Genomic DNA, 116,003 nt, shown 5'->3' on the forward strand with positions numbered 1-116,003 from the left:
GGATCGACGGCTTAACGTGCTCTCCGTGCACGGTGGGGAGACCCACAAGGACTGCACAAACACATATAATATATTAGTATATAAATTTTAGTGGAATTCGGGTAAGTAAGCTATAATGTTGCCTATTTATGTCGAGTAATTTTTACATCACGTGTGACATTTTACGTGATGCTTTATACAATGCAAACGAATAGTCAAAATAATAGGAAGTTGTTGTCACCGCAACTTGAACTAATTATACATTTTTAATAAAATATTTCAATAAATCATCTCAGTGGTTTGTTTTAACAATTCTTTCAAGTTTAGAGCGTTCCTAAATATTACAACTTATTTTATTTATTTATTTTTACATCTTTTTTAATTTATGAATTTTTTTATGTTTGAAATATAAATTAGTTTAAATGGGACTAAGTAAAATTTTCATAAAAATTTATTTCAGTTTTTGCAAATTTTATTAGAAATCTTTAAAAACAAGTATTATTTCTCGGGTTGTTTTGTCTCAACTAATCTTGTGATGACGTCAAAGAGGCTAAAAGGACAAAGCTCGAGATATTCATCGCAGTCGCCTCTTAGTCCATCCATCTCCGCTTTGTAGTAGTCCTCGTCTAGTCCTTCCTCTTTTGATGATGATGGTCTGAAAAACAAACGCAATTATAATGTAACAAATTTTTTTGAATTTTATCGCGGCTTATTAGGTTTTTTAGATGCCCGACGTTTCGGATACTTTACAGCAACCACGATCACGGGACGAATGACTGAATATTTGTGACGTCATCCTGATATTTCAGCAAAAAAAAAAAAATTCTCATTACGTTATGTTCAATAATATCGAACCCTTAGTTCACTTCCTAATTAGCTTTTACTATGATACGTTCTGTACCCAAATGTTGTCTGGAAGAGATTGCTTTTCTAGCAAATATTGTTCTATTTTTGTGGCTTGAAATAAAGATTATACTATTAATATCATTAAAAGTGACCATTGAAAGTGAATAATACAGGAGCTATTGAAATATAACAGTTTCGTAGTGCATATAAATATCTTTTACATTGTCTTATTAATGGAAAAAATATTTAATATTTTATTTTTACGATGTTTACACCATTATAACAGTATTTATTTTTAATTATACCATTAAAAAAGTCAAATTTGAAACCAATAATGTTTTCTGTTGATTAAGAGAATTCATTCACTAGAACATTTCGTTTCTTTGAGATTATTTAGCTATATATTTAATACGTTATATAATCAAAGTATAAGGCTACTACTTTACTAAATACTAGCTGTGTCCGCGACTTTGCCCGCGCGGAATTTGAAAAAAAAAGTTATATATATTATAGCCTAAGTTACTACTTACTACGTCAGCCACGTTTTGCCAGTGAAAGTCTCGTCAAAATCGGTCCAGCCGTTTCAAAGATTAGCCGGAACAAACAGACAGACAGACAAGTAGACTAAAATTGTAAAATATGTAATTTTGGTATATGTACCGTGTATATATCCAAATGCATTTAGTAAAAAACGGTTATTTTAATGTTGCAAATAGACACTCCAATTTTATTTATTTTAGGAATTTCCTGCTCAAAATATGGAGCAGCCCGACTGGGGTAGTACTTCGACTTTACAGAAGATCACAGCAAAATACTACTGTTTTCAAGCAGTATTGTGTTCCTGTTGGTGAGTAAGGTGACCAGAGCTCCTGGGGGATTGGGGATTGGGTCGGCAACGCGCTTGCGATGCTTTCTGGCGTACGCTTGTTTGCCAACCTAGTGACATAAATATATATATATATATATATATATATATATATATATATATATATATATATATATATACCTGTTATGAATAAATCCATCGATCCAATCGAATGTGCGACGGCGGCCTTTTCTCTAAAGATGATTTCTCAAAGACAACCATTAGAAGAAAATGTATGTCTAGACACAAAACAGGACGCATACGCTACGACTATCACAAGCTATGATAAACACTTACGTGAATATGATATGCATGATGTGTCCCACGAAACCGTTGTTATAGAGCGGTGTTTCAGCTGCTTCGCATATATTACGAAGCATGCATTCCTTACCATTCATACCGTATCTGAAAACAAAATAAATAACAATTTTCCTTTATAAAAACAACATCAATATTTGTCTTTAAGATGTGTTGTTTTTTAAGAAAAGAGCCTTTTTTACTCCCCAAGGGCGACTCATTTTGCAATTTTGTAGGAGTACTTTGCGTCTCAGAGGATGTAGACTACTTGGTTATATCAAAACAATAATTTCATTGCAAAAATGTGTTTTTTTTTCGTGATTTCATTAATTATTATCATTATGTCTGTAAGTTCGTTAGGGTAATTTTTAATTTTTGATTTATTGGAAGTTAATGAAAAAACCTGTACATTTGAAACATGATAATTTGGAATTTAATACAAATGCGAGATTCAATTTAATTAAATACCGATGGTTTGCGGGTTCAATTCCCGCTCGGGATGGATATTTGTATTCGTACAAATATTTGTCTTCGGTTTAGATGTGGCCTTGTTCTTTAATTAACAAAAATTGTTAAAATCTCATTTAAGTGGATTACACCAATTCTTTCAATTATCGGAAGGGTTTAAATAATGTATTATTTGAAAAACTTATATATTTAAAGACTGAATCAATAATTATAAAACAAAAATATAACTCGTGATACGAGTAGTTTGTTTCTTATATGAAGGTTTAATACGCTGTAAGTACGTTAGTCTACCTATTTATACTACATATTAAAAGAATAAAAGATTTATTTTCTCTTTGTACGAAATTCCTAAAAGTTTCATTGATTTTTAACAATATTTTCATCATTAGAAAGCCTTAGTAAGCTACGATCATTATTATATAAACGACTATTAATTGCAAGAAGAAAAATATTGTCATGAATGTCAACTCGGCTAAAACAAGGAGGGGTATTTATTTATTTATTAATCATAGAATATATATCTGACTTCAAAACGTATGCATGCCATCAATTAAAATTAAAACGTATACCTATATATATATATATATATATATATTTTGGTCTAAAAACTTTAAATTATTAACAAAAAAGGTTAAATTCAATTTTCACGAGTATCCGAATTGTACTTCAATTGTGTAATAGGCTGAACAAAGCCCCATCCTTCTTATAAAGAAAAGTTAATACAAATTTGACTGTTTAACTTTTATGGACGTCAGTTTTCAAGGTCACTTAAGACCGGTATTTAAGGTATCAGCCGACGACACTGTTAATGTATTATTCGTAAAGAATATTAAGCATAAATAATGAATACCTACGTAAAAAGATAAAAAAATAGCAGGAAGTGACATGCTACACGTATGAATTACATACATGTTTATTATATTTCCAAGAACATGGGCAGGGATTCTTGTTTAAATTTTACTAAAAACAAATTCTCATTTCACTTACTCCTTGAATTTAGTTTCCAGAGTCATGTACGCCATTTCCCTGGTAATACTCCGTGCGTGACGACCTGAGACCACCTGTAATGAATGATACGATTTACATATGCGTAGGCAGATTTGACTTGATATTTCTTTACGCTACGCAATCATTCAGATTGTTACAAAAACTAGCTGACATCAACACTCAACACAAAAAATAATCTAATATGGTGCTAGTTGTATGAAAGCTATACGCGTACATACATTTCGTTGACTCATTAATATGTTATGGAGAGAAGCTGTGGCGGCGATTTCGTACGTGTGGAATAGTGACTTTGCACAGCATTTCTTTGGATACATCTTTTGGTTTATTTTGGATTAATAACACCATCGTTTGGGTATTTACATGTTTAACGTGATTCTTTAAATTGGCATTACTTTTTTTATTCATTAACCCATTGGCATGAAACAAACAGTAGTATATTAGTGAAAACCACATCAAAATCGGATAAGCCGTTTCTGAGATTAGCGTGGACAAACGCATAAACAAACAGGCAAAAATTCTAACAATTATTGTTTTGGGTGCTATTTGCGTTGATAAACACTAACTTAAAAGGATGTTCCAACAACGGTATCATGTTATGTAAACGTTTTTCTAAATAAATAATTTTTTATTTTTTATATTATAAAGGTACCAATAATATTTTTTTTTCTCATATATATTCCATGTACTATATGATGAATAAATAAATCAATGAACTTTCTGTGGATTATATCCGCCAATCTGCAATGGAGCTGAGTGCTGGATTAAGCTCCGACACATGGAAAAAAAGGTCTATGCCTAGCAGTGGGATGTTAGGGAGTGAACCAATCAATGAGATGAGTCATGTGTCTGTACGAAGTCTCTCTGGTTAGAAAATATTGGAATTAGTTTGTAATTAAATTTATTTTTATTTCCATTTCGTTCGAATAACAATTTTTATTTACTTTCCTTTGAATTAATCAAGCTCTCTTATTCGAATTTAAATTATATTTATTCAAATTGAATTTAACAAGGGCTTTGAATAGCGAACGCCGACTCCTTGTCTGAATATCGTTTCCACCGAGAATGATCAGTAATACTAAGTTAGTAGACACTTTTAGGGATAAGAATGCTGACGATTACGTCACAGTACATATTTCACGGTACAGCTTTATACGTTCAAAATGATTCATTTGCGGTTACTGTTTCGATCTCTTGACAGTGTGATTGTATTACTGCCTATTTTATTTTAAAACGAGTCCTCCCCCTCGGTTACACACGTGTTAATTTGAGGAAAAAATATCCTATAGCCTTCCTTGGTAAAGGCTGTCTAATACAAAAATAATTTTTTCATTCGGACCTGTAGTTCCTGAGATAAGCGTGTTTAAAGATACAAACAAACGAAATTTTTAGTTTTATAATATTAGTATAGTTACGCTTCAGCCTGTAATATCCCACTACTGGGCATCCCCATGTAGGAGAAGGATCAGAGCTTAATCAACCACGCTGCTCCAATGCAAGTTGGCGGATATATTCCCTACTATGAGTAACGATCGCTATCAGGTACATGATAACAACCGCGACCGACGTCTTAACGTGCTCTCCGAGGCACGGTGGGGAGTTCAACACCAGACCATTAGTATAGTTAATGGAGCTATATTCATGAATGATTTTTATTAAACCTGAGCGAGTAGTAAGCAAATATGTATATAGTTTTCGGTACGGATATTAGGCGCTAATTTTCAACTTCAACATTTTAAGGATAAAGATTAAGATATTTAATCAATAGTAAACAATTTGACATTACTTTGATAAATGTACCGAATATAACTGTTTTCTGTTCGCAGTACCTGAATGATGTGTAAAGCGATTAATGCAATCAAAGGTCAATATCTGTGTCGATATCTACGAGTATAACCTTGTCAAACTTTGTTCTTTGGTACTATAACTCTATAATTTAAACTAAATTAAAAAACGCGAAAACGAAATAAAAAACCTTCATTGTTCTCTACGGGGTTCTAAAAATATTATAATTGTATTTGCTCACAAACGAAAGAAAAAACAACTTCAATTTCGTCGACGAGTAATACAACGTAGGTAGACGAAAAAAATAGTTAAGTAAATACGCGTTATCAAAGATTACTCAAAAAGTTTTTATCAGATCTCGATGAAATTGATATGTGACCACATGATAAATATCAGCTTTTTATTAAATTAAAAATCATCAAAATCAGTTCATCCAGTAAAAAGTTATGTGGTGTAAAAAGTAAAAGTTAAGGCGTATACAGCGTAGGTCGACGAAAAAATAGTCAAGCAAAAACGCATTATTAGATATAACTCGAAAAGTAATTGTTAGATCTCATTTAAAGTAAAGTGGGACCAAATGATACACACCAACTTTCGATTGAAAAATTTCGTCGAATCGGCCCACCCAGTCAAAAGTTCTGAAGTGACATACATAAAAAAATACAGTCGAATTAAGAACCTCGTCCTTTTTTGTTTAAAAATACGGCGTATCTGTCGCGACTGTAACCAAAACTTGAGTTTAAATTTCGATATAAATTAAGAAATCATCAATATCAATCAATCTTCAAATCACGAAGAAATCATCAATATGAAACATTGATATCCAATTTTGATATTTAACATGATAAGTTTTTTGTCTATCTGTAGTGAAGTTAACGCGAAAAGGTGATTTTATGAAAATTTGATATGAATTTGATAAGCCTATATGACTCTAGGCTTTAATAAGATGTTTACGAACTATTTCATTTCAGCTTAGTTCAGTATCTACCATAATAGAATAATTACATTTAAAACGCAATTTTAATAATATCAACATGGAAATCGATATTATGACATACATCATCGTGATCGAAAACAGCTCATTCATTCAAATCTTTTCGAAAATCTATAATATAAGTGTCTTAATTGTCGTGGTCACTATTAATATTTTAGATTACGGGTGTTGCCTGCAACGACGCTGAAATATCGGGATGTATCACAAGTCTATACTATGAACGTAGCACGACATTACCGCATCATTTAATTCCAGCTTCGAACTTTAGATCACGACTTTAATTCCAGCGCTCGACAAATATTGTCACACTTGGCGTTTGTATTTGTTTTTAAAGTCAGTTTATCTATACATACTCAACAGTAAAGTTGAAAGAAAATGTCGTTTTATTTCTTTTATATTATTGTGCATGTGGATTGCCGCCGGTTTTGTGCGAACCGCAGATCATCTATTAATTAAACTAGTCAACTATCTAAAACAATTTGAGTGAAAAACAAGAGTATTTGACAGCTTTGCAAAATATGCCAAGGAATGATAAATGCTTAAAAAATTTCGTAATATTTATTTATTTTTAATATATTCACTAGATACACATATAACGATAATATTAATAACAGAAGCGTTTGTTCACTTTTACGCACTCGCTTAGTTCAGTCTATAGAAGTTCAATGCTGGATATAGTAGGCATTTTAGTGTGCGGCCCGGCAAGGACATTACATTGTCCTACGCGCCCCTTGGCTGAAAATTCTTGTACTCGTATATATATGCATATATAATGTGTCACGGCCATCTAGATCTACACATATTGTACGTGTATATTTCAGAGTTCCTTAATTATGATCCAAATCAACTCGCTCTCAAAGGTAATTGATACGAGCGTAGAGATATAAAGCTAATCAACTTACTATCATCGAGATAGCTTTGATGAAAAGTTATACTAATTTATTAAATGGTATCTAATAAACAAAATGTTTTTCATAGTTTGTTACTCTATTTCTTATCAAGGTTGTAATTGCTTTTTGTTTATCAAAAGTATGAAAAGATAAATGATAATTGCTATTGCTAATAAGAAGATTCTTTTCCTTTGACATAATTTATAATCCAATTTTTTAAATATTTTCGTTACTATTTAAATAACGTAAAAATTCTTTGAATTTTAAAATTATTATTATACAAGTCATGCCTCCCAATTTTAGGCGGGTAACTTTTTTCCCTTTGAGATTGTTAGGATAAAAGGTATTTTAGGTTATTCGTGTTACGGCTGTGTGTGTCTAGTTAATGAAGTTTAAAGTAATCTGTAAAGTTATTTGTTATTTAGCGTGACAGAGTAGAAGATATTTATCTAAATTTTTACTCTGGCAATATTACTAGGAATTCTTCTTTAACTAGAATTCTTACTGATTTAGCCTAGCCTAAGAATGTTAAAATAAAGAGCTCAACTTACTTTTCCATACATACATACACAAAGACACAAGTATAATCTTAGACAGACAAATATAATCAAAACATTTTTAAGGGTATGACCGGCACGTCCTAGATGAAACTAGTTTATTCCAAATCTAATTGCTTCCGAACAAATTAGATAAAAGAAATTTATTAAAATTAATTTATTAATAATGATTAAAGAAAATAACGGATTTAGTGGATAAGATAGTATTGGCACAAATTATTGTAAAAAAATGTTGTGTTAGCTTGCAAACGAAGAAAAACCCCGACCTCAATTATATCGACCAGTAATAGTGTCGATACACGAAAAAATAGTCAAGTAAATAAGCATTATATATTATTAGACATAACTTTTAAAAAAAAGTCGGCACATCTGCATCAAATTTAAATGACACTACATTACAAGCACCAGCTTTTGATTAAAAAAGAATTAATGAAATCAGTCAACCCAGCAAAAAGTTACGAGGTATAATACAACATTAATCGACAAAAAAACAGTCAAGTAAATACTCATTACTAACGATAACTTAAAAAGTTCTTGACAAATTTTGATTAAAGTTAAAATTTTTTGATTAAAGTCGCGAGTGAATAGGTTACTTCTAGGTAAGCGTGCTCCATCTTAGACCGCATTCTCACTTATCATCAGGTGTAATAGTGGTCAAACGCAAGCCTATCATTGTATAAAAACAAAAATGGGACCACATGACACGCGTCACTTTTCGATTAACAAAATAATCGAAATTTTTTACATCAGGCGGTTACCTATTTTTTAAATCATTATTTTAGTAGTCTTTTACACCAAAATGAATATAACAGCTCTACAAAAAACATATGCATTACCTTTATGCAGGTACCCAGCTTATGAGCAGAGAAATATGTAAAAAAAATAATAATATTATTTTCATAAAAATTTTACTTACTGGCAGGTTCGGGAATATGACTTCATCCAGCTCCGTTATGTTTGTGACCACCGAGTAATTAGCCTCAAAGTTATATGACACGAATACGTTTTTGTCTGGAATGTCGAGAGGTACGGCTATAGCTAAAAACATCTGAAAAGGAATTATGCTTTACAATATGTAAGATTAAATGAAACAGATAAAATCTAGAAAAATTAAAATCGATCGATCGATTCAGAATGTAATATCCCACTGCTGGGTATAGCCCTCTTTCTCCACATAGAAGAAGGGTTCGAGCTTAATTCACCTAATTAAATTCGACTATTTATGATATACTATTTCTAAACTGTGTTTTCTGAGGTAAAGCACAGCAGGAAATATTCTGCTCAAAATCTGGAGCAGCCTGACTGGGGAAGTACCTCGGCCTTACAAAAGATCATAGCAAAATACTACTGTTTTCAAGCAGTGTTGTGCTCTTGTGGTGAGTAATCTGACCAGGGCTCTCGGGGCGATTGAGGATAATCTCGGCAACGCGCTTGCGATGTTTCTGGTGTTGCTGGCGTCTATAAGCTACGGCAATTGCTTAGCATTAGGTGAGCCGTAAGCTTGTTTACCGACCCAATTGTAAAAAAAAACAATCATTTTTCCAACTTCAATTTAGATAGATAGATAATCTTTATTGTACACAACAACAATCAACACAATAACATATTACAAATAAAAAAAAAACAGTGTACAAAGGCGGTCTTATCGCTAGAGTAGCGATCTAGAATTTAAATAGTTGTTAAAGTAGTTCGCTCATTTGGTCATTTGTGCATGTGTACTCTTAAAATGTATATTCGAATTTTTTTTTTATAAATAAGAATTTAATTCTTAAATCAAGAATATATGTACTTCAATATAAATATTTGAATAAATAAAAACAAGACGTTAATATTTAATATAAAACGTACAAAAAAAGTAAATCAATTTCGTTACGAATAATGTAATTACGACAATTAGTAATATTTATTGATAAAAATTAGATTTTTATAAAATTACTTCTTACCCCGTATAAACTCGTTGGAGGAAAAATAAGACCACGTTTTGTTACGTCATGGCTTTTAGATGTGGATGTTAAGACTCTGTAAAAAATAAATAAAAGTAAAGTTATGTGGTCCACATTTTCTTCTACATATATGTCCCTAATTTATTCCTTAACGGCTGATTTGATTTTGATGAAATTCATTTAGTAAATATATTCGTAAATAAATAAATAAATAAATAAATAAATATGTTATTTATTGAGGAGAAACAGGTCCTAATGACCTATTCTACCTCCTGCTATTAAAGTCTATTCATAACTTATGTGCAGGATAAACTATATCCAAAACCAGTGAAACCGGCCTTTAGTTTAATACCACCCTTAGTCAATTGTCGATATTATACGGTAAACTGCTGTGTGGTTACGGCATTAAGAATATAGCCACCCCCTCTCTTCCCGTGGGTGTCGTAAGAGGCGACTAAGGGATAACACAGTTCCACTACCACCATACAACTGCTGGCTTTGAAATACACAGGCCAGAGACGGGCAGCAGCGTCTTTGGTGCAACAAAGCCAGTCCTGCGGTCACCGACTCGCCTGCCCAGCGAGGTGACTATGGGCAAAACACATGAGTTCACTCTATTTTTAGCGCGAAATAGTGGAGACCTATGTCCAGCAGTGGACTGTATTAGGCTGAAGTGATGATGAGTGATGATACTGTAAACTATGACATAATTAGTTATGGTATTGATTCGCAACAAAGACGTCAAAATGCTACCAAACCGTTCGAGCCCTAATTGAGAACGGTGTCTGTACGATGATTATCAAAATATTTTTTAATAATCTCGATGTTGAGTCTAAGAATTATACTTTAAAGAAAAAAAAAAATATACAGACAAGCTTTGTAATATTGTTACGTATCCGTGAGTAGTAAAAAGTCTGGAAAATTTAAAAGAACATTCAAAGCAAATACAAAATAATGAAAATAAAATGAATGAACGAAGTTTTAGCGTAAAATAAATAAGATATCTCAACTAATATTATTGTTAAGGAGAAAAATATATAAGATACGAAATATGAGCGCCTTTGAGGAGGGAAAGGGGATTTAAAATTAAAATGAAGTTTGCGCTCGCTGGTTTGAGGTTTAACAAATTTTTGCTTCCTTATATAATGGGTTTTGTGCAGGATATGGACGCCATGTTTAATACATTATATGAAAGATTAAAAATTCTATTATTTTCTTTATTATTCGTTATTTTAGTTTCTATAATTATTTCACTATTTAATTTTTCAAATAAAAGTCGCAAATTAAGTAATAAGTCAAGATTTGGTTGTATTTTAATATATATACTTGCAGGAATAGAGATATGGTTATAATATTTCGTAAGATTAAGTCAAAATACAAACTGTTATTTGATTTTGTATTTTATAGTTAGTTTGACTTGTATTCGTTTCGTAAAATGACTTAATAATTCTGGTCAAAAAACGTCCGTACTGTAAACAGTAGACGTTATTTATTTTGTTTTCTATGAACCTAATTTGTTACTTATCGTCCATACGTACATCATATTAACATAACAATACACTTTATTGTACACTAAAACAGAAATAATACATATCAGATTGATTTTAAGATCGAAGTATCATAAGGGGCAAAGGGCGGTCTTATCGCTGAAAAGCGATCTCTTCTAGGCAACCTAGGGGCAGAGGAGATGGTATGGAAACATATTACTATTATTTCTTTGTACGACCGTTTGAGTGTAGTAGTGTGAGTATATGCTTTGACAGCGTCGGTCTTCGGTTCGGTTCCCACTCGAGGTAAGTAGTACAAATATTTGTTTTTGGTCTGGGTGTATCTATCTCTATCCCGACCGCGCCTCGCAGAGTACGTAATGTCGTTGGACCCGGTTGTTATCACAGACGTTTGAACGAAGAGACGTTATGGGTTAGCCTCCAGGAATTGGTATGAATGTTGTTTTTTGTTTAAAAAAAAGGGTCGATGCCAACGAGTGGTAAATCGTTTTGTATATTTTTTTAATTTTATTACAATTGATATCAGTATTAACACTTTACATAGTCCATTTCTCTACACATTATAAGATTTAGAACACAGCAGCGACAAAAACCCGGCTTAATATGAGTATAAAAAAGTTTTAAGACAGTTCACTTTTTATTTATATTTGAAGATTGTATATTCTGTATCTTATATAACTTATATACGGCATATCACTAGAATTATAACTCTTAAATTAATATGCATTACATACGACTAAATAAACTTAACCACTTTTCTACGCGGACATGATTTATACTGTAACTATCTGAAATATTTAGTTCTTAAGTTGTGACTTATAAATATGTATAATATTGAAATAAATGCTATGTATAATATTAAAATATATATAAATAAGACTCACATATAAGATTTAAAAATATGTTTAAATTACTTACGTTATCACCACTAATATTTTTCTCCAAGTCATTATTATAATTTCACAACACTGATGGTCACTTTTCAATAATTATTATTACCGGATAAAAGTGATATTTGTTTCACAGTAATAGTCCAATATAACACTATGTTCTCAATATTAATAAGTTATTTGAGTTGTAATGACTTTGCGTTTTTACATACGTTTATTTAAAAAAGGAAACAAACAATTTTTTTTTTCGTTCAGTAATTGTATCATGCAATTAATACTAAAGTTATCAATATAAGGCGTAAATATAAATGAAAAATAAAAAAAACACACTTATAAGTTTGGTCTATGTGTGCACAGATAATATACAACGTAGGAATACTATATTCAGTGTATGTATAACGAATACTTAGAATCGAATATTGCAAGAAACAACTAAGGCTCGCCACGTTAATGTGCCTAACAACCGCTATATGCCCTAGTTAAGTAAACGACGCTAATTCCAGGTGACAATTAGACGACCGAGTTGAAATGTCGCTATGATAATTGTATTAAAGTGGATTTCACGTTTTTTTTGGTACATTTTTATTATGACTGGGACTTTTCGAGAACTTCTTTAAGTCTGAATTTATATCATTAATAAGGGTCTGGTTTACATTACACGACTAGAAAATAGTAAAACTTGGCTGTAATCTTAACACGGTTCTATGGAACCAATAAAATTGCAGTTTAATAATTAAATATAAATGTAACGGATTACGACAACAGAATAAAATCCCACATATATGATACATGTCTATAAAATTCTCGCCATTAATAGCTGAACAAGATAAAAATAAGTTACAATCAAAGTGAAAGAAAACACAATTAAATTGTAACAATAAAATTTATTCCCGCGTTAAAATTAATGAACCCCTTGATTTGTAGAAAAGGATTAATAAATGAGTTAAGCTAATTAAAGTATGTTTATTTTAATGTCGCATTTCAAGTCTGGTCACAATGTCAGAGACGTTGAAAGGACAAAAGGCGGTGTATTTGTCATAGTTGCGTCAGACCGTCCGTCCGCGCTTCGTCACATAGATGAAGTACCTAAAATTTCCTTCTTTTGATAAATATCACCCGAATTTTGTTCAAAAATGTAATATTATTTTATAATCATCCGACTCGGCAGACGTTCCTGTCTTATGAACTGTTCAACGCGTGATGTTTAAGAATTGTTACGTATTTTGAAATGTTTCATTATTTGCACGATTTTTTGTATTTTTCATTAAATAACAACTTCCAGGCTTTATTAAATACTTTGATCAAATAATTTTAGGAAAATTTTCGACATACCAATTCTGGGAATAGGCCTCTTTCTTCATGTAGGAAAAGCTTAATCCACCATGCTGCTCGACTGCGGATATTATTATATAGTTTATTTATACAGATACTTAGCTCAACTAACTACAAAAAGAGTAGAACGTATAATGATACGAATGTTATGTATCTATGGTATTTATACATCATTATGACACGAAGCCACCAGATCAGACCAATTACCATTCTTCAATCACAAATAGGTTTTAAAACTAAATTTAGGCAAGTCCAGTAATTTATTCTTTTATGTGACTAATCTACAGCATTGCTTATTGTGCAAAATTAGTATTGTAGTCCAATTATAGACTGTGATTTTAAATATTACAACTAAGATTTTTTTAGTTTCTTTTTATCATTGGATTTACTGAAACTGACATTAAATAAAAAGCTGACACACAGCTCCGATGCACGACTGGGGTTTACTCTTTCAGATCGACTGTCAAAAAAGGCTAGTAAGCCTTTTTTGTGACTATTTAAAATAAAAAGATTAACACCATATCAAACAATAAATAAACAAATCAAATAACGCCATGTATTGGAACTCTATTGTGTTCCGATAGATGGCGTTATTAGAAAACGTCGTTCTCTATCGGAACCCACTAGGGTGGGTAGATGGCGTTACGAGAAACGTAACGAGGTCATTCGTTCAGTAGATTTAAATCCTCATACTTTTTTCATACTACTTATATGAAAATCAATTCTTGTATAGTAAAGTAAAAAAAAAAATTAAGTTAAATTCGATTTCGACACATTTACAATGTAACTCTAAAACACAAAAAATAAATTCTATGAATACTTTTATCGCTATGATAATGTTTGTAAATGCTGCATATATTAAGAGATAAAAAATTAAAGCATTCGATACTCACATAAATACGATGTGCATTAAATGCCCCAAGAGATTGTTGTGATGAAGCGTAGTTTCAAAAGAGTCGTGTACATTTTGCAGCGAACATTTCTCGTAACCAATACTGTATGGGATGCATGTTTATTTTAATATTACAGGACATCCCCAAGGCTTAACCGACGTTAATGCTGTTCTCGGTGTATGAGACAGTATTTGATCTATTATGGCCCTTTATTACCTAGCTTATAAGCAAAATTAGTTTTTAAAACAAACATGTAATTTGAGATTTGCACGTTCTTTCAGCATATGCTTACAAATAAATTCGTATACTATAAGGATATTACATTAATATAGAATAAACTCTATAGAAATTAAAATAAGGGGACTCCCATTAATTACGTGAGCTATTTTTCGATCAGTTTAGGCCCCTCCTCCCTTACGTGATATTTAATTAGATTTGCCTGGACCCCCCTCCCCTTACATGAGATTGACGTTGAATATAATAGAGATTGACGGGAAATAATAAACTGTTCGAGTATACTATAGTTAATTTATTTAAATTCAATAAAATTAAATTAAATTCAATTCAAAAATTAAATGATTTTAACAGACATAAGATTGATTTTAGCGGGTAAAATGAACACTCAAAATATATTTTTTTTTGATATCTGCAATATTTTATATTTTTTCAAGTTGACGTGATATTTTTGATTATTCCCCCTCGGTTTAAATGAGATTTGGTGAGATTTCATTGGACCTCTCCCCCCCATTTTGAGCTCACGTAATTAATAAATGTCCCCTAACCAACTTATTTTTATTACTATCAACGTTTTAATAAAATCTTTTACATATGAAATTTGGTCACAGAAAACTCAAAATAAAGATATCTTGATTTAAAATAAAGGAACAGAGTTTTCAAGTCGTGATATTGAATGTTTGTTTTAAAGAACGTGCTTCGATAGCGTTTCCATGTTTTCAATCAGAAACTTATTCCATGAATCTAGTTTCCAGGTTTGTGTACGCCAAGTCTCGCGTTATACTCCGGTTGTGACGTGCTGTAAAAGTTACTATGAAAGGAAACATTTTAAGCCTCAGCTGTTGAGGGATATAAGCACCCCAAACGTCAATTACTATCGATTTTTACTTTTTAAGCACGAACCAGTTACATTTGTAAAGCAATAATTGTGTTTGCTCGCAAACGAAAAAAAAACCGACTTCAATTACATCGACAAGTAATACAACGTAGATCGACGAAATAATAGTCAAGCAACTACGCGTTATTAAAGATTACTCAAAAAGTAGTTATCAGATCTCGATAAAATTTATATGTGACCACATGATAAACATCAGCTTTCGATTAAATTAAAAATTATCAAAATCGGTACACCCAGTAAAAAGTTATTACGGATTTTCGAGAGTTTCCCTCGATTCCTCTGGGATCCCATCATCAGATCCTAGTTTCCTTATCACGGTACCAAACTAAGGATATCCCCTTTTCAACAAAAAAAGAATTATCAAAATCGGTATATCCAGTAGAAAGTTACGCGGTATAATACAACGTAGGTCGATGAAAAAAGCGTCAAATAAAAACACATTATTAGATATAACTCGAAAAGTAGTAGTTAGATCTCAAATAAATTTAAATGGGACCAATTGGCACACACCACCTTTCGATTAAAACAAAATTTGTCGAAATCAGTCCACACGGGCAAAAGTTCTGATGTAACATACATAAAAAAAAAATACAGTCGAATTGAGAACCTCCTCCTTTTTGGAAGTCGGTTAAGAAGTGATTTGGTTCAGAGCCACATTTAATTATATGAAATCAAATCAAAAATAATTTTATACAAATAGGCTTCAAAAGCACATTCGAATCGTCATTTTACAAATTCAACTTTAATTATGGTTAAAAGTAAAGCGGCCACTGATTCGGAATGTAGATTTTTCAGAGAAGAATAGGAAAGAACTGCGCAGTTACTCATAAAAAAACTGCTATTTAATATAAAATTGGTAATTGCGCGAAATACAGCGCTTATAAATCTACACATCTTTATCATTAAAATAATCTTGCTCCGAATAATAAGCTTTAGCTATTAATTTCTTTTTAATAAAATTTTTAAATTTATTTACAGTCATTTGCGTAATGGTTTGTGGGATTTTATTATACATGCGAATATCATAACAAAAGAAGACGTTTACTTTGCACAGTCGGATACTTGGAGTTACATTTTTGTCATTCTTTTCTTGTTTTTACTGCAGTCATTAAAATTTATAAAAAAACAATTGATATTCTTGTGAATTTACATAATATTATTATAGGCATACTGTGGCGCAATTGTTAATATGTCTGCCTTATGAAAAACATCCCGCAGCGACTCTCAAGCTTTAAGATCCTAAATGCCCTGAATAGCAATTTTTACGCAAAATGTATACAGTCTCAATATCTGCAGCATTACCCCACAGTAACAGACCGTAAGACATAACAATATGGATATAGAAAACGAAGATATATTTGTCTTAATATTTTGGATACCCTAATTAATTTCTTTTATATTTAATACGGTAGCTTGAGTATAGTAGATTAAAATAACTACTTCAAAAAGACCAAATTACATTTAAATATTTAATTTCTACATCAGATTAACTAGCCTGGTAATTAAGTATATCAGATACCATTAGCAATATAAATTAATCCAATTAGAAACGATTCTATTATTTTATTAAAAAAAATAAGCACTTACTGTTTTCTTATATTTATATTACAACGGAAGGATATTATCAAACTTTTTTGTTTTTTATTTTCATATTGCGTAATATTGCTGTAAAACCTTTTGGGAAAGCTGCTTCCGATTTGCCTTCCTGTTTACCAGGAATCAGTCTGCACATATATTGTCCTTAGAATAATATTTAACTGTATACTTGTATTTATACTTCTGGGCCCGTACTGAGTGGATTTTTTTGTTGCCAATATTTGCTGTGTTATTCAAACATTTTAGGGTTCGGTTCTTTAACAATACTTATTTAATTCTTACAAAAAATATTTAAAAAATATCTTTTTAAGTCGGCTTTACTAAACGGTTTACTAAATTATTTAGGTTACGCATTTTGTATAAAGATTAGAAAAAGGAAAATTTAGACGATGACGTTGGAAAAGGGAAATTAAAGTTTAAAAATTATTATATATGCAAAATAATATATTGTTGACAACAAACGCTTTTTTAAATATAAAATAACTTAAAATAGTTATAGATTATGTTGTATGATTTCTGGAATTGTGGATAACTAAACATGGAATTAAGGATAACTAACAATTTATTTCAGACAACCAAATGCAGTTTTTATACTAATTTAATGAAAAAAGAATCGGGTTCGTATAATGTTACTGGTACAACTTTCGGGATGGAAAAATTGTATCTTATTTATTTCTCAAGATAATGGTTGCTATGAAAACGTACGATAAAAATTATCCATTAATATACTTAAATTACTTTTATGAATAATTACTGCTCTAATTATAAGTAACATTGCATTCATAGATAACGACTAATAGAAACTTTAAAATGAAAACCAGCAAAAACAACAATGTCAAATGGTTAAGGTTAAATTAAAATAAATTAATGATTAATAATGAAGTAAAAAAAATTAAATAGGTTTCCTAATAGACAAACATATTGCCTTCAATATATTTAGTGCTTGTAATTTAATTCTTTGAATTATGGTACAATAGGATTATTGAGTTTCCATGAATTTACCATTTTAGTTTTGTTCAAAAAATACTGTCACAAGTTAAAAGACTAAAATAACTAAATAAATATCTTAAAGCATATACAAAAATGTCAAGAATGTACATATACGCTCAAAACGACGGTTAATCAATAAGTTTTGAGATGTTTGCCTCCCCTTTTAACCGACTTCCAAAAAAGGAAGAGGTTCTCAATTCGACTGTATTTTTTTTAATGTATGTTACATCAGAACTTTTGACTGGGTGGAGCGATTTCGACAAATTTTCTTTTAATCGAAAGGTGGCGTGTGCCAATTGGTCCCATTTAAATTTAATTGAGATCTAACAACTACTTTTCGAGCTATATCAAATAATGCGTTTTTACTTGACGCTTTTTTCGTCGACCTACGTTGTATTATACCGCATAACTTTCTACTGGATGTACCGATTTTGATAATTCTTTTTTTTGTTGGAAAGGAGATATCTCTAGTTTTGGTATCATGATAAGGAAACCAGGATCTGATGATGGGATCCCAGAGAAATTGATGGAAATTCTTGAAAATCCGCAATAACTTTTTACTGGGTGTACCGATTTTAATAATTTTTAATTTAATCGAAAGCTGATGTTTATCACGTGGTCACATTTAAATTTCATCGAAATCTGATTACAAATTTTGGAGTAATCTTTGATAACGCGCAGTTACTTGAGTATTTTTTCGTCGATCTACGTTGTATTACTCGTCGATGTAATTGAAGTCGGTTTTTTTTCGTTTGCGAGCAAACACAATTATTAGAAAAAGCCTCATAATTATTCCACATAAACTATATACCATTTTATAGATAATTGCTTGCTGTATCGGCGACAATAACTAAAAATTTGTTGTTGCTTTTTTTTGTTAAAATTATATATGTAGATATACATTAAGACACAACGTCAACATGCTTGCAGGTCGGTCAAATTTTTTATTTAATTTTAAATCAACTCACGTATAAATACTTTTTTGTTATTTTGTAAAGTGATAATTATTATACTTATTTAGTGTAAATTATTCGCACGGGTATAGCTAGTTATTATTATTTGCTAGCTTCCCGGACAAAATTCGTTCTGTCAAAAGTAAATAGTAAAAATTTTTTTTAATCTTTTTTTAACTCATAAAACCTTCCGTGGGTCTTAAAACACATACAAAAAAATAAATTAGCCGAATTGGTCAATCCATTCTCTAGTTTATGCGCTTAGCAACATTCATATGCAAGCAATATTCATATTATGGTATGTATAGAATAAGAGATAACACACAAAAACAGTACATAATTAATAATATTCAAGTAAAGCGACCAAGTAGTAACATTTTTATTTTACATAGCATAAAACTCAAATCGTCTTTGGAGGGGAAGAAACGATTTAAAATTAAAATGGAGTTTGCTCTCGAGTCGAGTTCGGCTGGAGAAATTTTTACTAACCTAAGAAATGTTCGTGAACTGAATTTACTATTTGTAACATATACAGAAAACGGAATATATGTATACTGACATAGCAATGTTTCAAAGGTATAGAAATAATGTTGAGTCAAAGTATTATGATGAAAATTTTTATGTGTGTTTTATTATGTTTTAGTTGTGCCCATGACTTCGTCCGCGTGGAATTTAACAAAATAGTTATTCGTTCAGTTCGCAGACTTATAAAATAAAGTAAAAAAACTGATAAAAAAAGTAGCCTAAGTTACTCCTTATTAGCTATCTGCCACTGAAAGTCCCGTCAAAATTGGTCCAGTCGTTTTAGAGATTAGCCGGAACAAACAGACAGACAGACAGACTGACTTACCAAAATTATAAAAAATCTTATTTTGGTGTATTTACCGTGTATAGATCCATATACATTTAGTAAAAAGCTGTTATTTTAATATTACAAACAGACACTCCAGATATTATATTTATTTGTATAGATGTATATTTGCTGTACTGAATGTGTATTTATGTTACAGTGAATATTAAAAATTGAAGTTTTTAAGATTGAATCAATTTGTTGGATTATTCCATGATACGATGCTGTTGGAGTAACATCTTAATTGGACGCTCTCCTAGGTTGTGCCCATCGCTCTAAGAAGGTTAATGGCCATCCTTAACTTCAAAGAGAAATGAATAAACTTGTAATTTACCACTTTGAAAATGAAGAGAGTTATGAAAAGAGCCAGTTTTGATCGCAAATACTGTATGTATCATACTTTTCCTTGTCTGATGCAAAGTCTGGGGGATTAAAATTTTGATGCTTCATACCACTAAGATAAGCTGTCGGTCCCGGTTGTTATTATGTAAACCTGATAGCGAATATGTACGCCTGATAGCGATCGTTACTCATAGTAGGGAATACCCGCCAACCCGCATTGGAGCAGCATGGTGGATTAAACTCTGATCCTTCTTCTACATGGGGAAAGAGACTTATGCCCAGCAGTGGGATATTACAGGCTGAAGCGATACCATTACCACTGCAAGCTCAGGTGGAAGTTTGTAAGTAAACTTACCGATAGCAGATGAAGTAGCTACATGGAACTTACCATTATTTCTAGTAATATCGTCAGCTTAATGCTGATTGTATTATATATTCCTATGTGACCTGAATAAGCTGAGGTTCATGCTAAAGTATAATACATGTGTCAAACCAAGATTAGGAATGAAAATAACCTCTGTAATGACAATTGGAAATTTCCATCGCAATTCAGTGTTACATTCGACAAATGTCTCATTCATCGACAAATGCCGTTATGAACGCAATCACGTTCTAAATGCAAATTAAGTCATAATAAATTGTTTGTAGGCGTTTGCGCTGCATTTCTCATTAAATAGATTTGAGATCAGCCATATTTATTAATACTGGGGTTATTGTGAGTTTTTTTTAATGTCACTAGGTCGGCAAACAAGCGTACGGCTCACCTGATGGTAAGCAATTACCGTAGCTTATAGACACCTGCAACACCAGAAGCATCGCAAGCGCGTTGCCGACCAAATCCCCAATCCCCCCAGGAGCTCTGGTCACCTTAGTCACCAACAGGAACACAATACTGCTTGAAAACAGTATTATTTTGCTGTGATCTTCTGTAAGGTCGAGGTACTACCCCAGTCGGGCTGCTCCATATTTTGAGCAGGAAATTCCTGCTGTGCCGTACCTCAGTTAAAGTTAAGTTTGTTGAATATCACTGTTGGATTAACCAAAACTTATGAACTGGTCTATTCCTCTCATTTTTTTATAACAAACAGATTACACAAATTCCGACGAAAATTTCCGTCATGTACCACAAGTGCTTATTGTGATATCTGGCTATAACTGTTGTCTGGCTAAGTCTGTTGTGAAGCATTCACCGACATATTTCGGTAAAATAACATAAATGAAGAACAAAGCCCAAATTATTTATTTTAATTATTTTATCCACTGAAGATAGCCCTATATACTTAAATATAATACTGTTAACTCGTGCATCCTGGTAAAAATAAAAATTAGCTGTTATAAAATTTAAAAATAGTATATAAAGTAATTTTTTTAAGACATAAATATTATTTCATATTAAGTCACTGTAACTCTAAAGTTGCAAAAGACATTTTAGTTATTTTAGACTAGCGAGAATTTTAGTGGGTTGTTAAGTAGGTAGGTTTATGAATAAATATTTTGTATTTTGGAGTTTCAAACTATATTTTAAAAATGTTTAAAATATTCTTAGTAGCTTTAATGTACTCTAGCAATATTCATACCTTACCTTTCTCGGAATATCTAGATATCCTACAATGCTTTACTTTTAGAAACATTTTTCATTGCCTTTTGTAATTTGGGATCTATGGTAAAAATTTAAAATTACAGTGACAAAACTCAATCAATCATTTGGCCTTAATCCGTCTATTGCAGATGATTTAGACAGTGTCAGAAAGACACTGTATTGCCTAGGACACTCTTCAGGAAAACGCAGAGTTGCCTAAGCTCTGCGCCACCCACTCGACCTCACTGGCTAGGCCCACAGGAACGACGAGTCGATACGTGTGGAGCCAGTTCGGCCGCAGGAGTCTTTCGCATTTTAGAGTTATGCCACGAATGCTTGACGGAGACCCCATTCCGGGTTTCAAATGAAGTTTTCCTTCTCCAGGACCCTGATGATTTTGAGCCAGGTTTATCCCTCGGTCGCCTTCTACGACCCCCACGGGAAGAAAGAGGGTGGTGCTATTCTACTCGGCCGATACCACATGGCATAGTGACAAAACTAATCTATTACATAATGGTATTTTATTTTGATTAAAAAGTTTGTCATTGCATTATTTTTTGTCGTCTTTCGAATAGTGCTGTCACATCTATTTTGTTTTTTCTTTTAACCTTGTAGTTAATCTTCTACACTTAAGTACCAGCATCAAAATATTTTAGAGTAATTACTATTGCGTATGCTCTTTTTTAGAGTAAATTGTAAAAATATGTCATAAAATATGACAATACTATATATTCTATATGATAATACTTTATATAGTATCTAAATCATTAATAATCAGTAGCTTCACTAAACTGCACATAGTTAGAAACAAAAATATCATTTTTTATATTATTTTACAAGACTTGATGTTGAAAAATAATTCTATTAAATTATCAAAATTCTGTTGACGTGGTTATCTCTACCGCACCGATTAATCTCCATCCTGACTTCTCCATTCTACGTGACATTGGAGAAATCCTTTATGCTATCTTAGTACGAGTGAAAAACATTAATTCTAATGTATAAAATGTTAAAATGACTTTACGACTGATAAAATTAAGTATGAAATTATTTTAGCGTCGACAACGCTACCCTCGCTATCCACACAGAGCAACATTAGAAGCTCTATCTACTCATCACTGGACTAAGACAGTACTTGAAAACATTAATTTTTATTTTCTCCAGTCAGCGTACGTTAGATTTTAATCTACGTATTTTCTGCTATGGCGTCGCTTCAGCCTGTAATATCCCACTATTGGATACAGGCCCCTTTCTTCATGTAGGAGAAGAGAGCTTAATCCACCACGCTGTTCCAATGTAGGTTGGCGGATATATTCACTACTATGAGTAACGATCGCTATCAGGTGTACATGATAACAACCGGGACCGACGTCTTAACGTGCTCTCCGAGGCACGGTAGGGAGACCCACAAGGACTGCACAAACACCCAGACCACGGCAAACATCTGTATGACCAAAAGAAATGTTTGTCATTTGCGGGGATCGAACCCCCAACCGCCAGCGCAACAGGTACAATCCATGGCTGTGACCGTTGCCCCAACGCAGCGACATGATATGCTATGGTGTATCTCAATTCAATACGTATTAATTCGAGTTTTGTTAAATTAACTTTAATTTATAATGCCAAATGCTCTTTTCTTTAGTACATTTATTAATTATTGAAATTATTTTATATCTCAGGCACATATTACACTTTTACTTATGCAGTAATTTTTATATGAACAGTAGATAGTTAGGAAAGTAAACTCAAACAGTATTACTAATAGCAACGTTTACCACTACTATAGAAAGGCGGAATGTCAACAATAATTTGGCGCTTCGGACGCCAGCAATAAAATCGCCTTGCAAACAAAAGGGGGCGCAAACATTTTAATTGGCGTCGAATAAAGCGATGCTCGCTCATTGTTTATTCAGCTCAGATGCATATCAAGGCTTCTGGTTCATGAATTATCAGTTATATGCAATGTTTAATATAGCGTTCCTTTTACGTTTAATTTAACCTTGTTAAATTGGGACGCAGTGGAAATGGCGTTGCATTTGGGAGAAGTTTATGATCGATTAGCGAGTAAGGAATATTCATTAAAATTAATTACAGCTTACAGACAATCGAAATAGTGTAATCATATAGTTAGTATTATTTGTTATATTTGGTTTTGGAATTAAGTGCTTTGTAACTGATTTTTAATAAAGGCTACAATTATCATTATTATTCGTATTTTTTTTTTGTTTATTTAATAATAATAAATATTAATCATAATCATTTGCAAGAAATGTAGCTATCCCTACTAATATTATAAATTTTTATATAAGTAATTAAAGTTATTTGAGTTAGTAAAATTATTATATAAGTAAGTAAGTTATGTATATAAGTTTGTTTCTTACGTTTTCACGCGCAAACTACAGACTTAACCGATCATCATAAAACTTTGTACACATATTCTTGGAAGTATTAGAAGTAACATAGGATACTTTTAATAAAAAAAAACAATGCGAGCGAAGTCGCGGGCAAAAGCTAGTTTAATGTAATTAAATGTTGTTATTAAGTATTTACTACATATTTTCTTTTTTTACTGTTACTATTCACTAGGGCACGCTTATCATTTTACACGTTTAATTCAAAACATAACTTTGTAGGGTTCGATATAATCTTTAACAGTAAATACAAGTTTAAACGGAATTTCGAATAGCCTACATTCAGCTTTGAAACGAATAGGCAAGCAATTTACCTATAGACAAATGTTTACTGAATCAGCTGTATCGATGTGAAATAAACATAAAAATATTCTTGCAAATTCACTCTTATATTTATAGGAACAAGTTTTAAATTAATTATGTGCTGATGTTGATAGCTGTATTTTGATCGAACCTAAAATTAGTGTTTTTATTAAGGGTGTGAATTTTAGTCGTTATATGTAATTGGTTCTATTAATTCAATAGTGCTTTTTGGATATTAAATTTTAAGCGATAAAAGCAGCTTTTAGCTTCCAATAACAGCTAATACCGATTCTATATACTATTAATAAAACGAAAGTTAATTTTCCATATACGAATTTAATAACATAACATGTTTCCAATACGAAGTTACACTTTGATACTTACCAGGTAGTTTGTAGTAGTAGTTGTGTAGGAGTGTAGCAGCTTCTCCTACTAGACAACTCTTCTTTGCTTATTTCTTTGTTCATTTTTCGTAACACTTTTCAGACCATTATTTATACTAGTGGTCGCCCAAAGGTCGAAATTCGACGATAGTGAAAATTTTAAATTAAAGAAAACCAAAAAATAATGAAAATAAAGAACTTAAAAAAAATTCAATTTGACTACAGACTTTGACAATCAACAAAAGCCTACTTAAGTATATATAATATGCGTGTGTGTGTCAAATCTATAATCTATAATATATATAAACGCGAAAGGTCATTCATCACGAAATCTCCGAAACTATAACACCTACAAACTTGAAATTTGGCAAGTAGGCTCCTTTAGGACGTAGACATCCGCTAAGAACGGATTTTACGAAACTCAACCCCTAAGGGGGTAAAATGGGGGTTGGAAGTTTGTATGAGAGTCCCATGTTTTTGACGTAAGAGACTTGAAATTTAAAATGTAAGCAGATAGATGGTGAAAAGGTGTCCAAATAATGTATCTTTAGAAATCAACCCCTTTTTGGGTTAAAACGGGGGATAGTAGGTAGGCTCACTGATCACGAAATCTCCGAAACTATAACAGTTACAAACTTGAAATTTGGCAGAAAGGCTACTTATAGGGCGTAGACATCCGCTAAGAACGAATTTTACAAAATTCGACCCTTAAGGGGGTAAAAAGGGGGTTGGAAGTTTGTATGAAAGTCCCATGTTTTTGAAGTAAGAGATTTGAAATTTAAAATATATACCTTATAGATGATGAGAAGGTGTTCAAATAATGAATCTTTAGAAATCAACTCCCTTTTGGGGTTAAAACGGGGGATGTTAGGTTTACTCACTCATCACGAAATCTCCGAAGCTATAATACTTACAAGCTTGAAATTTGGCAGATAGGCTCATTATACAGCGTAAACATCCGCTCAGAATGGATTTTACGAAACTGGATCCCTTAGGGGGTAAAATGGGGGTTGGAAGTTTGTATGAAAGTCCTATGTTTTTGAAGTAAGAGACTTCAAATTTAAAATGTATGCTCTATAGATGATGAAAAGGTGTCAAAATAATGTATATTTAGAAATCAACTCCCTTTTGGGGTTAAAACGGGGGATGGTAGGTTGATTCACTCATCACGAAATCTCCGAAACTATAATATCTACAAACTTGAAATTTGGCAGGTACGTTTCTTATAGGGCGTATACATTTGCTAAGAACGAATTTTATGAAACTCTACCCCTAAGGGGATAAAACGGGGGTTGGAAGTTTATATGAAAGTCATATGTTATTAAGGTAAGAGACTTGAAATTTAAAATGTATGCTCTATAGATGGCGAGGAAGTGTCCAAATAATACATCGTAATCTATATATATAAAAGAGAAAGGTCACTGATTGACATCACGAGAACTCAAAAACCGCTGGATGGTCCATCCATCCAAGATGGACAAAGATGAAATTTGGTAGGGAGGTAGATTATAGTTAGTAAACGTCCGATAAGAACGGATTTTGCGATATTCCATCGCTAAGGGGGTTTAATTGGGGTTGATAGTTTGTGGAACCCGGTCCTGCTAGACATGGCGTCGTCGGGATTGTTCAGAGGTGAGCCGGACAGTCCCATGGAGGAGAAGTCTGGTCTTTTCGCCGAGGCCAGCCTGTCACTGGAGGGATCCTGTTGCCTGCAATTCCGGGACCCTCCAATTAAAGCGGCTGAAGGCTCCCGCAGGGGTTTTGGTCGGTAGTGCACCCCCAAGTGCTAAGCCGACATACGGTCTAGGAATGCCTACCCGGGCATCCTGGATATCACCCGTAAATGGGTTACCTTGCGATATCAAAAAAAAAAGGGGTTGATAGTTTGTATGAAACATATACAGTAGCAACAAGTTCGCCTGATAGGTTATTCATACTGCAGCCTGAAAATAAAACTAAAAATGTGGTGTATAGAGAGGTTTTATAAAAATAACTATTAAATTATACTAAATTGTGCCTTTGAAAAAGTTACTCAGAGTGATAAGCATTTCAAGTGACTGAAATAAAAAAATAATTTGCGTTAAGCATCTTAATAGTAATGCATATCTTCATAACCACGCGGACGTAGTCGCGGGCAACAGTTAGTGTATTATAAAACAAAGTTCCCAAAAGCGTATGTGACCGATTCCCTCAAAATCTACTTAACGGATTTTCATGCGGTTTCACAAATGGAGAGAGGGCTTCAAGAGGAAGGTTTACGGAATGGCAAAGCCGATTTTGATGAGAGTTTCACTGGAAGTTTGCCGGGAAAACTTTGTGACAAACTGATTTCAACGCGGGCGAAGCCGCGGGCACAGCTAGTACTATATATAAACTATAAGTGTACGAAATTTCATACTCCTCCGTTCGCGCAATTTTCGTAAAAAGGGGTACAAAGATTTTGCTTTACGTATTAATATAAAGATAAAACTAGCTATACCCTGCGTGCGTTGCTACGTTTGTTTTGATCGTAACAACTCAGAAACCTTTGTGGCCTAATGCACAACACTTTGCTGAAGATTATGACATGATGAAATGCATTTACAAAGCATAAGTTTACGATTCTATAAAGGACATACAGAAAAACATTTATCATTTTATATATATATATATATATATATATATATATTGTGTTAGCTTATTTCGATTTTATTTGATCATACATATTATTATCACTAGCTGCACCACATGGTTTCGTCCACGTAATTTCCGATCTCGTAGGAATGTCGGGATAAAAAGTAGCTTCAGAAAGTTCATCAGTTTCATTAACATCGATCCTGTAGTTTTTGCTTGAAAGAGTAACAATCACACATCCATCCTCACGAACTTTTGCATTTATAACATTACTGGAATAATTATTTATAGAACTTGTAATGCTATTGCAGTTAGATATGCAATGTTATAAATGTCTACAATTCTGTTTGTGTGAGTGACAATACGTTGCTTATTATTCTTCTCTAAAGGTGACAGATTAAAAAGAAAAAGATATTAGAGAGGTAAATATTTTATTATAAAATCATCGAGATTTTGTCGATAGGATTAGAAGGACAAAGATAGGAATAGTTATCACATTTCTTCTCCAGACCCCAATATTCTGCTTCGTAGTAAGAATCTTCTATATCGTCTTCTGACATAGATGATGTAGGCCTGGAAAATAAATTATTTAATTAATACTGCTTTATCATCGTATTTTAACTTTTCAATTAATAACAACTTTTAAACTTTCGCGTTTCATTATTATATTTTAATGTTCATACGGGGATTAACGCGAACAAAATTTTTTAAGGTAAAATATATTACCTTGAGGCCTGACGTTTCGGCCAGGTTACACCAGCCGTGGTCGCAGGCAGACTGATCCAGCGATGTCACGACTCCGCTGTCAGGGTAGATGTTTCTTCATCCACCCTCAACTCGTGATTATTGTAATTTGTACCGCGACACACAACACTTATTATGTCCCTATTCTGTAAGTCAACCGGAAGGTGCCTATTCTGATATTTAACCGACTGCGAACTTAAGCGAGGTTGTGTAATTTTAATCACTGGGTTCCATGTCGGGGATAGTTTGAAACCGTCTTCGCGATTGAATGTTTTGTGTTTCTTAATTTCAATTGCTTCTCGCACTAGTCTTGAGTAAAAGTGGCGATCTGTGGAGAGGATTTCCGTGCGATGGAATTCGATCCAGTGATTAATGCCCGGTTGTAATATATGTTCGGCTATCGCTGATTTATTCGTTTGTCGGTTTTTTACAGCGGCGATATGTTCTTTGACCCTTTCAGCTATCGTCCGCTTAGTCTGGCCTATGTAAGAACTGCCGCAGCTGCAGTTTATCCTATAGACACCTGGTGTTTGTAACGGCAAAACATCCTTCGGTGTGCCCACTATGTTGCTAACCTTTGCCCCCGGCGTAAAGATAGTGGGTATTGAATATTTCTTCAATAGACCGCCGATCTTATGAACGTTAACCCGTATGAACATTAAAATATAATAATGAAACGCGAAAGTTTAAAAGTTGTTATAGCAAACCGATACGGGTCGGATATTGCAAAACAAGTACGTCATCTAGAATTCCTACGGAAAAAACGTGCGCGAGTGGAAACATCGTTGATATTTCTAGTGAAGTGTCGCGATTGGGACTTGTTACCTGCGTGTGTGCGTATTAAGCCGCGTAGTGATATCGCATTTTCTCGTAGGATTCTAACAAACGCGAGTGTACGACTCCTGAGACAATTAATTAGAAATAAGCACAGTGAGCTGGATAATATACAGAGTGAGCTATATGCGTTACATTTAAAGTGTAGTGTTAGTCTATCTCGTGAAGATTATGAATTGTGTGATCGGGTTACGTATCTACAAGCGTGCCGTACCTATGAACTCCTCTCACATAGGGCATGTAGGCCGGTTGTCGTTTAACTGTGAAATGTGAGAGGAGTGACAGACAAGATTGACAGACAAGATCGGCGGTCTATTGAAGAAATATTCAATACCCACTATCTTTACGCCGGGGGCAAAGGTTAGCAACATAGTGGGCACACCGAAGGATGTTTTGCCGTTACAAACGCCAGGTGTCTATAGGATAAACTGCAGCTGCGGCAGTTCTTACATAGGCCAGACTAAGCGGACGATAGCTGAAAGGGTCAAAGAACATATCGCCGCTGTAAAAAACCGACAAACGAATAAATCAGCGATAGCCGAACATATATTACAACCGGGCATTAATCACTGGATCGAATTCCATCGCACGGAAATCCTCTCCACAGATCGCCACTTTTACTCAAGACTAGTGCGAGAAGCAATTGAAATTAAGAAACACAAAACATTCAATCGCGAAGACGGTTTCAAACTATCCCCGACATGGAACCCAGTGATTAAAATTACACAACCTCGCTTTAGTTCGCAGTCGGTTAAATATCAGAATAGGCACCTTCCGGTTGACTTACAGAATAGGGACATAATAAGTGTTGTGTGTCGTGGTACAAATTACAATAATCACGAGTTGAGGGTGGATGAAGAAACATCTACCCTGACAGCGGAGTCGTGACATCGCTGGATCAGTCTGCCTGCGACCACGGCTGGTGTAACCTGGCCGAAACGTCAGGCCTCAAGGTAATATATTTTACCTTAAAAAATTTTGTTCGCGTTAATCCCCGTATGAACATTAAAATATAATAATGAAACGCGAAAGTTTAAAAGTTGTTATAGCAAACCGATACGGGTCGGATATTGCAAAACAAGTACGTCATCTAGAATTCCTACGGAAAAAACGTGCGCGAGTGGAAACATCGTTGATATTTCTAGTGAAGTGTCGCGATTGGGACTTGTTACCTGCGTGTGTGCGTATTAAGCCGCGTAGTGATATCGCATTTTCTCGTAGGATTCTAACAAACGCGAGTGTACGACTCCTGAGACAATTAATTAGAAATAAGCACAGTGAGCTGGATAATATACAGAGTGAGCTATATGCGTTACATTTAAAGTGTAGTGTTAGTCTATCTCGTGAAGATTATGAATTGTGTGATCGGGTTACGTATCTACAAGCGTGCCGTACCTATGAACTATGCAGTACTACCCACGATCGAAAATTCTCGAAGATATATAATCGACGGTATACTGAGAACCGAGCGTCACCCGCAATTTCGAGCCATCCGAAAGATACCGTTATAAACCTTTCGAACACGAGTCTAGATGACATTGCAATTAACATCTTGGCTAAAGGTATGAATTTCGCTTTAACACCTAAGCGAATACCGTATGAGAATGTAATCAGCAGTGTTGAAGAAACGATAGCACGTAATAAAATACCGGACAGTGATGCGGACACTCTCAGACAGGACGTCGCGGTAATATTACGGAAATCGAAACCGCCTGCTACCAACATTACTACAGAAGAGCGTCAAGCACTGAAAAGTGTTCGGGACAACCAGGACATCTTAGTGCTTAAGGCTGACAAAGGAAACGCCACTGTAGTGATGAATACGACTGATTACCAACAAAAAATACGGGAACTATTGTGTGATAAAAAGGTATATAAACCGGTCTCATACAATCCCACGGCCAGGGTCACACGCAAAATACGCGCTTTGATACAGGAAAACCAGGACCTGTTTACAGAAGACGAGTACGAAAGACTTTATAGACCTAAAGCACACCAACCACCTAGGTTATATGGCTTGCCTAAAATACATAAGTCCGGCGTGCCGCTGCGGCCTATCGTAAGTCAAATCGCCTCTCCTACTTACGACCTTGCAAAGCACGTCGCATCAGTATTGCAGCCATTTGTGGGTAAATCACCGTCTTATGTTAAGGATTCACGCCACTTCGTTCAAATAATCAAGGAGATTACATTGGAACCGAATGAAATAATGGTGAGCTTTGATGTGGAGTCCCTTTTCACCAATGTTCCAATAGATGAGTGTCTGGACGTAGTGAGAGAGAAACTTAGGGATAGCGAAATGCCGTTAAATTATATTGATCTACTAAAGCACTGCCTAGAGGGTAACTATTTTCTTTTCCAAGGTCAGTACTACCTCCAGATCGATGGTGTCACAATGGGTAGTCCAGTAGCCCCGGTACTTGCCAACCTCTGGATGGAACATTTTGAAGAGAAAGCTCTCAGCCTTGGACCGAAGATCATCAGACTGTGGAAAAGATACGTAGATGATATTTTTAGCATCGTCAAGGGTAGTAGAATAGAGGTGGATCAATATATACAACATTTAAACTCCATTCATCCTAAGATGATATTTACATATGAAATGGAGGCGGAAAGATCGCTACCTTTCCTAGATGTACGAATAAAAGTGAAACCTAATGGGTCCTTATCGCACTGTGTATACCGCAAACCGACACACACCGATAGGTACCTACACGCATCGTCACACCACCATCCTCGTCACTTACAGTCCGTTGTAACCTCATTAAAGAACAGAGCTCAGGATCTCTGTGACCCTGAACATTTGGAGCAGGAGCTGGACCATGTTCAGGAGGTACTTGCGAACAACAGATATCAAGTGAACAGACAAACCAGGCAACCGACAAAAAGACGCAAACATCCGGAAGTTAAACGACAACCGGCCTACATGCCCTATGTGAGAGGAGTGACAGACAAGATCGGCGGTCTATTGAAGAAATATTCAATACCCACTATCTTTACGCCGGGGGCAAAGGTTAGCAACATAGTGGGCACACCGAAGGATGTTTTGCCGTTACAAACACCAGGTGTCTATAGGATAAACTGCAGCTGCGGCAGTTCTTACATAGGCCAGACTAAGCGGACGATAGCTGAAAGGGTCAAAGAACATATCGCCGCTGTAAAAAACCGACAAACGAATAAATCAGCGATAGCCGAACATATATTACAACCGGGCATTAATCACTGGATCGAATTCCATCGCACGGAAATCCTCTCCACAGATCGCCACTTTTACTCAAGACTAGTGCGAGAAGCAATTGAAATTAAGAAACACAAAACATTCAATCGCGAAGACGGTTTCAAACTATCCCCGACATGGAACCCAGTGATTAAAATTACACAACCTCGCTTTAGTTCGCAGTCGGTTAAATATCAGAATAGGCACCTTCCGGTTGACTTACAGAATAGGGACATAATAAGTGTTGTGTGTCGCGGTACAAATTACAATAATCACAAGTTGAGGGTGGATGAAGAAACATCTACCCTGACAGCGGAGTCGTGACATCGCTGGATCAGTCTGCCTGCGACCACGGCTGGTGTAACCTGGCCGAAACGTCAGGCCTCAAGGTAATATATTTTACCTTAAAAAATTTTGTTCGCGTTAATCCCCGTATGAACATTAAAATATTTTCAATTAATAGACTTATTTTTAATTTTAATTTTTTTCTTTCTTTTAGGCTTTGAAAATGGTAAAAAGTGCAAAAAATTATAGAGGGATGAAACTATTGGAAAAAAGAGAATGCAACGAAAACGAAAGGAAAAATAAATTACGGGCGATCTGAGGTCGGAAACTGGAAGCGGTGCTTTTTCGATATTGAGGTCAAAATAAGGTGAAAAAATAAGTATTTTAAAATAAAAAAAAAAATACTGGCAATAAATCTATATAAATATAAAAGATTTCCACCTAAATATTGACTCATCACGATATCTCTGAAACCACAGGGCTTAAAGACTATTAATTTGGTAGGAATATTTCTTTTGGGGCGGGGGCGTTAACATTGGAAAATTCCCGTATTTAAACTATAGCTCCTATCGACTCCAAATTTGGTAGGGATCTCCTATATGTGATGTAGAAATGATCAATGAGCAGATTTTATGATAACTCATCCCCAATAAGGATTAGGGAAGAGGGAGGGGGGGGGCGTTAACAATAAAATTTTTTAAGTGTGTAACTCCAAAATTACTAAACCAATTTTTACCAAATGTTGTGAGCATCTGTAATTTGGTCTAACTTAGGAGATAGGGTAGTTTTTTATTGCAATCGGATCTGGGAGGTGGCGCTGATATCGGTATTGTAAGCTATCAAATTTGGTAGCTGTTTTCCGGGCAGGACAACGTCTGCCGGGTACTGCTATTCGACCGAGCATTTGTGTCTATATATATCTAAAAATGAATGTTTGTCTGTATGTCATTTATAGAATCGTATCGAGCTCACAAAGGTTTCTGAGTTGGTACGATAAAAAATAAAAATAAAAAAAGCGCGCCAACGCGCGCTGGGTACTACTAGTATGATAATAAATTACTATATAATAAATATATAAAAAGTTACTGGTAATAAATATAATAATAATAAATTACTGGTAATCATAAAAATTATGCTAATAATTTTTTTTTTGAGTTGGATCTTATGTTTTATTGAAAAAATTCTCTTCTCTTCTCGTCTTTTTTGACAAATATGGATTCATATTCTAATTTTTTTTTACAATATTAGGTTCATTATCGCCTTGTGCCAATGTGCTGTAAATGTGAACTTTTTATTTGGCAAAGGCTTTTAGAAAATAATTTCGGCAAAGCCAATAAAATTTAGCCGTTCACCGTATGTAAAACATTTGAGATATTACCATTCAGGGTTAGGTTCCTTTAGCACTCCTTTAATGTATGCTACATTTATTAGATTTCTGTGCCACACAATGTTTCACAGTCACCACACGTCCCGATATTACATTCCTACTATTTCATATTATTACAAAGCTGGCTGGCGAATTTCGAATTTATTATGGTGAACGTAAATTCGTTGATCGTTTGTTCAGAATGTCAACATTATGGGGTCGGAGTTTAATTAGCTAAAATCGTTCGAACAATGTTTGATTGGTTTTGGAATGGAACGGCTTTTGATTCGGGTCGGTGTTATAATAGTGTATTTTAAACTTGTACGATTAAAATAATGGATATTGATATATTTAAGGGTATGGTTAAGATGGATGTAAATCTGTGATCTTAAGGCTTTCAACTAATCTACTACCGGTTAATTATAAAGGCTGATATGCTGAATGTAAAAAAATAAAATAATTTACCTAAATGAGAGTCAAATATAGCTTAGGTTAACTTTTCTTCAAGTGTTTTGAGCAACCCACAACGTTTCTTAACATAATAAACTATTAGTGACTTTAAAAAAAAATAAGTACTTTAATTTTACATTTTATTGCTGCATATCTGAATAGGTAGGTGAAAATACTTTTAAAAAGAATCAAAATATTCGCCCCGTTTGTGTCTAGTCTAATGGTACTTAACTGGTATTTTGACTAGCCCGTTGGCGCAGTTTGTAGTGCTTTCTGCTCCGGGGGTCGTGAGTTCGATTCCCACCCCGAGTATGGGTGTAATATGTATTTTTATTCATATATGTATTATTTATATGTATGTTTATCGAAAAAAAAAATTGTAGTCATACCAGTCGGCTGTTACCTATAACACGAGCATTAAGTCGCTTACTTTAGGAACAAATGACCGTGTGTGCATGTTGTAAATATTTATTTATTTATATAATACCATTACAAAATGCTTATAAATTGTATAGTCAGAAATAAAAACATGGTTCTCAATTAAAGTATATTTTGCGAAAGCCTTTTGTTTCTTTATCGATAGAGCTTTTTTGTAACAAAGAAGGAAACTTATTTTATCATTTAAATATAGATAAAAAGAACTCGTCTTCGCATACAATAAGTAATGTTTTATCACGTATTCCTACAAAAAAAAAAACAATCGATAGAAGTTAATTCCTAACAACTTTTCAATTTTCTTTCAAACATATTAAGCGAATACTTAAGATAAATATAAACAGACGATAAAAATGACATTATCATAATACATACCTATCATAACACAGGCTTAAGTACATATATGAGTAAGTTATCTCGGAACGACTCACGTGAGAATGAGATGGAGTAAATCGCCTAGGACGCCGTTATGCAAGAATTGCGAGGCGTTCTCGCAAATGGCCCTTAGTAAGCACAGTCCCGGGTAACCGTGTCTGAAAATAGACGTAAGAATATAAGAATCGCATCTTAAAGAGCGATTTTCATTGTCTTCGAATCGTTAATGTAGTGTTAAAGGGTTTCGGAATCGTTTCAAAGGTACTGGAGGGCGTGTTTTTGCTTGAAATGACGATTTCGTTTTACGTTTCGTAAAAGAACTTTGAATGAGATATATAGATATACTAACGAATTATGGATTGGGGGATATATATGCCTATCTATATGTACGATAAAATTGTAGCAGGTCCAATCGATACAACAGAAATGTATTTTTTTTCATGTTTGTTTGTTTGCTGACCCTACCAGTCTATATTTTTGTTCACACAACCGATTCTACTGGATAAAAGAAAATGAAACTAGGAATGATTTTAGCAGACCAAATAATATGAAGTCCAGAAAGTAAAAAAAAAAAACTAACGCAAGGCTTACTATCTTAAGTTCCTGTTCACACTTTATATTACAAAATGAAAGTAAGAGATGACGCTGGATGACGAATGGGGAAATTGCAAGTCCTGGGTAACAGGTATAAATAATTTAATATTAAGTTGTGTCTTATTTCATAAGAGACGCCTTTTTCTATATCTCTAAATAACAGGTCATTGTTAATATGTCCTTAACGTACATTATACGTGAAATGATTAGTCATCGAATTTGTTTTTCAGAAAGTTTAAAAATAGAGTTTCAACAGTCATACATGTAATTTAACCTTCCATATTCAAATTAACTAAGTACTAAGTCAGTGGAAAAGTTATTAATTTAAAACAAAAATATATTTCGAATAGTATAGAAAGATAGATAAAAAAAATCTCGGACATAGTGAAAGAAAAAAGTATCTAAATGTAGTAATTACAAGAGAACTGGCACTCAAAAGGTGTAAAAATGTCTCAAAGTCATAGTCTTTTTAAAGTTACGTTCGTATGTGGTGTTTGCGAGTCATGTATGTAAGGTATTCAGCAAATCGTGTTGGGCACTAAAATACTGGATAAAGAAGTTGAAATATAGATCTTTATTACCTTTAATTCTACTAAAGATGTGACAATTTTTTTTATAATTTTGAAATTCGTATTTGGAACGTTCTTTCGAATTTTTATTATATAATTTCGTAATGTTAAGACTTGACTAAATGGATGAAATAAATAATTACAAAATTGTCGTACATTTTAGTAAAATTAGTAGTTAAAAGCTTACGTCCTATCTTTTAAACAGAAAGTAATTAACTTTATAGAGTCGTTAATCTTGATAGTGTTTGTAAAGGTAAATGTAAGTAAGTAAGGTAAAGGTAAAAAGGTAAAAGGTGATTTGTAAGGTAATTTTTCTTTATGAGATAGAATATAGTTAGGTTGAGCATTAAAGTGGTTTGTTATGATTTTTATATTTATCTTTATATTTAAGTGATATATCCGCAGGCTTATAATGCCCGTGCTTTTGTTATTCCATTTTTTTTTGTTTAAACATGCATCGGTAATTCACTGCAACTTTAGAATCCTAATTTTTTATCTTTATATTATAAATACACAGTTTTTTTTTCTCACCTTTCAAGCATGTCTTCAATAAAGGTATATAAACGTCGACGAGTTAAAATTGGGCGACTGTCGTTGACACTCCTTAGACGTCGGATGTTAGGTGCCTGGTAAAATAATTATCATTCACTTGACATACTGTTTGGAGTACGTCAAAAGTGGAATTCGTTAATACAGTACACTTATGTAAAATAATATATTTAATTTTTAAATGAAAATTATTCGCACTAAATTTAAACATTTTTGAATATCATATCAAAAATTGATCGCTCCAGCGGGGATCGAACCCGCGTCTCCGGCTCTAGCCAATTAAGCTATGGAACGATGTACCCGCTAGACGAAATTTTTGATATGATAATTTTTATTTTCGGTTTAAGCGAACCGTGGCGCCATCTGTAGTGAGTTCTTTACTGAGACCCGTAACTAATTTTTTTAATCAGAGCAGTAACATTGGCCGTTAGGCCAGTAAACAGTAACAGTAGTACAAATATAAGACGATGCACGGCGATGCAGTTGTAAAATTAAAATAATTTTTTTGAAGTTTAAGTGTCGCAATTTTGAGATATTTAGAGCTGACTAAAGCCTATTCTAGGTATTTAATTTAAAAAAATAAAAATTTATGACTTTGTAAAAAGTTTCTTTTAAATAGAGTAACTGTTACAATTTCTTGTTGTCTCGTCTCAGCAGAATTTACATACCGAGGCGGGAGCTATTCTTTGAGTATGAAATGCTTTTGATACCCAACTTATGTATATTTAAATTTTGATAGAAGTTTACCTACACAGTAAAACTTATATATACTAATTTTTGAGCCAAATTAAGAGGTTGTGTTTTGTTGTAAAATAATTAAAATCCACCAAAACGTTCAATCTGAATCGTCTATGGGTTTACCACATTTACGCTGATGGACTTAATTATAGCCACGTGTCCTTATCATTACAGCGAATAAATGAATTTTAACGACGACAAGCAAATTTTAATTTCACTGTTATTTTATTTGTAATTTACCTGCACGATTAATGGTTACATAAAAACATTTCGAGATAGAGAAATAGAATGAAAGAAAAAGACGACTGTATTTTCGATCACGTGACTGAAGTAAAACTTTAAGTAAAACTTTTTTAGCTCCATGAATACGTATGTATATAATTATCAATAATTCAAATTATGAGAAAGAGAGAAAGAAAATTTGCGCTTGCACCTCTCTCTCTTGACTCACAGTGATATACGAAACGTAACCCTCTCTCTTTCTATCTTAACTAATTTATTCTCCCTCTCAACTTCCCCAAGGCAAGTGTACGTAAAGAAGTTTTACTTCAAAAACCGCAAATTAAAATGATCCTAATAACAAAACATTTTCACCAATCAGAAACCTTTATGCCAACAAAGCTTTGTTTCAACGTAAACGCGTAAGCTTTGTGATTTTGTACATGCAATATTGTATACTGTAAAAATATGAGTGTTTAATTATTATTAATAATTATTAATAACTTACACCGATATCCCCAAGTAAAGGTTCGAAGTAGGTAGCATTATCCACGTTATAGTAATTCGCTTCGAAGAACCATGCCACACTCACTAACGACTCGGGGTGAAGGGGTATTGATACTGTTGCGAATACCTGTTAAAAAATTACTTTTAAATATTTTATATACATATAAGACATTAGTTGACTACTTAAAATTGGAATCGGAAAATTATACAATCTGTTGCTCTGAAAAAACAAAGATTTTATTATACAATTTTTCTTTATACATTATGATAAATAAATTATGAAAACCCTTAACCTACCTGAAAAAAACAAAAAAACGACATTTAAACTTATTTACCAATTCTTATACATAAAATTAAAATTAAATATTTCTTTTATATGTGACTATTATGGAGTGTCAGAAATCTCTTATAAAACAATACTACTGCTATAAAAAAGGTACTATACAAATATACAAACTCAAAGGAATATATACCTTTATATATATTTTTAAGATAGAACTAACAAGGGAAGTACGACGAGAATACTTCAAAATGGCATGAGATTCCTTGTAGTTTTAGTACTATTTTAGGTTGTTGAACTTATCCTATAAAATGTCGAGTGATCAGTCAATGTTAAAAAGCAAATTTTTCATACTTTTAACCCTGCAGTGGTCGCGCGCCAAATAGTTACGCGAGTGGTCGCGTGGAATATATAAATAATCTATTTAAAAATTGGAAACAAAAAAACGAGTATTTAAAGATATTATATTTATTAGTTCTATAAAAACATCATCATCTTTAACTAAAGTATTTTATTATTAACAAAACCTTATTACAGCTTAAGTGTTACATATAATGAAAGTACATAAAAAAATCTCTAAATTGACCCAAAAATCACCTATTGACTCCTTTTGATTCCGATAACAAAATGACTAATGCTGGGAACTAGCTTCTAAATTATATTTTCTACGCATATAGTCAAAAATGTCTTCAGAGGATCCACTACATATTATAAGCATATTGCACGCGGTGCACATCTTTCAAGCGCTATTCTTGTAATTAATATTAATGTTATTCGATGTTGCTTCCGATTTAGTGGGACGAATTTTCACATCTGTGATGCTCAAAAAGACTTAATCTTGACTATTAGAATACTTTGTACATTTTTTTTCAAATCTCTTAAGAACCAATGGTTTCATCCATGCTACAAATAAGTTAATCAAAAACTCACATCTGCAAACAATTTTTTTCATTTTGCATACATTTTTTAATTATTATTTTTTGTTAAGCTGTTCATTTAAGCCCAGAATACTATACAGTGACTTTGCTTAATTTTCTATTCAAAGGAACTGTTTTGACCGTATCGTCACGTCAGTGCAACGACGTCGCTGAGGTCGCTAACTTTAGATCTTTCACCCAACTCGTCACCAGGGATGTCCTGTTTCTCGGACTCCAATTGAGATTTATTGTTCTGCTCTTCCGAATGATTAATCTTCTTGTCAATGCTTGAATTAGCTCAAAAACTTTGTTTTTAGTTTTGACTTCAGCCACTACGTATTTGTAAGTTGTCGATTATTCATTTTTGTTCTAAAAAATAAAGTAATATTGTGTTATAATAATTTCGCGGCTATCACGGTTTCACAATTATCACAAAAAAGATATTAACAAAATAATGTGCCAAAAATATTAACGTATTCGGTCGCGTGGATTATATGTTTGCGGAGATCACATGACACAACTAAATGAAGCTTGGCCTCGTGATGTGCAGAGTACGTTGCTTGAATATAATGAGAATTGCTTGAATGAAAACACATGGAAACCTATGAAGCTAATACTAACCGATTTTTAAAAATTATCGATTTTGTATGGGTGAATTGATTAATTGATTGATTATACAATCGACGGGACCACATCAGGTTTAATTTAAGGTTATTCTCAAAGAATGATCCAAAGTCATGCCCATCATATGTAAAGTAACATTGTTACATTTCACAATGTAACATTGTTACATTTAACAAGTTACATTTCGATGGATGAAAAGTATATTTCGTTTGTCTATTTCTTGCACTAAACAGTCTATGTTATTAATCTGCTTTATGACAAATTTTATTTTATTATATTATAACTAGCTGACCAACCGCTAACGTTGTTTTGCCATATATGTTATTAAACCCCTCAATCCCCTTTATAACATAGGGGTAATAGATGTTAGCCGATTCTCAGATCTAACCGATATGCACACAAAATTTCATAAAAATAGTTCCAGCCGTTTCGGAGGAGTATTTTAACTAACATTGTGACACGAGAATTTTATATATAAGATTTGTTTTGAAGTTTCCTTCGATTCCATTCTTTCGATTCCATCAACAGAACTAATCACGTTAATGCTTAAATAGTAAGAGTTATTTATGCGAGAGTTTTTGAACTAAAAATTGTAACATTTTAAAAAGATAAATAAATATTTAATCATTTTGATAGTAAAAGTATTCTTCATTGTTTTTCACTTTAGGTCTTGGCAGCTTCATTGGAGGGGGCGGAGAGTAGGTGCGGAGATTTACTAGCCGTGAAAAGGGGTTCCGGAAAGTAGCTATTACGATGGGCGTATATATGGAAAACAAAATTTATACAAAATTTTATATTACTAAAAAAGTCTCTATTATATTAAAAGTCGTACTGTGTGGCTACGGTACCAAAGAATATAGCCACCTCCTCTCTTCCCGTGGGTGTCGTAAGAGGCGACTAAGGGATAACACAGTTCCACTACCACCTTGGAACTTAAAAAGCCGACCGGTGGCGGGATAACCACCCATTTGCTGGCTTTGAAATACACAGGCCGAAGACGGGCAGCAGCGTCTTCGGTGCGACAAAGCCAGTACTGCGGTCACCAACCCGCCTGCCCAGCGTGGTGACTATGGGCAAAACACATGAATTCACGCTATTTTTGGCGTAAACTTGTGGAGGCCTATGTCCAGCAGTGGACTGTATAGGCTGTAATGATGATGATGATATTAAAAGTTGGCTATGAAATAAAATACTTAAAACTCGCGATAATAATCAGAAGCATTTATATCAATTTACCTAATGAATATCCAAATTGTTACTACTATTTTTTTATACTATATTATTACTATCATTTTATAATAATTTTTAATTTAAATTATAGTTAACAATCTGAAGTTGTTGCTAATTGATACAATTGTTATTTATTATTATTATTGTAATTCGTAAATTGAACGATTTTTACATTCTCTGTAATCTCACTAATTTATTTGAGTTTGCTTGGTTTCGTAAGGCGTATCTACGCCATGTACTTATTATGTGTTAACAATCTTTGGAAACTGTTTTGCTGAGGATTTTTTAGATATGTGCTACATTATAGCCTATACAGGCCACTGCTGGACATAGGCCTCCACAAGTTTACGCCAAAAATAACGTGAACTCATGTGTTTTGCCCATAGTCACCACGCTGGGCAGGCGGGTTGGTGACCGCAGTACTGGCTTTGTCGCACCGAAGACGCTGCTGCCCGTCTTCGGCCTGTGTATTTCAAAGCCAGCAGTTGGATGGTTATCCCGCCATCGGTCGGCTTCTTAAGTTCCAAGGTGCTATTTATAAAAAAAAAAACATTATATACTGTTTGTTTCCATGAAAATAAATAAATAAAGTTTTGTAAGATTCGCCTTTTCCTTTTGCCTTGAAACGTACATTTTCTGATAAAGCACTGGCGTAGAGAAGTTGTCGTCTGCGCTAACAATCGTAAGTTAGATCCTTGTAATATGATGACATTACAGCTTGTCACAAAAAATATCAGTTGATGTCATTCGTCATTGTTTTGTGAATGGTTCCGAACCATTTATAAAAGATTTAATTTTGTTAAGGCTATTAAATTTAAAGCGTCTCATATGTTTAAAATGATTATGAATTCTCAGAGTTTTTCTTTACCTGTGCTATATTAAGTATTATATGATTATGAATTCTCAGAGATTTTCTTTACCTGTGCTATATTAAGTATTATATGATTATGAATTCTCAGAGTTTTTCTTTACCTGTGCTATATTAAGTATTATTTCTTTATACAAAGATCGATATAAACATAGTTGTAGTCAGTATAATGTTTTAAGTTGTGTGATGCATTTGGTATCTTGCCAAATGAAATCCTGCTTTCAACCGGAACACATCGAATATACGTAAATTTCACGAAGAGCTAAAAGGGTTCGAGTGACGGTATTAACTTGTAATCGCTTTACTTAATACAATTTGTAGTGGTACTATGTAGTCAATGACATTATATTAATTTTCATACTTATTATAGAAGTATATACAAGAGCGTGTGTATATTATATATATGCATTTATGTATTTGATGATTTGTGTATGTATATGTATATGTATGTGTATGTTTATGTGTATATCTGTATGTATGTATATGTATGTGGTGTACATGTACGTATGTGGGTATAATATGTATATGTGTATGTTACATAACATTTTTGTGCTCCATCCCACACTTCTTATTTAGTCCTCTGCCCTGAAAGATTGCCTGGAAGAGATCGCTGTATTAGCTGATAAGGCCACCTGTTGCAACTGATGCAAATTCTATTTTTATATATCATTTGTAATGCTGTTAAAACCTTGTATTGGTGTGCGAAAGTGTAAATAAATAAATATGAATAAACTTTTACTACACGTATTCTTATTGTAAAACAACAAAAAAAAATACAAAAATAAAAAGGTACAAAGGACCTTATCGCATCAACCTTTAAAATTCATCAAAACAAAATGATGACGAAATGTCATGTGTATTAATTGCGTAGACTTTTGTTCAGAAATAAATTCGGAAAAGGAAAAACTTCCCTGTATATTTATTAGATAAAAATGAAATAACTTACTCCCCATTGCGTGGCTGGTGTAAATAAAAGATATCTCCTGTGTCTCTTTTCCGCTGTTATTTGTGTAGTAAGTGTTGCTTGAAGCAGACATAATCTGAAAAGGTTAATTGGTTTTATTATTTATCTTTATTACCAACTAATACTTTAATTTAAGCGTTTGTTTTTGTCTGTGTACGCAATCATCTCGCGATTGTGGGATGTATCAGACGATTTAAATAAAAAAAAAAACCGTTTTGAAGCTTACACGCTGTAAAATCTTCTAATATATAAAATTCTCGTGTCGCGGTGTTTGTAGTTAAACTACTCCGAAACGACTTGACCGATTCTCATGAAATTTTGTGTGCATATTGGGTAGGTCTAAGAATCGAACAACATCTATTTTTCATACCCCCTAAGTTATAAAGGAGGGGGGGGGGATTAAGGGGGCTTATAGCATGTATGGTAAAACAACGTTTACGGGGTCAACTAGTAATAGATAAGCTGCTGATTGGATTTCACAAGTTTTTATTTTTATTTTCTAGTGGGTATTTAATCAGAAGATCTTCTGGAAGTTTTGAAATTTTTTTTTACGCTCTTACTTAAAATACTGTATTTAAAAAACAAATAGTGGCTTCATGGACCGGGGTTTATATAATAATATATATTATCTCAAACGGATTTTCGTATGAGGTTTTGCTCAAACCGTAGTTGATGGAGTGGTTGTCTTCGGAACTGAACTGTAAATTATCCTAGTGTATCTTTTAGTATATTTACGTAGCTTTGTGCGATTGTTAGTGAGCTAAGAATACCGCTACGAGTTTTGTTTCGTATTTATGATCTGCACAATGTATGTAACTATTAGTTTTTGTCACTTGTATTTAATTTTTATATTTACAATAATTTTACCCTTTTCAGTTTTAGAATGTCAATGATAAATAAATAAATAATAAATAAACGCTTCACACTCAACGGCCCCCAGTAGGATTTCCTCCTGTGTCGGGGGTCCGAAAACACACACAATATACAAGAACAACGCCCAGACCACGACAAACATCTATATGGCCGATACAAATGTCTGTCGAGAGCGGGAATCGAACCCGCGACCGCCAGCGCAACAGCTAGTGCAGAGACCGCTGCGCCAACGCGTCGTCGCTAGATGTGTCATGTTAAAAACTGAAAGATTTTCGAGACTAGTATAAGATAATGAAATGTATGTTTTGTATACTAGATAAATGGCATCAAATTTTGTAACAGTAATTCATTCTGACAATTTAGCCTGTAGCATCCCATTGCTGAGCATATGCCTCTTTCTCCATACAGGAGAAGAATTGGAGCTTAATCACCACGTGCGGATGTGTAGAGCAACTGTGAAGCACCTCTGCGTGTTGGTGGATATATTCCCTACTGCGAGTAACGATCGCTATCAGGTATCTGATAACATCCGGCATCGACAACTTAACGTGCTCTCCGAGGCACGGTGGGGAGACCCACAGGTACTGACATCCAAACCAATTTGCACAAATAAAAATATCTCATGAATCTAAAGTTTTATATATATTCTTTATTGCACTTAAAAGCACATAAAAAAATATTAGTACAATGGCAGTTGGAAAGGCCGAACTTATCTCTGAAAAAGATCCCTACCAGTTTACCCATGGGAGTGAAGGACGGTGTTATCGCTAGGTACAGAAGTGCGAGAGAACAAAAAAAAACCCAAAGGACAAAAAAAATTGTAAACAGATAAACTACATAGATACATATTCCATACATATATACATGAATACATAAATACATATACATACATACATACATACATACATAACTAAATAGATACGTATATATTCTAAGTCTTATACACTAGGACTAACTTTGGAAAGTAGGTGATTTCTTAAGCTTTTTTATAGCGTAAGCACTCATTGAAAATCTAAAGACAAGTTACAACACTAGTAAGATTTTAAAATCTACAACAAGTTAACAATTTATTTAATTTTGCAATATTCACAAACACTAAGGAACTAATAATATAATTTTCGATACGTACATAATTATGCCGCTATTAATCCACATTACTCCAACCAATAGAAATCTCTAAAAACGACTGTCACACTTGATATTAACATCGACTCTGTCCAACTGTCTAAAACCTATCGTACAGAGTTTACTGTTATTTGAATTGCAATTCTATGTTAATGGCAAAGAGTTTGTTTTACTCTATTGACGTGATGAAGATATGTTATTCTAATGTCGAAACGTAAGCACATAGATCATGCTAAGTGTTCCTAGTATCTATATTGAGATAAGAAATTGTTAAACTGTTCTTTTTTCTGTGTGCGTTTGTGTAATTAGTACCAGTACATAGTCGGGTATATTTTTTAAAATTTTCCTTTTTTAACAGCAATATCTTGTGACAGAATACAGAGTTTAGGTTTTAGTCAGTACACTTCTGGAATCATGAAATTTATGTAATGGTACGTCATATTTTTTACAGATACGTCAATCCACGTACTATTTATTATTAAGTTTATATTTTTCTTTTAGTAATCGTATTGTTTTTATATTCTCATTCCTAATGATTCTATCTGTGTGTATTTTTGAACCTACTAATGAAAGTTAAACTAAATTGTTACTACGTAAATAGCGGATACTAAAATTTTATATTAAGTAACCTAAATCAGGGATTTGGTCCTTATTGGACCAAATCCCTGATTTATTGATATTGTCCTTCTACACAGAGTCGTAATTAAAAAAATAAAGATTTTAATCTTAGATGAATTAACGATAGTAATCTTAAGGAAACTATTAAAATAAATCGCCGATAATGTACGAACATCAAGCCTGTCACCAATTGGAAGTAGTTCTGAAACGCGCTAATTGGCTGGAACAAACCAAAGCGTAAAACTTTGTAATCGTGTTCGGGGTTGGATTGGACGCTTTACCTCACCGTGTTAGTTAGAAATTGTGGGTAAATTCAATTTAAGTACGCAAGATTATTATTTATAATGTAAGTAGGATATAAGAAAATGTTCGCACATTACACTAGTTATTAAATATTTTTTCAAACATAATTATGTAGTTATGATTATGAAAGTATTGCCAATGGTAGAATATGAATTTTTTTTAAAAACGACTAGCTGACTCGGCAAACGTTGCCTTGCCGCTAAACGCTATTTTAAAATAGGGGTTGATCGTAGAGGGTTGAAAATTTATGGTTGTATGTATTTTTTAATGTTGTATCATAAAAAAATAAAAAATAAATAATTTATCTAAAAGTTAAAAAAATAAAAATTAGGGGTGGACTACCCTTAGTCAAGTAAATACGCATTATCAAAGATTACTCTAAAAGTTGTAATCAGATCTCGATGAAATTTTAATGTGATTACATGATAAACATCGGCTTTCGACTAAATTCAAAATCATCAAAATCGGTACACTGGGTAAAAAGTTATGTGGATTTTCAAGGGTTTCCATCTTTCTCTCGATTTCTCTGAGATCCCATCATCAGATCCTGATTTTTTATCATGGTACCACACCTGGAATATCTCCTTTCTAACAAAAAAAGAATTATCGTTATTGGTTTATAAACGTCGAAGTTATTCCCGAACATACATAATGCGGTCGAATTGAGTCACCTCCTCCTTTTTTGAAGTCGGTTAAAAATAAATATAGTTATTTGAATTTATGAAAAAAGATACCCAAAAAGATTCATACATCACGAAGTCATAATACACCCAGATACATTTACGTACAAAACAAAACGGTGAAACAGTAAACAAAGTCACAAAATTCCTCCCCATAAATAAAAGGAATGGCACACGATCAACGTCACGAGCAGGAAAGATAGTGTAGTCGTGACACAAAAAACACATCAAATAGTCGTAGCTTAGTAAAATTTTCACGCAAATATACAACACCGCGTACCAATTACCACAACAGAATCATGTGCACAGGAAGTTAAATAGAATTGCGGCGTATAAGCACTAATGACGCAACTAATTTCATATTTGGCTGGCAACCTGATAACGCATATAAACAAGAATTGAAATAGAATTAAATTTGAATTTATAACCATTACAACGATATGTGTATTTTGGATCGGACTTTCTTTTAAAATGTTATTAAGGCGATTTGTATTTGTGTAATTCATTAATTATGTAAGATTGCCGGTGTAGGCTGGATGAGGATTGCGGAAAACCGGGACGTCTGGCGCGGACTTGGGGAGGCCTATGTCCAGCAGTGGACTGCGATAGGTTGAACTGACTGTTAATTGACTGACTCAATTAGCTAATTATTATTATATACGTGAATGTGGTAACTTTTATGCTTCATCTCCATGTATCATGATGTTTTATAACTTCTTTTTAATATATTTATATTATAAAGAAAAAATCTGGTAAATAAACTTTTTTAATTAGTGAATAGTATTTAGTTTTAAACTTTTAAAATACATTTTTCTTTTACATTAAAAATTCAAAGTATGTTAAGCTGTGTTTCTAATCTGGGATATACAGTACATATAATTGGAATTCAAGCATGCCATTAGATTTTGCACAACAGTGGAACAGAAGTCAATTTAAAATCATATCTTTTTTTACAGTTTCATTAACCTTTAGTAGTCAATGGCACCGTTGTGATATAATTAGGTCACCAGTGACTTGATAGTTACTGTAATTTTTAATTTTATAGAACAGTCATATTGTCAAGCAAAGTTAAATTGTATTTATTGAGTAAGATCTTTGTATCGTAAGTCTCTTCTCCACAGTGGACAATGTTGAGTGCTTCATCCACAAGACTGTTGAACTGTAAATTGGCTGATTAATGGTACAAATGTACTTAAGAAGAACAACTCTTAAGATTTTTTTCGCAAACATTTTGCATTAACTTATACTAGGTGACCCCGCAACCGTTGTTTTGCCATATGTGTCATTAACCCCTTAATCCCCCCCCCCATTTATAACTTAGGTGTATGAAAAATAGATGTTGTTCGATTCTCAGACCTAACCAATATGCACACAAAATTTCATGAGAATCGGTCAAGTCGTTTCGGAGGAGTTTAACTACAAACACCGCGACACGAGACTGTTATATACTAGACTAGATTTGAATTACCAAATTAGCTATTTTAATACTTACAAATTGCTATATACGAATGTAAAATTATTTTTATTAATCTCACAGTATTTGTAGAGTAGCGTTTGTAATTAGTTTGTATGTACTAAATACTAAAAGTTAAAATAATATACCTGCAACAGGAATATGAAAATTCTGATTAACGTTGAAACGTGTATAATGTTTCTGCGGTTTGTTTTATTACAAAGATTTCAAGTCTAAAGGTAGAAGCTAGTTGAGTTCCGAGAGATTTTTGATATATTATTAAAGTTGATGTCTGTTTTGAAACCTTTATTCCTTTGACTTTTCAGTGACATTTACTTGCAAATGTATATTATTATATTATAATGTAGTTATTGGATCATTAGATTGTGAAATATTCTTGTTTCGAATAAAAATGTTTTTATTGTTCTATTTGTAACCGTCGTAGGAAGACTAGTCATAACTAATTCTTCCTAACCACACTAACATTAAAATCCAGGTTTTGTTAAATGTTTTCACAAGCAATTTAACAGACATATCTGACTTTCTGAATATTTTTACAACCATTGACGTCTTATAAAATATAAATAATAAATAGCTTCTTTAAAATATATAGTTCTAATATGGTTTAATTTCTAATTTTGATCATAAAGGATCTACGCTAGATGCTGATGATGATGAGAACGCAATATTTAATAGTACTGTAAAAAACTTTTTTCGAATATACAATAAATCATAAAATATGTACGCTACAGGAAACTGAAGAATTCTCACAGATAAACCTAACTAGTTCATAGATCACGAAACGGCGTTCAACCCAAATCGTTCACAAAACATAACGGTTCATTAGACGCTACGAAGGCTCTATACAAACATCCAACATTTTATCTCACACAGTATTCACACATCGACAGACACGTTGCACGTTACTCACGATGTTGCTAAAGTTAATTTTGCTCAATTTACTTTTAACAACATCCAAAGGGAAGGTGAGACAGAGAAGGTATCTCGTATATCCCGACGGAGGACCCGCCCGAGCTCAGGTATATATTTTTTTATTTTCATAAATGATTGCAAATTTACATAACACAGATTTTAAGTTGAGTAAATGACGATCTTCTGCGATTCGGCTTAACGAAGCGATGTTTTTTATTCGTGAATGCAATTAAGATGCGAAGCGAGCCCTCTTTTTGAGCTAATTTTTATTTGTCTTTCGATTTCGAACTGTTTTAGTGTAAATGTCGAATGTGATTCGTTCAAATTTCCACGTAGAATTTATGTTTCATATTTTTTAGCAACGGTATCTGTTTTCCTAGTGTTTTTTTCTTCTTCTTATTTTTATATGAACGGTAATGGAAAAAATACGTTAGAATATTCAAATTAGGCAAACAATATAAGCAAAAAAAATTACAATCCTAACAACAGAATACATAATTATTTGTTTATTAAGGTTGGTAAAATGTCGTTAAAATAAACCTTACGTCACTTTTATAATACTTGGTCGATTAAAGTGTTATCATCACAACGAGTCCTTCAATCTTGTAGCAATGAAACAATTTATATGAGAATAAAGACTTCAAAGTACAACAGTTGTGAGATTACTTTCGTTTCGTTTTTATTTAATTTGCTTTGTTCTAATTTTTGTAAATTAAATTTTTGCTCACAATAACTTCATATTGTTCTCAAAGTTTCGACTAAATACGCAAATAAAAAAAAAATAAATAAAAACTGTTTAATTGAGTTTCATAAATAGCTTTTAAAAGGCCGGCCAATAAATAAAGTATGTAAGCTGTAAATAGTTTTCATTTTGACAAAGTATTTAAAGCTGTAAATAGTTTTCATATAGGTGACACGGATTCGATCCCCGCTCACGACAGATATTTTTATCGGCCATATAGATTTTGTCGAAGTCTGGGCATTTGTGCTTGTGTATTCTGTGTGTTTCCGGACCCCCGATACAGGAGAAAATCCTACTGGGGGCCGTTCAGTATGAAGCATTTATTTAGTTATTTTTTTATTGTGTCTAGTAAATAGGATCGAAATATTTATAACTCAAATGTAGTCGTAACTTTCTAACGTAACGACGTGTAGGCCGTAAATAGAAAGGATGTTAATAAGCTACTTTAAGGTAAGGTTAAATATATACTAAAACTAAACGATGCGGAGAGAGCACCAATCGTATTAAATAATAAAACCGGAGCTGAGAAATGGAGTAATGATATTTGAACGTTTCCCGATTCCAGTTTTTAATGAAATGAATTGATATAGCTGTAACATAATCGCTTTGATTCGACACTGACATAATTCGTGTTTGATCCTAATTTGATTGATTCATAGTTTACCATACTAGATTATCCTCTATCGCAAAGTAATTAATTTCGGCTTGATTATGGTATTCTCTATTCATATTTAGGTTGAGTAAACTTAGAAAAGGTTTTGTAAATTTACTGTAAGTTCACGCACTCTGAAATTAGTATACTCACCGTTATATAGTAATTAATGTTATTTTATAAATATTTTAAAGATGACAGATTAATGTAACTCAAAATAATATAGGTGTATAGTCCTGAATCTCTTAATAAAATTTGTCGCATTTATCGTTCGCTTCAGACTGTAATATCCCACTGCTGGATATAGGCCTTTTTCCCCACGTAGGAGAAGGATCAGAACTTAATCCACCATGCTGCTCCAATGCGGGTTGAATGTATATACCTATCTAAAGTTAGTAAAAATCAATAGCTTTTTCCAATTATAAATGATATGCCTTTTTAACTTTGCTACTTGTAATAAATACGAATAATAATGCAGTAGCTATGCTCCTGATATAAATTTCAAATAAAAATTAATTATTAATGAATTAGTTCAATGAGATGATTTAACTAACAAAAAAAAAAAATACATTTTTTACATTTTGTGCTTTTTTTCAGTTTATTATCGGCGTGGGTATACCCGTCGATTTGAAAGAAGCGTCCGTTACAGTTGGCACAGTTATAAAATTTCAATATGATTTACCAACAAACAGTACTGAATATACCTCTAGGATCTATGGGTTCGCCAACACAGTAGCTGGAAGAGATATGGAAGACGAGCAAGGAAATATTGAGGAGGATGATAGCACACGTTCTGTTATGTTTGACGAGGCAAGGAATGACGTAGGTGAAAGCTACAATGATACATTGGTAGATATAACGTTTAGTGATAGAAGGAAGCGATCACTCATGTATTCGGAAGGAGGAACAGGAAACGATATTGATGACTACAGTGTGAACAGTGAATTACCCTTACAAGAGGCTATACGGCGTCAAGAATTGCTGGACGGCAAACGCTTACAAGACAAAGAAGAACCTCAAAGAATGAACAGATGGGACTTCTATAAAATAATGGAGAAAATGCTTGAAAGGTATTTAATAACTTAATAAAATATGGAAACTTTTAAATTATTATAATGACCGAGCCAAACATAGTTCTCTTTAATAAGAATTAAAAGTTTCTCAATACCTCCTTGGATGTTGGACGACTTGAGTAAAGTTTACCGAGTCAGAGTTCGTTTCATTCGTCGCATTCTTGAATTAAGTTTGTTGATTTTAGCAAAGCCGGCTACGAGTTATTGTTTATGTTTTGTATACAATGTTTAAAAGTTATGGAACTGAATGAGATGACAAACAGACTTAAATGGATACCCGAGTTTAACTTAAACTTGGGCACTGTTAGATTTAACGTTTATTTTCCCCGTTTATTATATTTTCAGCATATCATTAATTTGGAAAAGACTATTTTTTTTTGTTATTTTATCCATAATTACTTCCTCTTTAAATATTTATATTCAAAGTCTGCAGATCTGCACTGTTCGAATCAGTTCAACAAATAAAGTGAATGTAAAAACTAATATATTTGATTCATTAGTAAAATAATATGACAGTGTTTGTGTGTTATAATGAGTATCTTAACATTGATTTGCAATAAAGGTAAATGTAAAATTATAATAAAGCCGTCAATTCTTAAGCATGATTTTAAAATGTTATAGGTACGGTTATTCAGGCAGACCTTGCTTGCTGCGGAGCATCTGCGAAGCGGCGGAGGTACCTTTCACATATGAAAACGGGTTGCTTGGAGAAATTGGTCATATATTATTCACGTAAGTGCCTGGCTACTTTGTAGCCTATAAAAGCTTAATAAAGACGCCAGTTCGTAATAGATAGGCAACAGAGATTTTCTATAGGAAAAGTCGGAATTCTTGAGACGTTTTCGTCTTTTATGTATATAACGCTAAATAATTTGAATTTGTAATAAAATATGTAATGTATATTTTAATAATAAGTTTTCAAACAACATAATTGTACTGTAATTCATTAAAATATCTACATGTACTCGTATATTATATAACTTGTATTTCAGTTTAACTGAAAAACTAAATACTGAGTGGATAATTTAAACACGTCATTAATATCCATCTTTACTTATCGTTGAAATTTCACGCCTAAATGGCATCGCATTCTGTTTATTGAAGTAACATTGCTAAAATTTATTGTATTTTCTTTAGACCGTCGACAACTAAAGATAGCTTGTCACATCACACCGATAACGAGTACCATGCGGCTGAGAGACTTGGAAGATCGATAGATAGCAATTGTGAGATGATGTTCCCAGAATGTGAATCCTCGATTCTAGAGACATTTACTGGCATTGGAATGGAAACCTTACATAAATTTGGGTTGTATTGATATTAAAAAATTTTGACTGAGTTATTTTTTTTTTTTTTGTTTTAGTTCCCCACTAGTTTTAGGATTTATCCTTAACACCTTTAGTGCATTAATTTTAATTATTATAAACTATAGACACACACAGTCCGAAGTCGCGCCAAAAATGACGTGAACTCATGTGTTTTGCCCCTAGTCACCACGCTGGGCAGGTGGGTTGGTGTCCGCAGGGCTGGTTTTGTCACCCGTCTTCGGTCTGTGTATTTCAAAGCCACCAGTTGGAGTTTTCAAGCTGGTAGTGGAACTGTGTTATCCTCCTTAGTCGCCTCTTACGACACTCACAGGAAGAGAAGGGGTGGCTATATTCTTTGCTGCCGTAACCACACAGCCTGTTATAAACTATATGAAGAGATGTTTATGTCGTTTGGAAATTTTCAGAAATAAAAAGTTATTAGACGTTGAAAGGTCGTTGAGGTTATAATATGATAAGAGACCCTGAAAGAAAATAAAATTGTTGCCAAGTAGTAATAGCAGTTAACATGCCGCATTAATTTTTAATCTCTATATTGTTTTTTAAGCATCTCAAATAATACAAAAAAGCATGATTATTTATTACATCAATTTGCGTCATTGTTGTTGGTTACAAAAGTACCAAATATCATAAAAAAGGTTGACATATGATGTTGCAGCAAATCGACTTTTTATATCTGAGATTGTAATTATACAGATTAAAAATGTAATTATAAATTTGAGACAAGCGAGAAAATCGTAACTTTCTTTTTGTGTAAAAATTTGAAACGAAAGACGGGAAGAGCTACAGCTTTTACACAATCGGTTCTAAGCCGGTTGTGACGTAGCACGTTATTTAGAGATTACGCAATTATGAATGTATAGTATTTTAAAAAAAGAACAAAGAATATGTATACTCCCAAAATCTAAGTCGCCCATCGTTACAATCTTCTTCAAGCTGTAAGCTGTTATAGTAGCTTTAAGACCTTGTTTAATTTACAAACTTACGTTCATACGACAAAAGGCTTAATATACAATTAGTTACATTAAGGCAACAAGCAACATGACGAGAAATAATTAAACATTTGTTTCAAATAAAAGATGAATAAAGTAGGGCGTAAAAAAGGTGTTATATATCATCATCTAAATATCGCTTAGTTATCGCATGTCTTTGCGTCATGAGGCTTCCATGTCCTACAGTGAGTGGATAAATATTGTTACAGAAGATAAAACATTCCATAGTAGATACTATAGTAATTTTAATCCCTTAAACTTCAGTAATTCCACTGCATTGCTACGTATTTCGGTCGTGTACCTTAAATTGTTTTTCTTTCGAACAATTGTTTCGAACAGAATCTGATTCAGAGAAAACTTCGCTTTATTATTTTTTTTATTAAATCCTTTGCATTTTGTAGCAAAACCATGTCTTTACATGTTAATCACTTTCAAATATTCTTTTATTTACAAAAAATACTCCAAAACTTTATTTTGGTTACATAGCACCTTTACTCTAATGTTAATAAAAATTTACTTTTTTAATTAATTTTAGTTTACTATAGTAAATATATCTATTAATGACACTGTACAATTGTTGTAAAGGGAGAAGCAGTTTTGTTGGTTTCGACCGGCTTCATAAGCATCGATGTAGGTGGCTGCTTCTCGATCCTCCTCATTTAATATATCGTTATTCGGACTGAAAGAAAAATTAATAGATAAGTACAAACATATATACACTACATTTTAGTTCACGACTACTTTCGTGAGGAATTTTTCTTTCTAGTATTTCATAAGCGACTTTACGAGTAAATAGCCAAGACCATATTTTTATGGCAATCCTATTGGTACCTTACTTAGAACTTTAGACTATGAAGCGTGGAAATAAATACATAACGTATTTATAAAAAGTAATAATAAACAAAAGTTGATGGTTTTAGATACAATTAAAAATATTTCTCTGGGACATAATGACAGAAACAAATTAACAGAGAAGCTATTAATAACAAATAAGTTGAAGAAAGTTTGTAACATTAATTTTTGACGTCGGCTCAATATGTACTCACTTCAGGATGAAAGTAGCTATTTCGTGCAGAAGGTCCCCATTATTTACAGAGTGGAGTGGTTCGGCTCCAAGCTGACACAACGTTCGCAGTACACAGGACGTGCCGTTTTGTCCGGAACTGTGAACAATATTGTATAACGATTTTTATGTATCGTTAAAACTAAATTGCCGAAATAACTTTGAAGCGGCTGATATTTTCTAACAAGTAACCATAAATGTTATATAATAACTCTTTTAAAGATGAAACATTTTATCAGTTCGATATGAAGTAATTTTGACCTATTTTTCGTTATTTTAAATTTAAATCAATATGAACTTTTATCTAAGCTGTGTGGTTGGCCCCCTCTCTTCCCGTGGGTGTCGTAAGAAGCGACTAAGGGACACAGTTCCACTACCACCTTAACTTAACTTAAAAAGCCGGCCGATGGTGGGATCACCATCCAACTGCTGGCTTTGAAATACACAGACCGAAGACGGGCAGCAGCATCTTCGGTGCGACAAAGCCAACCCGGCGGTCACCAACCCGCTTGCCCAGCGTTGTGACTATGGGCAAAATATTTGAGTTCACGCCATTTTTGGACTGTATACTAGACTCAATGTAGGAGAAAGATCAGAGTTTAATCTATCACACTGCTCAAACGCGGGTTGGCGGACATATTCGGTGTACATGTTACCGACCAGGACCGACTGCTTATCGTGCTCTCCGAGGTACGGCGGGGAGACCTGAAGGACTGCAGAAACGCCCAGACTACGGTAAACATATGTATGGGAAACACAAATGTTTGTCATATGCGAGGATCAAACCCGCAACCACTAGCGCAACAACCACAACCAGTGCCTTGACCGTTTGTGCCAACGCGTCGTCCATCATGTTAACAGGAAAAGGACATTTCGCCCTACTGTGGACATTTGCAGACTGTTAAAGTAAACTTCAACATCTGTTTTATCTGGACTTAAAATGAGACTTACCTTTAAATTCTTTAACGCAAAGTGATAACAGAATATCTTATTTTTAGCATTTAGTATTTTTAGCATCAATTAATTTTCTTTGAAACAGTCAAAAAAATTTGTCAAGGATATTTTCCAAATAAATCAATATAAAAGTTAATTTAGGTAACAACAGACGTAAAACAGAATTAATTCTTTAAAAGCAAATGCAAAAAAAAGAAATTGCGAGTAAAAAAATCTAAATTAAAATCTTCAACTCCATCGTGTGGTGAATTTTTTTTTGTTTTCGCTGCAATCAATAGTACAATTGGCAGTTTGCCAACATTCGTTAAGACAAGGTAGTGGAGGCGAAGTCAATTAGATATCTATAAAATGTTAGACATGCTTCGTTATTTCGCCAGTGTTAAATTTTTATATTTAGATCAGGAGATTAGAAAATTTGTTGAAATAGTTAAAAATTTACGAAAATAATACAGAGACAATACAAACTTTGATGTCTTGTGAAAATTAATTAAATTAAATTTTTAAATTGTTTATCAGTTACATTTCGACAATTATTAATCTACTGGAGAATTATTTTGTGTAGGTTTTTTCTTTATTGCATTTAAGTATCGTATTAGGAAATAATGTAAAATTGCATTCTTTTTAACCGACTTTCAAAAAACAAGCACGGTCTGAATTCGATTGGTTTGTTTTTTTTTGTGTTACCTCAGAATTTTTGGGTGGGTCGATGATGATTTTTTTTAATCGTAAGGGGATAGAATTTTAATGGGCGTATCATGTTATACCCATTTAAATTTAATTGAGATCTGACAAGTACTTTTTGAATTATATCGAATAAGCACATTTACTTGACTATTTTTGAAGTAAAACATCTTTACGCACGCTTGACTTGGGAAGTAAGCGGGTAAGGCGAACGGAAGTTGAGAGGGAGATATAAGTTAGTGAAGACAGACAGAGGGAGAGAGTGAGAGAGAGAGAGAGAGAGTTACGTTTCGTATATTGCTGTAGGAGCAATTAAAGAAGACAGTCGTGTGGCGCTTTTTTTGTCGACCAATCTTGTGTTAATACCGCATAACTTTTCACTGTGTATACCAATTTGCTGATTCTTGATGATGATGATGATGATGATGATGATGATGATGACGACAATGATGATGACGATGACAACTTTTGTAACGCTTACTTACTTGACTATTTTTACGTCTTGTCTTTGTCAATGTAATATAAGATCAATAAATCGATTGTTTCTCGTTTGTTTTTCTAAATTTTACTAAGATATACTTTCTCGACTTCTTCTTTCTCTGAGTGATGCTTGTTGACATTTCAAGCTATTCAGAAAATAAAAGCTATTCAGTAAATAAGAGCTATCCAGTACATAGTAGCTATCCAATACATAGGAGCTATTCATTACATACGAGTTATTCAGTAAATAAGAGCTATCCAGTACATAGGAGCTATTCATTATATAGGAGCTAACCAGTAAATAAGAGCTATCAAGTACATAGAAGGTATCTAGTAGATAGGGAGCTATCCAGTACATAGGAGCTATCAAGTACATAGGAGCTACCCAGTACATAGAAGCTATCCAGTACATAGAAGCTATCCAGTACATAGGAGCTATCAAGTATATAGGAGCTATCCAGTACATAGATGCTATCCAGTACATAGAAGCTATCCAGTACATAGAAGCTATCCAGTACATAGGGAGCTATCCAGTACATAGGAGCTATCAAGTACATAGGAGCTATTCAGTACATAAGAGCTATCCAGTACATAGAAGCTATCCAGTACATAAGAGCTATCCAGTACATAAAAGCTATCCAGTACATAGAAGCTATCCATTACATTTACACCAGTACATAGGAGCTATCCATTACAGCTAGTATATAGGAGCTATCCATTACATAGGAGCTATTCAGTATATAAGAGCAATCCATTACATAGGAGCTAACCAGTACATGGGAGCTATTCAGTAAGTAAAAGCTATCCAGTACAAAGGAGGTATCTCGTAGCTAAGAACTATCCAGTACATAAGAGCTATCCAGTACATAAGAGCTATCCAGTACATAGGAGCTATCCAGCACATAGAGGTTATCCATTACATAGAAGCTATCCAGTACATAGGAGCTATCAAGTACATAGAAGCTATCAAGTACATAAGAGCTATCCAGTACATAAGAGCTATCCAGTATATAGGAGCTATCCAGCACATAGAGGTTATCCATTACATAGAAACTATCCAGTACATAGGAGCTATCCAGTACATAGAAGCTATCCAGTACATAGAAGCTATTCAGTACATAGAAGCTATCCAGTACATAGGGAGCTATTCAGTACATAGGAGCTATCAAGTACATAGGAACTATCCAGTACATAGAAGCTATCCAGTACATAGAAGCTATCCAGTACATAGAAGCTATTCAGTACATAGAAGCTATCCAGTACATAGGGAGCTATCCAGTACATAGGAGCTATCAAGTACATAGGAGCTATCCAGTACATAGATGCTATCCAGTACCTAGAAGCTATCCAGTACATAGAAGCTATCCAGTACATAGGGAGCTATCCAGTACATAGGAGCTATCAAGTACATAGGAGCTATTCAGTACATAAGAGCTATCCAGTACATAGAAGCTATCCAGTACATAAGAGCTATCCAGTACATAGAAGCTATCCATTACATTTATACCAGTACATAGGAGCTATCCATTACAGCTAGTATATAGGAGCATTACATAGGAGCTATTCAGTATATAAGAGCAATCCATTACATAGGAGCTAACCAGTACATAGGAGCTATCCATTACATAGGAGCTATTCAGTAAGTAAAAGCTATCCAGTACAAAGGAGGTATCTAGTAGCTAAGAACTATCCAGTACATAAGAGCTATCCAGTACATAAGAGCTATCCAGTACATAGGAGCTATCCAGCACATAGAGGTTATCCATTACATAGAAGCTATCCAGTACATAGGAGCTATCCAGTACATAGAAGCTATCCAGTACATAAGAGCTATCCAGTACATAAGAGCTATCCAGTATATAGGAGCTATCCAGCACATAGAGGTTATCCATTACATAGAAACTATCCAGTACATAGGAGCTATCCAGTACATAGAAGCTATCCAGTACATAGAAGCTATTCAGTACATAGAAGCTATCCAGTACATAGGGAGCTATTCAGTACATAGGAGCTATCAAGTACATAGGAGCTATCCAGTACATAGAAGTTATCCAGTACATAGAAGCTATTCAGTACATAGAAGCTATCCAGTACATAGGGAGCTATCCAGTACATAGGAGCTATCAAGTACATAGGAGCTATTCAGTAGATAAGAGCTATCCAGTACATAGAAGCTATCCAGTACATAAGAGCTATCCAGTACATAGGAGCTCTCCAGTACATAGGAGCTACCCAAAACATAGGAGCTATCTAGTACACAAGAGCTATGCAGTACATAGGAACTATGCTTATGGTTTTGCCTTTTTAGAAAGTGGAGCATAAGCTGAGGAGATTTCCTTGACAAAAAATACACTAGAAATCTCGTTTATTGAAGATTTTTTACTAACTCCTACGATTAGACATTGTTTATTATAAAAAAAAAATACAAAACTCACCTGTTCAGAACGTCTTCCACGTATTTATAGAAATGATACAGTTTTGCATCGTTTACATAATCGCTCTCCAATTCTCTTTTCATTCTCGCTTCACCATCGTACCCGTCATTGGCACCAAATATATCGATTGGTATTTGAGACCTGTTCCAAGGTAGTTGGAAATTCATTTGAATTGCCCAATTTACGTTGATCGTCTTTAAAGGAGTTGGCGTGCCCACGCCGATGTTGCACTGAAACATTAATGGTATTATCACATAATTACTGTTTCCGATTTCAAGTGTTGCCATTAATTGTAACGTGTTTATAATGGTAAAGAATAGTGGATTCGGTTTCAGTGGTTGCAACATTTATTTATAATAAACCAACAAGCAGGTATTATATGTATATACTATTACAGCAAAATTTTTGATTGTGTTCATAGTGGACATATATTAACAAGAAAGTTGTAGTGTTTGTAGCACTAATAATGAAGTACTTCATAAAAACTTTCGAGAGCCCTTAGATCAGGCTTATCGAAAATATCATTATTGTTCTAAGCGAATGTCTGCTGACTATAATCTACCACTTAAACAAATATTATCTTTATGCGTCCAGCAGTTGTAGAGATTTCGTGATTAGTGAACGACTCAACGTTTTTATATAAATGATAGAAATTATTCGTTTCCTAAAAAAAAATCTTGGTTAAAAATTTTTAGAAAACGACAATTTTATAAGTATGCACTAAATGATTTCACGCTGTCGGTATAGAAACTTATACAATATATATATAAATTGATTTTGTTTATACATTAAATGATGCAAACATATTCGGGTGTATTAGCTCATATAGAATGTATAAAAGTTGCTAAACATATCAAAGTAATCGTATGAAAATAACTTTTCAACGTAACATTATTCCAGTTTCCTACAGCATTAAAAGGCTCTATGGTTGAAACAGTAAATGACCTTATTTTTCAGGTAAACATATTGAGTCCTGTTTTATTATGTGCCACACAAAACATCACCGCGCTAAAGTGTACTTGCGCAGGGTTGCAAATGGTTCCTGTTTAATTAGAAAATACGGTAACACTGCATAGCACAAGGTGACAGTCAGAAGTGACATCAGATATTTAAAATTATGAAGACTAACGCCATCTACTTGTGCGATTTTGGTGACATTTTTATGAAACAAATCAAATTCATTGGAAATCAATAAAGATTTGCGCACTACAAAAAAACGAATAAAGTTATAGAATATATGTTGCCGAGTATAAATTTAACGTTTACACGTATAAGAAATTAGATTATTATTTTAATACCTACACTTAACACCACAAAAGAGAGAAACAGATAAGAGTAAAATAAAATACAATGGTCACGTGTTAATCTCAATATCTTACAATACAATACAAATACTCTTTATTGTTCACTATCAGAGAAAAAAAATTACACCGAAAGAAAGAAAATATAGACAAGTATCTTCCGGTTTCAGCCTTTTTAACCGACTTCAAAAAAAAGGAGTAGGTTACTCAATTCGACCGTATATATATATATATTTTTAATGTACTCGTATGTTCGGGGATAACTACGTCGTTTATGAACCAATTTTGATAATTCTTTTTTGTTGGAAAGTAAATATCTCTAGTTTGGTACCATAATAAGGAAACTAGGGTCTGGTGATGGGATCTCAGATAAATCGAGGGAAACTCTCGAAAATCCGCATAACTTTTTACTGGGTGTACCGATTTTAATGATTTTTAATTTAATCAAAAGCCCATCGAACTTTTGGAGTAATCTTTGATAATGCGTATTTACTTGACTATTTTTTCGACTACCTACATTGTATTACTTGTCGATACAATTATTTATCTTTTGTATGTAAGAATTAGTGTAGGGTAAATAGTGTTATATGCAAATGTTTGCAATTAATATGCAAATGATAAGAGACCGTTAAATACAACAATAAATAATCTTATATCCAATAGAAAAGTAATCTCTATAAATAAGTCATCACTTACGAATTCCTCCAATCTGTGTCTACAGACACACCACAAGGCTTTAAGTGCAACTATAATTAACATATATTATAATTGCGTACTGGACTTATTTTATATTTTTAATTTCATTCAAAATGTTTTACCAAAATAATTTTTAAATGTTTTCGTTTTATATTTTTCTAATTAATTCGAAATTTAGCTTTAGAATAACTTTCAATAAAAACGTCATAAAATACACAATAACTCTCAATGGTCTGTGTTGCGCTATTGTTGTTTTTTTTTTAATATTTTAAAATGTCCTTTTGTTCTTAGGAAATACAATTTAGAACAAGCGAACAATTGGCATGACTCTCCATACTAAAACCCGCTTAACACAATACCTCGATCGAGATGACTATTCAGACTCTGCTGGGTATAGGCCCCTTTCTTCATTTAGGAGAAAGATCGGAGCTTAATCCACTACGCTGATCTACTGCGGATTGGCAGATATATTTATTCCCTATCAAAAATAACGATCATTATCGTGAATGATTCGTGACATTATCCGAGACCATCAGCTTAACTAACGTGCTCTCTGAGGCACGGGAGCTGGGCATAAACCCAGACCATAATATTTTTTTTTGTAGAAATAGAAACTCCATCTTGAGTGGAAATCGAACCCATGACCGCTGGCGTTTAAGTGTAAACACTTAAAACGACATACGCACCATTATACCAGAGCCGTTTTAGTATTCGTTTTTCTAGTAAAAGTTAATACTCATTTGAGATAATCTGTGTCGTCGTCCCTAGCAGTTTTAGGGTTAAACACATTTAGGCAAAGCATAAACCAGGTAAAATATCTGAGTAATCAGTTCGTTATAGCTTAACGGATGATTTCGCGCCTTAGATGAGTTCATTGACCTAAAGCCTACCTCACAAGACCATGTGAAAATTGCGTGAGGTGAGAAATGGTATTTGTTTATTCATTAGTTTCTTTTATAAAAAAAAATGTTTAATGTATCGCTATAGCAAACCTGGCTTACTGTTGATGAAAATGAAGATTTAAGCATGACAAAGTTCAAAGTGGAGTTGCAATTTTTGTTCACTTGGTACAAGTGTTCTATTCAAGAATCTGCGATAGTAATAAAAAACGTCTACGCTTCAGCCTGTAATATCCCACCACTGGGCATAGGTCTCTTTCCCCATGTAGGAGAAGGATCAGAGATTAATCCACCACGCTGCTCCAATGCGGATTGGCGGATATATTCCCTACTATGAGTAACGATCGCTATCAGGTGTACATGATAACAACCGGGACCGACGGCTTAACGTGCTCTCCGAGGCACGGTGGGGAGACCCACAAGGACTGCACAAACACCCAGACACGGCAAACACCTGTATGGCCAATACAAATGTTTGTCGTGTGCGGGGATCGAACCCGCAACCGCCAGCGCAACAGGTACAATCCATGGCTGTAACCGTTGAGCCAACGTTCTATTTTCATTTATGTAAATAAATATAAAGAAGCGAGTGTTTAGACCACACGACAGAAGTAAAACCTCTTTAGTTGCCTCTACAGTAATATACGAAACGTAACTCTCTCTCTTTCTATCTTTACCAACTTACATTTCTCTCTCAGTTTCCGTTTGCCTCGCCCGATCACAATTTTCGTAACGCTTTCGTCACGCATAAACCAGCTTACTCCCTAATTGAAGCGTGCGTAAAAAGTTTACTGAAAAAACCTACTTCAATTACATCGACAAGTAATATAACGTTGATCGACAAAAAATAGTTAAGTAATTACGGATTATTAACGACAACTCAAAAATAAACGTAAAATATTTAATGTACCGAACAAAATATTCATCATTACAGCCTATACAGTCCACTGCTGGACACAGGCCTCCACAAGTTCGTGCCAAAAATGGCGTAAACTCATGTGTTTTGCCCATAGTCACCACGCTGGGCAGGCGGGTTGGTGACCGCAGGGCTGGCTTTGTCGCACCGAAGACGCTGCTGCCCGTCTTCGGCCTGTGTATTTCAAAGCTAGCAGTTGGATGGTTATACCGCCATCGGTCGGTTTCTTAAGTTCCAAGATGGTTGTGGAACCTTGTTATCCCTTAGTCGCCTCTTACGACACCCACGGGAAGAGAGGGGGTGGCTAAATTTTTTAGTGCCGTAGCCACACAATATTAACTTATATTATTATGTTTGCTCGCAAACGAAAAAAAAAACCAGACTTCAATTACATCGACAAGTAATACAACGTAGATTGACAAAAAATAGTCAAGTAAATACCCATTATTAGCAATAACTCAAAAATTAAGCACACAAATATATTTATAAAGAATAAAGTGTTACTGCCCTCTAGTGGATACAATACAGCTCATTGCGTTAAAGCAGAAGTGGCCAAGTAACAATTGATAGATCACCGAAGTATTTTTATTGGATTCCGATAGATGGCATCTTGACAAAGACTTGACATGTGCACATGCACTTTTACGGATCATCAAAGATTACTCAAAAAGTACTCATTATTTATCTTGATTATATTTAGATGAGTCCACATTACAAGTATTAGCTTTTGATTTATAAAAGAAGCATCAAAATTGGTGCACGAAGTAAAATAGGCCTGCACTGTTTCATAGATATATGGAACGTAACTGGCTATGAGATAAAGAGAGAAAGAAAATCTGTGCTTGCATCTCTGTCTCTCTTGCTCATCACGCATCGCCAGCTTACTCCTCTAGTCAAGCGTGCGTTAAGAAGTTTCACTTCAATATAAGTTTCACACTTACCGGCCCCCAGTAGGATTTTGTCCTGGGTCCGGTCCAGAAACACACACAATACACAATCACAAACGCCCAGACCATAGCAAACATCTATGTGGTCAATACAAATGTTTGTCATGTACGGCGATCGAACCCGCTACCACAACGCCAATGCTGTGACCGTTACGCCAACGCGTCGTATGTACTTCTTAAGTATCCAATAAAGTACAAAGAAATAAAAAAAAAAATTTATATAAACAATATAAAAATATAATTAATATAAAAAAAGAACAATTTTATTTCCCTACATTCTATAAAAAGATCTGGACTACAAAGTACAAAGGCTTTCTTCAAGGCGTTATTAGATTTTCGCTCGATCTTGCGTTAGAAGAAGTAGCCTACAAATGGGAATCCTTTATGTAATAATAAAATGTACCGTCTCAATATTCTATACACATATTAAAAAATTAAATTAATTAAAGAATATCCCACTTCACTACTCTTGAATTTTTGTTTGTCTTTCTGAAAAGCATTGCTTACTGCTAAAATACCAAGTTATTGGTTAAAATACCAAAGAATATATAAAACTGAGGTAGGGCACAGCAGGAATTTCCTGCTCAAAATATGGAGCAGCCCGACTGGGGTAGTACCTCGACCTTACAGAAGATCACAGCTAAATAATACTGTTTTCAAGCAGTATTGTGTTCCTGTTGGTGAGTAAGGTGACCAGAGCTCCCGGGGGGATTGGGGATTGGGTCGGCAACGCGCTTGCGATGCTTCTGGTGTTGCAGGCGTCTATAAGCTACGGTAATCGCTTACCATCAGGTGAGCCGTACGCTTGTTTGCCGACCTAGTGACATAAAAAAAAAAAAAAAAAAAAGCTATATATCGTAAAACATATTCTTAAGATAAAATATTTTTTTATTTCAATGATATACCGTAACTGTATCAAAAGGAAGTTTCTAGGGAATTTCGAAGGAACAAAATTACCTATTATTTATTTTTAAATCAATTTCATTTGAGATTATAACGTCACTTACTTTCATACTTACCTATAAATAATTATAATTATATTAAGCTTAGTTTTAAAGGGTTATTTTAACAAATTCGCGTAGTTTACTTAAAAACAACTTACATAAAACATACAACCACGCAAAAATACGAATCATACATTTCACATAAACAAAAGAGAACTTATGACAGGTAAACTTACTTGCAACTGCGTTGAATTTGGGAATAACAACTGCCTCCGGCTTCTGTGTTTCGTCACTTCTAAATTTAATCCACTCGTCCGTACTGGCGTAAAGGCTATGTTTATAAAGGCTATGTTCATGAAGGCAGTAATTACTAGGATACTTCCTTTGGAACACATGTTGTAGTTTGTACTTGCAGCCGTTAAGTGCCAGCGAAGCGGATATCGTTGTCACTTATTACATGTCGTCAATAGTATGGATATCGTCAGCTGTCAATCATCGCAGCTGTCAATCTAGCTTAAGCTCCGTATAGTCTTATATCAATTACTAGCGACCTGCCCCGGCTTCGCACGGGGAAATTCTCATACTAAATATACTACAGAATGTCTTTATATACAACGTTCACAGCTTTTTTTTATCATTAGACAATATAAAAATGTTTTCTTTAGGGATTACTCTTGAATTGATAAATTATAGTTTTTGTCTAATTCTATCCAACCTAATGTACTTACTATAAATGCGGTTTAAAAATGAACCTTACTAAAGTACGAACATACAATTTCGAAAAAAATTGTCGCGCCAGCCTCCCGGCCGGTACCGATGCAACCATCATTTTAATCCCTGCATTTTAAATCTGTAATATCTTCGAAAATATTTATTAAAATAACATTTGATTAAGGGCCATATTGATCTATATTAAATGCACAATGTATTTATGATACTTAATTGGATAAGGATTAATGCTGTATTGCTTAAAATCGCTTTGTAAATAAGACATTATTTTTCATAAAAAGTGCAGGATAAAAAAATGGTTATTATGGCTTATCTCTAAGAGATAGACCTATAACATCGCGGACTTTTTATAGACCTTTTTAAGGTGTACAATACTGTGATACATTATTTTGATATATCTCATAGGGTTCCGTCTTCGGCCTGTGTATTTCAAAGCCAGCAGTTGGATTGTTATCCCGCCATCGGTCGGCTTTATAAGTTCCAAGGTGGTAGTGGAACTTTGTTATCACTTAGTCGCTTCTTACAACACCCATGGGAAGAGAATGGGTTCTTTACTGCCGGAGCCACACAATTTGTTTAGGCATCATCGTCAGACAAAACAATGGAAAACGAATACAACCATATTCTATTACTTTATTATTAATTTCACCCATACAAAATTTTTAAAGATATAATTTCTACATCTGATAGCCACTATTCTCTAATAAAACGCACGTGAGCACGTAATAGATCCGCTTACTTCGTGACGCCCGCTGTTAGGTAAACAAATTAGTGCAGTAGAGTCATGTGACTCCTGAGATTTAGACGTAAGGCTGTGCTTAGAATAGTAAATACTTTATTTCATTTTTTTAATATTATCCTATATACTGACTACGATGTGTTAAATATTGTATTTTAGTGTTATATTTTTTATTATTCAGTACTGAGCACAACTACTGAGTACTACAAGATGTATACACAAGTAAAACTTATTGCTTTTTTTATAATTTGCTTATAACACTGAATTCATATTGTTGAATTATTATTTTGTGTCTATACATATATACCTTGATGTATGGTTAAGGCAGTAAGAAGATAGCCACATCACTCTATGAATACCTACTAAAAATACATTCAAACCCAGTTTTAAAAAAATAAACTCAATGGTAATATAAAAGTAAAATCAGAAATTTCAAATTCATTCAAAAATTTCGAATAAAAATAATGTAATTATAAAAAAATATTCGAATCTGATAACAGTTCGCGGTGAAGTCTATTGAAAATCAACGATCAAAAAGTTACCGCGGATCTGGTCGAGAATGAATTTGAAATTAATCAGTATCATCGTCGGCATCATAAGCCTGAAAATTATTAAAATTTTATTACCGGAATTTTTCGGTTTGTGGTCATTGATTTGTAATTGTATTTTGGTACGATAAATATTATTTTTCTACTTCGTTTATTAATTAAAAGTATTAACGTAACGTATTAAGGCATATCTTTTAATTTTTAAGTATAAAGGAAACCACGTGTTGTATCATATAACTAAATATTGTCTGAAAGAGATCTCTCTTTCAGCGATACCTTTTGTACATCTTCCTTTGTATGTTGCAATTTTATAATTTGTTTTAATTATATATATGCAATAAATAGGATTTATTATTTTCACTATTATTTATCTGTTTTAGTACTTATAAAGAAAAATAACAGAAAAGATATTAAATCATCAGGTTAGATCATCAGGTTTTTGGCATTTGCTCCACCTTAACTCGATACTAATAATTAATATTTTAGATTTTAATAAGGAAAATTAAAAAAAAAAACCTCCACAAGCTATTATCGTAGAAGTGTAGATAGTGAAAGTAAAAGAAAAGCAACAATAAATGGAAAAAAATATTTTTTCCCACTTATCTAGCATTACTTTTCTTGCCCCGCCTTTACAAAATTCTGTGTACGCCCATGTGAACGTCGCTTTGCAATACTTAGTATCGTTTCCAGTATAATCTAAATTTCGTCACTAACCTTAACGATAAGACGCAGGAAGGGTATGTGATGTGCAGTGACTGTTGTTTTCATCAACAAAAATAAAAACAAAAGCGACATGTATAAGTATAGGTATGATATTTTTTTAAAATTTAATTTTTTTTAATTGGTAGAAGCTTAAAAAAGTTTTTCGTTTCGGTTGAGTTGCCCATTGTGGTTGATTTCAACACAATAATTACCAAATTTAAAAATAAATTTGTCAATAAAGTTATTTTTCCCTTTTCTGAACATCTATCTCTCCATTGTGGAGCAATACTTACCAACAGGTGACCCGACATGTAATGGTAATTGTAATAAAAGTAATACACTAACGTGCATAATTTTAATGTATTTTTTGTCAACCATCTCAAATTCAATTATAAGTTAATGATATCTGGTGGTTAGTTTTTAATACACTATAGTAGAATAAAATAATAAAATTGGTATAAGAATGCATGTTTCAATGAACGTAAAAAATATTTTCAATTGACTAATTTTTCAGTTCTTACCACTTTTATAGAATTAAGCAGGCTGGCTACTTTTTTTTACTTAATTTGGTTGTATTTTCTGATTTCAGAATTATTCTTTGCTTTGTAACATTATTATTGGAAGTAGTTTATTTCAAAGCAGAAGAAGAAATAAAAGAGGCAGAGGATAGAGAAAGGAGACAAGTCAACGGACTTCCGTTGGTTTATCCCTATGGAGCAACTTATAAGGTATTTTATTATACCAAAAGAATTTAGGCAAGAAAAATCAAGGTCCGTTACTATAGAGTAGACTCTGCCGACAGAGCCGAAAGCAATGTAGGAGATTAACGATCTAGATAAAGAATTACATAACACTTTGACTTATGACAAAAAATGATTTTAAAAATTTTGTCTTTTGAGTTATTAAGACGCAAAATATCTAATATATTATAATATAACGTATCGCTTATATCATGAGAAATATACTCCGACTGGATAAGCTAACCAAATTCGAGAAAAAAGATAAATATTTAATCCGAAATCTCAGTTACGTTACCAAAAATGTTAAAATCTGTTAAAGAATTGGAGTAATCTTTTTATCTAGAGACTATAAAGAAATGAAGTGGCAAAACACGGGACAAATTATAAACACCGTTGTTTACGTTATTCAAAAGATACGAAACTCTAATCAATATTTAGTAGCCTCTCAAAGTAATTTGAACTTATAATAATCGAAATACAGATGAAAATTCTTTGCATTTCATTCATTCTTACTCATTCTTTTTCTTTCGAAGTAAACAATCACCTGTATGTTTACAGGTAGGTATGTAAAAAGTAAAATACGTAAAAACAAAATTTGACGATGTTAATTATATTTCTGTACCCCATGTGATAAGTGAGACAAGTCAAAAATAATCATTTTATGGGAGAGAAGAAACAAGATTTAAAAAAATCTTGGCTAGGGATCGGTTTAACTTAAGTCTCGTTTAGTGAAATAAAACATTTACTTTCAATCCATATTTTACTTTTTTGGAAAATATTTCATTTTGTATATAATTTACGATTATTAATTGTGATAAATGATATTTGTACAGTTAAATTACCTTACACCTATAACTTGTCTTTGTATAAAATTGAGAATAAATGATCATATCTCAATATGTTTCAGACAAAGTTAAAGATATATTTTAGATTTATTATTTTTATTTTATTTTATTTAGGTTGTTTCCTATATTACAATAATACAAAGAAAAAAATCTTATACAACTGATATTTATTGGTATAAAGTTTCCAATAGTAAATTATTTTTGTTATTTATCACTGAGGTAAGGGCACAGCAGGAATTTCCTGCTCAAATTATGGAGCAGCCTGACTGGGGTAGTACCTAGACCTTACAAGATCACAGCAAAATAATACTGTTTTCAAGCAGTATTGTGTTCCTGTTGGTGAGTAAGGTGACCAGAGCTCCTGGGGGGGATTGGGAATTGGGTCGGCAACGCGCTTGCGATGCTTCTGGTGTTGCAGCCGTCTATAAGCTACGGTAATCGCTTACCATCAGGAGCGCCGTACGCTTGTTTGCCGACCTAGTGATATAAAAAAAAAACTGTTTATTTTATTTTTTGATGAACACCTATCATGGGTCCCGCAGATTTGTGAAGTCAGTCGTAAGGTTTTTGCCTCGACTAGATCTCTTCGCAGTGTGCGTAATCTACTTCCTATTCCCACCAAAATTGTTCTTTCACATTGTCTTCTATTACCGATGCTTGATTACGCGGGCACATGCTATTTTGACGTCATTGAGGAGCAGATTAACAAACTTGAGCGAATCCAGAATTTATGTATACGATTCGTGTTTGCATTTCGTAAATATGACCATATCTCTGAATTCCGTACAAAAATTCAAATGGTTCCCAATTCGTCTTCACAGGAATACGCATATTCTTAACTTACTTTATTGTACTCTATATATCGCTTTTACACCTGTTTTTTTTTTAAAGCAACCATTTAAATTTCTGAGTGATTCCCATGAATGCAGTCTTCGTTTTGAGGATAGCTTACTTCTTGAAATTTCCTCTTACTCCTCTTCCTTTTATACTAAATCTAAATTCCATACGACATCCTTAACTTGTCTATATATACTATTCTATAATTATACAAAGTTTAAATAGTAATTCTCTTCATAAATTCAAGTATATAACATTATCTCCAATCAGCTTTGGAATATTTTTAGTTTAACTCAGCAGGCGGGATTTTCTGTTCTAAAACTCAGTACTTTCATAACTATGCTAAATTTATCCTACAGTTGAAAGTTGCTTTTAACGCTCATCTCACTCCTGCAACTTATGACGTAATATTAAATGATTTTTGTAATATTTTAATGATACATTTTTTCTAATGTCTCTTTATTAGTAAATTATATGTATCGTTATAAATATATCTTATATATAAAATTTCTTCTTATATATAAAATTATTTTTATATATAAAATTCTTGCGTCACAATGTTAGTTACAATAATCCTCCGTAACAGCTGGACCGATTTTTATGAAATTTTGTGTGCATATCGGGTAGGTCTGAGAATCGACCAACATCCATTTTTCATACTCCTAAATTAGAAGGGAGGGGGATTAAGGGGGTAAATAACATTTATAGAAAAACAACGTTTGGGGGGTCAGCTAGTTATAGTATTAAATATAAAACGTGGTGTAATATTTTATAGCCTATATGTTCCTTAATAACTTTTCAAGATTTTCATGAGATACGTTATTGAAAGTTAAACGAAAATGTCAAACAATTAAACAAAATTTTAATGAATGTTTCAGCTCTTAGTTGGTTTCGCCGCTCCAGTGCCCAACAACGAACACATAAATCTACTTTTCTCGGCCAATTTCCAATACCAATATCTTCAATTTATGAACATTTCCGAGCTGTCAAGATATTATTTTATAAATGAGGTGTCCAGAGAAGAGAGAGATGCGGATCTGCTAGCGAGGCGTGATGAGAGGCTGACGTTCTACAGATCCGTGTCAAATATGTTGCAAATGTAAGTGTTGTTGGTTTGTATGTTTATACATTTTCTATGAAAATGTAGTAGATGATAGTGATATAAAACCTTATCCGATAGGAGAGGTAATATATATATATATATATATATATATATATATATATATATATATACATATATACAGGTATACAATATACATATAAGTAGAGATATTTCGCTTCAGCCTGTAGGAGAAGGATCAGAGCTTAATCCACCACGCTGCTCCAATGCGGGTTGGCGGATATATTCCCTACTATGAGTAACGATCGCTATCAGGTGTACATGATAACAACCGGGACCGACGGCTTAACGTGCTCTCCAAGGCACGGTGGGGAGATCCACAAGGACTGCACAAATACCCAGACCACGACAAACACCTGTATGGCCAGTACAAATGTTTGTCATGTGCGGGGATTGAACCCGCAACCGCCAGCGCAACAGGTACAATCCATGGCTGTGACCGTTGCGCCAACGCGGCGTCCATGTAAGTACAGATACTTACATCAAATCAAAAATAATAACATATTTTTGAAATCAGCTTGAAAGCATTTTTGTATAAGTTTATCAATCATCTTCTCTTTTACATGACACAAACATATTAAAGATCTCTAAATGCTTGATATTAATACCTGATTCGACCTCAAATCGAATCTATGGTCATCGGCACTAATAGAACTTAGACTATTCCGTTGGCGCAGTTTGTAGTGGCTCTGCTTTCTGGTTCACGGGTTGTTGGTTCGATTCCCACCTGAGTTTGGCTGCAATATTTGTTTATCAAATATATAGATTTAGTTATAGCTGTCGGGTGTTACCTATAATACAAGCACTAAGTTGCTTACCTTAGGAACAAACGATCGTGTGTGAATGTTATAAGATGTATTTATTTATGTATTATCTATAACTTAACAAGTTGTGGATTTAATAATTCAGATTAAATACCAAAGCTTGAATTTTTTTTTTACAATGACCAAATTTGTTAGAAAATCAACGACGAAAAAAGTTATATCCGTTTGAATCCATTGTGCGTGGAACCTTAAAAGGCTTTAGATGATATCGAATCTGTCAACAAGTTGAGATTTATGTACGTAACAAAACATTCGATAAGTTATGATATTATCATACCTTTCGATTTACCGACGAAGTGTCGATTTTTGAGTGAATAATAAAACATTTTTGATCCTTTGTCTAAAATAAAGTCACATATGAATTCTCATTAGTGACCATTTGTCACGCCACTTAAATTTTCAGTCAGACTATTTCATGATAAATGTAACTGGTTCGCGGAACCGTGCTGACCTTAATTGCTGTATCGCAGCTATAAACTGCGCGTGACGCAGTACTGTGAATCCTGACGCCGTCACGTCACAATATAACCCCTTTGGGTGTAGTCATTATAAAGTAGGTTTGTAATTCAAAATTACGAATGTATTAAAAATAACTTTACACTAAAACTAGCATTTTCCATTGGCTTTGCTCCCGTAGAAATTGATAATATTTACATAGAGGGACAAAAGTAGTGTATAATCGTTATATTACAACGATTCATAACCTCTTTGTTCCACATTTATGGTTCAAATTTCGTGCGTTGAAACTTCCAGACTGCTCGCAAAGCTCGTTCTCAAACTTTCATGGAATAGTCATGCAAAAAATAGGCTTCACTTAGGCTTTTAAAGCCATTTTTTAGATAATTTCACATATATATCCACTCACACATACATACACTCACAAATGACACAGACTATCACATTGTTACAAAATGTATTAGTTCATAAACTACTTCATAGAAAGATTTTAAATTAGCGTGGTTATTTTTGTTACTAAATTTCTTTAAAGCGGGATATATACTATGTTTATATCATTTTTTTTTAATTTATTTTGCGGAGCGCGATATTTCGACATTATCCACGAATGTCTTGGTTACGAGACTTGTCCTAGATAAATATCCTGTTTTAAATAATTTTAGTACTTCAAAAATTAAGATATTTTCGTTCATAGTATAATGGAAACTTGAACCGATAGAAAACAAAATAAAAAGTAAATTATTACCTCAAAGGAAAGGCATGAACGGACAAGATTGCGTCTTGAGAGCAATCTGTGAGGCAGCTCAATACCCGGTGCAAGAAGAGGCTCTAGTTGGAGAGGTTTTACACATACTCTTGACGTAAGTCTTTCAAAATATTATATTTCCATTCGAGGAGACAGTTATTCGAGGTTATATTCCTTTTACCTATAGTATGAAAATTGACTATATTTAACGTCACGTTGATACAATGGTCACAGAAACAGCTGAAACGTTTTATTTTTTGTGTAACGTAAATATATGTATGCATATATGGGGTGAATGTATGCAAATATAGGGCGTATGTATGCATATTATATTATATACTGTACAAAAAAATATTCATGTAGAAAGAAAGTTCAAAAAATTCAGTTTAGTTATAAAGTTGATTTATGCTTTCCAAATCTATAGTGTTAAGTCAATATGATCCAAAAGCATTTTAAACACTTATATAATCATGTTCAAACTAACACAGAAACTTATAGCTTATATTGGGTACACATAATACTAAAATTATATACATACAGACAAAAAATAATAAAATTTCTTTCTAAACAAAAGATTATAAGACAAATTATCTCAATAACACCATCTAGGGTTCTAAAAAGGATAACTTGATGATGTGATTTCTAGTTTAATAAAGTCAACAAAAAACAAAACCGAATATATTATCGTCACTTATTTTGGATCAAATGTTTCCATTTTAATTCTCTGGTTTCCCGATGTTTGAGTGTTTTATCGCTTTACACTACTTTGTGGTAGCACAGAGCCGTTAGAGGCAACAATGCTCTTTTGCTTTAAGGATGGATTTATGCAAACATCGTAACATACAACGGTTGCAACTCATGCATGATTTACTTATTTCCTTTGAAATTTATGAGTTAACTTATATATTACTCTAACTTATATGTACACAGTTTCAACTCCTTGGTTAAACCGATTTTGACTGTTTTGAAATATACTCTGAGATACTCAACCTCATAGCATCCTCTTAGTTAAATAAATTGTTTTCAACTTTGGTCCATTAGTTTTTGAGTTAATCCATCATAAACCTCTTGTTTATAACATTAGTACAGATTATATTATAGGCAGCAGCCCGACTGGAGTAGTTCCTCGACCTTACAAAAGATCACAGCTAAATAATGCTGTTTTCAAGCAGTGTTGTGCTCCTGTTAGTAAGTAAGGTGACCAGAACTCCTGGGGTGAATTGAGGATAGGGTTGGCAAAGCGGTTGCGATGCTTCTGGTATTACAGGCGTCTATAAGCTACGGTAATTGCTTGACATCAGGTGATCCACACGCTTGTTCCTTGACCTAGTTACATTAAAAAATGTATGCACTGAAGTAGCTTCCACGAGTTCTTTGGTTTATTTTTTATATTATTACTGTCTTAAGCTTAGTTTTATAACTGATTACCAGATTCTACGCTATACGATTCAGCCTGTAATATCCCACTACTGGGCATAGGCGTCTTTCCCCATGTAGGAGAAGGATCAGAGCTTGATCCACCCGCTGCTCTAATGCGGGTTGGCGGATATATTGCCTAATATGAGTAACGATCGCTATCAGGTGTACATGATAATAACCGGGACCGACGGCTTAACGCCTTCTCCGAGGCACGGTGGTCTCTCCACAAGGACTGCACAAACACCCAAACCACGGCAAACACCTGTATGGCCAATAAAAATGTTTGTCATTTGTGGGGATCGAACCCGCAACCGCCAGCGCAACAGGCACAATCCATAGCTGTGACCTTTGCGCCAACGCGGCGTCAGATTCTAAGAATCAGGTTATTTTTAAAATTAACAAAAATCATCTCAATTTTATCAAGTGTTATAGTTCTGGTACAATGTCCTCATATGGAGACAAAGTCCTTTTTACATGATAATCCAATAATATAATAACTTTCCACCAGGCCAGACTACGGGCATTCGCCCTTTGAGAACAAAGACGAGGAATGGGACGAAGAGATGTCTATGTACAAGGATGCGGCCATCGCTGGACGACAGATGTTCAACTGTGGCTACATATACAATGGCTGTCCGGAAGGACAGGGAGTTCTTGACTTGATTACAACGCTGAGAGATGAATAAATATTATATTAAACTACATTATGATTTTTGACTTGCATTTATTTGGAATATGCTATTATATCAGTGATATTACCTACTGAAGCAAAATTTTATTTCTAAGTAGTAATAAATAACTAATGGTAATAAATAATTTATATTAATTTTTCCACTGGGGTTGAAATTAGACCTTGAATATATGTGTATGTGTGTGTCATACTATGCAACTAACACAAATATCGATCAGCCTGTAATATCCCACTGCTGGGCATGACTCTTTCCCCATACAGGAGAAGGATCAGAACTTAATCCACCACGCTGCTTCAATGCGGGTTGGCGGATATATTCCGTACTATGAGTAGCGATCGCTATCAGGTGTATACATCGCTATCAGTGTAACCAAATACATACTCAATGAATAATAAAAGGATATTAATATCAATACAAAAAATATTTATTTTGCTTTAGAATTGAGTTAACTACATCATACACACACACACTCTCATCATCTCTTTCAGACTCCTTCAAGTAAAAGTATATTTGAAATGTGACATATTTTTAATTTCTACCTTTTGTATAAGGATAAAATATCACGCTTTTCTGATAATCGGAACCAGTTCCTCAATATGTATCACTCGTACCCGCCATAAAAACTCGTAAAACACTTTGTTGTATGGCACATCACTTGAGTAAATTAAGTGAGTCTCATACCCCGGTCACGCTCCAACACTCCGGAGTCACGCAGACTGCAGACACGTATCCTGTTAACATTTTATCAGTGCTAATATACTCGTATTAAAGCTTAATCTGATTTTAAAATTACTTTTATTGCGTTTTATGTTATGATATAATAATATGGCCTATCCAAAAAAAAAATATATATTTATAGAATAAAAGAGACCAATTATTACTTTCTTTATAATCAAATCAAATCAAACCTTTTCTTTTATTCAAGTAGACAAGGGTTTCAAACATATTTTCAATTTATATAACCTAATATTATCATAAATATAAGTATTATTTATATAATAAAATAATGATTGTAGTTTATAAGTTTATATTGATTTGGAATGTACAATACAGTAAAGTTAAAATGTACACGATAGTACTTACTTTTTTTTTAAGTTTCTAACGCAGTCCACTCAGAAGAAATTTAAAATTATTTCATCGATTTGCAATTTACGTGTTACGTTTTTTTCAATGTCAGAATCATAATACTTATTAATTTATCTCTGTCTTATCTAAGGTCTACATTGTTCTTAACACGATGGGCGCAGAGCTTGCTATAGAGAGTTTTATGGGGGTGTATATGCATTGCTTAGTGTAGAAAATTTTATAGTCTCTGTACATGAATCCAATATCGATAAGCCTGGAACTCGATATAAATTGAACATCTCAAATATTATATGTATTTTAAATCATATACATCTATAGCAGTTTAAGCTTTACTTAAGGTCTGATGACGTTATTTGTACGTTATTTTTTTTTTTTGTTATATTTGTGAAATAGATTATATTTTATGTAATGTATATTTTATGACCTTTCGAGAATTTTAGATAGTTAAGTTTGATAGTACATTAAACTTAGTGAATTACTTCTAAGAAGCAATGGTCGTCGGGGGTGCAAGATGTTTGAACAGCGAACCCTGCACCGGAAGACGCAGCGTTGGCAGATCGCCAAACCAAATGGAAAACCCAAGCGATTTCACTAGTATTGACGTTCATGATGGCTGCCCAGCGCTGTAAAACTCAAAAACAATAATAAAAGCTATTGTCAGTTGATCCTAAAATAGGTCTTAACATAGAAAATTTGTTTTTGAATAGTGTTTTGTTTATTAAAATTTGTATACATTAAAAAATACGAAATGGTTTAAAAAATGAAGTAAGTTGATGTTTAATATGTGTTTAATTAGTAAAATTAGATTGATTAAAACTATTATATGACTATTCGCTCACTTCAGTCTGTAATATCCCACTGCTGGGCATAGTCCTCTCCCCCATGTAGCAGAATGGTCACAGCTTAATCTACCACGCTGCTCCAATGCGGGTTGCTGGATATATCCCCTACTATAAGTATCGATCGCTATCAGGTGTACATGACAACAACCGGGACCAGCGGATTAGCGTGCTCTTCGAGGCAGGGTGGAGAGATCCACAAGGACTGCACAAACACCCAGACCACGGCAAACATCTGTATGGCCAATGCAAATGTTTGTCATGTACGGGAATCGACTGTAACCGTTGCGTGATATTTTACATAATATAATAACAAATCACCATGTTTTTATGTATAAAAACCACGTAAGAATTATTACATCTCCGGAATCTTTGTAGAATAACCGTATTGTATGATTGTATTGAATAAAGGAATATAATTGAATATTTAGCAAAATTTTAAGAGGTTTTATCCTAACAGGCATAACATGAAAAAAATTTTTTTTAAAGAAGTTAAAAATTTTCTATTTATTAATTTTTTTTGGTAAAATTTAAAATGACTTTTTTAACTAATTACAAAAAGGAGGAATTGCTCAATTCGACTGTTTTTATGTGGTTGTGGTTGTGTGATTCCACTTAAAATATGAAATCTTATTTTTTTTCCGACTTCCTTCGCTGTATTATCTATTTATTGATGAATTTTCTTAAATCTAATAACATACACACACGGTCCTCTGTTCCTATGTTAAGCAACTTAATGTTTCTGTTACAGATAACGGCCGACTGCTATAGATAAATATTTTTATTATCAATATAAATAGAAATAATACATATATAAATACATAAATACAAATGTTAAGTACGGAACCGTACTATCTATCATACAGTACCCTAAGCTCATCCATGAAAATGCCGAGCATGCATTTAATATCCATATTCAATAAACAACGGAAAACCGATGCAGCCCATGTCGCAACGTCCGTCCAGCCACGAGCCGCCGACGCAGCGATTTCGTCATATTTTAAATTTAATTTCATTATTAATTTTTATAAAAAATTTTGTCATTCCTAATTCTCGCATCGAATAGGTTTCACCTCTCTTAATTGTAATTTTATTTTAATTAATTAAAGTATTTTTTAAGTCATTTTGGTTTTTTTTCGATCCATCGGCTGCAGTAAACGTAATTGGCGCAGTCGGTAGGATACTCGCGGGCCGGTTCGCGAGCATTAGAATTTTCTCATATCGATATTCGCGTTCGCGAGTCGCCCGGGAGGCTGTCAAGTCACGCTACGAGTATCCAGAATCTACGGAGCTGCCAAGCTGAGTGGAGAATCCAAGCATCGATTCACGAAAAAGAGCCAGAGATGAAACATATGTAAGTACACTTGAATCTTTCTCGTGTTGCTTCCTTCTATCCTAAGTCATTTTATCCTCAAGATTTTTCATCACGAAAAGCCTTGTCCCCGGGAACCTGCATCCCGTCAGGCTCGCCGTTATATAGTAGATAGTTATAGAAATATAGACAGTAAATTAGATTTTAATTTAAATATTTCATATAATTCAAACATGTCATACGATCCCGACGTTATTTTTAAGGCCTTACGCCTGGTGCCAGAGTTCGATGGTAACCCGAATATATTAACTAGGTTCATAAATATATGTGATCAAATAGTTTTGCAATATGCGAGTGCCGAGCCAGGTAGTGAATTAAGTAATTTATGTCTCTTAAACGGTATACTAAATAAAATAACAGGGTCCGCCGCGTCAACTATTAATTCCAACGGCATCCCTGACACTTGGACTGGTATAAGATCAGCATTAATTAATAATTTTTCGGATCAAAGAGATGAAACGGCTTTGTACAATGACCTCTCTTTAGCTACGCAGGGTAATAAATCCCCTCAGGAATTTTATGATCAATGTCAAACCTTGTTCAGCACTATAATGACATACGTAACGTTACATGAGAGCTTACAGACGACAATTGAAGCTAAGCGGACACTTAAAAAAAAAAGGTTACAATGCAGGCCTTCGTACGAGGTTTAAAAGAACCCCTAGGTTCACGTATCCGTTGCATGCGCCCGGAAACTATTGAAAAGGCTTTAGAATTCGTTCAAGAAGAACTAAATGTAATTTATTTACAGCAGCGTAATGATCTTCCTAAGCATAATACTCAGAATACGTCTAAAGCTACGTCACATAACATAGTATTAAATACGCCCAGCGCTATGCGACCCGTACCTAACTGGCCCGTTCCAGTAGGACCGCGTTATTACCAGCCGGAACCCCAAGGTTTTAGATTTAACTCTCCTATCGCACAGCCCCAAGCTTTTAAGTTCAATAGTCAACAAAATCGTTTCCCTAGTCGAACCCAACAAATGTTTCGCGCACCACCACCGAATTACAACCCCCAAAGTAATGTGTTTCGCTTACCACCCCGATCAAATCCACCACAAAATTTTAATGCGAAACCAATGAGTGGAGTTCAACATTATACTCCTAAGCCTATGATATCAGGTCATGATTGGCGTAAATCTGGGAACCCACCACCAACTAATTATTTTAAAACACGCGAGGTCAATCTAAATGAATTTTATTCACCCGACTGTTCATACTATACTGACTATCCGGACTATGACTATTATACAGACCCGAATGACTACTTCAACCCCTATGATTATGCTGCCAACCCGACTTACTGTAACGATAGTTATGACAATGAAATAGTAAATGAGTTAGAATCTCAGCCAGGCCCTAGCGGTGAATCCCAACCTCAGGATTTTCAAGTAGACAAAAAAATCAAAAGAGCAAGGATAGACGTTAATTTACAGACTCAACGACAGTTGCCCTATATTGAAATCTCACAGCCACCTTTAAAGTTCTTGATAGATACAGGTGCTAACCAATCGTTTATTAGCCCCGAGGCCGTACAAAATTTTTATCCTAATTATCCTTTAAATTATGACCCCTTCGAAGTTACAAACGTACATGGTATTAGTAGAAATGATTATTCCGTAACACTGCCCTGTTTTAACGAATTCAATGAAGATAATAATATAAAGTTATTCGTTTATCGTTTTCATGATTATTTCGATGGTTTAATAGGGTTAGATTTATTATCTGAGTGGCAAGCTAAAATAGATTTAAAAGATTTCAAATTAATTACACGAAATGCAACAAACTTTATTAAGGTTTACAATTCCCGTAACGTTAATTTATACGAAGATATTATCCCAGGTAGAAGTTCAAAATTAGTAAAAATACCCATTAACGCCCCGGATGGCGAAGTTTTTATTAACGAACAAGTTCTATGTAATTGCATTATTCACGAATGTCTTACAACTGTTACCGGTAGTCGCGGATTTGTAGAAATAGAAAATCCTTCACCTAACGACATCATATTTTCATTAGATCAACCCGCTTACGCTGAGATATTCAATTTTTATTGCAAACCATTAGGAAAATCAAACCGAGTAAATGAAGTATTGTCGCGATTACGTACCGATCATCTTAATGAAGAAGAAAAGGCTAACTTGTTAACACTTTGTGCTCGTTATGCAGATGTGTTTTATATAGATGGGGAGCCATTAACTTTTACTAACAAAATTAAACATCGCATACGAACGAAGGACGAAGTTCCTGTATATACTAAAAGCTATCGATATCCTTTTATTCACCGACAAGAGGTTAGAGACCAAATCTCAAAAATGTTACAACAAGGTATAATTAGACCATCAGACTCTGCATGGAGTTCACCCATATGGGTAGTCCCTAAAAAAATAGATGCATCCGGTAAACAGAAATGGCGTCTTGTAGTTGATTTTCGAAAACTTAATGAAAAAACAATAGACGACAAGTATCCTATACCGAATATTAGCGATGTCCTTGACAAGTTAGGCAAGTGTCAATATTTTACAACCCTTGATCTTGCTAGTGGATTCTATCAGGTCGAAATGGACCCTCAGGATATTTCTAAAACCGCATTTAATGTGGAACATGGCCATTTCGAGTTTCTTCGAATGCCAATGGGTTTAAAAAATTCACCATCTACATTTCAAAGAGTCATGGACAATGTCCTTAAAGGTCTTCAAAATAACATATGTCTAGTTTATTTGGACGATATAATAGTTTACAGTACATCCCTTCAGGAACATATGGAAAACCTAGAAAAAGTTTTTCAACGTCTTAAAGAATCCAACTTTAAAATACAGATGGACAAGTCCGAGTTTTTAAAACTTGAGACCGCCTATCTCGGTCATATTATTAGCGGAGAAGGTGTTAAACCTAATCCTGACAAAATCTTAGCTATTGAAAAATACCCTATACCTAGTACACCCAAGGAAATAAAACAATTCTTAGGTCTTCTTGGTTATTACAGAAAATTCATCCCTGACTTTGCCCGTATTACTAAGCCCCTCACGTTATGTTTAAAAAAAGGTAGTAAGGTAGTCCACAGTCAAGAATTTATAGAAGCTTTTAATAAGTGTAAGACTCTTTTAATTAACGACCCCATCCTTCAGTATCCAGACTTTAACAAAGAGTTCAATCTCACCACAGACGCTTCAAATGTAGCCATCGGAGCTGTATTATCTCAGGGACCCATAGGTTCTGACAAGCCTGTTTGTTACGCGTCTCGTACATTAAATGATAGCGAACTCAACTATAGTACAATAGAGAAAGAATTATTAGCAATAGTATGGGCAACGAAATACTTTAGACCTTATTTATTTGGCCGAACATTTAAAATAGTTACTGATCACAGACCATTACAGTGGATGATGAATCTAAAAGAACCTAACTCACGACTAACAAGATGGCGACTTCGACTGAGCGAATACGACTTTACGGTCATATATAAGAAAGGTAAATTTAATACCAACGCAGACGCTCTATCTCGTGTTCAAATTCACATCAGTGAAACTGACGAAATTAAATCGGTAATGGATAGTATTAGAGAGCTTGAGTCAATGATTAATAACCCATCAGAAACACCCCCATCTCAACATAGAAACTCTTCAACTGACACCGTACACACTAGTAATGAACAACCTATATTAGAAGTCCCGATCACTGACGTTCCCCTTAACAAGTTTCACAGACAAATTTACTTTACTGTAGTTAGTGATGTAAAACGACGACCGATTATAACTAAGCCATTTGAAAACCATACGCGGATAGCTATTCAGTTGTCGAAATCTAGTTTAGAAAACGATGTTATCAATTCTATTAATGAATACGTTAACCCGAAAGTTAAAACAGCTATATTGATAGATCCTCCCTTAGAAATGTATTCGATAATACCAATTTTACAAGAAAAGTTTAAAAGCTCCTCTCTTAACCTCGTATTAAGTAAAACTGAGCTCGAAAATGTTAAAGATTATCTTCAACAACAAGACATCATTCAGAATTATCATAACGGTAAAACGAACCACCGTGGTATTAACGAATGTTACCTCGCTCTGTCTAGGAAATATTATTGGCCGAAAATGAGAGAGCAGATCACTAAATACATTAATGAATGTACTATTTGTGGTCAAAGTAAATACGACAGAAATCCCATTAAACCTCAATTTAATATAGTACCCCCTGCTACCAAGCCATTTGAAATTATCCACATGGACCTCTTTACAGTTCAAAACGAAAAATATGTCACCTTCATTGATGTCTTTACTAAATACGGTCAAGCGTATCATTTACGAGATGGAACCGCTGTTAGCATCTTACAAGCATTATTACTTTTCAGTACTCACCACGGAATACCTTTCACTATAATAACCGATAACGGTACGGAATTTACTAATCAGCTTTTTTCAGAGTTTATTTGTCTCCATAAGATAATCCATCATAAAACTTTACCTCATAGCCCTAATGATAACGGTAACATTGAACGATTTCATTCGACCCTATTAGAACACATAAGAATTCTTAAGTTACAACACAAAGATGAACCAGTAGTTAGATTAATGCCATACGCTATTATAGCATACAACAGTACTATTCACAGTTTTACAAAGTGTAGACCTTTTGATTTATTGAACGGACATTTCGATCCTAGAGATCCCGTTGACATAGATTTTACCGAACATCTTTTGCAACAATACGCTCAGAATCATAAACAACTAATGAAACAGGTTTATGACATAATTAATGAGTCCTCACTGAGCAATAGAACAGCCTTAATTGAAAATAGAAATAAATCTCGCGAACCAGAAGTAGAATATGTTCCAGGACAACAAGTTTTTATTAAAAATCCCTTTGCTTCTCGTCAGAAAACTGCACCTCGCTACACACAAGACACAGTCTTAGCTGATTTACCAATTCATATATACACGTCAAAAAAGCGAGGCCCCGTAGCTAAGTCACGTCTAAAACGCGCCCCTAAAAATAACCGATTGTTGCAGGATTCTGCTACTGCTGACAATACACGTGACGCATCCTCAAACCATAAGACTTGAGAGCTTAGCCGATGGACCTGGACTTTTGCCCTACAAATTAGGACCGACCAGACTAATATCACATTACCACTCCTTTATACAGTATGTAAAATTGACTGATATTGAAGATAAGATAAATTCTTTACAGACACAACTTAACACTTTTAAGACCAGACTGAACAATGAAACTTACATTCTTTACGAGTACCAGATTAATTATCTTACAGACAAGCTAAACAAGGTACTAAGTCAAGTTAAATCTTTAGAACCCATTAGAGTTAAAAGAGGTCTTGTAGATAGTCTTGGATCATTAATAAAAAGTGTTACTGGTAATTTAGACTATCTTGATGCTCAAAAGTATAATGAGGCTATTCAAATATTGCAAAACAACCAGAATAAAATTATTTCCGAATTCAATAGTCATATTAGTCTTAGTAAAGAATGGATGTTACAACATAAAGGTATTTTAGATCAGTTAACTATAAATCAAGAAAAAATTAATAACACATTAGAATTTCTTATAGAAGTAAATACTCGTAGAGACAACAGTTTAGTCCAGTCTGCTCAGTTTGCCCAATTATTAGGAATTATAAGTAATAATGTAGAGGATTTAGTGCTAGAAATAATTAGATTAGAAAATATAATGGCTTTTATTCGTGCCTCCAGCACTCATCATTCTATGATAGATATAGGAGTATTAAAAACGATGCTAGATAAGTTAATAACTATATACAGTAAGGAGCAAATTCCTGATTTAGAATTACGGGAATATTATGACTTAATCAAACCAGGTTCATACTATCATGATAGAACAATAGTTATAGTTTACAAATTTCCTATAATATACATAGACAGGTATAACTTGTACAAACTATCCATCGTTCCAAATGAAAAACAACTAGCCCTTATTCCTCCCTTTCCTTATATAGCAACAAACGAAAAAGCATTCGTGTACATAGAGGCTGAATGCCCGAAGTATAGCAGGATATTATATCTCTGTGACCAAAAAATAAGTCATCAAATTCGTACAGAACCAGACTGCATTCAAGAGCTTATTACCAACCAAAATCTTAAGGAAACCTGCCACTTCACGAAGGTTATGTTGTCTGCTGTAGCAATAGATAAACTGGATGATCAACACTATGTTATTTCATTACCTAAGCCGGAGAAAGTACAGTTAGCCTGTGAGAGAAAAGAATTCAATATACTACAAGGAAGCTATTTGGCCACTATTCCCATGAACTGCCTGTTGCGAACTAAAGAATTCACCGTTATCAACGAAAATGATGAGATAAAAGGCCAGCCGCTGAAGCTATCAAGGATCCCATACAACCAAATTAACCAAACGACTACCTATACCCATACCGGTTCCAAGATGATTAGTCTAGATGATCTTCACAGCATCCAAGATAAATTGTTACTAGAAACCCCTATACAGATTGACAAGACACAATCAATTGTTTTATACCATACAACGATACCATTTTATATCTTAATTTTATGTGTATCAGTAGTTATCGTTGTATTAGTAAGCCGAAAATATAGATGTTGGCCCTTAAAATCAGAAAATGAAGAGAAGCAGCAAACGCCTAAGACACCAGTATATGAAGATGTGGATAAAGGCATCAAGAGACGAGATGAACTTCCAGCAACATTTTCTCTGAAGCTGACAAAATAGTTGCTGTTCTGCGGGTGGAGGTGTTAAGTACGGAACCGTACTATCTATCATACAGTACCCTAAGCTCATCCATGAAAATGCCGAGCATGCATTTAATATCCATATTCAATAAACAACGGAAAACCGATGCAGCCCATGTCGCAACGTCCGTCCAGCCACGAGCCGCCGACGCAGCGATTTCGTCATATTTTAAATTTAATTTCATTATTAATTTTTATAAAAAATTTTGTCATTCCTAATTCTCGCATCGAATAGGTTTCACCTCTCTTAATTGTAATTTTATTTTAATTAATTAAAGTATTTTTTAAGTCATTTTGGTTTTTTTTCGATCCATCGGCTGCAGTAAACGTAATTCAAATATTACACCTAGACTCGGGCGGAAATCGAGCCCGCAACCTGCGGAACAGAAAGCAGGGCCACTACAAACTACGCCAACTGGCTAGTCAATTTTTTTGAATTGAAGTAGTTTTTTTTTCGTTTGCGAGTTTAAATTCGTTGTTTGGAAGAAAACAATATTGAAATGTGTTTTGTTCACAATCACAATACACCTAATTTAATTTTGTTGTTGAATTATAAATCTAATAATTATTGAAAACAATACGATTATAATTTTTATTTTTGCATCAAGTTCAATAATTCAACGTTCTTCCTTGTGTCAAAGACTTTTTGACGATGACGGACGGTTGGAGCTTGGATACGCTAATTCTCATTGGCTAAGGCAATCTGAATCAACAGCTTCACGGTCAGCTTCAGGAGGTTAAGCAGTACCACAGAAAAAAATACTCAGCACGAAAATATTATTGAATAAATAGAAATCCGTTATAAGAGGAAACTACTGTACCTACGAGAACAATACTGTTGTAATTATTAACAATAAAGTGTATATTTTGTGTTAAAAAGTTTAGTTTATTACGTACTTTAATTAAGGAAAAAAAATACGTGCGTACAAAGTACACACGTCAGAAGTGAATCTTCTTTGGCGTACAAATTTTTAAGTCTCGTTTATATTTATATGTGCTGTGTGGCTACGGCACTAAAGAATTTAGCCACCCCCTCTCTTCTCGTGGGTTTCGTAAGAGGCGACTAAGGGATAACAAGGTTCCACAACCACCTTGGAACTTAAGAAGCCGACCGATGGCGGGATAACCATCCAACTGCTGGCTTTGAAATACACAGGCCGAAGACGGGCAGCAGCGTCTTCGGTGCGACAAAGCCAGTACTGCGGTCACCAACCCGCCTGCCCAGCGTGGTGACTATGGGCAAAACACATGAGTTCACGTTATTTTTGGCGTAAACTTGTGGAGGCCTATGTCCAGCAGTGGACTATATAGGCTGTAATGATGATTATATTTATATAAATCGAAAGCTTTAGATTTACGTTCCAGCGCCATCTAGTTAGTTTGCAATGTAATACTATCGATATTAATGTAACAACCTTTGTAGTTTCTATAGTACACGCTAGGTGGCTCTGTTGTTTGAAAAAACGTACATCTTCGTGACGTAAAAATTGTACCCTCATGCGCCTAAAGATATCTCACTTCAAAAATATTTAAAAATATCAAAAAAAAAATCCAACAACAATTCATTATCTTAAAAAAAGTAATACGTTGTAATATTGAAAAAATTCATTAAGTAGTTTTACAATCTCATTAATCTTGAACAATTTAAAATCAACCCTAACGAAGCAACGGATAAAAGCTAGCGTATGAATAAATAATCACAACATGGTTTACATTGCTTTATTGAAAATACTGTTTCAATCAGTTGATCAAATTGGCATTTCAATGTTTACATTCATAGAAAGTATCAACAGTCAATATGCGTTTTAACTGACTTCCAAAAAAAGGGTAGGTTCTCAATTTGATTGATTTTTTTTTTCATATTAGCTCAGAAGGTTTGATTGGGTGGACCGATTTAGATGATTTTTTTTAATCGAAAGGTGGTGTGTGTCATGTGGTAATTTTAAATTTAAATTTATTTTATTTTTAATTTTTAAATTATCAATTAATTTTTAAATTAATTGATATCTAACAATTACTTTTCAAGTTATATCCAATAATGCGTAGTTACTAGACTATTTTTTTTGTCAACTTACGTTGTATTACTTGTCGATGTAATTTAAGTCGGTTATTGTTTCGTCTGGAAGCAAACACATTTATGTACATTATTTTTTAATTAATTATTAACTTTTTGAAAATGTTACTTCAGGGGGCAGTGCTGGGAAGGGATCCCGGCAGATCTCGCTACTGTACTCAGTACAGGAACGCAATACTATTTCATAGTTGTATTATTTGGTTGCAACCTTCTATATAGGCCTCCACAAGTTCACGCTAAAAATGGCGTGAACACATATGTGTTGCCCATAGTCACCACGCTGGGCAGGCGGGTTGATGACCGCAGAGCTGGCTTTGTCGCACCGAAGACGCTGCTGCCCGTCTTCGGCCTGTATATTTCAAAGCCAGCAGTTGGATGGTTATCCCGCCATCGGTCGACTTTTTAAGTTCCAAGGTGGTAGTGGAAGTGTGTTATCCCTTAGTCACCTCTTAAGACACCCAGGGGAAGAGAGGGGGTGGCTATGTATATTCTTTACTGCCGTAACCACACAGCATATATGCACGGAGGAAAATATAAATCGTAAAATATAAATTGTTGATATCTATTAAAAAATATTTTTACAAATAAATAAAAATAAAATGAGGTGTGATATTAACATGAAATAAAAAGTTTACATATATGTAGGTATGCTAGACCTTGAAGATCGTGTAACAATTTGAACATCTTTTTAGAAATTTAATTAATAAAAAAAATTATTCATTTAATTTTTATCAGTTAAACTCTTTAAAACTACTTATTTATGTTGAAATTATGACATTATGTAAACGTGTTATTAATTAAAATATTTGTAATAGAAATACCTTTAAAGCAGTTGTTACATTTTTGTTTCTTTAGTTTCTAATTAATACTATAAAATAAAATATATGTTGTATATGTTTTGAAATTTCTAAATGTTTTTTCTTTAAGTATAGCAATTCTTTAGTCCTACTTGTATTTTTTTAGAAGTTCGCATAATATTGACGTTACTATTCTGAAGTTGGTATAAAAAAGTAAATAGTTTAGTATAATAAAGTAAAATCGTGTAGTAAATTTTGATTGAATTAGTGAATTATTTCTATTAATCTACAAATTGTGTTAACAAAGTTCGAACACAACAAAAACTTTTCTAAGATTACGTCGATCAAAATAGCTTTGTATTTCTAAATTATAGGCGTTATCACAACCGCTACATCCCAGGGGTGAAAATTTACAATCAGCTTAGGATTAACTGATTTCAGTGCAATCGGAATTTATTAGAGGCAGCATTAATTCTGTGAATCTGTCATTAGTGAACTAGTCCTTGGATTATGGGATAAGTGCTGTGCTATTTGTCGGAGTGAAAGTGTGTGTAAGTGGACAGCTTATTGCCGATGTATGCAAATGATGCGTCAAAGTTCACATCGTTCCTTACCAAGAGTACTTACTTAGGTAATAGTTATTTTAAGACATAGTTCATTTGAGAATGTGTTTATTACATGAGTTGTAATTGAAATAAGAGTTCAGTGACTGCTTGCTTAGGTCCTTAGTTAATTATGTATACCTGTGGTAAATTGCTTTCTACTAGAACTGAAATTGATGTTTTTTGATTAATAGCAATATTGTTATTGAAGTTCAAACACTGTGAGTGCAAAACTTAATAAATGAAAGCGAAAACATATACAAAGTACATACTTATTTTATAGAAAAAATAAATCGTTTTATGTTTGGTAATGAAAAAAAATTGATTTAATTTCAATTGATATTGAGTAATTCTTATTTTTACTTGCATAAAAAAAGGTTTCTAGGATTTGTGAAATGAAAAAAAAAATATATATATTTAAAAGTATTGTATTTGCGTCTAAAATTCGCAAGAAATAAAAGGCTTTTTTATTTTTATTTTATTTATTTTATTTTAATGTTAAAAGTCAAGAGAACTGTTTTTTTTTGGATAAATCTGTTTGGGGCATTCATAGTAATCATATAACTCTTCTTAGAATTTTACTATCGAATAATTGATATTATAATGCTTATTTCGAAACAAATACACAATTTTGCAAAAAGATAAACATTCTTTAACATTTTTAAAGATCAGTGTATGGCGAAACCTCAAGTAATGAAAATGGACAAGAACTGATAGAGATTTGACAATCTTCTTGTGCATGGCCGTGCCATTTTGCCGTTTCTGACGAATTTTCCCTGAAAAATTTAATATATTAGTCAAGTTAAGTCCTGATTTATAAATAAAAATATTCGCAACTACATAATCCACTCTTCTCTATCATACTTTATTGCCAATGAAATTTTTATAAAATTTCTTCTACTAGCTGACTAGAATTAAATTACGTGTATAGCTAATAATTAATTAGAAACTGTGAATGTGCTTTTTTATTTACGTTTTTTTTTGATGATCTTAATTTACAGAGAAACATTTATTTTATAGCAAATAAAAAAATATATATGTAATTACCATTTAGAATGTATAATTAAATAAAATATCTTTCTACGTATTTCTAGCATTTTTTTTCTATTATTATTTACCTAAATATCATTTTCAGTATTTTGAAATAAATCGCATTTGTTTCATCCATTTGATTAACTTCGCATATCGCTCGTCGGACACAATGGAAGCCTTCCAAGCCATTCCTGTTAACAAATTGATTAATAAAACAAAACATATTTATCATAAGAGGCTTAATACAAATACTTCAGCACGTTTTTGTTTTAATTAAATTGCTTCCGCTAGTCCAGCTAGCCGATAAAGTAGACTGATATCATTATTATTGGGTTTTTGATTTTTATTTAATGAATATTTACATTGAATATTTGATGAGGATTGCGGAAAATCGGGATGTCTGGCGCGAACTTGAGGAGGCCTATGTACAGCAGTGGACTGCAATAGGCTGAAATGACGATGACTGATGACTATTTACTTTGTTAAATCAAGTTTTAATAGTACTTTGGAAGACTACATGAATGATACTTTCTGTATTGATTTTGATGTATTACACTTTTTTTCAAAATAACTTAAACACTGCAGTAAATAATAAAAATGGCATTTAAAGTTATTTTTAAAATATATGGCATATTTTTTAGACAAATATAGGTTTATAGGGATAATGTTCAGATAATTTAATGGCATTTTAAGACCACCAGTCTAAAAAAATTCATAAGAAACTTTCGTCTATCGATCTTTTTATTAATAAATTATTGTTACATTAATATTGTAAGGAAATTGTCCATTAGTGCTAACTTTTCTAAAATCATAGGCTTTGCCAGCAAGTGGGTCGCATACATGCAGAGTAAATTTAATTTAGATACATATGAAAAACTTTGACATATACCTGTTCAATAACGTCTCCATACTCATAAATACATCACGTCGATTTAGGCGATGATAGGGATGAAAAGAATCGGGCGGGTCATCCCAATTCATTCGGAAACCGAGGGCTTGGACAAAAATCTGGTTCCAAGGGACCATGTTCACTTTGAAGTTCAGGCGGATCTAGATTTGCATAAGAAACACTTTTTTATATTTACTCTTAAAATTATATAGGGCCCGTCGTATGAAAAACAAATGGGGAATGAAATCGTGTGAAACAACTAACGCGTGACAGTGACGCTAAAAATGGCGCTTTTCAGCGTCATTAGCTGTAGATAAAATATAATAATAGTATATCAGCATTTACTGAACCTGCTGGGCATAGGCCTCTATCCCCATGTAGGAGAAGGATCAGAGCTTAATACATCACGTTGCTTCAATGCGGATTGGTGGATATATTCCCTACTATGAGAAACGATCGCTATCAGGTGTACATGATAACATCCGGGACCGACGGCCTAACGTGTTCTCTGAGGCAAGGTAAGGATACCCATAAGGACTGCTCAAACACCCACACCACGTAAACATCTGTATGGCCAAAACAAATGTTTGTCATGTGTGGGGATCGCACCCACAACCGCCAGCGCAACAGCCGCAAACCAGTGCTGTGACTATTTTAGGAGGGTCACTGGCAGTGTCTAGATGACTAAAGTGAATTATTTGGTATTGGCATACCCTAGTCCCTCGTAGGCTTACGTCCAGGATTGTAAAAGGGCTGATAATGAAATAAATTTTGGTGTAATAATCTCAATTTTACCGCTCAAACGCTCTGGTATAGTAGTGTGCGTCTGCCATGTATGCGTCATGTAACACTGGCGGTTAGCGGGCTCGATTTCCGATGGATATTTGTAATTGTACAAATACTTCTTTTGGTTTGGATTTCTGGTACTTTTGTCTCCCCATCGTACCTCGGAGAGCACTTTAAGCCGTCGGCCCCGGTTGCTATCATATAATATACTCCTGGTAGCGATCGTTACTCATAGTAGCGTATTTCCTATTTGCCGACTCGCAGTGGAACAGCGTAGAGAATTAAGCGCCGATCCTTCTTCTACTTGAAGTAAGAGGTCTAGCCTAGGCCACCAGTGGGTTGTCACAGGTTGAATCGTGAATCGTAATTTTATGAGTAGTAATTAGCATGGAAGAATTAAGATGTTAGTGTTTGTAAATTAAAGTATTATTAATATCTTTAGAAACAATATAGTAAGTTCAAAGATTTATGTTTTTACGTCGTTATATATTTCAATTTTTATAAATAACTGGCTGCCCGGACAAACTTCGTCGAAAGTTGATATTAAAATTATTATTTAAAAAAAAAAAAAAATTTATTGGTCGAACCATTCTCGACTTACGCGCTTAGCAACATTCATTTTTATTTATATAGGTTATCTAACTGACGTCGTTATACTTGTGTTACAGTTAATAATTTCAGCTCCACTTACGAGTGTACTAGTCATTAATTGGCTATTTTTACAATTAAATCAAAATTGTTCCTGTAAATCTTTGAATTAAAGCTATTATAAAATAATCAGATGTAACGTTAAATTTTTTTTGGCCTAATTGCATAAGTTGGTCAATACATAACAATTTTAAAATTTAAAACTTTATTCTTATTCTATGTATGATAAACAATGCTATTTTATATTTATCTGCATATTTTGAACCGACTTGAAAAAGAAGGAGGTTATTTTGATATTTATTTCGATTGTAATTTTTTTTATTTATGTTTATTTATGTAACTTTTAACTGGGTGGACCGATTTCGATGTTTTTTTTTATCTTCTGATATGACAAGTACTTTTTGAGTTATCTATACATATAATAAAATGGTAGGAAAGTCAAAACTGTACATTGAATATTTTTTTAAAATAATACTTGGGGTGTGATCTACAATCGATACCGAGCCAAAAATATAGTTTTTAGAATTTTTGTCTGTTTGTCTGTTTGTCTGTATGTATGTCCGGGATAAACTCAAAAAGTACCGCATGGATTTACTTCAAATTTGGTACGAATATTATTGAGAAGTCGGGTCAACATATAGAGTACATATTATCATGCTATCACCTACCGGGAACGAGCAGTGAAGCTTTATTCCCTCAACGCATTCTGTAACAACGTGTAATCTTACGACGCATATTTGAATGTTGTTGTTATTATGTTAATAACCATGCTATATAAGCTAGCTTCACACTATAAAAATCAAGCAATATAAGTAACTAAGCCGATAAACATAATTAAATGAATATAAGTAGACAAGACAATTGTAAAGCAGTGCCATATATGAGATTTTTCTGTAGATATGAAATGTAAAGAAGAAACGGGTAAATGAATGTTATTTTAAAAGGTATAATCGTAGGTATTTTTGGTGCTGTATAGCGTTCACGCAGACGACGTCGCGGGCAGTAGCTAGTATCTAATAATGCACATTGACTTGACTATTTTTTCGGCTACCTACGTTACATTACTTGTCATGTAATTGAAGTCGGTTTTTTTTCGTAAACAAATGAATATCCTTTTTGATGATTTTTTAATAAAAAAAAATTACGACCAGTGGGGTTGTCTTCCTGTAGTTACAATATTCAGACAAATAAAGGGATGAAAGTTAAAAAAGCAATAAAAAAAATTAAAAAAAAAACATAATTATATTTTATGTATAGATTTACATAAATAAATATTTATTTAGTTCATTTATTATACTTACGAAGATGTGTGATACGTTTCGAAAACTCAAATATCTTCGCTGTCTGTGCACCATTGATTGATCATTGCTTTCAACAAATTGAATAAAGAAGCAAATTATAAAAGTCACATAAATTAGTATAATCAAGTGATATAATCTACCCATTTTAATTTATCTTACTTATTGTAAAACTTTTTAGGTTAATTTGTTGACGATTGAGACGCTAAACAGTCGTTAATCCTCTTAGTACTGAAACCGATTCTTTGATCTGACTGATCTTTTGTTTCATACAAACGTCTACTAATAGAATATACAATGAGTACGTCTGTGAGTTTATGGTTTTTATACATTTTTTTTGTTTCGACGAATATAGTAGAATCGATCAGACGAACAATATTATTAGAATACGAAGGTAAAATGGAAATGGAAATCGGGCAGTCCCGAAACGAGAAGACCCCGGTTCGAGTCCAGATCAAGTTCCGTCTTTTGTGAAAAATCTATTATAGCCTTTTATCAACACATTTAATTTGTATCTATTGTATATTAAATTAATTTAATTCGTATAAAATATGATTTTCAAAAACCACGATTTACAACAAAAAAAAAATACCGAGTCAAGTTTGGTTATCCAGGTACTAATAATAAATGATACAATTAAATTACGGTTTCAAATAAATTAAACATTTAAAAAATAATATAATTGCTATACCTATATTACTTAAATTACATAAAAATTGCAAAATTTAAAAATGTTCTAAGTAAAAAAAATATAGTTGATAAATAAAATATAATATTTAAATTAAATCTTCAAGTAAAACTGTTCAAAAACGAGATATTGACCATGTTTTTTTATTTTCATTTTGTTATTTTTTTTTTTTTTCGAATTGTAGAGTGCTGTTGGCCCTAGCGGCCTTTACAGCGTCACTGGTGAGAGGGGCCGGGCACTTAGGCAAGCCGGCCGCGAAGAAAGAATGGGAGCCCTCTGGGAGGGCTCGGGGGGGAAAAACGCCCGCCCTAAGGGTGTCTCCTAGCGCGATCGCACCTCGGCTTAGAGCATCGTCGGAGTGAATTCATTTTGTTACTGGTCACCACTACCTTTGTAGTGTTTACGCAGCATACGTGTGAGAAAGAAGGTAGTCCGGTATGGATATTACTAAAGCCGTCAAAATCTACCCGCAATTTTCAAAATAAAAAACATGGTACATATTCCGTTTTTGAATAGTTTTGTTAAAATATTATATGTTCAAGTAAATTCACGGTCTGAGTAAGATATTCAAAAGATTGCATGAGCTTCTCTTACGGTACTCTTGTTTGATTTCTGATTATGATCATTTTACGGGTCTCTAACGGAGTATCGTCTTGTCCCGGTTATTGGTAAGTCACGTGACTAAATTGACCTGAGTTATACTACATTACTACTACATTGTAATCAATGTAGCTAGTTAAAATCAGGCCTTAAAATTAAATAATATAGGTATTTGAAAATTAAGTTTTTATAGTGACTTTTGACAAATAGAAAATTTATTTTTTGATCGCTGCATTTTCTGGGTAATTCTAAGGTAAGGAAAGTAATTCTGTTTTGATTGCTAACTTACAAATTTAAATAGTAAGTAGACTATGACTAAGAAACTTGTATAGTAAGAGACACGGTAAGGATGCCAATATCATGTATATTGTTGTGGGTTTAAATCCTTCCGTGTCGATCCATAGCATCCTTTTAGCTTGATAGTAAGTCCGAATAAACTATGACAGGTACAAAAAACTTATTGTGTACTATATGTTATATTTAATTCTGTCTGGTTAAGAACTAAATAATTAAATAATAATTTGTACTTTGTTGAGGTTTTATAGCTAGTTTCAGATTTATGGACAATAGTTCCTATTTAAACTTTTAATATATCTCGCGTTTGTTATTATTTAGCCTGTATTTCGTATGTTTTATACTGTTCTAAGTAACTTAGCAAATATTCAGTTTTATTTTATGAAATTTTACAGATTAAGTTCTGACCCATTTTAGTTGGAGAAAGCCTATAAGCCTAATTGCAGTCCACTGCTGGACATAGGCCTCCACAAGTTTGCGCCAAAATGGTGTGAACTCATGTGTTGCCTATAGCCACAACGCTGGGCAGGCGGATTGGTGACTACAGGGCTGGCTTTGTCGCACCGAAGACGCTGCTGAAGATTTGCTACATCTCTTGTTTTATTTTCACTATAGTATTTTAAGTAAATAGGATTTCAAGTTTTGTAATATTTTTAATAGTTTGATCATAGAAATATTGAAATGTTCTGCTTTTGCTTGTTTAGTTAAACTAAAACGCTAACAAAAAAGAATCACTCACACTAAAAATTGAACAAAATATCCTTAAGGAGAATACGCATAAATGTGTACAGCTGATTCAATATTAGTACACATATACTGTCGTATAACGATTTAATATCAGTGTGTATAACGATACCAAAAACTAAAAAAGTGTGTTTTTTTGTACAACTAGATCGGCAAACAAGGGTACGGCTCATCTGATGGTAAGCGGTTACCGTAGCTTATAGAAACCAGCTACACCAGAAGCATCGCAAGCGCGTTGTTGACCCTATCCCCATTCCCCCCGAGGAGTTCTGATCATCTTGCTCACTACAGAAACACAACACTGCTTGAAAGCAGTATTATTCGGTTGTGATCTTCTGTAAGGCACGAGGTACTTTCCCAGTCAGGTTGCTCCAGATTTTGAGCAGGATATTTCTTGGAATGTCTGGCGCCAACACGCGGAGTCCTATGGAGAGCAGTGGAATGTAATAGGCTTAACTAACTGACTGACCTACTGACTGATTTCCTGCTATGACCTGGCTCAGTTGACTGTGTCCTACCTCAGCTAAAATTCACAGACAGTACTGTAACTCACAGTGTGTAACTGCATGGGTAAGTGCGATCGCCAAGCCACAATATCTCATAATTTTAAAAGCGATAAATTAAGAAGAACTGTATATTTAAAAAAGTTATTTTATTAATCGTCTGTATATCGAGAGATTTGTAATATAGAAAAAGGACACATATTCTTTAATAATTCACAATCACCTGCGGTTTCGTTATGCCATATTTCCGTTTCTGGTGACGTTTGCCTGAAAATTTAAATACAATTTCGGTATAGAAAATACATGAACATGTTTATTAAAAACACACACACTCACATATCTTTATATATATATATTTCTTGTGTTGCGTGTGTATGTCACTGAACTCCTCCTAGACGGCTGGACCGATTTTGATGAAATTTTTTGTGTGAGTTCAAGGGGATTCGAGGATGGTTTAGATTCACAATTTGGTCCACTGGAAAATGTTTATTTAACTAATTTTTCCTTTATAAGTAGTTGTTGATTTTGGAATGTTTTACATTTGATCCGGTAGACTGTGCTACCATCACAGCATCAAATATCAAATATTATTCTATTTTAATTTCAGTTTGTCCCGACAGTTGGTGCTGAGATCAAATGGAGAAAAATATTTGAAATATTCTGTTATGGCAAAGCAACGTTTGCGGGGTCAGCTAGTATATATATATATCATACTATATTGTTATATTGTTCTATATGTTTACAAGCATTCTTTATTGTACACTAAAACTAATCACAGGTCAATTTTAATATTTTAAAATGTATAAATATTTATTATAAGCATATTATAAACATATCGTTCATTCATAAAATATTAAATATTATTGACATATATACAAGTAAAAAAATAAAAAGCTATATTAATTTAGCAATCTTTTCACAGAATATAAAATAATAAATTCACGATTATGGAAAATCAGGTTTCCATAGCTTGACACAAACCACAGCAAATGCGTGACGTCATAAATATTACTGTTACATTCGTCACGGTTATCACTCATTCTTATTTTTTTGTTACAAAAGTTTGCTGATTTAGTACTTATCATCATTATCATCATCATCATTACAGCCTATCACAGTCCACTGCTGGACATAGGCCTCCATAAGTTTACGCCAAAAATAGCGTGAACTCACTTTTTAGTACTTATACGCACACTAAAATGAAGTATCGTTAAAATAGAAAAATATGATACGTATTTATGTACCTGAAGATCATTTTGAGGATTCGAGTGTAAATTTCGTTTGTATTTTCTATTTGATTAACTTCACATATCGCTCGTCGAACACAGTTGAAGCCGTCTAAGCCAATCCTGAAAAAATTTTTTTTTTGAGTGACTTATGCTCTACATTTTTTATAGCATTGTTAGTATATTATTTTACTGTTTTTATTTTTACAAAATATCATATATATTAATACGCTATAGTTAAAATGTTTGCCTCCCTTTTTAACGAACTTCCAAAAAAGTTGGAGGTTCTCAATTCGACTGTATTTTTTTTTTTTTTTTTTTTTTTAATGCATGTTACTTCAGAACTTTTGACTGGGTGGAGCGATTTCGACAAATTTTCTTTTAATCGAAAGGTGGTGTGTGTCAATTGGTCCCATTTAAATTTATTTGAGATCTAACAACTACTTTTTGAGTTATATCTAATAATGCGTTTTTACTTGACGCTTTTTTCGTCGACCTACGTTGTATTATACCGCATAACTTTCTACTGGATGTCTCGATTTTAATAATTCTTTTTTTGTTGGAAAGGGGATATCCCTAGTTTGGTACCATGATAAGGAAACCAGGATCTGATGATGGAATTCTAGAGAAATCGAGGGAAACTCTCGAAAATCCGTAATAACTTTTTACTGGGTGTACCGATTTTGATAATTCTTTTTTTGTTGGAAAGGGAATATTTCTAGTTTGGTACCATGATAAGAAAACCAGGATCTGATGATGGGATCTTAGAGAAATCGAGGGAAACTCTCGAAAATCCGTAATAACTTTTTACTGGGTGTACCGATTTTGATAATTTTTAATTTAATCGAAAGCTGATGTTTATCATGTGGTCACATATAAATTTTATCGAGATCTGATAACTACTTTTTGAGTAATCTTTGATAACGCGTAGTTACTTGACTATTTTTTCGTCGATCTACGTTGTATTACTCGTCGATGTAATTTTATTGAAGTCGGTTTTTTTGCGTTTGCGAGCAAACACAATTATTAGAAAAAAACCTTACAACTACTCTACCTTAGTTAAATATCATTTTACAGATAACAGCTTACTCTACCGGCATCCACAACTAAAAAAATATTATTGCTTTTGTTTTTGTAAATTAATTAGTTATTACAATTATATATATGACGGCTTTAATTTTGAAACGATGTCAATATGATTGACAATTATTATACTTATTTAATACGAATTATTCGTACGGTTATTGCCTGTAATTTATAAATTGGCTAAAGATAATATGGGTGATTGCTATCACAATACGTAATATTGCGTGTTGTTTTTATCACACGTTTGTTTTTTATTTTTTTTTGTCGTTTATGTGTCACACATACAAATTATATTTAAGTATGTTAATCATGTTTTCTCAAATATTTACATTGAACTAAATTTTTATTTTACCAAAAAATTATTTAATCCTATTTTTTGTTATGATCTAAAAACGATAGACGCTTGGTCTCTTTAATCTTTTATTTACTCATATTGATATCGTTCGACCAGCTCCACTTTTTACTTTATATATTATTAATTATACTTAAAACAATAAAAATACAGTATATTACAGTTTTTGTATGCAAATGTGGACTTAACTGTAGAAGAGATCTCTTTCAGACAACCTGCGGTGTTAAGATATAATGTCATAAATCAGGCTAAAAAGCGCAGGAGTGCTGTTTTAGCACCTATTTTTACTTTAAACTAGTTCTAAAAATAAAATCCATCATTTCCTTAGTCGAAAAACCACTAGTCAGCACTGCGGGTCACATTTTTGTAATGAGTCGAATTGACATTTGTAGTTTTGGTATAATTAATAAATCAGGCTATTTAACAAAAACATATTTTTTTTCAACCATCTTCAGGAAATCTCAAATCTCTTACTCAACATAGAAGCACAACACTATTTGAAAACGGTTTTATTTGGCTGTGATCCCCGGAAAGGATAAGGTTATCCCCCAGTCGATCAGCTCCTTCTTCTTAACAAGATATTTCCTGTTGTGCTCATCCTCAACGAAATAGTTGGCTTTGTAAAAAGATAACCCCATTTTTGGCTTAAATAAATAAATATTATAAAACATACTTGTTTAGCAAAATTTCAATATTCTTGTAAACGGCACGTCTCGTCAAATGGTGATATGGTCGAAAGGAATCTGGCGGATCATCCCAGTTCATACGAAAACCTAACGCTTGGGCGAATATCTGACCGACTGGTACCATATTGGCCCTAAAATTCAAACGAACCTGAAATTAAAATTCGTGAAATTGTTTAAGATATACATAAATATAAAAAGTATTGCTCTAAAGTCTAAGATAGCGCTGGTTTATTAGCTGGCTTAGAGTTTTAACCTTCAACAGCTATTATATAATTGTTGTTCATCATTTCACCATCATTCCAGCCTATTACAGTCCACTGCTGGACATAGAACAAAAAATGCGTGAACTCATGTGTGTTGCCATAGTCACCACGCTGGGCAGGCGGGTTGGTGACCGCAGGGCTGGCTTTGACGCACCTAAGACGCTGCTGTCCGTCTTCGGCCTGCGTGTATCAAAGCCAGCGGTTAGATGGTTATCCCGCCATCGGTCGGCTTCTTAAGTTCCAAGGTGGTAGGTAGTTGTTAAAGTCGATATAAAAACAAAAACAGCTATACTTACAAAAAAATGCGATACATTCCTAAAGCTCAAATATCTCCTTTGCCTGTTCACATGTGATTTTTTATTTGCGTCACTGAACTGAACAAAGGAAAATATTATGATACTCAATATAAGTAAAAATATCAGTTGGTTAAATTTCTGCATTACAATAATATTTTATAATAATTTACGTAAACATGAAATACTTTTTCAAATATCGTCTTTAGCTGAAATATTATTCTTTAATAATATTAATGAAATAATATTGAAAACGTAAACGGTTATTTTTCTTCGTCGAAATCGCCGCGTGATTTATTAGTTTTTATTAAGTCCTGGAACAATGAAAAAGTTTCTGTTAGAGTGAAAAAATGTAAGTCATTTTGTTTCTATTAGTCACCTCTAGAAAAATGTTGATTGAAAATTTTCCTTGTTTTCATAAAATATGTGTCATTGTTACTAAAAAGCTAAAGATATATAATTATAAAAATTTATTTTATCTCTAGTTTATATTAATGATTATGAATAATTTTCATTTCCTTTCGCAAAGTCCTTATGTAATGTTCTTTTTCTTGTGTGTTCTTTTTCTGTTTCGTGTTTTGTTGTTGTAACTCATGTGTGTTGCCCATAGTCACCACGCTGGGAAGGCGAGTTGGTGACCGCAGGGCAGGATTTAAAATTTAATAATGTTATGGTATTATGTATGTTATGTTATTATGTGTGTTGTAATGAGAATTTTATTAATTTAAAAAATATATATAACCATCTTATCGTTTTGTTAGACGTAATAAGTACTTACATTTACGACGAATATGATTGAACAAATAAAATCTTCATATTATTATTAATATCAAATTTATACTAATTTAAACTCCAAATTTATACTTCGAATTCGTCATTTCAACAAACTATCACGTACGACACTGCATGTTGATACTGATAACGTAAATGGTGGTGTCAAAAAATTTGTTTAAAAAAATGTCTATATTTTCCATATTTACTTAACCTTAATTTTAAGTATATTAAGAAAATATTATACAGGTTGATTTTTTTATTATTATGTTATTTCAATGTTTTATAATATCTTGTAAAAATGACATTATGTACATTTTCTTTTATTGTAGTGGCTGAGAAATCATTAATTAAATATAAATTTTAATGGAAAGACGAACTTTCCTTATTGTTCTATTATCAATCAAATTGTAGTTATAATTACTTCAAGTTTTCGTCAAATACTTACAGAAATCATATAATTTTTAACAGCTTTTAAAGCAAAAGATTTGTAAATTAAAGAAGAAAAAAATACAACAGCCTATACAGAAATAATAACGGTCACCTTGTTTAGAGATCGTGATGAGAGACTTTACTGACATCTACAATTGGGAATCTAGTAACCGCAGTATTGTCCCAAAATTTATGCGTAAAAGTTTAATATTATCTTGACATTCAATAAAATATAACTTGTTTTATAAACGACACACATGTCTTTGGTCGGTCTATGATAAAATACTTGGATACTTAAAATGTGTGGTTCAAAACGTTTCTTTCAGTTTTTGTGTGTCATCTTGGTTTTTTGGCAGTCGCATACTAAAGACGTTGACAATGTTAGTAATGGAACAATTTTATCAAGAAGAAAGCGATTTATCATTTTTCCGGAAGGTAGCTCGTTTCAAATAGGTAAGAAATTTATTCGTTTATGTTTCATATAGTGTAATGCTTCCAATAATTTTGGATAAGAATTGAGAAGGCAGATCATTTATCCAAATAATAGAATCATACTATGAACCTAACGGTCATGTTAAATCAGCGATTCCATCTCTAGGAAGTAACTGCAAAGATAGATAGGATATTGAAACTGACCGTTAGAGAATGATGTATTTTTACATGGATTTTTCTGTCTTCGGAATTAATTTGAGCCTAGGAGTTTTTTTTATTATAAAATTTTTAAACTTTTCTGGTCACTAGCAATAATATAATAGTTTTAAGTTCTTAATACAACCGCTCTGGTGTAACTGTGCGTGTGCCTTGTCGGCGTCGCCTAAACACCGGCGGTCGTGGGTTCGATTCCCGCTCGGAGAGCTCGGTGTTTGTGTTTATACGAATATTTATTTCCGGTCTGATTGTTAATCCTTATGCGTCCCCCCACCGTGCCTCGGAGAGCACGGTAAGCTGTCGGTCCCGGTTGTTATTATGTACACCTGATAGCAATCGTTACCCATAGTGATATATCCGCCTACCCATATTGGAACAGCGTGGTGGATTAAGCTCTGATCCTTCTCCTATGTGGGAAAAGAGGCATATGCCAAACAGTGAGATATTACAGGCTAAAGCGATGAATGCTGTTGCAATGCAGTTATAATACTCTTTCTTATTCAAGGACCTTTTCTATCTTTCTTATCGAGGATCAATCTTTCGAAGTAAAACTTTTTTAGAATCATTGTGATTAGAAACTCGATGACACGAAAATATGTCACGATAAAGAAACAAACACATAAATGTATAAGAATGGTATAGAACACATTACTACTCAAAACGCGATGGAAGAAACTCGATAGAAGAAATCGTAACGGCTTACCTTCCTACGACTTTTCAGAAGTTTCACTTCAGCCGTTTATGAATTACGTACATACACGTTTTTTAATTAAATATATTTTGATACGAGTATTATAAAATCTGGTCGAGATCGAGTAATATATTAAATCTGGTCTCGAACCCACTACAGTATTGTTCAATTGTGAAGTGATCAATATTTAATAATAATCAAAATATTACTATCAGAAAAAGTTGTTTAAATAATATGTAAATTATTTTTTTATTTCAGTTTTCTGTACGACGTATCCAGCTATAATAGCTATAGGCGACATATTTCTGTGGGGGACTACGGCTGCTTTAGCCTATGAACTCCCTCAAGATCCATATTCCCCTTTCAATCACAGAGCCGACCCTCTTCATAGAAGGATGGATACGAAGACTATATATTTCACGGATTATGACGGAAAAATAATCGACCAGAAACCTTATGAAAAGTAATAAGTACTTTTATAATATATTATTAGCACTATAATATCTTTTAATATCAATCTGCTGTACAAATGTGTCTTAATTTATTAAAGACTAGCTGTTTCTCCGGTTTCATAGCTATCTTGGTGAATGGACTATCCGAGTTCTTGAGATTTGCGTGCATAAACAAACAAAGAAACTTTTAAGCTATATAATATTAATATAGATTTAATAGGAAACGTTTGATTATTTAATACCTATATAAACAACAAAACACAATTTTAACGGGAATTTCGGGATAAAGAGTAGCCTTTATGTTACTCCATAACCTCCTTTATTATCTAGTGAAAGTCCCATAAAAATCGGTTCTGCCGTTCCGAAGATTAATCCGGACAAACAGAAAGACAGATAAAATTTGAAAATCGTTTGTTTGTGTTTCGATATCGTGTAAATAACTATATGCACTTGAAAACACATTGTTATTTTGAAATCACAGACAGACACTACAATATTAGTTACATGTATAGATAGTCATTAAAGCTTAATTTGATAATATGATGTACCGTAGAGTATCACAAAATAGTACTAATCCGATGTGGAGTCCGTCATTTTCTGCCTTTGATCTCTAAGTATTCTATACTCTTGGCCATCTCGTTATATTACTTTACTTAGGACTTAATCAAATAATTCGTTTCATTTAATTTTTAATTTTCATAATTATTATCATTTCAGAACATCCATTAGGGTAATAAAAAATTCCAATTTAGATGTAGCTTAGTTATCTTTCCTAATTTCACGTCAATAAAATATGTACGATATTTTAAAGAAAATGGAATAAAACAGGAAAGTGTTTGCGTTTTAGCGTACACAGCCTTGCAAATCTGTCCTGGAGTATGTACAAAAAGTTCTTTGAAGGACTATACACTGAAGTACGCTTCGAACACTTTTATTTCTCTCCAGCTAACATAAGCCTCTGTAACTTTGTTTGTTTACTGTGAGCGATCAATGAATCTATAATAACAAAATCGTTGCCATAGTGTTGTTTTCTCTGAAAAAAAAAATGTGGTTCCTTTTGTTAACACTACACTAGTATATTACTTTACTGTCTTTTACAATTGCATAAGATCGTAAATCGTGTAACGGGCTTAAATGTATCCGATTTATTTCAGAAAATTCATAGTAAATCCAGCGTTTGCGAAGCGTAGCGTGGATGGACTGGTATCCCCAGAATTTAAAATAGACGTGAAACAGATACACGCTTCGAAACACACACGAGAGTTTTTGAAAGGTGTGCATTTGGATGGAGTAGATTTTCATAGGAGTAGTCGGGCGAAGCTGTATCAGCAGATCGAGGCTCTGTTAGATGGGTTTGTATTCGCAATCGATGTTTAAGCGATTTTATTCATTGTTTATTATAAGTAACCAAGTGTAATAACCTTCTATTATGGTACTTTTTCAATAAGATTCAATGTTCCTGAAATAATCCAAAAAATGCAAATAATAATAATAAATAAAAAATATATCTCATAATATAACAATCACACATAGTCGTCTGTTCCTAAAATAAGCAACCTCTGCTTGTGTTATAGGTAACAGCGGGCTGATATAGCTAAATATTTTTTTTTGTAAATTTGTTGTTAAAAATGTTTGGAAATAATACAAGTATACCATACATAAAATATATAATACACCCAGACTCAGGCGGGAATCGACCTCACAACCCGCGGAACAGAAAGCAGGCCACTACAAACTGCGATAACGGGCTATTCATATATATATAAGACATTAGTTGACTATTTAAAATTGGAATCGGAAAATTGTACAATGTGTTGCTCTGAAAAAACAAAGATTTTATTAAAAAAAGGTACTATACAAATATACAAACTCAAAGGAATATATTCCTTTATATATATAAGAAAAATACAAGAAAAATATTTTCAGTCCAAAAAAAAAAAAACAATCATGTTGGCGCTGTGTGTGCTTCTGCAAAAGCCCTAACGGTGCAGAAGTCCATGAGCGTCATCATCCACTAAACTTAAGGTTGCACTGTCTCCTCCTATCTTGTCTCTTTTTAACCGGCTTGAAAAAAGGAGGAGGTTCAACTGTATATTTTTTGATTTCGATGATTCCTTTTTTTATTGGAACGATGGTGTTTGTCATGTAGTTCTATTTAAATTTGATTAGTACTTTTTGAGTTATTCCAAGTAATGTGTATTTACTGTACTATTTTTTCGTCTACCTACCTTGTATTACTGATCGATGTAATTGAAGTTAGTTTCTTTTCGTTTGTGAGAAAATTACTAAGCTGTGCTAATAAGCTTATATCTTTTCATTTGTTTTAGTTTCGGTTCTGATGGAAGAAGTTGTTTGTTAAAGACATTGTGTTTAATTGGTCAGACACAAAACAGTTCGCAAGGTGCATTTGTGGATGAAATAATACGAGCAGTATTCACGTAAGTATTGCAATGGTCTGTATTTTCACTGCTGGAAAAAAATATACATCACAATTTTTTTACTAAGGGCCTTGGTTTTCCAATAGCGGTTGGCTGTATGTATTATTATCTACGTGATGTAAACAATTTACCTAAAATAACTATGAGAACAAAAAGGTTGCATAAGAAATAGTACTTTTTTCTATACATTATTTCATATATCTTCTATGATAATTTGTTATTATTGCAAATAAAATTTTATTTGTTTTTTTTATTCAGATTACCAAAAGGCAACGAAATCGATGATGTAGATGAAGAATACGACGCTGCATTTTCAGCAACACAACCTTGTGAAAAATTGTATCCTAATTGCAACGAGAATGTAGACTCACCATTTATTTCTTCTTGAATTGGGAATAAATTCAATTGTAATATAATATAAGATATTTTGTAAGCATCCCCTTATTTCTGTATTTTATGCTCTAACAAATGTGTAAATACTTGTGATTGTAACGAAATGAGCCAAAATTGTAAAAGATGGTCTCAAATGTTTGGAGGATGCGAGGAACATCACGTTTGGGGTCACCAGCTTGGAGAGATGTGCGAGGAACAGGGTGTGAATTTCCTCATTACCTATTGAAAAGGAAGGACCCTCCGAACAGACGGGTGTTGTGTCTGGTGGGTTACTTGTCGGTTGTTGTCGAGTTTTTGTATATATTTTTAATTTTCGGATAACTTTAATATAGAATACGTCAGTTTTTAGTTCGTATGTGTTTATGAGCCCACAAGACACAACACTCTTCTGGCCGAAGGACACTTTACGATAGTGGATGAGGAACTTTAAACCCTCTTCCTCTCACACATCCCCTAATATGTCTTGTATATTAAAAACTATAGAAGGTGTTTCTCAAGATTTAGTATTCAAAGAGATATTGACAATCAATCATATAGTGGTGTAAATAGTCACTTTAAAACTGACGATCGCAGGTTTGACTCCCAAATCCAAAGTTTATCCTTATGGGTCTCTCCGCCGTTTGTCGAAGCATGTAAGGTCGTTGATTACGGTTGTTATCGTTATTACCTAATAGCGATCGTTATTCATTGTAGGGGAATTATCAGCTAACACGTAGTAAAGTAGAGTATTATGTATTTTTCCCAGATGTGAATATTTACAGGTAAAATTGTCATTTAAATTTTGTATGTTGTTCGAAGACAAAAATATATGAATAGATCTATCAATTGAAAGGGCACGTGCTACCAAAGATTCACAGCAAGTATCACCTACTCCTCATCACTGTATTTTTTGCATATTTTCTAATAACAAAAAGATAGTGTTTTAAAGATTCATTATAACATGTAAATGTAAGCTTTTTTTCAAGGATCCCGAACATCACTGACCTCTTGTATAGATTTTCTGCTTTTTTTTTTTGTTCTTCAGAACTGTTATTTTTTAACGTAATGTAAAAGCATTTATGGATTTATTAACATATCGTTAGGTTCACACTATTGTTGAATTTTGTTTAATTCATCATAAATAAATTTTTCGTTAGGATCAGATTATTACACATAATTAAGGCAGTTAATAGAAAGGACACCTTTTTTCATATAAATTTAAAACCTTTCTTAATGAGTCATTGATATAAACCAAAAACAATAATGTCCGCAAACGAAAACCCCAAGGGCCCAAGGGCTGGCCTCCAATTTCACCCAATCAACATTTCAATTATCTTCACCGATCGCTATTTATGACAGCATGACAGAATTTGAAAATAATCAAATAAGATCTAAACCAGCCACTTTTGCAATAAATAGAGCTATTTTTTATATGTCACATCATAAAAACTAATGGAATGTTCAAAGTTATCGAATTTAAAAGTTGATGCGTATTAGTAATTAGATTTTTATTAATTAGTATTATTTGATCTTAATTTTATATTTAGTATAATATTACTTTTAATCTGTTCTGCAATAATTCTTACGCTTTGTTTATGGATATCGTATATGGGTCCGTTGGCGATATCGTATATATGCTCCAACTACTACGTAAGTTTAATCTATGTTGAGACGACGTTTATTAATTACTAAACTTTCTTGTTTAGCATATAAACTGTAGTAACTATTGTAAGTGTATATCTACAACAATTTTATATTAACATAGACAAATCTTGTGGTAATATCTTTGTTCAGACTTTCAATGTACTTACGTCACTATGTAATGGCTTTACCGTATTGATGTTACAAAGCTTACCCAACTCCTGTGTAATTGAAGCGTGATGTTTAAATGTTATAAAATAAATAAAATAAAGAGGACATAAGTAGAAACTACACACAATAAATACCGTTTTAAAAATTTACCGTTTTTTTTCTACAACTACACGTTTAGCTTTTATTATTTCTGAATCGAAATTTTCTGCTATTAAAATTGTTTTCAAAGAATTAAAATTCTTTTACGATTTATCAATTGAAAGCAAGAAAATGAAACATTTCTATTTTGTCAAATAGGTTAGTGCAGTGCATTATTCCCTTTTTGCTTTATTTAGTCTCTGCTAAAACTGTAAACCAAGAAAACGAAACGCAGTAATGAAATACTGCCGTGATTACTGTTATGAAAATGTACTAACTGTAGAAACAGTTCTACCAAGTGACACGATGTTATTGCCTTCTAGTGTTCGAGAATTCGGAAGCGAAATAACTCGTTCTTTTCTGACTAAAATCGTATTTATTTGTTATTATCGCAATAAAATATTACCTTTATTTTGTTCTGTAAAAGAAAGTTTCTGAAAATAATGAGTAAATGAATATTCGATCATTCTTTTATGTGTTTATTTGTCTTTTAAGATACTTTTATATACGTAATAATATATTTTACATTAATTTAATGATTATATTAGTTCTGTCAATTACCAGTTGTTTTACTCACCTTACCTCAAATTCATAATTATACGATTTGAAATTGTTGAGAATGTTTATAGCTTTTCATTCATTCTTAAAGAGATTGTTTAATTTAATGGAGGCATTTTTCTATAGACTTAATTTAATACTTTAGTTTTATGTAATTTCTAAATTATGTGTCACAGTGTATTTGTATAATATGTAATATCTGTAATAAAACATTATTTATTTTAAAAGTACAAGTGTTTTATTGTCATTCGTAAAACCGTACTTCCTACGAAATTCTTTAAGACTCTCATGTGCATTAATTTAATATCACACACCTGACTTGATTCAAATGTCACGTTTTCTTGGATGACGTCTTAATTAATATATTTTTTTTTAATTTCAGAAATATATTCTTACTTGGGATAACTGTGAGTATTGACACAGAACATGTTAATTGCTCTTTCATTTATACATGTTTGCGTCTACCATGGAGCGTTAAACAGTGTAGTTCATTTCAGGTTTTCTTAGTGGAAGATCCATTTTGTAATCTCATAATTATCGCACCATTTGCTTTCAATTAAAGCCGTTAAAATAAAAAATAAAAATGTTTTTAAAAGTTTTGTGTGTTATATTTTGTTGTGGTATATTAATTTTTATACGTATGGGAATGAATGAAGCCGGCGTTTGTAGCACGAATTACGCTTTGTTCAATCGTTCAGAGAGCAATAAAACGAGTACTCGTGTTCTTTCTAGACGAAAAAGGTTCTTGTTGTTTCCAGACGGCAGTTCGTTTCAATTAGGTATGTCCATTTAAGTAATATTATATTACTGTGTATTTTTAAGTAAAGTTCACTAGCATTTCGTTGGAAACCTGCATATTGTTGTACGTTATTTTTAATGAGTTACTATTGATTAGCCGTGACTTGTAATATAATTATGTATATATGTAATGTGGACCATGGTAGGTTTTAGTGTTAGCTGAACTAATTACTTTTCTGGTGTTGCAGACTTCATGAGCTACGTTATCCACTTTCATCAGGCAGACCATAATTACGCTTCTGAGTCACCTTTGTAGTAAAAAAATATATTTAGAATGTCTATCGTTTGTTACTTTTTGGTTTGTCGAAGGTTCCAGAAAGAATTTATAATAATATTATATACTCTCAATATTTTCAGTGTTCTGTGTCCAAACGTCTGCGCTGATCCCGATAGGAGATATTTTTCTGTACGGTAACACCGCGGCTTTGTCATGGCAATTACCAAGCGACCCGAAATCGATTCTGATGCTTAAGGAATACCAGGAAACTGGTCAGCGAAGAAATGATGACACGTACTACGTTAACGATGAAGGAAAAATTCTTTATAAATTCCCCCCTAAGAGGTAAACTTTTGAGTTTTATTGTTGTTTATATAAAACTAGCCGACCCGTGTCCACTTCGTTGGCCGTTAATTATTATTATATTAACTAAATAACATACTTTAAAGAACAAATTTTATAGCACTTAAATAAATAATATGTTGCTCACGTGTATTTATTATTTTAAATTACAGAACCAAATAACATACTTTAAAGAACAAATTTTATAGTACTTAAATAAATAATATGTGGCTCCAACGCCATCTATCAAAAATCTTCGATAGACTAAAATAAGACTAAATTAATAACGTCAAAAGACTTGTAAATTGTTTTCTAATAGTGATAGATGGCGCTAGTTTATTTAGCATTTTGATATTATATTTTAATCTTTTTCTTATTTACTGAATTTTTTGTTCAATTACAATAAAATATAGCCTATGTCACTCCTGAATAATGTAGCTTTCTGTTAGTGAAAGAATTTTCATGATCGGATCAGTATTTGCGAAGATTATCCCCTACATACAAACAAAGTTATAAACTTTACCTCTTTATAATATTAGTAGGTATAGATGTAGGTCAATATATTTTGAAGTTATCAAAGAGAGTTCATTGTATTTACCATAAAATATTATAAAAAAAAACTTTTGCTTATTAGGTAATGGAGTTTTTTTAATAGACATTTGACAAAACTTGGAATGATAAAACTTTTAAGCGAGTCGATAAAAGGTGTTATATTAATCTAAGTTTTATTTCTTTAAAGAGCTTTAGATTTTATTTCAATTTTAATTTTGTAACAAATCATTTTAATTAGAAGCTATTAAGTTTATTAAAGATAATTATCAAGATGATTAGTTTTTAGTAAAATTAATTATACTGTTAATGAAATATTTTTACATTAATACTCATATTTACAATTTTTTTTCTGTATTCAATTCCAAATTTAATTTAAAAACTTCATGAAAATCAAATTAATTCCAGATCGGCCGTGGTTATACCAGTATTCTCAAAACGGAGTACCGATGAAAAGAGGACGTATAAAGAGAGATTGAAAATTAAAATAGATCGGACGAAAATGCACCAGAGACAATCAAAACGAGATTCTTTTAAAAAGGACAACTTGGATGATGACAGTATTAAGTTTCATAGACTTAGCAGACTGGGGCTGTATGAGAAATTAGTAACGTTCATAACAGCGTAAGTTGTGTGTAATTGGATTATGTTAGAGATTGTAGAGATGAGACAATGAAAGGAAAGTCGCAATAAAAACAGTCTAGTACGTAACGACTACTAGTTTTGAGCTGAGGGTTCTGATATGTTAGATTTATTGTTTTACTATCTTAATATACAGTCTATAGCTTATAATGCTAATTTTCATAATTAAAAAGTTCTTATTATATTTGCAAATAAAATTTTATTAATCTGATACAAATTAACACTTATTTTGTTTGTTGGCTAACGAAATAAATACTGACGTCAATTACATGGACAAGTAACACAAAAAATAGTCAAATAAACACTCGTTATCAAATCCACAAATTATCAGCTTACGATTAAAACAGAAATCATCAAAATCGGTGTTGATGTTCCCAGCCGATTTCGGCTACAGTAACCACAGCGATACAGCATGGCTCAGCTGCAGGCACCCCTCTGCTCCGCCCTCTCGTGCGCCCAGATATGGCTGATGTAGCCAATCTTCGCACGAAACGTGCGATCGCACTTGGGGCACGTCAGGACACCGCCGCTGTACTTATAGTTAATAGCCTTATCATAGGTGGTCGGGCTTTATCTCGTCTTGTTTGGTATCAAGGTCAATTTTCCTTGTGTCTTCAAAGGAGGTTACGCTTTGCTTGATCAGCTGCCTCCATTTTAGACGATATTTTGCCTGCGATTTCCACTGCAAGTGATCCAGCTCGCACCGCTTCATGTGCCTCTTCAAAACGTCCTTATACCGCAGAAGCTGTCCGCCTTGCTTGCGCTTGCCCTCTTGAAGCTTGCAGTAAAAGATACGTTTTAGCAACCCTTGTTTCCGGCATGCGGGAGATTGCCCGCACCAACGTAATTGTCTTCGCATAATCAAATCGGTACAACATACAGTAAAAAGTTATGCGGTATAATAGAACACCGGTCGACGAAAAAATAGTCAAGAATGTACGCTTTATCACACGCTATATCCGCCAACCCGCATTGGAGCAGCGTGGTGGATTAAGCTCTGATCCTTCTCCTACATGGGGAAAGAGGCCTATGCCCAGTAGTGGGATATTTCAGGCTGAAGCGTACGCTTTATCAGATATTACTCAAAAGGTATTTGTCAGGTCTTAATTAAATTTAAATTGGCCTTTATGAGACGTTCCATCTTTAGTTTAAAAAAAAATCATCGAAATCGGCCCACCCAGTCAAAATTTCTACGGTAATATACACAAGAAAAAAAAAAACAAATTGAGAATCACGTCCTTTTTCGGAAGTCGGTAAAAGTAGAAAACTGATAAAAAATAACAATAGTTAACATTAGTAATTAAAAAATACTGATGAATTGAATAATAACAACCAAATTTATCATTACCTACAATATGTCAAAATCATTATTATTATATTATTATATTTTTTATATTCTAATAAAATCTAATAAAACATTGTAATTGAATTTAATTTGATATTCAATTTTCTAGTAGACGGATGATATTTTAATTATTCGTAATTGCTTCTGTAATTGCTTCGTTTATCGCTATATCTTAATATCGTGTTGGTGTAATTATTCGACATTATTAAAGTATCAATAAAATAATTTACTAACTTATAATAAACTTACTAAGAAGTTTTAACGAGACGAAACTTATCCAGGAGTTGATGCACCTTATAAAAGATAAGTCATTTACAGTATATTTTTGAAGTGAAACTTCATTAGGCGCCTGAGGGTAAAATTTTTAAGAAACGGAAACGTATTTGTCGATGGCACTGGAACGGAAATCTAAAGCTTTAGATTTGTATAAATATAATCGAGACTTAAAATTTGTTTGCCAAAGAAATTTCACTTCTGACATGTGTACTTTGTATGCACGCACTTTTTTTTCTATTTATTAAGTTTTTAATTATTTCTAATCAATTCATTATTTAACCATTACGGATTAAGTCATAAATCTTTGTCAATTCAACAAATCGTTTTTCCTGATTCGAAAAAGTATGAATAAGGTGGAACATTTAGAGACAGCTTTCTCTGTTAAAGTATAATCTGTGACTAGAATCTTGAAAGGGATCAGGTTATTTCGTATTGAATAAAAGCAATTTAGAATATATTGATAAATTCCTCTTTATTTTCGTTTAATCTTAACCGACACCTGTTTCCAGGCTCGGAGGCGACGGCAAACAGTGCGTTCTTTACAAACTATGTGAGACAGCTAGGATTTCAAGACAAGGCACATTCCTACAGGAGCTCCACCGAGTTGTCTTTACGTAAGTATGAACGCTGAATATCTCGAATGTTCGCCATTGTTGCTCGAGATAGGACGCCTTTGTGCGTTATTTAATTTAAGATTTTACATTAATGTCTGGTATTTATTTTACTATTAAGATAACATGTTAAATTCAAGTACTGTTATCTTTGTGATTTAAATTTTATGTTTTACTTTAAGTGTGTTGAGTGTTGTTGTGCAATTTTAATTTTAGTACCTGGTGCGAGCTTAGCTCGGTATTTTTAGTAAATCGTGTTTATTGGTATTTGAATAATATTTTTCGATTTTACCGATATAATAATAAAAAAAATATTAACTGGTTATTTAAATAAAAAATCATGAGTGCAATTAGAAAAAAAAGGAAAAATAATCGATCTGGAGACATGGGGATTTGAGTCGTGGTCTTCTCGGTCGATCCCGACCGGTCGATTTCCCACCTGAGCTATTACAACTTTACTGATGATTGCGAAATTTACCTTCTTATTCTAACGATATTGTAGCCATTTTTTTATTGCTTCCAATCTTAGAATCCTCGCTATATCGATTTATCGCTCCCAAAATCCCCTGCATACAAAATTTCATGAAAATTGTTGGAGCTGTTTCCAAGATTCAGATTATATATATACAAGAATTGCTCGTTTAATAGTATTAGATTAATATATTATTTATTGATTGTCGCTCTTGAAACGTGACTTATGTAAAGAGGTCAGATTGTTTATCTTTATGTTATGTAGATAGTAGAAAGTTTAATAATATTAATTTATTTATGATTTTTATTAATTTATATAAATAAATATTTAATAATAAATATAAATAATAAGTATAAATTTTCGTTGACTTGATTTAAATATAAATATTTAAAAAGTCTTACTTGGGTTCAAACATGTCGTGTTCTAAGTTTCTTGAATATAGAGAGCGGGTATTTACCAATTTATTTTTTCTACTTTTATATAAAGATTAAAAATTGAACAAACGTCCTCAGATTACCAAAAGGCAAAAACTTCGAAGAGACACACAGACACTACGACAAGGCACACACCCCGAGCGACAACTGCGCGGTTCTCTACCCATGCGACATCGACCTACCAGCTCCTTTAAGAGGCTAATAAAATACTTTGAAAATACAATATTGAGTTTTATTAAGTCATGTCACTTTGCTTAGTCATTTATATTAATAGTGTTCTTGAAACGACTGTCTATTTGGTGCAGTTTATAGTGACCGTATTTTCTGCTCTGGACTTTTGTGTTTGATTCCCGCTTTAAGTATGTAATATATAGTATATATATATATATATATATATATATATATATATATATATATAATATTTAATTAATATATAATATATATTTATGTGTTTTTATCACAAAAAATATAAATTTATTAGTCAACTGTTACCTTGAATAAAGGAATTAAAAGCCTTAGGAATCTTAGGAAAAAAGAACCGTATTTATGCGTTAAATAAACAAAAAGAAATATAAAAACAAAAACTTTAATCAATGTCTGAGGAAACCATATTTTAATTTAATGTATTTTTATGCATATTTTTTTAAATTATGCATATAAATAATCAATAAAAAAATCAAGAAATCAACGAAAAAAAAAACCTTACACACACTGCAATGTATTTGACTTACACACGCATATATAATTATACTCATATATATTAAACAATGAGATCACAGCTGTGTCGAGTCCCATGACAGGACACTCCACAGACACGGCCAAAATTACTGTGTCCTTTAATGGGACGCTTAACAGACAAGGGGTAAATCTCGAAAATACTTCAAATTATAATGAATTTATAGTTTAATTTGTATTTTAGAGCATATTAATGCAATGTTATAAAAATATAGAGGTTTAAGAGTAAGTGCTTCTCATACTTTACATTTCACGGGAATCAAAGCACAGCCTCCTTGGAGGCGTGCAATTACAGATAAAAGTTATAAACAACACTGTAATATTATGTTAAACTCACACTTCAATAATACAGGTGTTATAATAAAATATTGCTTCTTTTTTTCCCAAAATATTTTTTTTTAACTTTGTTGGTCTCTTATAAATGAATAAAAATAAATATAAAGAAACGTTTCACACTCAACCAAATCAAATCCAAATGACCACGCCATGTCTATGAGAACCATTTATACCTACTCAAAAAAGTTATGCTCTGCTACCGCATCAGTTAATTATTGAGCCGTTAATGCGTCACCAAACATAAAAAAAAAAATAAAAAAATACTTATTTGATGAACTGGTCAATTTGAAGACTAAAATTATACGTTTAAAACAATGGATTTTTACCGAGTACACTTACAGTGAATATTCGTTGTTTTATATGTAGATTGGTACACTCGTAACAAAA

At 33.2% G+C, this 116,003-nt stretch overlaps 7 protein-coding genes and 1 long non-coding RNA gene across 8 annotated transcripts; 3 read left to right on the forward strand and 5 right to left on the reverse strand.

Moving 5' to 3' along the window:
- Positions 1 to 429: 429 nt before the first annotated feature.
- On the reverse strand, positions 430 to 12,087 carry LOC123659240. Its single transcript, XM_045594488.1, has 6 exons — positions 12,056 to 12,087; positions 9,630 to 9,705; positions 8,603 to 8,734; positions 3,443 to 3,516; positions 1,988 to 2,095; positions 430 to 634 (listed from the first exon to the last, which is right to left on the reverse strand). Exons 1-6 carry the CDS (start codon positions 12,085 to 12,087, stop codon positions 478 to 480), a joined length of 579 nt encoding a protein of 192 aa, XP_045450444.1. The 3' UTR covers positions 430 to 477.
- Positions 12,088 to 27,818: 15,731 nt separating this feature from the next.
- Positions 27,819 to 45,232, reverse strand: LOC123659098. Its single transcript, XM_045594361.1, has 6 exons — positions 45,172 to 45,232; positions 43,152 to 43,245; positions 38,288 to 38,413; positions 36,805 to 36,899; positions 35,167 to 35,268; positions 27,819 to 27,977 (listed from the first exon to the last, which is right to left on the reverse strand). The coding sequence occupies exons 1-6, from the start codon at positions 45,195 to 45,197 to the stop codon at positions 27,839 to 27,841; spliced, it is 582 nt and encodes a 193-aa protein (XP_045450317.1). The 5' UTR covers positions 45,198 to 45,232; the 3' UTR covers positions 27,819 to 27,838.
- Positions 45,233 to 49,153: 3,921 nt separating this feature from the next.
- LOC123658795 lies at positions 49,154 to 52,963 on the forward strand. The gene is made up of 4 exons (XM_045594100.1): positions 49,154 to 49,261; positions 51,146 to 51,618; positions 52,243 to 52,353; positions 52,759 to 52,963. The coding sequence occupies exons 1-4, from the start codon at positions 49,154 to 49,156 to the stop codon at positions 52,937 to 52,939; spliced, it is 873 nt and encodes a 290-aa protein (XP_045450056.1). The 3' UTR covers positions 52,940 to 52,963.
- Positions 52,964 to 54,467: 1,504 nt separating this feature from the next.
- On the reverse strand, positions 54,468 to 59,616 carry LOC123658839. Its single transcript, XR_006743941.1, has 3 exons — positions 59,552 to 59,616; positions 54,985 to 55,101; positions 54,468 to 54,617 (listed from the first exon to the last, which is right to left on the reverse strand). It is a non-coding gene; the product is annotated as an uncharacterized LOC123658839 (long non-coding RNA).
- An 8,447-nt stretch (positions 59,617 to 68,063) lies between these two features.
- On the forward strand, positions 68,064 to 75,662 carry LOC123659241. The gene is made up of 5 exons (XM_045594489.1): positions 68,064 to 68,077; positions 68,562 to 68,700; positions 71,273 to 71,493; positions 73,547 to 73,654; positions 75,467 to 75,662. Exons 1-5 carry the CDS (start codon positions 68,064 to 68,066, stop codon positions 75,642 to 75,644), a joined length of 660 nt encoding a protein of 219 aa, XP_045450445.1. The 3' UTR covers positions 75,645 to 75,662.
- A 14,071-nt stretch (positions 75,663 to 89,733) lies between these two features.
- LOC123659173 lies at positions 89,734 to 93,959 on the reverse strand. The gene is made up of 4 exons (XM_045594429.1): positions 93,816 to 93,959; positions 91,081 to 91,241; positions 90,278 to 90,382; positions 89,734 to 89,935 (listed from the first exon to the last, which is right to left on the reverse strand). The coding sequence occupies exons 1-4, from the start codon at positions 93,957 to 93,959 to the stop codon at positions 89,821 to 89,823; spliced, it is 525 nt and encodes a 174-aa protein (XP_045450385.1). The 3' UTR covers positions 89,734 to 89,820.
- Positions 93,960 to 96,775: 2,816 nt separating this feature from the next.
- On the reverse strand, positions 96,776 to 100,694 carry LOC123659242. The gene is made up of 4 exons (XM_045594491.1): positions 100,551 to 100,694; positions 99,979 to 100,139; positions 97,886 to 97,990; positions 96,776 to 96,908 (listed from the first exon to the last, which is right to left on the reverse strand). Exons 1-4 carry the CDS (start codon positions 100,692 to 100,694, stop codon positions 96,794 to 96,796), a joined length of 525 nt encoding a protein of 174 aa, XP_045450447.1. The 3' UTR covers positions 96,776 to 96,793.
- Positions 100,695 to 102,049: 1,355 nt separating this feature from the next.
- LOC123659243 lies at positions 102,050 to 106,412 on the forward strand. The gene is made up of 5 exons (XM_045594492.1): positions 102,050 to 102,203; positions 103,348 to 103,552; positions 104,696 to 104,893; positions 105,869 to 105,979; positions 106,238 to 106,412. The coding sequence occupies exons 1-5, from the start codon at positions 102,050 to 102,052 to the stop codon at positions 106,365 to 106,367; spliced, it is 798 nt and encodes a 265-aa protein (XP_045450448.1). The 3' UTR covers positions 106,368 to 106,412.
- The last annotated feature ends 9,591 nt before the right edge of the window (positions 106,413 to 116,003 follow it).

The sequence above is a fragment of the Melitaea cinxia genome, chromosome 13 (assembly GCF_905220565.1).
Source record: "Melitaea cinxia chromosome 13, ilMelCinx1.1, whole genome shotgun sequence".
Classification (NCBI taxonomy): domain Eukaryota; kingdom Metazoa; phylum Arthropoda; class Insecta; order Lepidoptera; family Nymphalidae; genus Melitaea; species Melitaea cinxia.

Coding starts and splice junctions, on each gene's coding strand:
- LOC123659240 (XM_045594488.1), bottom strand. CDS start 12,087: ATGACTTGGAGAAAAATATTAGTGGTGATAAC. Junction 8,735..9,629: donor CTCCAACGAGTTTATACGGG/GTAAGAAGTAAT, acceptor ATTCCTTTTCAG/ATGTTTTTAGCTATAGCCGT. Junction 635..1,987: donor ATCATGCATATCATATTCAC/GTAAGTGTTTAT, acceptor TTTGTTTTTCAG/ACCATCATCATCAAAAGAGG.
- LOC123659098 (XM_045594361.1), bottom strand. CDS start 45,197: ATGTGGATTAATAGCGGCATAATTAT. Junction 43,246..45,171: donor ATTAATAGCGGCATAATTAT/GTACGTATCGAA, acceptor TAACCTTTTCAG/ATTATGTCTGCTTCAAGCAA. Junction 36,900..38,287: donor CTTTACTTGGGGATATCGGT/GTAAGTTATTAA, acceptor TTATTTTACCAG/GCACCTAACATCCGACGTCT.
- LOC123658795 (XM_045594100.1), top strand. CDS start 49,154: ATGTTGCTAAAGTTAATTTTGCTCAATTTACTTTTAACAACATCCAAA. Junction 49,262..51,145: donor GAGGACCCGCCCGAGCTCAG/GTATATATTTTT, acceptor GCTTTTTTTCAG/TTTATTATCGGCGTGGGTAT. Junction 51,619..52,242: donor ATGGAGAAAATGCTTGAAAG/GTATTTAATAAC, acceptor AAAATGTTATAG/GTACGGTTATTCAGGCAGAC.
- LOC123659241 (XM_045594489.1), top strand. Junction 71,494..73,546: donor GTGTCAAATATGTTGCAAAT/GTAAGTGTTGTT, acceptor ATTACCTCAAAG/GAAAGGCATGAACGGACAAG. Junction 73,655..75,466: donor GTTTTACACATACTCTTGAC/GTAAGTCTTTCA, acceptor ACTTTCCACCAG/GCCAGACTACGGGCATTCGC.
- LOC123659173 (XM_045594429.1), bottom strand. CDS start 93,959: ATGGGTAGATTATATCACTTGATTATACTAATTTATGTGACTTTTATA. Junction 91,242..93,815: donor GAAACGTATCACACATCTTC/GTAAGTATAATA, acceptor ATGCAAATCTAG/ATCCGCCTGAACTTCAAAGT. Junction 89,936..90,277: donor ATACTGAAAATGATATTTAG/GTAAATAATAAT, acceptor TAAATTTTTCAG/GGAAAATTCGTCAGAAACGG.
- LOC123659242 (XM_045594491.1), bottom strand. CDS start 100,694: ATGCAGAAATTTAACCAACTGATATTTTTACTTATATTGAGTATCATA. Junction 97,991..99,978: donor ATTGAAATTTTGCTAAACAA/GTATGTTTTATA, acceptor AAATTTTTTCAG/GATTGGCTTAGACGGCTTCA. Junction 96,909..97,885: donor ATCCTCAAAATGATCTTCAG/GTACATAAATAC, acceptor TTAAATTTTCAG/GCAAACGTCACCAGAAACGG.
- LOC123659243 (XM_045594492.1), top strand. CDS start 102,050: ATGTGTGGTTCAAAACGTTTCTTTCAGTTTTTGTGTGTCATCTTGGTT. Junction 104,894..105,868: donor ATCGAGGCTCTGTTAGATGG/GTTTGTATTCGC, acceptor CATTTGTTTTAG/TTTCGGTTCTGATGGAAGAA. Junction 105,980..106,237: donor ATAATACGAGCAGTATTCAC/GTAAGTATTGCA, acceptor TTTTTTATTCAG/ATTACCAAAAGGCAACGAAA.